Here is a 103,920-nt window from a genome sequence, read left to right as displayed (position 1 = left end):
GGGGGTGGAAGTCATTTTTCAGCTTGAGTCAGTGCAGTGTTGATTCAGTTCAGTTTAATACCAGTGTCTATGTTGCAAGATGCAGAGGTGGATAGTCCAGGGGTCAGAAAGTAAAGTCCTGCCACATGTTTTTTTCCACCCATGAACTCAGCAGCTGATTTCACCAGAGGAGGAATCAAGTCATTCTTCCAAGTCACAAACAAGTCTCCGTGTCAAATCCCAAGTCCTCAAAGAGTTAAAGTTAATGAGATAATTAACTGACTAATTAAATGAAGATTGTGCATTAGTGATGAACACCTACTTTTAACAATCAACATCACTGAAGAAAGAGAAACACAAGAAACTACAACTGACTTTAAGCACAGCCTTGGATGAAAATCAATGGAAGAAGAAAAAAAAAAAAAAAAAAAAAAACTTTGCCGCCATAATTGTGGTCAGTATTTGCCTTCAGTTGGGCTCTTGAGCCTTTTTAACAGTTTTTTTTTTTTTTTTTAGGTAAATCTGCTTCTAAGCAAGTGCATTACTGTTTCACAGCAAACATTTGTGCAATGCTGAAGCAAATCTTGAACTAGCAGGTATGCCGACGTCTTGCATTTTTGAATGATTGTATGATCTTGATTTGAATTTCTTTATTATTTTTCAAAAAAGAGTGATATTTCAGTATACATTACCACTATAATATTTCAATATTAAGAGAAAAAAAAATCCTGCTTAGGCATCTTAGCAATGAACATTTATCATGTGATCCTCAACAGTGGTGAAAATAATTATTCATACTTCAGTGCATTATGGGAGTTTTTTCATGTATTGCAAAAAGAAGCATTTTGATGATTGTCACCATTGTAGAGATTAATATGCTTGTTCTTGAATATCCGTGTGTGTCTAAAACCACTGGAGTCATGTGTTGCACAGATTTAAAAATTCATTCTCTGTAAATATTAAAGACAGTACTTTTTTTTGCGTGCTGTAGTTTCTCTGGGATGACTATTCAAAATCTAAACTTATGAAACAAACTAACATTATTTTGAACATAATCACACCAGCTCATTGGTGACAATGTGTTTTATTGTAGCTCACTGATCGCTCTTTTTCTACAACACCCCATACAAGCTATAGAGTGAGGTCTAGCACAAACAAGTCAAGGGTCAAAAAGCACAACTAAGTCAAAACACTGATCTCAATGATGGTGGGCATCATTTTTAACCAATAAAACATTACACACCTGATCCTCTGTTAATTTACAATAACAGCAGGTGTTCATCACTAATGCACAATTATCATTTAATTAGTCAGTTTATTATCTCATTAACTTTAACTCTTTGAGGACTTGGGATTTAACTTGAGACTTGTTGTGACTTGGAAGGAATGACTTGATTCCCCTACCTCTGGTGAAATCAGCTGCTGAGTTCATGGGTGGAATAAACATATGGCAGGACTTTTACTTTCTGACCCCTGGACCTATCCACCTCTGGCAAGATGTGACTCAGCTGTAAAGCAGTTTCTACAGAAGATGACAGTATCATCATCCAGCTTAGTTCAGTTCCTAGTTCATATTAATCATTTTTTCAACAAAGTTAAGTGTCTTTCAGACCCCAACTAAGCAGGCCAGAAGGCAGCGGGTGTCAAGGAACCAAAACACAATCAGATGAATAAAAGGGGAAAAAAATTGTATAACTGAATACGCAGCCTTTGAAAGCAAACTCGACAATTTGATAAGCATGCATGGACACAGGCGGTTCACACAAGCATACAAAAAAGCTTCATCTTTGTCCAGCGTCTGCATTAATTATCTCCAGAAGTTATGAGCAATAAAAATATCTTTGCACTCTGTTAAACTAGAGTTGTGTGAACTTCTGAACTGCCTCACACAAGTGCTTGTCAACATGACTGTCTGTTTTTGTTGCATCTCTTCTGTTTCTTTTTGGACTGTGAAACAATGACATGGGTCGTGTTCCCCGTTGAAAAACCAGCATATGGCTTGCTAGGTATTTTTAAAAGCATGGCTGCTGGTTTGAGCTGGTTTAAGCTGGTCATTGTGCTGGTCCCTAAGCTGGTCCTGAGCAGGTGCTAGTTGGTTTTGGACCAGCTTAGGACCAGCACATGACCACCTCAAACCAGCCAGCCAGGCTTCACTAACATACCTAACCAGCATATGTTGGATTTTTTTCAACAGGGTTGCCACCTTGTGGACAAACTATTAGCCCAACATTCAAGATGCATATGTGAACTAAGTGTAAAGAGAAAAATGTGGTTAAAAAAAACTGGGCCATGCAATGTACTACGCTATTTGATGGAATATATGTAACATGCACTGTGTGCATACATACTTGTATAAACTGAAATATACTTTGGGATTAAGTCTGAATGCTCTCTCTCTATATATATGTGTGTGTGTTTGTGTTTAGCGGATCTCAGTGCAGTCAGTTCTGCCCGGTCTGCAGCAGTTTGGAGTGTCTCTGACCGGTCAGATGGACATGAATGATGATAATCTGACAGATATCGTTGATCCGGAGCACAAGGAGGGATTCGTCCTGCTCAGAAAGTACGTCATTCTTTAGTTTGGAGAATAATTTTGATGTCAAAAAACCTACTAGGTGCCAAACTGTGACATTTATTGCATTATTAACTAGACAAAAAAAAGTTTGTCGAGACAAATTTAGGTTGGCTGAGGAAGCCTACACTCTAAAAAAATGCTGGGTTAAATAAAACCCAACGCGGGGTTAAAAAGGGGACCAACCCAACAGGTTGGTTGTTTTTGACTCAGCAGTTGGCAGAGGTATAAAGTCCAGGGGTCAGAAAAGTAAAGTCCCATGCCAATATGTTTATTCCACCCATGAACTCACAGCAAGCTGTTTTAACCACAGGAGAACCAAGTCATCCTTTCACATCACAAACGAGTCTCGAGTCAGATCCCAAGTCCTCAAAGAGTTAAAGTTAATGAGATAATTAAGTGACTAATTAAATGAAAGATTGTGCATTAGTGATGAACACCTGCTGTTAACAATCAACATACTCACTGAAGAAAAGAAAAACACAAGAACTACAACTGACTCCAGGCACAGCCTTGGATGAAATATACTGATTTTATTTCTTTTTTTCAAAAAAGCACACAGGTTTGCATAAGATGCCACCCCATAACTGTGGTCAAGCAAGGTTTGCTTTAATTAGTCTCTTTGACCCCTTTTAATAACTCAAAGTAGTTAGTGGTTTCTAAGCAATTTGCAATATTGTTTCACAGCAAACATTTGTGCATTGCTGGAATCAAAAGCTTGAAGTAGCAGAGTAACTTGTGATTTCTGCTAAAAACTCATGGTAAATAAACATCGTAAAGCGGTCTCTCTCTTTGGTTTTATTGTTCAGTACTGTATAACTACAAAAAAAAAAAAAAAATATTAAACAAATGTCACCTTAATGTGTCAATATGAATAAGTCAACTCAGGATTTAGCCATGAACATGTATCATACTATCCTCAACAGTGGGTGACAATAATTTTTCATACTGCAGTGCATGATGGGAGTTTTTTACTATGGTGTTACCCAGCATTCATTGCATCATGAAGCATTTTGTTGATTGTCACCATTGTTGAGATTGGTATACTGGTTCTTGATGTCTCTCTGTGTCTAAATAGTATAGAATTTTTTTTTTTGGTGTATTATATGTACACACACACTTTTTTGCACATATATATATTTACTATATATTTTAGAACAACAGTGTTCTGTAGTTTCACATAGTTCTTAATGCAAAACCTGAACATGTAAATGGAAGCAAGTTATTTTAAATGAAATCAGGCCATTTCATGAGGCTTGTTTCATCACATATAAACAGCAAATATCTCATTGTAAAACACCACATGCATTTTTACAGAGAGAGATCTAGCGCAACAAGTCAAGGGTCAAGAGCACAACTAAATCAAACACTGATCTCCATGATGGTGGCATCATTTTAAGCATTTTAGCATGGTGTTCAGTCATTAATGCACAATCATCATTTAATTAATCACTTATTTATCTCATTAACTTTAACTCTTTGAGGACTTGGGATTTAACTTGAGACTTGTTTGTGACTTGAAAGGAATGACTTGGTTCCTCCTCTGGTGAAATCAGCTGCTTGAGTTCATGGATGGAGCAAAAATATGGCAGGACTTTTACTTTCTGACCCCTGGACTACCCACCTCTGGTCAAAATAACCCAACCGCTGGGTCAAAAACAACCCAACTGCTGGGGTGGTCCCTTTTTTAACCCAGCGTTGGGTTATATTTAACCTAGCATTTTTTAGAGTGTAGCCTGAAAGCTTAAAGAAGTTGTAAAAGTTGAAAAAAACTTTGAAAGTTTATTTATTTAGATAATAATAAATAATAATAATAATAAAATAGTAAAAAGTTATTTACAGTCAACATTAAACATAACTACATATAACAAGACAAATACATTAAACAATACATTATACATAACAATCAAAACAAAATATCATAAAAATACAAATGTATAATCAAGAGTGAAAACACAAATATGTCTGAGCCAACAGTCCAACAGAATGAGCAGTAGCATGATCTGTAAACCAGAGAAGGCCCAATGGTGTAGACATGCCAAGCAGCAACCTGCTTCGAGCCACATTTCGAGTGCCACAGAGCCCAAACGAGTACAAAACTCCAGGACCCCCACATGGAAAGAGGGGGAACACTCAATGGAAGCCACTGCCACTTAATCCTCCCATCAAAGACACAGCCACTCCGTCAGCAGCAAACGTCGTAAGGCAGGCAGTCCTCCCATCAAATGCAACAGCAAGCATCGTAGCGGAGCACACCACCTCCGCACACCAGCCGGGAGTCACGAATACATAGTCCACTGAAGGTCCTGTTTTTTGAATGTGTGAGATGATGGTTGTCCATTTTTTCCAAACCAGGGGGAACATACATTTTAACAAAAACAACAAGACAAAACAATACAGCCTCAGTGTGAAGCGCGTAACTTTGATTCTCGCTGAATTTGGTCTTCCAAAAGAGGACACAAATAGAAATCAGTGGTTAAGTTTGTATTTACAACACTGTTCCAGAACAGTTTAAAACCAAATAATTTGTGTATGTGTGCAATGCATTTGTAACGGAGGACTGTTTCTCGAACCTACAATGCCGGCTGTTCTGTTTCTCACAACCTGTAAGTATGTTTTTTATATTTAAAGAATTTGCCCACTGATGATTCAAATGTGAGTGTTTAAAGCAGTGTGTAGAGTAGCTCTTGTTTGTTTGTTTCTCTCTGATCACAAATGCAGAAAATTTTTTTAATAATAATGTACAGTATGTGGAAAATGGTTTTTTTTGAACCTTAAACTGCATAAACACATTGCATTACAAACCAAATACACAAAATAATGTTCTTTCTTTTTAGCAACGTCATATGACCCCTTTAAAAGTTTCTAACATGATTTAACACATTGCTAGCATGTTTCTAACATAATTTACCACATGTTTTTTTTTAAGATGTTTCTAGCATGATTTAACATATTTTAGCATGTTTTTCTAGCATGATTTAACACATTGTTAGCTTGTTTTCTACCCATGAATCAGCAAATTGCTGTTTTTTTAACATTTTGCTAGCATGATTTAGCCCAATTCTAGCATGTTTTAACGTGATTTAACACAATAATAGTGTTTTTATAGCATGTTTTAATACATTGCTAGGTTTGTTTATACCATGAATTAGCACATTACTAACATGATTTAACATGTTGCTAGAATGCTTCTTTGTCATGGTCTGTCACACAAAACTCAGGAAAGCATAGAACATCCAAATGTCAGTTTATTAGTCTCAAAACAAAGATAAAAAACAGAGTAAAAACACTGGCAAGAGGTTTTCACAAACACAGAATCCATAAACACAAGAAACTGAAGCAGTAACTGCAGAAACAAAAGACTAGGTGAGCAATGGTATATATATCACAGTGAGCTAATGGATAAATAATCGGGCGCCTCTGTAGCGACCTCGGAGGGTTCCCGGACTGGAGCGGGCTCTGGAGTGGACTCTGCTGTCCCTCCCTCTTCTCGCCCTTTGCTTCGGGGTAGAAATCAATGAGGTTCCAGTACTTGACTTGACAAAAGAGGAGGAGATGGAATAGTCCCTGAATCTGGACTCTGATGGTGGTATCTTACCTTCCCCTCTAGCCAAAGCTGCAAGAACCCGAGAGAAGTTCCTAAAGTTCAATGACCTTACCCGATCCTTCTCCCATTGCTGTAAGGTAGCAGTTCTCAATTCCAGTTCCTCACGCCCCCCCAGTATTTTTGCACGTCTCTCTTTGTTAATACACCAGATTCAGATAATCAGCACGTTAGAAGTGAGCTCCATTCATGGACTGTGTTCCCACTGACATGCTCCCTACTCGCCCTGAGCAGGAGAAGAAATCTGTTGAAGTTTACCACACTTCGGAACATTCATTCACGGATTTGCGCTGCGCAACGTCTTCACATGCGGACAAGTGTGACATCATATACATCTGTAAATATGCGCTGCGCAACGTCTTCACATGCGGACAAGTGTGACATCATATACATCTGTAAATAATTTTTAATTAACTTTTGTCAGAAATTATATATATATCCTGTCAGTAAATTTTGAACCACTCTTTACCTAACCCACTATGAGTACCCCAGCAGTCAAGGACGTTCGTAAAAGAGAGATTGAACAATCGCCAATAATAGAAAAAAATTCAAAGATTCCGCCATCTCCAGAGAGGATCTGGACGCTGCTTATAGTATCATCAAGCTAGCACTCAAAAGAGCAACAAAGTACACTCAATTCGGTTGTGGCTTTGGTTGTAAGAGAAGCAATAGACTCTGTACTGACCCTAGCACTCTGTGATCTACATTTGGATATACAAAACGACCAACAATTCTGTAAAAGAGCTAAAAGCAGAAGTTGAAAAAACTAGCCAACGCAGCAAAGCAGACACGGGACCATGGGGGTCGATTCCGTTCAAGCCACTGCATGTGAGGATAGGAGAACAGTCACAAACTTAAGAAATCAGCTGGAATCCTCATAAAGTTTTATGAGTTTAACACCAAACCATAACAATAAAAAAACTTTTTTCAAACCAGAAACCATGGGTCGATAAATCAATGCGGGCAGCGGTGAAATGCGCGCACGGCCGAGTATAATGCGGAGCTAGTGTCGGGAGACATGAGCGGATACAAAACTGCGTGTTACACTCTCCGACGCACTGTGAGAACTGCTAAACAACAGAACAGAGAACGAGTGGAAGTTCTCATTTTCCAACTGAATGACTCCAGCGCATGCATTGGCCAGGGACTGAGCACTATCAGTTCTTTTAAAAAGTAAACCCTCCGTTGCGGTGAGTTGCTTGACTCTTCACTAGCCATGAACTGAACACCTTTTATGCACCGTTTTTTGAAGCAAACCGCTCTGGGCGATATCAACAGTCTGCTGACGTGCACAGACGGAAAAATAACAGCTACGTCAGTGACGCGTGCCGCAATCACTGTATCGGTAAGGATGAGGTTCGTCGAGCTCTGCTGAAGCGATGTGAACATCAGGAAGCAGCTGGCCCAGACGGGATTTCCGTCGGTCGTGTATTGAGATCATGTGCGCCGATCAGAGCTGGCTGGATTGTTTACGTCCCCATCTTTAACGCGAGTCCCTTGCTTAGGCAGTATCGTCCCTACATGCGTTTAAAAAATCATCATCGTTCCTGTACCAAAAAGCACCAGTCCGTTGCCATCTTGCCTAAATGATTATCGACCAGTGGCACTCACATCGCTTAATTAATGAAGGTTTTTGAGAGGCTTATCAAGAACAACACCATCTGCTCCTCTATCCCCCCCTCCCTAACAACATTGACCCACTTCAGTTTGCCTATCGCCCTAATAGGGTCTACTGAGGGATGCTGTGTCCCATCTCCTGCACGCCCACTCTCCCCCACACTGACAGCAATAAAGGGGAACTATGTGAGGCTGCTGTTTATATAGATCATAGCTCAGCTTTCAACACTATTAGTTCCCCCACAATCTGGGTCTCCAAGCTCAGAAAAAACTGGGACTGAAGTGCTCCACTCTGTGACTGGGTTTTTTCTTGATTTTTCCTTTCATGCAGACCTCAGGTAGTGGAGGGGTGGGTCAGACCACCTCCAACATCATCAACCTGAGTACAGGAGCCCCACAAGGATGTGTTTTTTTGAGCCCGCTGCTCTAAACTCGCTCTACACATATGACTGGGTGTCCACTCACACCCTCCACTTCTGTCATCAAGGTTTGCGGATGATACAGTGGTGATGGGCCTCATCTCCAAACAACGAGGGCTGCCTACCTAGATGAGGTAAAGAGTCTGAACATCATGGTGCCAAACAACTGTCTCTTTCTGAATGTCAGCAAAACCAAGGAGCTGGTTGTGGGACGTCTTCAGGAGGAAGGCAGCAGCGGATCTACACCCCACTCAATCATTAACGGGTTCCCAGTGGAGAAAGTGAGCAGCTTCAGATACCTTGGCGTTACAACATTTCCCTGGACTGACCTGGACTAACCACATCAAGCTCAAGTTAAAAAAGCCAGAAACAACGACTGTACCATCTGAGACTCCTGAGAAAAATTCAAGGTTTCCCCTAGAATCCTGAAAACTTTCTATATTGGGGCTATAGAAAGTATATTGACTCAGTGCATCTCATCATGGTATGGAAACAGCTCAGCCCAGGATCGTAAATCCCTGCAAAGAGTAGTGCACTCTGCTGAGCTCTGCATCTCCAGAACATCTCTCCCCTCTCTGCAAGACATCCACACCAGGAGATGTAAATCTAGGGCTGTAAAGATCCTTAAAGACCCCACCCCCACCCTGGAAATCCACTGTTTCATCTGCTACAGTCAGGCAGACGCTTCCGCAATCTGATGGCAAAAACGAAGAGGCTCAGGAGGAGTTTCTTCCCTCACGATATCAGACTACTAAACAATGGACATTAAACACACTACACTTTTTATAGACTCTGGTAGTGTAGGGTTACCCAGTAACTCTCTGCACACTGCACTTTTTTATGACAACCTAACTATGCAACTCATCTGCACATTGTTTACATCTCTGCACCAATCATCTGTATAGCAGTTTCTTGCGGCATCGCTACACAGCATCTGTTTGTAGTAGTTTTAATATATTTGTGTATATTTTCATTATTTTGTATTTAATTATCTTTTTATTTGATTTTTATTATTGTTATTATTATATTTTTCATATATTTCATTTTTTGTATTTAATTATTCTTCTTTTTTTTTATTTTTTCTTCTTATTTTTTTCTGATATTTCATTATTTGTATTTTCTTTTTTCTGTTTTTTTTTTTTTTGCAACAGTCTAAAAAAGAGTATGGCCAGACCTACATTTCACTGCTTTGTTGTATGTCCATATAACTTGTACGTGAACAAAATAAAATCTTGAATCTTGAACAACTCACCGAAAAAAATGACAGACCTGAAGATACACTCCTCTAAAAATGCTGGGTTAAAAAAAAGGGACCAACCCAGCGGTTGGGTTATTTTGACCAGAGGTGGGTAGTCCAGGGGCCAGAAAAGTAAAAGTCCTGCCATATTTTTTGCTCCATCCATGAACTCAGCCGCTGATTTCACCAGAGGAGGAACCAAGTCATTCCTTTCAAGTCACAAACAAGTCTCAAGTTAAATCCCAAGTGCCCTCAAAGAATTTAATTAAATGATGATTGTGCATTAATGATGAACACATGCTGTTATTGGAAATTACAGAGGATCAGATGGTATGAATGTTTTATTGGTTAAAATGATGCCACATCATGGAGATCAGTGTTTGATTTAGTTGTGCTCTTGACCCTTGACTTGTTGCGTTAGATCTCTCTCTCTTGTAGAAATGCATGTGGTGTTTTTACAATGATGAGATATTTGCTGTTTTTATATGTGATGAAACAAGCCTCATGAAACTGGCCCTGATTTCATTTTCAAAATAACTTGCTTCCATTTACATGGTTCAGGTTTTTGCATTAAGAACTATGTGAAACTACAGAACACTGGTGTTGTTCTAAAATATATAGTGAATTAATAAATAAAAAAGTATGGTGTGTGTAACATATAATACACCAAAAAAAAAAAAAACCAATACTATTTAGACACAGAGAGACATCAAGAACCAGTATACCAATCTCAAACAATGGTGACAATCAACAAAATGCTTCATGATGCAATGAATGCTGGGTAACACCATAGTAAAAACTCCCATCATGCACTGCAGTATGAAAAATTATTTGTCACCACTGTTGAGGATAGTATGATAAATGTTCATGGCTAAATTCCTGAGCTGGTATAGCTTTTTTTTTATTCAATATTGACACATTAAGGTGGCATTTGTTTAATAGGTTTTTTTTTGTAGTTATACAGTACCTGGACAATAAACCAAAGAGAGAGACCGCTTTACACTGTTTATTTACCATGAGTTATTAGCAGAAATCACAAGTTACTCTGCTACTTCAAGCTTTTGATTCAGCAATGCAACAAATGTTTGCTGGTTGAACACAATATTGTAACTGCTTAGAAACAAACTACTTTGAGTTATTTAAAAGGGTCAAGAGACTAATTAAAGCAAACCTTGACCACAGTTATGGTGGCATCTTGTGTGCGTTTAAAAAAAAAAAAAAAATCAGTATATTTCATCCAAGGCTGTGCCTGGAGTCAGTTGTAGTTCTTTGTGTTTCTCTTTTCTTCAGTGATGTTGATTGTTAACAAAAGCTGTTCCATCACTAATGTACAATCATCATTTACTTAGTCACTTAATTATCTCATTAACTTTAACTCTTTGAGGACTTGGGTTCTGACTCGAGACTCGTTTTGTGTGACTTGAAAGGAATGCCTTGGTTCTCCTCTGGTTAAATCAGCTGCTGAAGTTCATGGTGTGGAATAAACATATGGCAGTACTTTTTTTTTACTTTCTGACCCCCTGGACTTTATACCCTCTGCCAACTGCTGGGTCAAAACAACCCAACTGTTGGGTTGGTCCCTTTTTAAACCCAGTGCTGGGTTATATTTAACCCAGCATTTTTTTAGAGTGTAAATGAGCAGGAGAAATAACGTTCGACTGGTGGGGTTGCCAGAAGGATGCGGGGGGGGCTGGGGCTCAGATGCAGAGCGAATCTTTCCAAGTGGATCCCTTCACTGTAAGGTCCATGACATCGAGACAGACCGGGCACACATCGTGTGTATGATGGAAGGAAAAAACTTTGATCGGCCGCAGTCTTCTCATCTTCCATGTACTAAGATTGCATGACAGGTCGGCGATCCTGAAAGGTGCTCGGCAGGGATATCCAGTGAAAAATATATGCAGGACAATGTCACACTACTATTTTTCCCGACTTTAGTCCAGCCACAACTACCAAGAGAAAGAACTTTTAATTCAGTCTTGAAGAAAATGACAGCACTCAGTCTCCATCCCTTACTCACATATCCCCGGCGGTAATTAAAACTACGGTACAAAGGTGAGCAGTTGAGGTTCGACTCACTGTTACTTCACTGTCCCACAGAAGATGTATTCTGCAGTGTTACAAATCAGCAGGAAGGCAACTGCTACCGTCTCTATCCTTTCAGCTCAATGAGATTGAGCTCTGTGGTGATCCTAACTGCCCTGAAGAGGACAATGTAAGGATCCCCCCGCCAGCCCAAAAAGCGGAATCCAGCGGGCCTGGTCAAAGGTTTAATGCGTATCAAAAGCTGATCACAGATATCGATTGTTTATTTAATTTTGATATTTGAGTATTCTGAAAATCCCATACTTTCAATTATTCGTTCACTGCAGACCCCGTATTGCTTTAGAAGTAACATTTCAGCCGATTGAATGCTCTTTCCCGGACACAAAACTCGTCAGTCTGATCTTAAACATTGGATGCAGGGTAAATATCTACCTTTAAGTCGGTCGTCGTGCCCTGCTTACTCGATACAATAAGCATAGTTTTTATACATTTATGAAAACTGCAACTTATTTAAGACAGTGATAGTCAGAAATCGAAATGGACTCAACTGATGTGCCCCCATGCTCCATCTATTAAACCTTTTCGTATGAACAATCCTGAACACAGATTGAGGTAGTTACCTTTGCTTTAATCTACTAGTAATAATGAATTAAGAATAATGCAGAATAAATCAAATATAACAATTTATTATCAGTCAGGTAAAATTGTATCATGCCAATTACATAATGAAAATAATTAGAAGCCAGTTTAGAAAGGATAGTGTAATTGTAAATCACATTGTAGTTGTGTTGCAACTTTGCTCCTGCACAAAGACATTGTAGCCATATTGGGGAACGGCCCAAGTGATCCATGCAGGAGGCACACAAATTTAACATAGTCACACATGTAACAGACACATGGTCTAAAAATGCATACACTCTAAAAAATGCTGGGTTAAAAAGGGACCAACCCAGCGGTTGGGTTGTTTTGACCCAGCGGTTGGGTTATTTTGACCAGAGTTGGGTAGTCCAGGGGTCAGAAAGTAAAAGTCCTGCCATATTTTTGCTCCATCCATGAACTCAGCAGCTGATTTCACCAGAGGAGGAACCAAGTCATTCCTTTCAAGTCACAAACAAGGTCTCAAGTCAAATCCCAAGTCCTCAAAGAGTTAAAGTTAATGAGATAAATAAGTGATTAATTAAATGATGATTGTGCATTAATGATGAACACACATGCTGTTATTGGAAATTACAGAGGATCAGATGTTTGATGTTTTATTTTGGTTAAAATGATGCCACCATCATGGAGATCAGTGTTTTGATTTAGTTGTGCTCTTGAACACCCTTGACTTGTTGCGCTAGCTCTCTCTCTGTAGAAATGCATGTGTTGTTTTACAATGATGAAATATTTGCTGTTTATATGTGATGAAACAAGCCTCATGAAATGGCCTGATTTCATTTAATATAACTTGCTTCCATTTACATGTTCAGGTTTTGCATTAAGAACTATTTGAAACTACAGAACATTGTGTTCTAAAAATATATAGTGAACTTTAATAAAAAAAAAAAAACTGTGTGTGTGTGTTATACATATAATACACCAAAAAAAAAACTACCCTACTATACTATTTAGACACAGAGAGACATCAAGAACCCAGTATACCAATCTCAACAATGGTGACAATCAACAAAATGCTTCATGATGCAATGAATGCTGGGTAACCACATAGTAAAAACTCCCATCATGCACTGCAGTATGAAAAATTATTGTTCACCACTGTTGAGGATAGTATGATAAATGTTCATGGCTAAATTCCTGAGCTGATGTAGCTTTTTTTTTATTCATATTGACACATTAAGGTGACATTTGTTTAATAGTTTTTTTTTTTTTTTTTGTAGTTATACAGTACCTGAACAATAAACCAAAGAGAGAGTCCGCTTTTACAATGTTTTATTTACCATGAGTTATTAGCAGAAATCACAAGTTTACTCTGCTACTTCAAGCTTTTGATTCAGCAAATGCACAAATGTTTGCTGTGAAACAATATTGCAATTGCTGGCCTAGAAACCAACTACTTTTGGTTATTAAAAGGGTCAAGAGACTAATTAAAGCAAACCTTGACCACAGTGTTTATGGTGGCATCTCTTGTGTGCTTTTAAAAAAAAAGAAATAAATCAGTAATCTTTCATCCAAGGCTGTGCCTGGAGTAGTTGTAGTTTCTTGTGTTTCTCTTTTTCTTCAGTGATTGTTGATTGTTAACAGCAGGTGTTCATCACTAATGCACAATCTTCATTTAATTAGTCACTTTAATTATCTCATTAACTTTAACTCTTTTGAGGACTTGGGATCTGACTCGAGACTCGATTTTGTGATGTGAAAGGAATGACTTGGTTCTCCTCAGTGGTGTTAAAAACAGCTGTGCTGAGTTCATGGGTGGAAAAAACATATGGCAGGACTTTTACTTTCTGACCCCTGGACCTTTATACCTCTGCCAAACTGCTGGGTCAAAACAACCCAACTGTTGGGTTGGTCCTTTTTAAACCCAGCGTTGGGTTATATTTAACCTGGAATTTTTTAGTGTGTTGTTTAACCCAGCATTTTTTAGAGTGTAGCAAAGCACTCAGGTGTTTTAGACATGTAGTAGCACAAACAACTATACAGTGTGCTCTGTAGGCACAATGTGTTTAACACAATTACATTAATAGTATACCTGACTTCAGGAAGATACATAGTATGGAGAATATGAAATACCACTCCACACTATGGGCTTTCTGGCTACAGAATCGCGCAGTAGTGTTTTGTCACTTCCCTTAAATACTCAGACCAGACAAACAAATAGATAACAAAGAAATCTTCACATCAGTTGTAAAAACATAAAAGACCTTTTGGTACTTTATGTTCCTGTGATCACATCAGGGTCACACCTGTCTGGAGATAAACATTCTCAAAAACCCCTAAAGGGGGACACGCAGAACACAATTCTACAAAAGTTTTCAATCTTTCTTATAATATAAATGACTACTGTGAAATTGAGACCATTTTACCAATCGCACAAAGACCTTTAAAATGACACCAAACATGAAAAGTTTACAATCATGATTCCTGAAGATATAGTAAATGTTTTATGTGAGCATAACAACTTGTAGTTGCCTGGACCATGTGCCCTGGGGGGAAGGATGGGTACCAGATCTTCCTATCTGTTTGTTTGGCTCCACGAGGAGATCAAAAGCCCATTGTTTTTGGTGCATCTGCATCTGCATTGCGAGAGTTCCTGAAAGTCTGGCTTCACAAAGAATTCATTTCATAAGGAAATAATTTCACTCCTTACAACAATAAGATGGCCAGAGGCACTTGTTGATCTTTTTTTGGTATCCTGCCCTAGTCCTGTATGCTAGTCCGCTGGCTGGTAAATAATACTGACTGATGATTTTTATTTTCTCTTTATTATTATTATTATTGTTATCTTTCGGGCTAATGGAGAGCAGGTTTGATCATTACATTTATGGCTTAGTAGGCCTTTTGAGGACATGTCTTGCGTTGAAGTGGACTGGTCACGCATCAACATGTAGTTTTATTTTTGTTTATGCAGACCTACACTCTCGGTTATGTGCGGTCTGCTTTGGATTTCGTACATAGTTGTTTATTGTTCTTTTTTTTCCATGCCCTTCAACAGACATCAGTACTTTTATTTATTATGCTTTTCTTTCAAAAGATTATGCATCTAGGTGGATTGGTATCTAGGATACATACTAACGACTACACGTCATTGGCAGTATGGTCTTGCTTTTGTGTTGTTTTCACTTAGACATAATTTTGACATTGGGAGCACACAATGCATGTCTTAAATATATAATCACTGAATGTGAATAGCCTAAGTTCTGCTATTAAGCGTACCCATGTATTAGAATATCTGCACCGTAAATCGATTTCCTGTGCCCTGATACGAGAAACCCATTTAAAACAATGCGATGTGGCACATTTTCAAAACATGGTATTACAAAACTGGCAGCCTTCTCTTGTGCTCATAATAAAACTAAGGGGGTGCTTATCTAGTTGATAGGAGGTTACATTTAACTATTGAACATACAAGGAATGATGATGAGGGTAGATTTGTTTTTATACGCTGTAAAATACATAATGACAGGTTAACTTTGGTCTCCATTTACTGCAGATTTTTCACAAATATTTCCAGTATATTACTTGAGGAGATTGATTGTCCTTTAGTGATGGGTAGTGATTTTAATACCATCTTAAATCCTGCACTGGATAAATCTCACCCTGATACTACAGCTAACCCATCCTCCAAGTTTTGAATACATTTATTGCGGAACTTAATGTAATCGATCTTTGGAGAATCCAGAATACTACATCTAAGGACATAAGACTTTCTCTAGGATAAGTTACACATATCTAATTTCATCTTATTCTTCCATCTCTATATTACCCATTTTTATTGTCTGATCACTCTGCAGTGTTATGTAATGTTCACCTTTCCAACATTAAGACCAAGGCCCCTAGATGGCATCCTAACACATCATTACTAAACAATCAGACATTCATTAATTCGCTAAAAGATCATATAAAGGAGTTTCTCGAAATTAAAATATCTTGTGATGTATACCCTCAAATATTGCGGGAAACATAGGATTCTGAATATCTTTTTCTTCTGCTTTTGCCAAAGCGAAAACCTGCCAATTTACACAATTAGAAAATAAGATTCAATTATTACAGAACTTACAAAAACATTTTTTTCTGATCAACAAGCTGATGGCAACAAGCTACATGATTGTCCTCCTTGAAAGAGGAATATGACTTACTTTCACAATTAAAGGAAGATTTAATTTTACATAGGACAAGGTTAAAATATTATTTCGAATTGGAGAGACCAAGCCACTTATTGGCCCTCAGGCTGAGAGAATGTGAGTCTAAGGCATACATCAGTGCAATAAAATATTCGGATGATCAAGTAACCACAAATCCTATGATAATTAACAACATATTTAAAGGTTTTTACACAAATCTGTATAAAACCGAAACCGATTTTGATGAGTCAGTTTGTAGAGAGTATTTGGATAAATTAGAACTGCCTCGGATCACACAGATGGATAAAGACTCTTTGGAGGCCCCTTTAAGTTTGGAGGAGCTCCATGAAGCACTAAAAAGTCTTCAGAAGGGCAAGTCACCAGGCTTAGATGGCCTCCCTCCTGAATTATATTTAGAAATATGGGATGTGGTAGGGACTCTCATGCATGATTCATTTAATTTTGCAATCGAACATGGTACATTTTATGGAGACCAAAAAACATATTTGATATCATTGCTTCTTAAAAAGGGTAAAGATCCGTTGGATTGCTCTAACTACAAACCAGTATCACTCATCCCATGTGATCTAAAAGTTTATGCTAAAACTCTTGCCTCTCGCATGGAGAAAGTAATTCATAGCTTTATTAAAGAGAACCAAACCGGTTTTATTAAGGGGCGTCACGCGTCTGATAATATGCATCAACTGTTTCATGTACTCGATTTTGCAGACTCTCTTCCGAGTCCTTGTGCAGTTTTTTCACTCGATGCAGAAGAAGCCTTTGACAGGCTAGATTGGAACTATATGTGGGCAGTTCTGAAATGTTTTGGTTTCAGTGAACATTACATTTCTAAGATTAAGACACTTTACCACTCACCTTAAGCATCAATCTTAACTGTTAATATTATCCCCCATCCACCCGTTCCCGTTACAGCGTGGAACAAGGCAAGGATGTCCACTTTCCCTTTTACTGTTTTGTTTATCCCTTGAACCACTTCCTGTAGCACAATTTATTAGGAAATCTGATGTTCCACCGATTAAGATTAATGACCATAATCATATTATTTCATTGTATGCTGATGACATTATTTTATATTTAGATATGTCAATAACCGGTATAATTAAGGATTTTGAACACTTTAAGTAGTTTATCGGGGTACAAGATAAACTGGACCAAATCTCCTTTAATGCCAATTAACAATGTTAAAGTTAACTCTTCTATCCCCTCATTCATTCCTATTACAGATTCTTTCATCTATTTATGTATTACCAAATATAAAGACATTCATAAAATCGCCAGAAACAATTTTAATAATATGTTAGTCAAGATCAAGAGTGATACTCAAAGATGGAATAATCTTAAAGTCTCTCTTCAAGGCAAAATCTCCACCGTCAAAATGAATTTGTTACCTCAGCTTAATTTACTTTTTTGTATGCTGTCGCTTTCTCCTCCTCCAGGTTACTTTAAGGAGATCAATTCCATACTTTCCCAGTTTATCTGGAATGGTAAACGACCCAGAATAAAACTTGTCACATTGCAGCATCCTATACTTTCAGGAGGACTGGCTGGGCCAAATTTTGAACTATATTTTTTGTCCTTTTCAAATTAAGGCCCTTCATATTTGGGTTGATCCTCAACCTAAAGCTTCATGGAGAGTAATTGAAGCTGACAAGGTTAAACCACATAGGCTCCAAGATATTTTATTTGCTGGCACAGGAAATAAAAATGATTAATATAAATTTGGCCCAGTTGTGGCCAATTCTATTAGGATCTGGAAAAGGGTGGAACGCCTGATGGTAGGACCTTTCAAATTTTATAACAACACACCCTTATGGCTCAATTTAATTTTTTTTAATGTGGAAATCGGCCATTTGTCCAGCCCTCTTGGTCCAAATTGGGCATAAACACTTGCGGTGACTTATATGATAACCAAGGACTCTGCTCACTTCAAGAACTAAGAACTAAGTTTTGTTTACCAGCATCATCGTCATTATTTTTTTTTTCAGTTACGCTCTGCTCTCAAGGCCTATGAAGTTTCCCTGGGCATCCCCCATTTCCTCTCATGCTATGTGGGATTGGATCGCACCACCCTCTGGTCGGCCATCTGTTTCTTTAATATATAGTAAACTTAATGATCACACTGCAAAGCCTCTTTCTATTAAATCTATATGGAATCGTGAATGAACAGATTTTGACAGAATGTTGTTTGCTGGTTTTACAGCTGCAAAGAAGACAATAATACAAAACTGGTCTACTCCGCAAATGTGTGCAAAATCATTTTGGATTCATAGCCTCCTTGGGATAGTGGCCTATGAATATACAATGGCACAAATTAATGGAGCTAAACCTGGGACTATTGATGCAATGGCAATGTTTTTCTAGCACACTTCAGTGCACTTTGAATGGACCATATATGTTCGCTTCGAACTGAAATCATGGTAGAATATCCTGTGATGTTCACTTCGCAGGGCACTTATGTTCGAATAGAACAAACGTCTGAAGCCATGAGAGAAACATACAAAATGTGCAGAGCAGGGGGGCACGGGGACTGGAATTGAGAACTGCTGATGTAAGGATTTATCCAGAGAGAGGTTGAATATGTGCTTAATGTCCTCACCCTGACAGCCCAGTCTCTCCACCCTTGTCCAAAATTTCTGGGTGAAAACCCCACTGCCACTCCCTGCTGGTGAAGTGCAGCCAGAACCTGAAAACGGCTATCCATAGTCCAAAGTTGAAAAAAAAAAAAACTGTAATGGCTGCAGTATTCTGTCAGGGTCTGTGACGGAAAACTCGGGAAAGCATAGAACAAAACAAACAATGATCCAGAAGCCTGCCCTCTCGTGGCTGTCAAGTTCACACCAACCCCTCACTGTAAAACCTGACAAGTCACAGTAACTCAAACCGTTTGAGTAAACAGATTGCCTTTACTTAAACCATGTAAGTTTTAAAACTTTGCAATTATGTAATCAAGTGATTAATTAAGTGCTGATTGAGCTTTAGTGATGAACAGCTGCTGTTAAGAAACAGAATCACCAGCTCCACTTATTAGTAACCAGACTGACTTTATTTCTGTCAGACGTCTACAGAAGATCTTATTGCGAATTAACTAAGGTTTAGATGTTGATTTATTGTTTCATTTGAAGTAACCATGTTAGAGATCAGTGTTTGCTTTAGTTGGGCTCTTGACCCTTGATTTCTGTCTTAGATTTTTTTTTTTTTGGACGTTGTAACCATGTGTTTTTGAAACATGTTTGTTATAACTCAAAAAACCCAGAGAAAATATGATGAGGTATTGGTTGTTGTACAGCATATTGGTGATGATAATCATCAATTACGGAGCTGTTCAGAGTTCAAAATCTTACTAAATAGATGTTCTATAGTTAGTTCAGTTGATTACAAATAAAAAAAATTCAAAAAGTCAGTGGTTGTTTCATAATCAGTTAATATAAAGGACTTTCCAAACAGTTTGGTCTTCTATGGTGTCAATAAGTTTGGGATTGACATCAATAATCAGAATATGAACCTCAACAATGGTTACGAAAAAAAAAAAACATGCTGCAATGCATGCTGGGTACTATTGTAGTACAAAACTCATCCATGGCTCCCAGCATGCTCTGCTGCATTGTTTTTTTTTTTTTTTTTTTTGTGGTCACCATTGGTGAGGTTCATATGCTGATTATTGATGTCTGTGTGTGACTAAGTTACACCATAGAAAACCAAACTGTTTGGAAAGTTCTTTATATTAACTGATTATCACAGAACCACTGGCTCTTAGAATTACTTTTACTGTAATCAGTCCAACTAATTACACAACACCTATTTCATCAGAGATTAGATTCCAAACAGTTCAATAATCAATGATTATCATCACCAATATACAGTACAAACATGCAGTATCTAGGTAAAAAAAAAATGCTAACCTGAATGCACTGTAAGTTGCTTTGGATAAAAGCAGCTTCTAAGAGTATGAGAGTGTGTATATAACACCTGATGATATTTTCTCTGGGCTTTTGAGTTACAACAAATGGTTACAACAGCCAGAGAAAAGTCAAGGGTCAAGAGCCCAACTAAAGCAAACACTGATCTCTAACATGGTTACTTCAAATGAAACAATAAATCAACATCTAAACCTTAGTTAATTCTCAATAAGATCTTCTGTAGACGTCTGACAGAAATAAAGTCAGTCTGGTTATTAATAAGTGGAGCTGGTGATGCTGTTTGTGGGGTTGTTTAATCAGATCTTGAGAGATTTAATGTATTTTATTTCAGTTTATTTTATCTAAGGCTGTGTCTGAAGTCAGTTGTAGTTCTTGTGTTTCTCTTTTTCTTCAGTAATTCTGTTTGTTAACAGCAGCTGTTCATCACTAATTCACAATTATCACTCAATTAATCACTTAATTATTTAATTGCAATGTATACCTTCTTTCAGTGAACTCAACTGAATTTAAGTTCAGAGTACTCACAACTATTAGTTTTAAAACTTAAATGGTTTAAGGCAATCGGTTTCCTCAAACGGTTTGAGTTAACATAACTTGTCAGGTTTTAGTGAGGCTGTGTCTGAAGTCAGTTGTAGTTCCTTTCTCTCTTTTCTTCAGTAATTCTGTTTGTTAACAGCAGGTGTTCATCACTAATGCTCAATTATCACTCAATTAATCACTTAATTACTTAATTGCAATGTATATCTTCTTTTAGTGAACTCAACTGAATTAAGTTCAGAGTACTCACAACTATTAGTTTTGAAACTTAAATGGTTTAAGTAGTCACACAGTGGCTCTGTTCACAACCTGACATTAGCAAGCATCTAGCAGCTCCAACCCTAATCAAACACACCTGAAGCAACTAATTAAGGTCTTCAGGCTCACTTAAAAATTAAAGGCAGGTGTGTTTGATTAGGGTTGAAGCTAAACAATGCAGGACAGTCGATCGCCAGGAGCAGGGTTGGGCACCCCTGGTTTAAGTCAATCTGTTTCCTCAAACGGTTTGAGTAAACCCAACTTGTCATGTTTTTAAGGATATTTGTTTACACAAAAGGTTTGAGTTACGTTACTTGTGTCGGGTTTTACAGTGTGTTAGTTTTAAAACTTAAATGGTTTAAGGTAATCGGTTTTCCTCAAACGGTTTGAGTAAACCTAACTTGTCAGGTTTTTAAGGATATCTGTTTACTCAAACGGTTTGAGTTAAGTTACTTGTCGGGTTTTACAGTGCTGGCTGTGACAGCTTCTAGCAGGAATTTACACATTGATAGCATGTTTCTAGCATGTCCCTAATATGCTTGCATCTAATATGTTGCTAGCATGATTTAGCATGTTGCTAGGATGTTTCTAGCATGATTTAGCTCATTGGTAGCATGTTTTAACATGTTTCTAGTATTATTCAAAAGGTTGCTAGCATTTTTCTAGCATTTTTAACATGTTTAACACATGGCTAGCATGAATAAGCATGTTGCTAGTTATATTAGAAATATTAGGTTGAATGGAAGCTTAAAGGAGTATAAAAAGTTAGAAAGAAAATGATAGATAGATAGATAGATAGATAGATAGATAGATAGATAGATAGATTACAAATATTAGAAACATTGCATAGATTGGAAGCCTAAATGAGTCTAAATGGCTTAGAAATATTAAGTAAACCAAAATTTGAGTAAGCATTGTTAAATGGGACGGTCTAGCCTATGAAGGATTGATCTTGTCGCTTAGTAACTGTGACAGCTGCTGTTGATGAGTGGCAGTAACGTTTGTACTGGAGTTTTTTGATATGAAGTGATATTCAAACAGAGATCGTCAGACTAAACGGTTCACAACTTGTCTATATAAGCTCACCTTCTACACCATCTATAAAATCACATCTTAGTAAGATGTGCCAACATTAATGTGCATGGGATTTTCTCAAGCCAGCCTATTAATAATAATAATAATAATAATAATAATAATAATAAAGTTTAAATAGCATTTCAGTAGGTTTGCTTTCTTAAGCTAACCTAATAAACAAACAACCTCTTTACCACATCAGTGATCCAGCTAGCCAGTCTGACTGTCTGGAATCATGAGTATTGACTCTTTTCTCTCTTCTCAGGGCTCGGCCTGTGATGTCTGTATCTGCGCAGCTCAGTTTCAGTCCAAAGGAAATCAGTCTGAACTACTTTGAATGTCCGGGTAGCAACGGATTTAATGCATTTAATCTCACGTCATGTTTCACGGTGACCGAGAGGACCAGCAGCACAGGTAACATCAGTGAAGTTTCAGAGAGCCTCTCTGTCACATGAAGAATATGTCTCACCTCCTCATGTCTCTCAGGATCTCTAGAGAAGAAGCTGAATGGTTTCTCTGAATCTGAATGTGGATGTGGTACGAGGAATGAGTCGAGGATTCTTTGATCAGAGCAGTGTGTCGTCCAGGACTCTGCAGCAGTCCGTCCTGCTGGATTCTGGGTCCTCCTGTTTTAACCTTCTCCATCTTCATGCTGGTACGTGTGGTCTATCACCAAATTCAGCCAGTCGCAGCAGCTTCGGTCTGACGGTGAACGTTGTGTTTGTTTCAGCGCTGTGTTGCAGACTTAGTATCTCCTCTGAAGATACGAATGAATTTCTCACAAACTGAGATGTTGTCTGGAAACTCTGTGGCTGTTCTTGACGTCCACAGCAGGACGGAGGAGAATGTTGAGGTGAGTCTACAAATATCAGATTTTATTCTGCTATTCAGTGTAAACCAACTCTTAAGTATCTACGTTTCTTCAGCTTTATTGTATAAAGTTTCCATGACATTCAAAAGCTCATTAAAAGTTTCTCTTTTGTATTTGGTCAGGTGCCGTTTCAATGGAGCTGTAATTCAAACAACAGCTGTGTGGCCGATCTGAAGCTGAACTTCAGTTTTACGTGAGAAACAACTGATAAATAAATCAGACATGATTTTATTCTGATATATGATTGTAAATGCTTCTGAATATTGGCATTCTTCATCAGGATTTGGTTTTCTATTGAAATTACGGTTTGTTCTGCAGAAACAACACGTTAGTGGTGGAGAATCAAGCTCATTTCACAGTCCAGGTATCGCTGGCAAACCCAGGCGACGACTCCTACAACACCAGCATAGTGCTGCATTACCCAGAAGGCATCTCACTCTCTAAATTTGATGCAATAAAGGTACTGCTCTCTGTGTGCCAAATTAAAAGACTGTCAAAAACTTAATAAAAACCTCCTCAGAATGTGTTTTAGCTAAACTCCCATCAGACGACACTATTAAGCAGATTTCATTCTGCTTCTTTAATAATAACTCTGTTCATCAGTTTTCATTTTATTTCGAGTAAAACACTTATCTTAAACAAAGATGTGTGTCTTTCAGAATTTGACACGAGAATAAATTTTAAATTTCAATTCTTCTCCTGAATTTGAGCTTTGGTATCAAACAGGAGATTTGCACAAATGCAGAAGTCAAATTTCAATGTAAGGAAGTAAAATTAAAATGAACTAAAATAATCAATATGACTATTTTAACTAGAAAAGTAAATGTTGGATTGAATGTTTTGTTTGAAAGTTCTTTAAAGTTTAAAATAGATTAATTGATGGATAGGTTTGCTTCAAATGCCACCTATAGAAAATTATTTTAGTTCATATATTTCATCATATTTAAGAAAATAACTTTTGTTAACCAGGGAATAACAATTAATTTCCCAGAATGCATCACATTCCTGTCATTCTGTCACCTTCCTGTGGGGCATGGCTATGAACTGGATGGAAGCCAATTCTTCAGTTCTAAATTTTGCCCTACCCTGTTATATTACAGATTTACAGATTAATTTCTCTGAATGTCTATGTTACAATTTAAAATATTTACAGAAATACAAGATCAAATACTTGTGAAAATGATTCTCCGCTGTGATAAATGTGTATGTGTTTTGAACTAACAGCCGAGTCGGACTCGAAGCAGCTGTGGTGATCGGGACAGCGGTGCTACAAACAGAACAACCTGCAGCATCGATCTACCGGTGTACCGCAGCGGCACCACAGTAAGACAGGATCATACACACACACACACACCACACACACACACACACACACACACACACACACACACACACACACTCTCTCTCTAACACACACACACACACACTCTCTCTCTCACACACACACACACACACTATGTGGCATGATAACTGCATCCATGTACACACACACACACACACACACACACACACACACAGTCAGATTATCTACACACACACACACACACACACACAAACACAGTCACTCACACACACACAAGCTCTCTCTCTCTCTCTCTCACACACACACACACACACACACACACACACACACACACAATCGTCGCACACACACACACAACAGACACACACACCCCACCCTCTCTCTCTCTCTCTCTCTCTCTCACACACACACACACACACACAGACAGACAGAGACACACAGACAGACGGTACGGACGGACGGACGGACGGACGGACGGACGGACGGACAGACAGACAGACAGACACACACACACACACGGACGGACGGACGGACGGACGGACAGACAGACACACACAGACAGACACTGACAGACAGACAGATAGAGACAGAGAGACAGACAGACACACACACACACACACACACACACACACACACACACACACACAGAATGACACACAGACAGACGAAAGGACGGAAACACACACACAGAGACAGACAGACACACACACACACAGAAAACCAGCCTTTTACATTGAGATCAATCTGAAGTTCAATGCAGATTTAAAATCATAAGAAATTGTTTACTGATACTGTTTTTGAAACCAAATCTTTGCATAACAACATGGAAACACTGCATCTAACAATAGTTTGGGAGAAAAAAATTGTTAATTTTAAAAATAATAAAAAATAAAATCATATAAATACGGTTATCTAATAAGCATGTGTCCTATTCTGTGTACTAAACTCCTGAAACATTGCTGTCTCTTTGCATATATGACGATAGTTTTCTCAAAATAAGTCAAATGCTCATGAAGTGACAGTTCTAGAGATTATGTTTGTGTTCATGTACTCATATATTGAGGCGGCAGAGGCTGAAAACACCGCGAGTTTCAGTAGGTCTATGTGTAGTAAATGAAACCGCATGTCTGCACCATTAATTTCCACGAGTGGCGGACTGGGAAAATAATTTAGGCCAGGAATTCTCACACTCATACACCCACAACACATTCTGAAACATGGACACTCCTATTTTTTGTATGGATCTCACATAAAAAAAGGTTTTAATCCTTAGGTTGGGGCCATGCAAAATAATTGGAAAAAAGTTATCTCCTGAACTGTACCTTCACATCCATTTTTCTTTTCAGTCTCTTTATTTTGCCCTGATATCTATCCCTCTTATGACTTTATTACTCAAGATTTAACAAAACTATACTTTCTAAACTGCCTACATGTCAAAAATGAGTACACCACTACAATATCATTATAGAAAAAATCTTAATATTGAACGTGTTTTTCCCTTACAAAATTTAACCATGCTTTTATTAAAGTAAAAGTACAGTAAACATCTTTTTTTTTTTTTTGCAAATGGATTACCATTTGAATTTATTTTTACTACAAATTCCATTGTTAAACTATGGTTAGTGTAGCAAAAACCATGGTTAATTTGTGGTTACCTTTGTTGTGTCTTTAGATTTATAGTAAAATCATCGTTAATTTTTTGTGAGGGTTGTGTTGATGTCTACCCTAGCTCCCCCTAAACCTATTATAAAATATGATTAATTGTCTGCTAAATTACTACTGAAACATTACATTAGATAATAATGATGTCCTTTATACAGTATTTTGGGTAATGGTGAGCAATGGGCTGCTGCTAAGTAAACAAAGTAAACAAAGACAAAACTACAATAGCATGTTTACAGATGAAACTGACCTGCAGTTGAAACCCTGAACAGTAGTTTTGCTTCTCTGCTCCACATGTGCGCTTCCACAGTCCAGTCCATTCTCTCTCACACATTGATTACTCTGATCCAAACCGTATGGCGGAGGCGCTGAGAGAGAGCGAGTCACGAATCACCGATTCATGATTTACTAGTGATTTAATTATTGAATGGAAATAATCGCTTTAGTACATTCACCAACTATTGTATAGGCAACCATAAAATAATAATATTAAAATATAGCGGGCCAAATTGGCTGCCAGGTCACCGCATCGTGGAAATCATTGGGCCGTATGTCTCAGAGTAGTCAGTGCAGTTTGGGAAAGAAATCAATTAAATCTGTATGTGGATGTGTGTAAATATTCAAATGTAATCGTTAACATTTTCATAAGTAACTGTAATTTAATTACACATTTTTCTTAGTAACTGTAACTGATTACAGTTACATTAATTTGGTAATTAAATTATGTAACGCTTTTACATGTAACTAGTTACTCCCCAACACTGCCTGCAGTGCCAGAGGGGCTAGTCGGTGTTTAAATGCAGAGAGTTGTGTTCGCCTAAAAAAAATAGCTAAAACAAAATAAACAGAAATGTGCACAAACTGGACTGAAGCAGAAACCACGGAGCTCCTCAGTATCCGTGCTGAAGCTGAGATCTTTCGCCAGCTCAGCGCAACGATACATGATGCGGTTGTGTATGAGCAAATTAAAAACAAAATTAGTAAGCTCAAGTCTCAAAAAAAATTAAAATAAAAAATAAATAAAAATCCACCAAGTGCTGGATCACAACAGAAAGAGCAGAGGAAGATTAGATTGGCCTTACTACGATTTATGTTACAATATAGCCTAGCATTTTCAACTCATACATTACACGTCACATCCTGATGTCACGTGTCATTACGGGACCTTTACGGGTTGTGTGTGAACACACACACAGATTCCGGGAAATCACTGGCAGTGTGAATGAACCAAAATCTAACTATCCGGGAACAATTGTGAAAGGGTCTTTATGTATGTAATGTTAGTGCGTCCTCCTCCCATGACAGAGACCCGGGTTCGAGGCCCACTCGGAGCGAGTGCGAGGTGTGGCGGTGAGGACCCGGGAGAGAGGGGTTACATTTACAGACAGACAGACAAACTTTGTTCCCTTTCAAGGGAACTTCGAACTGCGTCCTCTAGGGGTCGCTATGGGGGAACACCTCGTCGTGACCCGTGTCTGAAGCATACAATGAAAAAACACCAATGAGTTGGCCGGCGACAGCCTCTGACGTCACTACCAATGCGACTATAAAACAGGCACCGGATAACACGTCATTCTCTTCTTCGTCTTCATAACTGACCGTTTTGTTTGAAGCGTGCATCTGAAAGAACCGGTAAGAGCGCTCTTTCTCTGTCTATCATGGCAACTACTAGCAAGCGTTTAGACGATGTGTGCATCCGTGTCGGCGTTATTTGACACCCGATTACACACGCGATCTTTACGTCATTTGTTTGGGTAAAAAGCACGCATGCGATGTCTTTGAGGAAGCAATCTGCGTGCATTGCGAGTGTTTTTTCAAGGAAAAAGCTCTGCTCTCGTTCGTCTCTCTTTCCGAGGAAAAAAAAAAGGCAGCCATCTGCTTCCCGCGGTTCAGGACCCGCTGCTGCTGAGGCATGGAGGGAGAATGAGCTCGTGAGAATTTCAGGTGGATCTGTCTGAATGGTTTAAAGAGGGACTTTCCCTTTCGCGCTCATAATGGCGGTGGACGAGAGAGAGCCTCGGAATGATTATGTTATATCTTTAACACTTTCTGATACTGAGGTTAGTGCTCTGCTGGGTTTTTACCCAGGAAAAGCAGGAGATATTTGAGGATGGTGAAGAAGCTGAGGCTGAGCCTTCTCAATTCTCCCGCCCTGCGTATGTAGAGCTGTTGGAGTTTATGGAACGCGCCTCTATGAGCGTTATCTTTCCGACCATAGCCCTCCAGCTCAGGTGAGCCTTCCATTTCTGCCTGATCTCCATACAGAGATCGAAAGGAAATGAAAGAGACCGTTTTCTTCCCCCATCCTTCGGTTTCGGCATAAGAGTTTTGCCGACATCGAGGCGATGCGCGAAAACTGCTATGAGAGGATGCCCCCTGTAGAAAGAGCTTTCATTCTGCAGGGGAAACATCCTCTCTTAATCTCCCTCCTTGCCATCTAAGCCCCTTAAAGAAATACATCTCGCTTAAATGGCAAGGCATACGCAGCAGCAGGTCAGGCTGTGGCTTTGTTACACACGATGGGTGGTGCTTCAAGCATATCAGACTGATCTGCTAAGAGACCTGGATAGAGGCGAAGGCTTTTTTTTCCTGATCAGGTAGCCGAGCTGACTGCTGCCCAAGCGCAGGAATATGGCGGCCATGGTGGTGGCGGAGAGACTTCTGTGGATGAACCTGGCAGACATCGGGAAGAAAGGCTTTCTTCTCGATGGTCAGGTTTCGCCTTCTGAACTTCTCTGTATTTCCGTTGAGACGGTGATCGAGAAGTTCGGGGAGACGAAGGCGCACTCCGCTGCTTTCAGATCCTTCGTTCCAGGAAGGTCCAGGTCTGAGCCTGAACAACATAGGGGTCCTGGCCTGTCTCGATCTGAGGATCAAAGACGGGCACAGAAGCCTAGTGTCGCAACTCGCGCTCCTCCCCCACCTGCGGGCAGGGGTAAGAGGAATTGTAGGTCACAAGGAGGTAAGCAGAACCTAAGGGATGTGATCCAGACGAGGCAGCGTTCTCATCTGAATCAGAGTGATACTGAGGTATCTACTCATTCCCTTTAGGGATTTTTAACTTCTGCTTTTATCCTCCCCTTCCTAATTCCCCTGTAACCACCAGCTCTCCACCTGATCGAGGTTAGGCGGAAACCTCTAACACATAACAGTCTCCTATGCTGGACCTATAATGTTTTTGGCTGGTTCTATGTTCATAGCAACCACCTTTCTGATGGTCCGGACTAACAGGAGGCGCCCCTTGAGCGGGGCTCCAGCGCAGGAGGGTGGGAGTATAAAAATAACCCTTTCTGTATATACTTATGTGTAATTGCTGGTGGTTATGTGTCTACTAATAAACTCTGTGAGTTCCCTTTGCAGTGCTCAGTTACAGTGTTTACTAAACACTCGTCAGCACCAGCCATCCGGCTTCATGTTCCGGTATTAGGCGGCTGAGATCACAGTTTCTGCGGGAGCCTCCTTGATCATCAGGCCTGGCACAGCACTGCAGGGAATCTCATGGATGTCCAGAAAGGTCAACCTGAGGGGTCTCCTGGCCGCTTAGGTGCTGTTGCATCCAGCGGGAAGTGAAGGTGGCAGTTAAAGAAGTCTTCTTGTATATGCTGCCTCAGGTGATGCTCCCCTCGCTAGAGGTTTGTAAAAATTGAGCTTGCCTCTCCCGTGCGGTTTCAGCGCCTCTGCGATGCTTAGGAACCTATAAGTACACACGCTAAGCTATGTGTACTTTCTGGAAACCACATGGTGGTCAGTGTGCACGTGAACACTTGGCGCACTTTCTAAATCCACGTAAGTGGTAAGTGTGCACGCAAGACTCTGCGCACTTTCTAAAAATCCTGTACGGTAAGGGTTACGCGCTCCGCCTCGTTCCCTTTCTTGAGATGATTAGACCTTGGTTCCTTGGGCTCCATTCAGCCAGTATGTTTTGTTTATACACTTCAAGCATCGCTCCCCTCAATATGAGGGGCTATTTGGGCGGTTCTCGTGGTAGTTTAGCAGCACTCCCCTTTTCCAAGAAGGGTCGCCTATGAGCGCGCTACTCTGAATTCGGAGTTCTCCTCTCATATGAGACTGAGTTCGCTGTTTTTCCCCAGAGCGCTCCAGCATACTGTATTTGAAATGCAAAACCATTTCATCTATGAGCTGCTCTATCAGAGTGCCACGAGAGCCCCTCCTTAGAACAGTATTTGAAAATCCATGCTATGGTAAGTGTGCACGTGAAGTCTTTGCACACTTTCTGAAATCCATACTGTGGTAATTTCGCATGCTAGTACTCTGCGTTCTTTCTAAAATCCTATATGGTGAGGGCTTCGCGCGGTTGCTTCGTGCCCTTTCTTGAATTGGTAAAAGCCCCGTTCATCTTGGGCGCCACTCCACCCATGTATCCTCGGATACCTATCTAAACAGGGTGTTGCTACTGGAGATCTGTTGAGACAGCTCCTTTAGCAAGCTTTTGCGGAAGCAAGCTGTAGCCCCTGTGTGGACAGGCAAGACTTAGTATAAAATGCTAGGTTCCTAGCCGTATCCCTTTAAAGGAATCTTTCCTGATTCCAAGCTTTAGCTCTAACACCGGGCCGAGGCCCTAACAATTAAGTTGGTATGTAGCTTAGGCCTTTGGCCGTAAGGGGTATTGTCACCAGACAGCCGTCTAAACGTCCCGGGGGCAACTCCCATTGAAATGGTAGAGTTGGTACTTAGTGTTCGCCATGATTCTGGCCTGCACTCCCCTCAGCATGGTGGCGTTGGTTTACTGTTCCCCATAGCGACCCCTAGAGGACGCAGTTCGAAGTTCCCTTGAAAGGGAACGTCTCAGGTTACGAATGTAACCATGGTTCCCTGAGTAGGGAACGAGACACTGTGTCCTCTAGCTCCCTGCCATGCTTCGGACGCAAGCTTCAGATGAAGAAGTGAATGACGTGTTTTCCGTGCCTGTTTTATAGTCGCACCGGTAGTGACGTCAGAGGCTGTCGCCGGCCAACTCGTTGGTGTTTTTTCATTGTATGCTTCAGACACGGGTCACGATGAGGTGTTCCCCCATAGCGACCCCTAGAGGACGCAGTGTCTCGTTCCCTACTCAGGGAACCATGGTTACATTCGTAACCTGAGACGTTTCTTCATTTTTTAGTTACTTCATAATTTATCAAGGTATCACACCTACTTTTTTTTATAACTCTAGTTGATAAACAGGCTTAAAGCGGAGAATCATTCTATTCTTCACATAGTGACAATAAAACACAGACAGTATTTGATTGTTTTGCATGTGACCGACACAAAGTCAGGTTCTTCAGTTTAGAATTTAGAATTCTGTTCAATTATTCCCTTGGCATTGCTAAAAACTTCTTTCTACTATTTCTTCTACTTTCTGTGGACTCTATTGTTTTCTAGACTCAGTTTCTGGGAACTTTCCGTGTGATGAAATGGGATAATGACTCATCTAACAGGATGGAGATTATGATCACTGCCAACAGGTGAATAAAGCTCAAGGGGCGACAGATTCATTTGTTTTCATTTGAGCAAAGACAATAACAAATATTACTGCAAGCAGCAATTACCAGGGTTCAAGCATTTTTAAGACCTTTGAGCAATGATAGACATTTTAAGATGATTTTACACAAAAAGGCTAAAAAAATAATAAATAAAATAGCTAGAAGCATTCTATAATGATTTATCACTTTTGACCAATAGGTGGCGCTACTCCCAGATTAATGTGGGTGTGGTTAACTAGGGGTGACGATGCCACACACATGGTCTAGCGCCAATATGCCAGTGAATTCTAGAGAAACAGCCTTAGGTCCATTTTGGCATTTATCATATCTCCTGACCACTAGGTGGCACTGCGCTGAAACTGCAGTGCAGGTAACCTCAGGACATGATTGTCATTACAAATGTCAAGTTTGGTCTGAATACGATAAAGCATTGAGGAGATATAGCCTCATGTCCACTTTGGCGAGCTCGTTGTCAAATTCGTTTGTGCGTTATTTGAGAATGGTTAGGTCTATTAAAAAGCTTTTGCAACTTTTTTGTATTAATACTGGTGAAAATCAACATGTTTGGCAGCCATGTTTTTTCGAGATACACCAATACCCTCATAGACATGGCTGGCACTTTGGACCAAAGACACTGCATGCCAAATTTTAATTGCATTCAGGCTAATGGGTGTGCAGTAGTAGTAACAACCATTTTCAAGTTTGGTGAAGGTACATCATCCATATAGCCATTTTTCAGTAATAAAATGGCCTCACCCACTTTGAGTATTTTTGTGTGCTGGACTGCTGATTGGAACTTCAACTAGGTTTTGACAACTTTCACTAATAAAGACTCTAGAGAACTTTTTTGGCCCGTTTTGGTTCCGATTGAGTGAAAAAACGTAGGACTAGTTCACAAAAGTCTGTTTTAAATGACAATAAATGCAATTTTGTACATCTGAGCCAAGGATTCCAATGATACCATTGACTTTCTGCTACAAACTTCTAGGTCTAGGTGTTGTGAGTGTTTTGCATTTTTAAATCACTGTAGTGCCCCCTATTGGCCAACTGGGTGAGTCTTTGCCAGTCTCCTCAAATTGAGACCTACCATTGGCCAAGTTTCAAGTCTCTAGGCCTTATGGTTTTGTCTGTACAATGTTTTACAGCAGAATAATAATAATAATCCTTACAATTACAATAGGGTTCTGGTGCTTCACGCTTGAACCCCTAATAATCAGCATTCTGGGTTTCTGACTCCATGTTGTGAAGGTTAAGAATGACTTTATTGCATTTAATGTTCATCTGTGAGTAAATTCTGTATGTTTGTTCACAGTGATAACAATGGAAAGCATGAGTGATACGGAGGTGAGGAAGAGCGTCCCGGTGCAGTCGCCGTTGATCTGGCGATCAGTCTGGTGAGTCACAGTCAAAAACATCGTGTCCTGGTGTTTCAGTTTTGATCTGGCTCTTCACCTCTGAATGACTAAAACTAAAACCTAACACGAAGTCTACACCGAACGCGAATGGTGCGTTTGACGCCTCAGTGTGAGACAGCCTCATGGACACACCTGGTGTGAATGTCCTAGCTATGTTCATTCTTTCACTACCTAATCTAAAATAACTAATTAACTAATAAACTAAACTATCTTGTAGTTTCTATTTTAAAGGCTATTATTGCAGACAAAAAAAAACAGAACTGTCATTGGTTTTTATCAGCAGTTATAGCTACAGTATGATCAATCTAAGGACAATACTAATATAAAAAAATATAATAAAACTATGGACCAACCAAAATGTTACTGTTTGTCAGAGTGGCCTGAAGACTTTGTTACGTATCTCTAAACTTCTTCTCTGAGGACAGAGGTCCAAAATCTCTCCACCATCAACCTACAAGGTCAGAGAGTCAATCCAAACATCTGCAGTAGTTTCCCTCAAATACGCATTTATTTCACTTACATACAGTTATCATCTGAGAACTAGAGTGCAGATGTTACAGAGGTGGTTCAGAGGCTCATATTGCTGTGTCTGTGTATCTTGATGTGTGTGTGTTTGCAGGTGTAGAATATGGTCGTAAAGAGTCTGCGGTGTCGATTCAGGCCTCACCCTGCCCTGTCAACTCCACATGTGATGTTAAACACCCTCACAAGCCTTCAGCATGCAGAGTGCTCACTCTTTCCTCCCTCATACCATCAAATCATCATTGTTTGTTGAATAAACATCTTTCGTTCTTCTCGTCCAGAACTCAGTGCTGTGCATCAAGTCCATATCCACAGGTAAAAGATCAAGACCCCTTTTTACAATGTTTTTAAAACGACTTTCACCAACCTCATTTTTCGTAAATTATCCACCCATGCTGGATGATGGAAGACTCTTTTAAAAAGGTTAGTTCACCCAAAATAAAATTACCCAGAATTTACCCTCCAAGGCATCTACCCAAAACTGCCCATTAAACATTTTGGGAAGTAAGTAATTTTTTAAATAAACGCTGACTGGACCTCTGAAAAAAAGGGACTCTATACTGACCCTAGGATGGTTGAGGGGATAAATAGGGGCTAATTTTCTTTTTTGGGGTAACACCCCTTTAAAAATTTTTCTTTAGGTAAACAATTTCTGAAGAAAAAAATTTTTTAGGGGAATGATCCCTTAATTCAGATCACATCCATCACAGAAAACACGTCTAAACACATCTCTTTCTCCACTTTGCCCCACTTATTCTTTGTTTCGGGAGGGTCACTGGGGGAATTTTGAGTGTCTCATTTGACAAAAGAAATCTTAGCAGTTCCTTAAACCCTACACAACCAAACTCCAGAAGTGAAAGAATCGAAGCGGGGTGATGAACTACAGCATTTGCACAATCCAAAAACCCGGAAAGCATCCCCCAACACACATCGGCATTCTCTGCAAAGCAGGGTTTTCAAGAGTTTTTAAATTTTTAAAAGCTTATGTTGCCCCCAAACTGTTTTTTTTTTGTGAAATTTTCCTTTCGATTTCGGGAAAGTAATGTGTTCAGTTCAGCTGGCTAAACCAACCAACCTCACAACCAGCGTCGCGAACTAAAGGTGAATCCCCCCAACATAAACCCAATTTTACTGCGTTTTATGTCCGCTAGCCCAGACGGTTGAGATCAAGGTTGCAATACCTGGAGGTCATTCACAAAAACGCAGTCCTTTCACTTTTAAGTTTTAAAAAGAATCAGACCTGATAAAGCTTCTACGAACTAAAACTTCAGCACGGGTAAAGCTTTTGATTTTGTGCTTGTGGCCCTCACAGCAGCACTGCGCACAGCGTGTGTGATTATCAGGTAGTCTAACTCACGCCACACCGCAGCTCAGGCCTCCACAGATTAAGAGGCAAATTTTTAACATTTTTTAACAAAAATATTGTTTTTTTTTTCTGCAGTCAATCCCCAAGACCCCGGTACCCACTGTATTTCTATATTTTTATTTTTCCCTCTATTTATTTTATGTTTGTTTATTTTTTAAAGTAAAAAATCTTCTATGCAGTGGTTTGATGTTTTTTTTTCTCAGACTGAGGTAAGGGGAGTTTGTCGTTCCTCCCCGTTAATGCTTTGTCGCACTGGTGGGAGTGGGCGGGTTTTCTTCCATTATATTTATCCTTCTGCTGAAGGGAAAAACCAAAACAAATCACCTTACGTTATCCATCATTCCCCTTAAATTCTATCAATCTGTGTGTGGTGTGTGTTTGTGTGTGGGGTTTTTTTAAAAAAAAGGGTTTTTTGAGTTTGTTCAAATGGATAAAATGTACTGCGGGTGAAGGGCTTCCCTCATGAAAAGGAATGCTAAAAGGAAAAGGAGTCGTGAGAACGACAGCACAGAGAAAGAGCGAGCGAGAGAAACGAGCCCCATCCTGCCCTCCAAACACCCCACCCAAAAAAATCTCACTTTATTTTCCCCACAGCAAAATAAGTGTTTGTTTTGGGTAGGTGGTGTTTAATGGTGTTTTTTAAAGGTCGTTTATGAGAATGATTTTAAGGTTCAGTATTTTTTGTTCATATTCAGCAGTTTTGCTGTTTTTGTTTTATCAGTGACTTAAAAATTGTAGTTTATTTTTTGATAACTCAGTTTTTTTCAGATTACATGGGCCTTTTTTTTATAAAAAAGTATTGAGTTATTATTTTTTTTATTGATTTTTGGTAGTGCCTTTTTTCTTTTTGGGCTATCTTTTAATCTCAAGAAAATGTTCTTTAAGTAACCTTCAACAGAAAAATTTTTTAGTCATTTGAAAAAAGAAAATGAATATCGTAAAATAAATATTAACTGAAAAGATATTGATTTTTTGTTGATGTTTTTATGCACTATCACAAGAAAATAAAAAATCAGAAACAAAAAACCCTTTAATCGACAGAGAATATAAACAAACCACCCAAATTTTTTTGAAAAACTTTCATAAAAAAAACTCCAAAGCATTTTTTAATGAGGTTCCTTAAATTCAGTATGGCCTTTCATGATTAAGGTCTTTTATCCCCCCAAAAGAACAAACTTGTGTTATTGTAATGTGCTCAGTTTTGTTGTCTGTCCCTTTAAATGCTTGTGCGACGGTGCGGGTTGGCTGTCCCGTGGTTTTTTTTCCTCAAAGCTGGAAGCAGAAAAAAACGATTAAAATCGGGGAAATGATTTAACACTTGTTCCTCTTGCCATTTCATTTAAAATTAGGTGTGGTTTCAAGCTGCAGTGTTTCAGCCCGTTTTCTGGGTAGGCCTAGGCGGTAACCTAGGTCCACAGCTGGAGGAGTGCCCTGAGCACAATCCCGGACTACATTTTATCAGGGTTTTGTAAAAATGGCACTGCCACCCGAAAATGATTGCCGCCCCCTGATCCCCCAACATCATTGTGCTGGATGTGTCAAACTGACATGCCCTTATCCATGTTTTTAGAGCACTGTCACTTGCTGCCGGGGTTGTTGCTGCAAAGTTTTCGTTTGTTGTCTCAAAACACCTTTTTTTTTCAAAAGGGGTCGTCTTTTGGGAAAGTCCCCGCTTTTTGCCCTTTTTTTCTTTCAAAAATTCAAAGGCCCTTTAAAATTTTACAGAAAAAGTGCACATAATTTTATTTGTTAAGGCATTGTTTGGCAGGAAAAAATTATTTGGAAATTTGGACAAAAAGGGTTGCGTTTTTGCGCCAATCAGTTAAAGGATCACTGTGTTGTTAATATTCCCCAAAAAAACTTTAACAGCCAACAAAAATACTGGTGTTAAAGTCACTAATTTACAAAATCGTAATCCTTTATTTAAACCCCATTTTTACGAAATTTTAACGTGCTTAATGGGGCAGCTCTAACACGAGAGCATCCGTCTTTAAAGGGAAAATCACTCAAAGAGTAAAAAAAGGAATAAATATCTGGGTTTTGATTACTTTTTGGGGGACTGATCAACTTTTTTTTTAAGTAGTTTGTGGAACAAGGTTTTTAAGGTTTGGATGAATAATAATAAAAAAAACCCCAAAAAAAAAAACCAAAAATTTTTAAAACGGGGTCCCCAAATCGGCTCTTGAATCCCCCTTCGAGTTTATCTCTAAACCCAACAAACACACCTGGGCATGCAATCGTGTCTTCAGGATTTTAGGGGTTCTCAAAGGCAAGGGCCTTGGAAAGGGAGCCTTTTTTTTTGTCCTTTTTCCTAATTTTGGGTGCAGGGGACCCCCATGACCTTCAATACCCACAGTCCTTTCGAAAACATTCCCTTTTATGAAAAAAACGAGCTTGTCTGAATTTATTAGAATGGTTTAGACAAAATAATGTTTTCGGACATGAAAGGATAAATTTTTTTTTTGTTTTGGGGGTAAATTACTATAAACCTAAATTTCCAATAATGTAAGTCACGGGAGACTAGGCTGTGATTCTTGTATGCATTTAAAGAAGACAAAATATTAAAAATTTGTAATCCCAAATATTTTTCCCAAAAAAAAGTTTATTGGGGTTTTTGTGCCCTGACGTGAGGGGGGGCATATGTCACAGCCTGCCACCTTCTAACTGTCCATTTTACGTTTAAAGGGGGGACTCTAGCCTACCCCTCTGAGGACTGAACAAGGAAAAGGGCACACCTTTTGGTTGGGAAACCCTTTGAAATAGCAGGGGATTTTTATCAGGGTTGGAGCTAAACTCGGGAGTCACGGCCCTTCCGGGCACGTTTTAAGAACATCTTTAAAACACATTTCAAAAAACAACAAAAACAAAAAAACAAAAAAACAAAAACAAAAAAAAACTACAAAACAAACAAACAAACAAAAATTAGTTATATGTAATTTTTTATTAATAATATGTTTATGTATTGTATTTACAGTCTGGTCTGGACTGATGCATAAGCATTCTAGGCACGTGCCTATGCTTAAACATTCAGGGAATAACAATGAAGAGAAATATATATTTTATAGGCTACTACGGTAACCTCCTCTCTGTTTGCTCTGGTGCCTATCAGCTACGCTCCTCCAAAGTGGTTGCTTTTAATGTGGCCACGAGTTACAACCCGGGTGGAAACAAAAAAAACTGCCTTTCTTATTTAGCACCTTGGGGGTGGAATAATCTGCAAAAAGAGCTAAAGTTAGAAACCCTTATGTCCCTTAAATGAATTTCAAACTACTATAAGAGTGTTGTGATGGAGACATGTTCTTGTTTTCTTAAGAGAGTCTCATTGTGTTTTTTATATTTTTTATTTTTTGTACTTCTTTTATTGTTAAAATGTACTTTAGTGTTTTTGTTATGTATGCATTTGTTGTGATTTGGCTGCTACCTTGGCCAGGTCTCTCTTGTAAAAGAGATTCTGAATCTCAATGGGACCTCCTGGTTAAATAAAGGTATAATAAAAAAAATAAAAAAAATATTGAGCAAATAAATTTAAAAAACAATGGGACTAAAGCATGACAAACTATTTCAGTGTTATCCACCGAGCAGGCTATCCACAGACCAACACTACAAGAGATTCTTGGAAACTTTACAACTGGTTTGATTCGTCATCCTATACTCTCCTCTCCAGCAGACAGCAAAGGTCTAAAAGTACCATTTTTTTTCAACCGGTAGTCTTTTACAGAAATGCCACTTCTTCAGCTGTTTGTTCAAAATGTTGCTTTTTTCATGAAACTCAAGTCAAGTCACTTTTATTGTCACATCACCACAGCACATGTGCCTTGGTGAGTGAAATTCTTGGAGGAGCGTGGCACCAGAAATTGCAGAAACAGTTAACAGATAACCATACAGATCTTCAACAGGTGAGAAAATATGCGATATGCTTTTACCTGGTCAGTACACAGACAGTGTACGCGTTGACATGACGTACAGTTATCCAGCCAACAAATCTCATCGAGAAGTGGCTACCGATCATTGACGCGCATCGGAGGTATATACGAACTAACTACTAGGAGCAGTTCACCTCGGCACCTATCACGGTTCATGATATACATTATACAGCTAACAATGTACACCCCATTCTACATTATTAGACATATATTACGCGCGGATCGATAAGCATCAGTGTGCTAAGAGTGCACAGAGTCGGTACGCTGAGGACTGAAGACAACAGAAACTGTTATGGATGTGCCACGTGATGCGCCATCCAGTGTACAGGTAGATTAGTGTTTTTACAGTAGTTTCGGCGATATGTGGTGAAGTCGCTACAGACTGATGCGATTCATGTAGAATGAATCTGTATTCGAGCTCTCGCTGCCTTCTTCCCCGAACAAGGGTCCAGTGTTTGATATCCTTACTCTTTGTCAGTTATTGTAGCACTTACTCGGTGGGCTGGTGACGAACTCCATCGTACCGGCGAGAACTAACTGAGTCACGGAGCATGATAGCGTCGTTATGGTCAGACTATTAGGCGCAGCGTGCAAATCTATTCAAAAAAAAAAAAAGCTATCCCTCAATGGTCGGCTAGTCTGCGGGATCGGATACTCGCGAGCGTGCTACTGGTGTAGAAGAGCAGTCTGCATGGGGCCGGATGGCTGGGTGCTGATGATCCTCCGGGATTTCTTATACACCGCCTGGTGTAGATGTCCTGGAGGGAGGAAGCTCACCTCAACAATGTGGCTGGCAGTTCGCACAGCCCTTTTCAGAAGAGCTTTGTGGTTGCCAAGGCGGTGCTGTTTCCAAACCAGGCAGCAGGGGTAGGACTTTCCAAGTCACATACAAGATCTTCCAGTCATATACCAAGTCCTCAAAGAGTTAAAGTTAATAGGATAATTAAGTGATAATTAAATGATGATTGTGCATTAGTGATGAACACCTGCTGTTTTCTGCTGAAATACAGAGGATCAGATATTTGATGTTTTACTGGTTAAAAATCATGCCACCATCATGCTGATCAGTGTTTACTGGTAAGTTGGGCGCTTGGCCCCTTTCATAGCTCAGAGTAATTTTGCTTTTTAGCACTTTTACAATGTTGTTTTATAGCAAGTATTTATGCATTTGCCAAAATCAAAGAAGCTTTTACCTGCCAAACAGGTGAGCTTACACTTTCTGCCTATAATGCATGATGAATGAACACTTGTCATAAAATAGTCTCTCTCTTTTTGTTTATTGACTGACACTGGCTATTACTGAACTGGCTGAAAAAAGAAGTCCTGTAGCATGCCACCGCAATATTTTTTATATCGAAAAAGAGACTTCTTTCAGATCAGGCTTTTAGGTATGGACACTTATCATATGATCCTCCAGCAATTAGTGACAATAATTTTTTCATACTGCAGTGCATGATGGAGTTTTTCTATGAGGTGTACCCAGCATGGTACGTGTCGCTTTATTTGTGATTGCCACCATTGTTGAATTCATATGCTAGTTCTTGATGTCTGTGTGCGTCTATCTAGATCTGGACTAAAAAAAAAAATTAATGCATCGCAGATTTAAAATTCATTAGCCAAACTATTTGAGCAGCAATTTTTTTTTCACAGGGTTGATTATGTAAAACATAGACACAGAAAGATAATTTGATTATAATCAGACTGACTTTTCATTATTATCTCAGCATAAAAAAACAGTTAATATCTGCTCACTGTACAGTATTGATTGTCCTGTTTTATAACACTTAATGTATTGTTACAGAGAGATATCTAACACTGGAGTCAAGGGTCAAGAGCACAACTAAAGCAAACACTGATCTCCATGATGGTGGTACCAATTTTAACCAATAAAACATCAACATCTGATCCTCTGTAATTCTCAATAACAGCGGGTGTTCATCACCAATGCACAATCATCATTTAATTAGTCAACTAATTATCTCATTAACTTTAACTCTTTGAGGACTTGGGATATGACTTGAAGACTTGCTTGTGACTTGAAAGTCCCACCTCTGCCAGGCAGTGATGCAGCCCGTCAGTGTAGAATGATCTGAGGATGCTAGGGCTCATTCCAAACTTTCTCAGCCCTCTCAGGAAGAAGAGGCGTTGATGTGCCTTCTTCAGCACTGCATCAGTGTGTGTAGACCAGGTGAGATCTTCACTGATGTTAACGCTGAGGAACTTGAAGCTGCTTACCCACTGCTTACCCACATTCAAGTTTCAAGATTGTTTTGGTGCTTGTCTGTTTGTGACAATCATGGACATCAGAGGTAACGGGAAACTTCATCACATAACATTATCAAAAAAACAAAACAAAAAAAAAAAAAAAGTACAGGTAGCCTCTGATTGTGGTTTAATATGTAAAAGATAAACCCGACTGGGTGATACGTAGCATCTTGTAAAACCCTGAAGGAGTTTATTTTGCAAAAGTATAATGACTTTGTGACTGCATCAAGTTATATAACTCATCAAATAAATACATACATTAAATAATAATATGAGTTTAAATAATTTCAGCTGATCTGCATGCTATTTCATAATTCAGTTAATAATTCAATATAAAAAAAAGCTTTTTAAAAGTTACCTTAAACGACTCTTTTAAAGTTTAAAAGAAAAATGAAAGAAAGGAGTTATCACACATCCCTACGACCCGAAGCGGGAAGGCTCAGCTAGGAATGTTATTGTTCTCAGTTCATTGTACTATGTTCTGGGAAGCTTTCAACAGCAAGTTTATTTTAGTTCACAGAATGGTCTGCTAAAATGTAGGATAAATTCTTAAAAAAAAAATTTCTTAAAAATGTTAGTTGTATAACATTGTTAGAACATATCCTCTAACATTCTAATAAAGCTCCCATCCACACTAGATGTGGCCTTACCTGCTCAGAGTCACTTTGGTTGAAGGTAAAAACCACAACCTTTGGTTTGATGTAAAGCTTCCAGAGCTAAATAACCTCCAAAAACCAAGCATTACCAGCATCACTTACCCAAAACAGATTGACTTGTATTTCTGTCAAATATTTACAAAATGTTCTTAACACAAATTCGCAGGGGGTTTGGCCCAGATTGATTATTAGCTTTAGAACAGGCAATTTGACTCTCTGATGTGTGTTTTTCTCTGGCATATTTATAGCTATCGTTTGTTATATATCCACAAGCAGCGAAAGAAAATCTGGTCAGCTGCTGTTGGATACTTGCGGATAAATAAAGATATTCTCACCATGCGCAGTGATCTGATTACTGATCCTCAGTCTAGAGTCTAATTCTAGGGTGATTAATTTCATACTAGAGATTATAATTTGTAAAACACGAATGGATACACAAATCATTTTGAACAACTGAATGCTTAAAGTAACAAAAAGCCATCAAGAATCAGTGTATGAATCGCAAAGAAAAAACGGTTGAGCATGCATCTTCCTTACACTGCATTGTTGGGTGCGTCAGTACAGAAACAGCATGCAGGGTTCCCAACGAATGCATTGCGGGGAGGGGAGGGGGGGGCGGGATTTGGGTTGAAGCTCTGAGGGAGCTCTGAGGCGAAGCATGCTTGGTGGTTGTGATGCAGCAGCAGCGAGATGGAGATGCACATCTGGATTCTCGTCATGTGGGGTGAGAGATTTCTTTATAAGAATTCCAAATCAATCATAAGAAGTAATGTTTAGGATTTCTTAGTTGATGGTTTGTGGTGAATTCTAAAGTCATCGAGAAGTTTATATAAAACGATTTATTGTTCATTTAGCATGTGTGGGTGTGTGTGTTTTTTTTGTGTGTGTTACTTGTGTGTGTGTGTGTTTGAAGGAATGTTTTCGTCCATTTGACATTAAGTTGAAGCGGAGCTCAGCTGTGTGGTCTGGCTCCTTGTGTTTAAGTTAATGGTGTCACATAACCACTCACATTTCCATAGTTCAATTTCTGGACAGCCAGAGCTCAGTCTCATGCGAAAGGAACGTTCTGTCCGTAAACGTTGCTTGTGTCTTGTTTTTCTGACCTTCGTGCAACATGTCCTCCCACCCAATACAACACACACAGGTCGTTTGTCCAAATCCCTGAAATACAAACCCATCATAAGGCGTATACTACAATTTCGCCTTGATCGGTAACAGGACACTTTTCATATTGATGCTTTTGGTGCTCTTTTATCTGCACTATGATTCAGGTTTCATCATAGCCTCAGTTGGTAGAACCTTCGTGTTGTTATCTGATAGCATGCATATCATGTGATCATGGGTTGGATCAGGAGAAGGCATGTACTCATACAAATGTATATGCTCTATAAATCATGATTTGCGCATAGTTTCTGTGAGCAGGTTCAGGTGGTTAGGGGTGGTTCATTCGTTTACAATTCATATGAGTTAGCCACCTAGTAAAATATGTGACAAATTACACAGTGAGATCAGGTTGGAGCATGTAAAAGTCCACAAATTGCATTTAAATAAATACACATTTTTAATGGTAATGGCTGGAGTTACACGTCATTTCAGGACTTTTTCAGACTTTTCTCCATCACTGTTCTGCTGTGCACATTTGTCTTCCTCGCTTCAAGCTTTAGAAGAAGGTCACAGCAATTTACAAAGTGTGCTACGCCAAGTCCAAAATGAGGTGATCAGTAACCTAAATGACGTAAAAATACAATCCATATGATACAGTGACCAAGATGGTCAGGACAGGCGCGTAGGGACAGTTGCACATTTTGAGGGACTCAAGCGTCTCGTCCACGTGGTTTGCAATTTTTGCCAGTATTTATCCTGCTCATCTATGGGTTTATTCGTAGCCCTGCAAGTCTTTTGCTTCTTTATCTACACCCGAGCGGTGCTGCGGATATCGGTGCAGGACTTTTCCAACAGCGGTTATATCCAGCCATAAGTCATGTTTTACCATCATGCACCATGAACAAGGTCGCCAGAGAACCCGAGGCTCCGAGAGCTTCCGCAACCGGTGATCAAACGTACGGATGGTCAGCGTCGAGGAATCGTAAACAAAGGCGGGTGAAGGGGGGAAGCGCGGGAGGTCTACGAGCTAAGCTAAAAGGCTGAAACATAAATCTCCGGCTCTCATCTACGAGCATTTTTCCCGCTATAAATGTCACCACGGTGTCACTGGTGAACAAACTGGATGAGTTACGACTTCTGCATCACCCACACAGTAAGAGGACTTTTGGACTGTATGTCATGGTTTCACCAGAAAGTGGCTTGCACAAGATTGGGTATGGGGTACCGATTAATCTGTATTGAGCTAGCCCGGACCTTACACCGGCTGCAGGCAGAATCCCAGAACAGCATATGAAAACTCGGCACAGACAAAGAGGTGCTAGGAATGTGCATTTATGTTAACAAAGCTTGAAGTGTCGCAATGGCCTATCAATTGTTGGGAGACACCACTCAGATTATACTAGGAGTGTCTCTTGGTTTAAATCAGACCTTTTTATCTGCCGCGGGAGTTCACTTCCACCATTAATTAACTGGCACGTACTATATTCCACTGGATGCTAATGCCAAAGCTTGTATTTAAACGAACTTCATGCAGCCATTAGTGAAACAACAGCATGCTCCACCGGTAGGGCATGCTTTTATTGTCGCAGAGGTGCTTTTATTCTTTCTGCCAAATTAAAGGACCAATTGCTCCAGTACAAATTCCATCAGCATGTTTCCTGCCACACACCAGAGCTAGACCAAAAACTTTGGATCGTGTTTGGGCAATGAGTGATGGAGCTTACACCGCGACCCCAAAATTCCCCCACCTCAGGACAGTTCAGATCACCTTTATTTGTTTCTCACACCCAAGTAATTCACCCTCATCAGCATTGTCTAGCCATCAGGAGAACTGATGATCAAAGTGTGGCCATCTGGCGCAGACTCTTTTCACTTCAGGACAGGTTTAGCCTGCTATGGTCTGGAGTATGTTAGATTTCCTCAGGGCTGCCTGTGGCTCTCATGCCACGGGACATTGATATCTTACCTCCTCTGTACTGACTTACATCATTTTTTAGTGTAACAGTGTTATGAACAGCAAAATAACTGATCCAAACATTACCCTAGATTACAGAAAGCCATGGATGAATACAGGCCGGTGCGAATTCGCTATACTGATGAATGGTCGCAGCACTGCCTTTCAGGCAGCGATGACGCGCTAGGTCCTGACAGCACACCTCCTTTTTAGGCTAAACCGTGAAAGCCAGGAATCAAAGAAAAGGGCCAAGTAGCTTTACAAGCTGAAGTTTAGCAGGAACAGCTTCTGTAAACCTGAGCCCGCGACGCTTTCTTGGCAGGGCATCCAGGTCATCAGTGAATACAAGCCACACAATCTCCACTCCAAGAAAGCCTCAGGACGTTATGGGTGCCTGTTAACGAGACTAAAGGAATTCAAAGCTCGGCTTCAACAGCGACAGCAAGGAGACCGGACCAAAAGCTACAACACTCAGCAGACCACCAACCTCTCAAACTCACCTCACGATTGTCCACACTGCATTGAGCAGGATCAACGCACACAGGCTGCGGCGCAGAACGGCATTCCTGGACGTTGCCTATTAAGAGCGTATGTTGTCAGAGCAGATCTACAGGGGTCTCACAGACGATTTTCAACCCGTCCCCCCCAAGCAACTGTGCCAACATGTTTTAAGTCCAATCCATTGTGCCAGTCCCCAAAACACTCCTCCCCGATTGTGCTTAAATGACTACCGCTCTGTAGCACTCACAACCATCATTATGAAGTGCTTTGAGCGATTGCGGCCTAGACCACACACTCAAAGACTGCTCCCACCCACACTGGACCCACATCAATTTGCCCCTACGTCGCAGAAGAAACTCAAGAAGAGACTACGCAGGAGCACAGAGGATGCAGTATTGCACAGTGCTGACACTCTGCACTCACACACTCTGGACAATAAACAACACATATGTAGGATGGCGTTTGTTGACTTCAGTGTCAGCATTTAACACCGTCATTCCCTCCATAGCTGCCCACAAAACTTAGGAGACTCTGGACATTTAACACCTCCTCTGCAATGGGCTCATGCGACTTTCTGACAAACAGGATACAGCAGTAGTTACTACGGCCCTACCCACTCCAACACAATCACAACTTAACATTGGCGATACCACAGGGGCTAGTTCGTGCGTGATCCATTAAGTCCTATCAATGTTACACCCATGACTGCAAAGCCTTGTGCATGGAGCAACTCCATCATTAAAGTTTGCAAGATGACACCCGCGGTGATTGGCCTCATCAAGTGACAACGATGAGACTGTCCTACAGGGAAGAGGTTACAAGCACCTGGCCACATGGGTGCGCTGACAATAACCTGACTCCTTCACACACCAAGTTTTAATTAAAACAAAGGAGCTCATGTGTGAAAGCTTCAGGAAGAAGAAAGAAAGCAACGCATGACCACATCCACTCCCCCACATTTCAAAAACGGGATGGTTGTTGAAACGTGTCTCCAGCTTCAAGGATTTCCTGAGGAAACCACCATCACGGAGGAACGCTGTCCTGCAACCACAAAACACCTCCAGCCTGGTTCAAGAAGGGCTCCCCAATACGCCTCTTCCTTCATCTGAACACTGAAGAAACAAACCAGCTGTCTTCAGCAGCATAGTGGTGTTAAACTTTTACCGGGTTGTGCGATCGATGAGCATCACTGGACCAGCTGTCATCACAAGTCTGGTATGGGAAACTGATCGTGGCTGACCGCCAACGCACTGCAGAGGGTGGTGAAAACTCGCACCGCAGACGCAGATCACAGGGACACCTCACTTCATGCCTATTGAGGACCATCAGAGGAAACGCTGTCTACGTCGCGAGCTAGCAGCATTCTTAAAGGAACTCCTCTTCCCCATGACCATGGAACTGCTTTAACATCTGGCCTCACGGAGAGGCGCTTCAGGAGCCACAGGACAAGGGACAAGAAGATCTCCAGAAACAGCTTTTTCCTCCCTACCAGCTGTGCTCCTTGCTGAAACTCTGCCCTCTGGACACCCCCCAACACCATACACACAGACTCCTCCCCACTTCATCACTACATTCGATGATTTATTTATTTATTTATTTACAACCAAGCAAAAACAGACAACTTGTATTACTTGCAACTACTGTCTGTTCATTCCAGGAAACACTGATAACCATATTGCACACTGAAATATTTTCTACGCACTTTAACTTTCCAGTGCACTAGTGTGTAAATTGTTAGATGTTCTATAGTTCTGCCTATAGTGCTACATTACACTTCACATATTCAATCTGTATAGTATGTTCATAGTACAATATCTGCTATATCATGCTGCTAGTATTAAAATCTGTAATTGTCCATAATACTTATCTGTTAATAGTTATGTCATATTGTCAGACTGGTATATCTGTACTTACTGCTTATTGCCTTCTGGTTAGATCTAACTGCAGTTCGTTGCCTGTTACCTTACTGTGCAGTGAAATAAAGTTGAATCTAATCTAAAATTCAGAGTTTAAGGCGGATAGTAAGAGTGACTATGCAACTATATGGCTACGCCACTCTTAATTAGTTGACACCCGTATGAGAATGCCATGTACAGGATTACTGACTCTAGTGACCAGCATTTGTTGTTGGAAATGCTGTGAATGGTACACGATCACTTCATCAAAATGACACTCAAAGCTAATTCTTTTTTTTTTTCTTTTTTTAAATTTCTTGAAGTGATTGTTGTTATTATTATTATCATTATTACTCAAAAATTAATCTTACATTTACATTTAATCATTTAGCAGACTCTTTTATCCAAAGTGACTTACAAATGAGAACAATAGAAGCAATCAGACCAACAAGAGAACAACAACAGTATACTGTACAAGTGCCATGACAAGTCTCAGTTAGTCTAGTACCAGAACACCATAAGCCAGGTTTTTTTTTTTTTTTTTTTTAAGAATATGCTAGACAAGGAAAAGAAAGGTAAGTGCGAGTAGTAGTTGGTTAAGTGCTGGCAAAAAAGATGAGGACTACCCCCAAAAAATGACATTCTGATAGTTTTTTTTGAAAATGACGTGAAAGACTCAGCGGTCGTCGAATTGAAGATCGGAAGGGTCAGTTCCACCAGCTGGGCACAGTCCAAGGGAAATGACATCCGTAGGAGTGATTTTGAACCATCTTTGGGATGGCACCACAAGGCGTGGATTCACTTGCAGAGCACAAACTTCTGGAGGGCACAAAAACGATTTAACTAATAGGCTTAGGCATGTTGGTGTGGCCGTGCAGTGGCGATCTTGTAGGCAAAGCATCAGTACCTTGATTTGATGCGAGTGGCTACTGGAGCCAGTGTAACCTGAGAGGATGTAGACATAGTGGAGATGTTTTATGGACTCATGAAGATAACCCTATGCACTGCATTCTGGATCAGTTTGTAGAGGCTTGATAGTAGGCAGGAAGGACAGCCAGGAGAGCATTACAATAGTCCAGTCTGGAGAAGACTACCAAGAGCTTGCACAAGAAGTTGGAGTGGATTGCATCTGAACCGAAAGGGTCTAAGTTCTCTAATTGTTGTATAAGGAAAATCTGAGGGGAACAGGTCATTGTAGCAATATAGTCGGTGATGCTAATTATATGAGACCTCACCTTCTGTCATTTATCATTTATGGCGACACCATTCACAGCTTGTGCTTCTAGTTGCTTGGCTATAAAGAGTTGAACAAATGAAAGAAAGCCGGAAAACGCTTTGAAGATGCCAGAGTAACGAGAGAAAATAAAACGGATAGGGAAACTTCAGAGTCATTTTGATAATGATTGGTTGTAATGGGGGAAATCTCCAGATCAATGACTGAGTGAGTTGCGATGAAGTAACTGTGTACAGTGAAGATGTTGGCCTGTTCAAAGCTGTCGTGCTTTCTGTCAGCGGCATGCACGTTCCTATCCGCAGCAGTAGAGTTCACTTCTGTTTGCCATTATGGAGAGGTTTACCAACACTCCGCTGGCGAAGATTGGCGTTTGCGCTAGACGAATAGTGACAATCACGGCGAATGAAGCCAAATTCCACGGGGATACACAAAAACTAGAATTTGCTTTCTCCTTTTATTCAAGTCCAGTGGAATGTGAGAGTTCAGTATAAGAAGTAGGCATTTCCATCCAAGTGAATGCCCAAATACCAGACAGCATGTTACATTGTCGCCAACAAGAGAACAGTAAAGTATTGGAAGAATCGACTGTGTACACACAATATAACAAGATTTGCAATAATCACTCGTTCCCGACGAGCGAGCATTTGTGAGGTTGAGTCGTCCTTAGATTGGTTCATCTTATAAGCGAAACCTACAGGCAGGAAACTGGAAATGAGAATTAATTAAACACTGTAGTAAAAGAAATGTAAAGAAGGGAAAAACGCCCACACGAAATCCGAGCAGGAATGTACAACTTGTATTTGACCTCAATGGACATTGGAGTGTTTATAGAAGACTGCCTACCACCGAGTCTGGACGAACCAAATGAAGAGACCATAACACTGTACTCATATATTAGGTTTTCGGTGAGGATATATGTATTCCTACCAGGACTTCATTGTAAAAACATTTAAACAATGATAAAGACATGGTTTACAGTACAAAATCAGACATCTTCGTCAGGCCAAAAAGAGGATGCCTACAGAGGAAATATGGGGGACAGGAGCAGGTCTTCCACAATCAGGTCAGGAAGCACACTGAAACAAAAGAGATTAGAGTGGCTAAATAAAGGACATATTTCCAAAAAAGTGTTGGAAGGACACACTATTAACTCCAACGACTCACCGTCAGTAGAGAAGGGATCTGTGAGAGCCACACCAAACTTACAAGGGGAACCCATCCCCTTGCACTGACGCGCACAAGCAACGCATTGCTCCGACCTTGAATAAAATTTTTACTGTAGATTTGAAAAACCCCACATCCCATTTGTCATCATGTCTACTCTACACAAACGCGTTACACCTCCTGTGCTAATCCCTCTCCTCCCATCCTGCACTTCAAATTAGTGAAAAGATGTGCGCCAGGTCTTCAGGCATGAACAACAAGAAGAAAAAGCACCAGGCCCAGATGTGTTAACCAGCCTGTCTGAGAAACCTGTGCTGACATTGGCCCACATGTCTTTCACAGATCTTCAACAGATGCCTGGAGTTGTGTGAAGGTGCCAGTACCTGCTTCCAAACGCTCAACCATCAATCCCATTCCACAAGAAACCCAGATAAAGGATTAACGACTACAGACCTGGTGCATCTAACGGTTCTGTCGTCATGAGGTCAGCATTTAAAAAAACTGGTTCTGGCTTTATCTGAAGGACCCATCACTGGACCCTTACTGGGCCCCCTGCAGTTTGCTTAACCAAGCAAAAACAGGTACGTGGATGATGCAATCAACTTGGGATTGCACTTCATCATGCCAACATCTGGCACAAAAACAGGGACTTATGTGAGGATCCTATTGTGGACTTTAGGTTCGGCTTTCAACAGACCCTCACATATACCCAACAGGCTCTCCTAGACCAAGACTGACCAGCTTCTGTTCTAGCTGCCTAGCTCTATCTGCTCAGTGGATAACCAGCTTTCTGACAGATAGGCAACAGCTCGTGAGGACTGGAGGAAATTCATGGCCAAACAGCCACTACACCAATCCAACACTGGTGCCCCTCAGGGACGTTGCTCTCTCTACCCCAGCTGACGCTTCTCCCTTCTCCATCCAACGACGCTGACCCTCATACAGCGACCCCTCTGTGCAAGCTCCTGAAGTTTGCAGCCATCGGACCACTACAGTTATCGGTCTCATCCAGGATGCGTGAACGAGTCCCCCCTGAAACTCCCCCAACTCACCATCATAGAACAGCACTGTGGCGTGCAAGTGAGAGTTCAGGCAGATTCCTGGGAAACCACCCATCTCTCAGGTCCTGAAGTGGGACAATCACAGTTGACTCCCATTGTTAAAGAAGCCCAGTGACCCAAAGGTATTGTACTCTCCCTTAGGCAGCTGGAGGGGGAAACTGTGAACCTGCCACAGGAGCTGCTTGAAAAACAGTTCTACTCACCCGTCAATCTTGAAAAAGTCTGTGCCTGTGCACTTCAATAACTGTCCTGGTTGGTTTCAGCTACACAAAACGAAGACATCAGAAGGACTACAGAGAAACGGTTCGGACTGCTGAAAGGATTATTGGTGCTCATCCTGCCCACCCTTCAACGACACTGTATACATCGCAGAGTGAGAAAAAAAGGGCTCAGAAGAATCATCTCCGGTATCCTCTCTCACCCAAAGTTAACCCCTTTTATGAAAACTTTGCCATCTGGCCGGCGCTCGAAGTTGCCGCGTAAATACCAGGACAGGTCAGGCACAAGAACAGTTTCTTCCCAACAGGCAATCTACCTCATGTAACAGTTAACTGTTCCCCACTTCTGCACACTGTTCAAAAATAGTGTGCAATATTCTTTATATTTATTGGTTACCCCTCCATTCCAAGTACAATCTGCTGCATCTTACTCTATTCTATTCCATTATCATCTATAGCCAAAACTCGTTCCATTTACAATTTTATTTATGTCGCATTTTTTGTTGTGTAGTGTGTTGTTGTTGTCTCTGTGTACATCGGATAGTTTCTGTCACTAAAACAAATTCCTTGTATGCGTAAGAATACTTGTGGCAGAAAGAAAGCTCGTTCTTTTGCTGATTCGTGATGCTGATGATCAAAATGTTTGACTCATAATGAGACATTTTGAGCCTGGTGCACACTTTGCTAAAGTTGTTGAGATCACCTTGAACTAAAAGAAGTGACAAAAAGTGACAGACGAAAAGTGTGGGAGGGAAAAGTCTGAGCCCAGTGACGTTGATGATGATGATGAAGATCTCTTCTAAAGGAGAGAACATTGTGCGAGAGGGATAGATGTTTTTGTTCAGGCGAGCGAACGTTGTGCGAAGCATTGAGACTCAAACAACGTCGCGATTTGATGAAAAGTAACCCTCGTTTGTGCTGTCTAGGGAGAAAATATCTGAGATGTTACAGAGAGTCTCACTTTTGAATTTTTCTTTGTCTCTGGAGTGCGGCTGCTGTACACAATCACGAGCTGCAGTGGCACTTAATGGCAACCAGAGGGCACCCACCCACCCCAGACTTTTCCCATTCCATCACAAAGACTACACTCCATGATTCCTCTAGCCCTGTTTCATCATCCTACTGATGGGTCTGCAAGGTGCCACTCATCATAGCCTCATGCTACATCCTAGCATAAGGGCCCGGTTCACAATTATATTCATTGCTAAGTCTTGCTAGTGTCAAACTGTGGTTTCTAAGCATCATTTCCTGGTTCCTGTTGCTTCCGTGTCTTGGTTCCTGCTATTGTTATTCTGCCTGTTTTGTTGGTGGATTAGCCTTAAGCCTGTGATCTTTGCCCTGTTGTTATTTGTCTCGGACTGTGATACCTGTTGTATATGATATGTGGATTACTCCTTCATGTAAATATTATTGTCACATTTGGATTCCTCTACCTTTGTGTCACTGTTGCAGTTCATGATGGCTGCATACTGTAGACAGTGCTGGGGATTGCAGAGAAAGTACACTAGTAACTAGTAACTTGGTTTTAAAAACTAGCACTAAATACTTGACATCGAGGCTCAAACCCTGCTCCTCAGAACAGAAGCAGGAGTTTGAGTCCCTGACTGAAGGTTACTTCCTCCCGCTTCTCCTGCTGTTCCTGTCTCTCATTCTACTGTCCTGAACCATTAAAAGGCGAAAACCTGAATGTAAGAAACGAAAGGGATGAGGAGCAATAAAATGCTACCTATACTGGAGTCTTGAAAGAGGTTACAGCGGAGACAATAAAGATTATCCTCCCATGTTTCTCACAACCAACATCATCGAGGGACCAGTGAAACTTAGGAATTCAGTTAGAAAGAAGTCATCACAAGCGCTACTCCGGAATGTCTCAAACAGGTCTCTCTCTCACGCTTCTCCAGAGTACTCTTTCAGGACGGCCTCTTCTTCAACATCGAACACTGAACCATCCACTGGCGATTTAAACGGAACGCCCAGAAAGATTTCTTTGGGTATCGACAGCGTTTATCAGACCGAGTTTGGAACCAGGAAAGCAGTGATTTCAGGACACACACTGGGTTGCAATAGGGATGTCTGTGTAGGTTGCTAGGTGTTTTCCTGATGACGGTCTTGGTGGTCTGATTGGTGGTGCGGGTTTTTGTTCTCTCGAATCATTGTTGGAGCTCCATTAGAAGGAAACTCAACAAGGGCGAAATGTGTCGCAAGTGCACAAGCAGGATCTTGCAGTCCTGCGAAACGGACTTGCAACTGCAGCGGCCGAAAGGATATGTCACATCAGAGAAATCTACACGCAGTGTGATCTGCTTGCGGACTTTCACACTGCTTTATTACTGACGCTGGAGTGACTCTCCTCTCTTCTATATCTCTCTCTCTTTACACTCCTCTCTTCTCGTCTCTGCGGGGGTTTGACAGGTTCAAGAAGCAGCATCGCAGCTTCTTCGGCATGTCTGCTGCTGATGTCTCTCTGCTGCTCTCCACTGTAGAAGTCTCAGCCGTAGCTCTGACAGTCAAACCTCCTTCATGAGATGTTAATGATGTGTGTGTGTTTCTCGAGCTGCAGTCCGTTTTACTTTATTAAGCTCATGAGTGTGATGGAAACTCGTATCTGAACGGCATTGCTACCTGGGTGATTCAGCAGCAGCTAGTTACAGGCGTCTCCAACTTTACAATCACTTACCAAGGTCTGATGAGTCTCAACACAAACCAAGACTTCATGCAGTTTAACCATTCAGACTTTAACACAGGTAAACACATGTGTTTTGCGTTTATTCATTTCATTTGGAGGGCATTATCAACCAGCTGTCAATTAAAGATTAAAGACATGAGATATATAAATAAGCAATCAACGCCCTGTGAAGCTGCGTTTACAGTGAATTTTTAACAGCTACAGGGTCGGTTGTTACGGTACAACGCGAAGCCGAGTGTGATGATATTAATAAAAACAGTTATTCATTCCACCAAAATATATAGGTACCTCAAACAGCTGTGCATACGCAACAAAGTGGTTGCCGAGCAAACACACAGAATTAAACAAAAGTGTATGTTTTTTACAACAGCTTCAAAACACGGCTCAACCAGTCAGAAACAAGAGTAGACCGAAAACATTCCCGGTTACTATTTAACTGTAACCTTGCTTCCCGAGAAAGGGGAACGCAGTGCTTGACGCTGCTCAGCGCATTGGGAAACGTCTTATTCTGACCAGCAGTGTGTGAATACTGTGTGTAACACGTTGATATCAATTGAGCCACCCCAGCGGACTATAGCCTAAGTTGATGACCATCTCATCGGTGAGGCGGGCCCACTAACACACAGGGGACTTAATAAATAGATTAAAGCCACAGGTGCATATTAACCACAGGAATTTTGTCATGAAGAGCAGTCCTGGGACCTATTTCAGCACGGCAAATGGCAGCATCTGTTGCGCTTTCACGAGGAACAAGGTTACAGCTTAAGTAAACGGGAACGTTCCCTTTTGAAAGCTCAGTTCGAATGCTCGAGCCAGCGCTATTGGGAACTGTGCTTGGAGAAAGGTCTGGACACCCCTAAAGGTTGTGCAAGGAGTGCTAACCAAACCCACAAGACGGCCTGCACTCATTAGCTTGTGATGTTGGACTCTGATGACATAGAGAGCCCGGAATAGCACAGGACATCCAAACTATAAAATCTTTATGGAATGTGTGCGGAGAGGACCAACCTGCCACATCACCAAAACTGTTGTAAGGGGGCACCCCGTCTGGAAAGTCACTAGATGGAGGTTACCCCCCTTGTGGAGGGAGCTCGTTAAGACCTAAGGCGAAGCTTGGACTGCGCCTCAATAAGGCCACAAGCATAGCATCCCTGACCCATTGAGACGATGGTCAGCCTGGTGGCAAGCTGCTACATTGTTGTGACGCACTAACCACTACCTGCCCAACGCCATAGATCACGAATGAACAGTTTGCCATGGCCGATTTGGCCACTGGCTAGTGCGAGTGGACGAATTCTTGAAAGAGACAGAGTGACTGGACACAGTTAACTAGATTAAGATTCTCACTGTCAGCTCGAGACGTGTGTGAAACGGGCGGAGTGGCAGACGGCCGTCTAAGATAGACATGGAAACCGCGATGTACAGCACAAAATACGGTTACCTTAGGAAGGAGAGCATATGAGTCACAGGATGAGGATGCAAAATCACTTTCACCCTCACCTGGGGCAAAGTGCTAAGCATGATGGTGAGATAGACAGAGCCTGCATATCCCCAATTCTCTTCAAAGAAGTTCTTGCCAGGAGACAAAATTTAGAGTCAGATAGTCCTATCCAGACGCTGATTCCTAAAGGTAGAAAACAGGTGGTTGCAACCAGGCCCATCGAGAACTATAGCTAAGTCGCAAAGAACGCATCTTGGTTTTTTACTGTAGACCCTCATCATCTGGCCCCACACAGGAAAGCGAGAGCAGAGGAGTGTCCTCCTAGTGGCATCCCGTCAACTCAAGGCGTGGCAAGCCGAAGACGGCCACATCAAACCTTAGAGTAGCAGGTCATGTGCCTGTTGACATTCTCTTGCATGAAGTCCAGAATGAAGCATAATGCTGTTGACTGGATCTACATTGTGTCCACACACCCCTTTCCAAGACAACCCATTTACTAGCATAACCTCTGTCTGGTTGAGGAAGCCCTAGCACTAAGAATGTATCATCACAATATTCCGTAAAAGCCCTGTGTTCCTCGTTGGTACCCTTCAGGGGCCAAACATGAAGATTCACGGGCGGGCCTGGGATGGAAATACGTGCCCCGCTGAGACAGAAGTCCCTCCATCCGGAATCGCCCATGCGAGCCCTTCGAGGAGAGAATATATCTCTGAGAACCTACTCTTTTCGGCCAACGTGGTGCTATCCCAAGGGCAAGACCTTTGTTGGCGAACTTGGCTAGGACTCCGGGAGAGAGAAACTGGAGGAAATGCATACAGGCACATTTTGGGCCATGTGTGCGCCATCGCATCCAGACCCAGGGGGTGGGTGCTCAAGAGAAGTAGAGGGGACTTTGCGCTGTCTGATGGAAGGCGAAGAGGTCCACTTCTGCTTCGTAAAATTTTCCCCAAAATCTTTTTCACTACCTCCGCTCCCACATTCAAACGCCCCGAATGTAAACTGCCCTGAGTGACAGGAGCTGTCTGGGCCCAAAAAAAAATTCCTTTAATCTTGCCCCCTGGTGTTTATATAGAACTGTTGCTGTGTTGTCCACCCATACTAGGACATCACAGCCTCTCAAAGAGGGGAAGGAAATATTTCAGAGCCAGAAATACGGCCATCAGCTCAAGGCAATTGATGGGGCCAATCGACTGAGACCCCCCATTCCCCTTGAGCTGGGGGGCCCACCCAAAGGGGACTGCTCCCCAGCCCATCGGGGAGGCATCTGTCGTTAGAAAGTCTGCGACGTCCCCGGGCCCCTAGAGTGGGACCCAAGGCAAGGAACAGGGGTCTGAGCCACAGAGATAGTGTACAAAGCCGCGGTGCGTCATTTTATTTACCTTTGAGGAAGCCATGAACCTAACATCTTTGATACTGACGAACAGTGCGATCCGGCCTAGCCTGACCTTGCTATGGCTGCCGAATGGTCCGATCCAAGCGGAGACATTTGTGCCCGCATCGTGATCGAATCCCAAAACGACCCCGAGATAAGTCGTTCTCGGGGCCAGACAAAAACACTTCTAGGTTTTGAGTCTCAACCCCAGAGAAAAAAGATGAGCAAAACACGATGTCCCTGGTTGTAGCCCCATCTCTCGTGATTGTGCTAGTATCAGCCAATCGTCGATATTATTCAAAATGGGAATGCCCTGGAGTCGTAATGGAGCCAGCGCTGCATCCGCATTTTGTGTAAGTGGAGACCACGCCGTTGAAACAGGGGAGGATGACGAATAAATTGAATCTGAAATCCTATCGTACTGTGCTCAAACACACGCAGAAATGCCCGGCAGAAGTTTCCACGCTGCCGGGACTCTTGATAGTGGAAACCAATTTTAACACTCCTTTTGAGGGATGTTAGTGTTCCTTGTCCTGAATGACGGCAGGAAACATGGAACATCTAATATCTCACTGGAAACCACGCCCCCGAGCAAAAGAAGCGGGGGGGATGGAGGGGTTTTTGTGAGGGTAACGGGGCGGGGGGGAAAAGCTCTCGGGGCACACACCCCGTGAGGGACTACCCCCACCAGCATGTGCGCCAGAGTGTCAGGACTTCCTTTTTTTAATGATAGTCCTGAGGTCTGGCTTGGAAGGTTGGTGAGCACGGCGAACCTGTCCCCAATCCTACGAGGGGGAGCACGGCCACCACGCTCTGCTTTTAACCTCCGGGTTTTTTGAAGGACCAGATGAAAAGATGAAAGAATTTTCCTGACGCACACATGCACAGAATGATCTGAAGACAAAAGACTGTTGATGCACCTGTGGCTTATCTATTTAGCCTCGTGTTGTGGGCGCACTCCGATGACGTCATCAACTGAGGCTTTTTTTAAACCGCTGTGTCAATTCTACGACGTGTTACACACATTATTCACAGCTGGTCACGAATAAGACTTTTCCCCAATGCGTGAGCAGCGCAGCATCGACGGGAAGCTTTCGAAAGGGAACCTATCTGTTTTATAAATATGGATTTGGTTCGACAGCTATATGAAGTAACAGCAGAGTTTGTTTATGTTGTGGTATTTTCCGAATGCAGCACGAGAGAAGTCAATTGGTGTTTCTCTTTGATGGATCCAGCAGAAATGAAAGCAGTTCGAGTTTGAAATTACAAAAATTCATTAAAAATTTTATGAGAAAACTTTCAAAATCATCCATAAAGGTAAAACGATCCATCAGCTATAAGTGGAATATCACCACAATCTGATCATAACCGCAGAATCAGCATGTGAATGTCCATATTATAAATATGTGTATTGAGGTGTGAACGTGGCGTCTAATGATGATAATGTTGTGTTTGTTGTCAGTTTTCTGCTGTACAGTTTTCAACCGATGTAATGAACTGTTTTGACTTCAACGATTATCAGAGCGGCTCCGCTGAAGAGAACTCATGAAAGGAGACACATGAACTTTCCCCAAGCAACACAAGCAATCTACTACGTTCTGTAAGTGAAACCTTATATGATTATGAGCATTCAACTGAATTTTCACTTTAAAATCTTGAGTCTTAAGATGAAAATTAATATGGGTTCATGCTGTAGTTTTTTTCCACTGTTAAACACTGGTTTCTGAAGTTGACTTTTTTTATTCTATAAATTGGAAGTTAAAAAACATATTGGTTTAGAAACGACAGAAAACACATTTACACTGAGGCTGAAACCCGTTCATATGTCATGATTTATGATTTATCAGATCTCAGAAAGAATCTGCTGAATATCGTGTCGTCTGATCTGATCCCACTTCTCAGAAAGCTGTGGTGATCATCACAGATGGGGGAATACCCCGTGATACGATGATTTATATTCCCTCACAATGGGATGAACAGAATTCCTCCTACGTCATCGTGGTGAGTTTCTTTAGCTCAAGCTGTATTTTTCTGTAGTTTCAGATAGTCCACTACAGAATGGACACCCTACACACGATTTTCAGTGGAAAGTTAGCTTTAACTTGACTCACTCAGATGGCATCAGAACCAAAACACGGAACAACACCTTCTACATTAAAGACTACAGTGGACTTAAAGGACTTCTCTTGCCAACCTGTCAAAAAAAGATCTACACATTGAAGTAAAATGTAATGTACAAATGAACACTAATAAGAGTTTAAATAGAAGCAGCTAATGAAGAATCCCGATGATTGTGCGGTTTTCCTTCTGTGTTCACACTGTCATTCTTGCTAACGTTCTTTCTAGTGTCAACTGTGTTCGAAATCCTCATTTCCTGATTCCTTTGTTTCTCATGTCCTTGGTTCCATTCTCTTGTTATTCTCCTGTTTTGGTTACCCTTTTAGCTGTGAGCTTGCCCTGTTGTTACTGTCTGGATGGATACCTGTCTTGTATGTTGTGGTTACTCATTCATTAAATATATTTGTCTTGGATCCCTACCTTTGTGTCACTGGTGCAGTTCATGAGGCTGCATACTGTATACAGTGCTGGACACTGAAGAGAAACTGCTGCTAGTAACTGTTTAAAAAAAAACTAGCACTAAGTATTGACATACAAGCGCCAACTGCTCACCAGACAGCATGAGTTTGAGTGTCTATGACGAAAGCGTAACTTCTACTCCCGCCTTCTTTTTCTACTGCATGCTTCCGTGCGTCTCTCGAAAAAGATCATTTAACTGTCCTAGCCCATTAAAACCTGAATGTAGCCACAAAGCAAAGATGAGAGGCAATAAAATGATCCTATACGGGAGTTTTGAAAGAGGTATTACAGCGAAGAACAATAAAAAAATATTCGCCCCATGTTTTCTCACACCCCACCTCGAAGACCAGAAAGAATCATCTTAGAAAAATAGTCTACACAAGCTGTCTCTCGGATGTCTCAACAGTCTCTCCTCTCCTCGCTTCTTGCCAGCTTCTCTTTCAGAGGCCTTCAACATCGACACTGCAACACCCCCCACCCCCCCCCCCCCTCTTCCACAATAATTTCTGTCGAGTCTCACACAAACCAAGACTTCATGCAGTTAAACCATCTCAGACTCTAACTCGGTAAACCATGTGTTCGCTTTATTTCATTTTGATTTGGAGGTGTAGTTATCAACAGCTCAATTAAAGATTAAAGACATAGTTATGATTATACTTTGAAGTAACAGCAGCATCTCTGGTGCTATGTTGTGGTGTTTCTGCAGAATGCCAAGCACCGAGAGAAGTCAATCTGGCTGTTATCTCTTTGATGACGCATCCAGCAGTATGAGAGCCACACTCAGTTTGGAAATGTAACAAATACTTCATTAAAGATGTTTTTTATGAAACACACCTTTCGAAAATTATCCAATAAAGGTTAAAACAATCACAGCCCCACTAAGAAGTGTGAAGACATCACCACACAAATCTGATCACTAACAGCAGAGAAATCAGCCATCACTGTGAACTGATCCATAATGCATAATCATCTGTGTATTGCAGGTGCTGAAAGTGGCCGCTCTAATGATGCATATGCTTGATCTTTTTTTTAGCTTGTTTGTTGTCAGTTTGCACTGCTGATAACAGTTTTTCAACAGATGATATACGAACTTGTGTTTGACTTCAAAGATTCTAAGAAACTGCTGTCGCGCTGAAGATGCAAACTCAATGACAGAAGAGCACACATGCAAAATACTCTCACAAGACACACAGGTGAGCTAGTAAGCAATCTCTACATTCTGGTGAGTAGAACCCTTCATATGATTATGAAGCATTCAATCTCCGAAGCTTATCACTTTTTTAATAGTCCCCCTTTTTGTGTGAGTCTTAAGATGACAAATTAATCATGCCCTGCTGCTAGTTTTTTCCTCACCAACTGTGCTTAACACTGTTGCTGAAGTTGGACTTTGATGTTATTCTATAAATTGAGAAGGGTAACAAACACTCATTTGGTTAATGGAATGCACATGAAGCACAGTGACACTGAGCGCCTTGCAAATCTGTTCATATAGTCATGCATTGTTATGATGTATCATAATTGGCCCGCAAGAATCCTTCTTGAATTAGCGTGATCGATCTTGAGATCTGATCCCAACGCTCAGAGAAAGCTCTGTTTGCCCCCGCTGATCATCACAGATTGAGACCTCACGTCGGATAACGATGCATCATAATGTACCTAAAACACATGAAGATTGAACCAGCATATCTCCCTCCGACGTTGACGTCATCGGGGGTGAGTTCTGCTCTAAAGCTCAAGCATGTAATATTTTTTTATATCGTACTGGCTTGCTCGGTAGTCACACAGAAATGAGCCACTTACACCCTGTTGTTTCAGCGTGGTAAGGTTTAAGTTTAACTGAACCAACTCCAGCGGGCATCATCCCCCCCCCAGAACCACACACGGAACAACACCGTCCTACATAACGACTACAAGCTGCGCACCTCCACAAGGACTTCTTGCCACCCTGCAAACCCCGCTCTACACATTGGAGGGCAACATGTATATGTACGCGAAAATGGAACACGAACTAAGAGTTTACATGCAAGCAGCCTAATGCAGAATCCACATATTATAGTGTTAGTTATCTTCGGTTTGTTTTTTTCGTGTCAAAGGAGGCTCAGGCAGAAAGACAGACAGAAAGAGTGTCGGGAGGTCGAGGGTTATCACATAGTTGGATTCAGTTCAGTGTCGTCTTACATGAGGGCTGAGAGTGAAATGCAGAAATAAAAAGTATACAATAGATAAATTTCACTTATTTTGTACTATTTTTGTCTATGCCCAAATTTCTCCAAAGCTAGTGCTTTTGCCGAGCCCTATGAGAGGGATCAATGAATGGAACCGCAGAGGGATTTGCTTATGACTTGTTCGAAAGAAAACTCTAAATAAATTAAAAGGCCACGGAGTCATCAGGGGGCGACTGGGAGCAATACTACAATTTCCTTGCCATCACCATTGATACAACGTGAAATGTATGGGTGTGGTGTGTACTGTTGCATGGACAGTTGGTGAGCTGGCTGCGGGCGTTGAGCAGCCGAGGGAACAGAGCGAGCGCTCGCGTGGATATTGATTGGGAAATGCAGCCGAACACCTGCTCCACTCACTCAGTCATGAGATCCACGGAGGAGATTGGGAGGATGCAAAAAGCAGGAGCGACGACAGTGAAGGACGAGAGAGGACCATGGGCCTGCGGGCTTTATGTTGTGTTTGGGTTTTTGTATTGCGCGCGGCAGTCTGCACCGTGAGGGCTGTCGCGAATTGTTTTTTATCTTTATTTGGGGTATTAAAGTTTTTATTTGCCCAGTGCTCCGCCTGTCCTCTCCGGGCCTCCTTCTTCCCGTGATTATGGAGTTTTTATTGTTACAGTATCCTTGTTTATGTGGTTTTTGTTTTTTTATTGTTGAAGTAAAGAATTGCAAGGTTGAAGTGGTGAAGTAATTTATTGGTTTATTTGTTTTTTTGTTTTTTTGCAAATTCGAAGGGGTGACTCCAGCTGGGGCCAGTGGTTTTGCATATGAACGCCTCCAGAGCAAGACAACCACGCCTATGTTTGCTTCATCACATCGTTTGTACCCCACGTTGTTCAGTCCATGTGCATCGAGGTGCCGGGGTCTGAAGGAGGAGTTGTTGTATAATAAGATTGCACTTTTTATCTCTCGTCTCTTTTTCAGAACTCCTCAGAACACGTTCGTTCTTCTACATTTTAAATGGCCTAACTGTGCAGCATCATCCTTTGATTATGACTTTGAATAGAACTATATACAATCTGCCGGGCTGCTAATCTTTCAAAAAGTTGTGTTCATCCTCCCCCTCCTCCTCCAGCTGTGGTTGAACTGCTACACTAGATTTCAGCAGTGAGCTGTTTGCAATTCTTATGGCAGCGCGGATTTGTCTTCTTTGCATGCCTGTGCCCTCGGATCCCTCATTATAGTTAGCCAAAGACTTCTGCTCTAGCCTGTTTCGTAGCGCTTTTCTTTATCAGTGATCTATTTGGGGAAAAGAACGCCTCAACCGCTTGCATTATGAAAGCGCTTAAAGCAAGGAAGACACCAATGCAACATTGCCAAGAGTCTTCAAAGTTTTTTATCACCTGCAGTCCTCTGGGTATGTAGAATTCAGATTCCAAGAGTATGTTATTCTGTCACCATATACCAATTATATATAGATTACATAAGAGGATATATAACCCAGCCAGTACTGAAAGGTCCTCTCAGGTTCTCGCTCTGATGGACAGATGCAATTACTTAAAAAACTACAACACAGATGACATAATATTACTTTCTTTTCTTTTCTTTTTTACTAAATATAGCTATTGAAAGAATGCAAATAAAAGTAAACAATAAAAAATATAAGAATAAAATATAAAAAAAGATGGACGTATACTGTAGATATCTAATATACGCGAATGGAAAATAATCGCCTGCATGAAAGCGAACACTGTAGTCTTAAATATTAAGATACCCAGGATGTACAAGAGGCCAAATGTTGCAAACAGGTTGACACTTTCAGAATGTCAATGTTGATGTCAGAGAATGATGAACATCCTTACTGATCAAGCTGTTCGTGGAATATAATGGTGGAGACATGAAGAGCTTAACGAGGCTGCCGTTTAGCAGTTTAGGAGCAACCATGATCGGCCTGGGGGAAGACAACCCTTCCTATTCCTAATTCTCTGCTCAGTTTTGCCATCAAGGCTACGGAAGCGCTTTACCAGATGACAGCCAAGTTGAAAAAGATGCGTTACTGCGGGGGCGATGGAGTCCTGATGATTTCTTTAACAGCTCTGACTTTTGGCAGCATTTGAGCGTAGATGGTCTGCAGAGATGAGGAGAGAAGCACCCTGCAAATGCGCTCAGCTAAAGCCAAACAAATCTCTGCCCCAGTGCGGCGTTGCAGTCCCTGACGGCGAGCTGGTTCCCATACACCACACTTGAGATACATGAGTCAATACACTATTCTATGGCCCCCTGAATAGAAAGTTTCACAGATTACTGGCCGAAACCCTGAAATTTTCCTCAGCTGATTCGGCAGATAAGGAGCAGTCTGTAGCTGCGCTGTAGTTACATTGTTTGATCAGTGGGTTAGTCCAATGCTCAGTTCTCCTCTGAGATGTTAACACCAGGGCTACTTGAAGATGCCTCAACGCTCTCTCCCAGGGGCGGCGGCCCGGCCCTGCATCATAATAGAGGAGTAAGGGGACTGTCTGTCTTCTATTCCTGAAGGGTCAACAATCAGCCCTCTTTAGTTTCTGGCCTCACATTCAGAGAGACAATTGCTGCTGGACGCCACCATGAGTAAGTATCATATCTACCTATTCACAAGGTATGCGCGTCTCATTATTGTTGTGAATGAGCCAGAAACACAGTTATCAATCTCAGCCCAAAATCCTTGAATTTAGCTGTGGAGCTGTGCGGAAGACACACAGTCAATGTACTGCTCCGAGAGAGTTGAGCAGGGGGACTCAGGACACAGAACTGTAGGAGCTCATACATTCACGTTTGAGCTGATGGAGTGCGATGGTGTGGAACTAGGCATACTTTCACCACTTGCAGTCTGCGGACCTAAGGAAAATCAAGAATCCAGTTTGCAGATTGTGAGAATTCCAGGACGCAGCGTCCATGAGGTTTAGAAGCTAGACTTTATGGCGGGACTATAGCTATTTGAAAGATAGCCCTATAGGTCGATAAATAGCCAGCATTACGTAGTTCCTGTTGTTAAGATGTCAATGTGCGTGATGTAGAAGATGGCAGCGAGAGGATGTGAGAGATGCGCCCATTATCAGGGCATTCTGTTGGGTAGACAGATAAGGCAAACTGCAAGAGGCTCTAAAGTATCAGATCGCGAGAAGCCAGATGTATGTTTATTCAACCAGTTCTCTCGCAAGACCTTTAATGAGTCATTGATGTTGAGGCTAACTGCGCACGATAGTCATTCAGACAAGAATGGTGTTACTGTTCTCTAGGCACAGGATGGATGACAGATTTTTTAAAGCGAGGTGGGAACCACCGAGGCCCGGCTGGCTGGCGTAGGAGAGACTCATTACAAAATAGATGCGGCTCTTTACTGCACGTCGGAGAAGCACAATAGCACAATTGCCTTTGTAATCCGCTCCTCAATGTCCAGACAAGCAGACTCCGGGTTGGTAAGCAGCAGTGCAGTTTGTTTACATGCTAGCACATGGAGTTGTTCTCTAGTTCTGTCCACCACGGATTTCTGATTGTGGCAAGCATACGGGTGGTCCTTATAGTTACTGCTTTAATGATACTTGCCTAGGCTTAACGCGGTTAACAAGCCTTTAATACCTACATCTCGCTGTGCGTGAACTCACTGACGTCAGCGGAACGCTGCACGAAACCATGTTCCAGTCTACGTCATCAAGAGGTCGCTGTAGCATGGCTTCTGCAAGGTGGGTGGACCATCGCGTCAGTCACCGACCCTCTGACAACGGGGGCATCTTCGTTGTGAGAGGGAAAATGCGGCCCCATGCGTCCGATTTGCCGAAGCGTTTTGGTAGTAAGTGAGCTTTGTAAGCATTCTTAAATCTGAGATGTAGCGATGATTCCCGGTATTCGCCGTCCCTCTGGCGATTGGACAGGATCACATGTTGCATAAACAAATTACCCGTATAACTTGCCTGAGCAGCTTCCGGGTTGTTTAAAGCATCCCCAGCGATGAACATAAGCAGAGCGTCAGGATGTTTGTGATGTTGAATGCTGGGGCTGATTCGAGCATCGTGACATGCCAAGATCAGACAACGCCAAACCCAGGTACAGCTTCGTCGGAGTTGGGGATGTAAACCAGCAGAGGTAACGTGATGATAACAAGGAAAACTCGACGAGAGGCCGGCGCCAGATAGAACTGAGCTCTTGCGCCAAAGAATGGAAGGAATGGTTAACATGAGTGACCGAGCCAGGAGCCCGCGAACTAGAGTGGAGAGGTATTCATGGCCGCGATCACACCATTTCTTAGTCTGATCATGCCAAACACACTCCTCGCACCTTTGCGATTTAACCGGCCCATCGGCTTGCCTCCTGTCAAATCCCGATTAAACAAAGAAGCCAGAGGACGGACTCTTGTCTCTCAGTCATGCTATGCGAATCCCCGCGCGTTTCACGCAGTGTTTTGTCGCCTTCGCGTCGTCAGTTATTCAGGGTAGACATTGTTATATAACTGCAGTTCCGGAGAATCCTCATGATGGCCCACGATGCCGATGGAGGATAAGCATGTCGCTGAACAGAGTCAGTGAAAGCTGTCCATGTCGATAGGGTTGGGCGTGCCGTAAATGATCCATTACAGGACGTTCTGTGTGCACAAAGAAATGCTCATAGCGTTGTGGTTGTGAGTAAATAGAAACATGTATGCATAAGCATCGGTTTCAATAAAGCTCTTTCTAAATCTGAAAATGATTATGATCTAACGCTAGCGACTTGACGGCGACCGGACTTGGCAGCGCATCTTTGGTAGTCCTCTTCTATCCAAAGTCCTCTGATCTGCTGGCTTCTGTAATTGTTTCATACTAGTGTGTGGAGCAGCCTCTGAAGTGAATATGATTGATTGGGGAATCCTTTCTTCCTAATCTCCTGAACCTATATGTTCATGTCCTACACAGCTTTTTTTTACCACTTTATTCCTTTGATTCATAGCCCCCCAAAGACAGACGGAACTGCCATCCCAAGCTCCAACAGGCATCAATGGAAAAAGATTTCTCATCACAAAGGTTTTAAAGGCCATGATCTTCGTGCCCCAACTAATGCAGAATGTCTTCATCAATCCTACATCGCCTACAATGAAGGGGTGCGACTGGTAAAATGTCAAAAGTTCATATGTAGAGACAGTTTTGCAGGAGTGGGTTTGTCACGTTGGAAAGATTTGTAGTAAGTCTGCTTTAACTCTGACACAATGTGTCGGAGCGAATGTTAGGTAGATCAGGCCCTCGCAAATTGGTATCGCTTGTAATTACATTGCTACAACAATTACTGCAGCCATAGAATAGCCTCTTCTCTCACTGTCTTTTTTGATCAACTGCGAAATGCCCAAGCTTAAGTCCTCGATACTGTGAAAAAGATACAGCTATGGTGGACAAACTTCACTATAGAGAGCACCTAGAGGTCTGACAAGCTGCCTGCAATCTTCAGAAGGGCTTTCACCTACTTTAGGGTTGTGTACAATGGCTCTAGATATTATGATCTTTAGGTAGTCAACGCTGGCGGTAGCATTTGAAACCGAGCTGTAGCGATCTGATAGAGACCACAGTACTTCATTAATGGGCGGCAAGACACTTGACAGCCTTTTGATGCACAGAGCTGAAGATAAATGCGCAGCACACACTATTCTGTAGACAATATGAGCGATTGCGAGGTAATGGAATTTGGTCGGCACTTGAGTTATGCCTCCCGCCACACATTGTGTTAACAGCACAATACATCGCTTGACCCAAGCTCTGGGGATGCATTCCAGTAATCGGACAATTTTATTGTCATCCATGAAATGTGAGCAAACGCCAGTTGCTATACGCGTCAGAATGAAGTCATACAGCCGTCCATAAATTATAATTCCTGACCAAAGGTGGCTAATGATTTGTTGAGAGCTTCTCGTACTGTAATATCATGCATGACTATGCAGAGTTGTTGTTCTAAGTCATGACCATCATGTGGTCTCATCAACATTAAGAGAATATGGTTCTACTTCCCTTATATCCTCCAGAAGTCTCTTATGCACCTACTGAATGGTCCTCATCACCCAAATATAATAGTTCTGGTGCCATTTGTTCGGCTGTTAAACTGATACTCTTTCTTGCGAAATTCCTTCTAACAGAGCACTATCATAAATGACCGACATTTAAGGTGGACTTGCGGTAGTGCTAAGCCAACAGTGTGTGAGCATGCAGCCATCAACTCTGACGCCTTTAACTCCAACATTAGTTCTTTGAAAGGAACAGCCTTTGATGTCAAATAATATCTGGCATTTGCAGCAAAGGACACACCATTTTTTTAGCTATTGTCGACCAAGTCGCATGTGGCTAAACCAGATCATCTGTAGGTGAGCGTCCTAATTTCACATATTGCAATAACTAATCAAGAAAGCTTTTTTTCCATCATGACGGGAACACTTCGAATCCATTCCAATTAATACCTCTCTCTAGTCTCCCTTCCTTTGCCCGAATATATTTTCCTATATTGCTCCATTTTTACCTGCCCATTTCACCATCCTGCCTGTTCATTGGGACCGCAGACCAGCACACAGCAATGTGCCATATCCCTCATTTATCTAATGCCCTCATTTAAATGTGACGTTTCATTTTTTTTTTCTTTTGTCACTTTACACTCACGCTTTTACTTGCTTCCGTCAGCCCCGGCATTTGAATGCGCAGCGTGGTTCATTCTGGTATCAATGCCAATTGTCCCATTAAGAAATGATTAGAATTTTCATTTATTTATTTGCGCCCCTAAAAAGTTTAACATTGGGTGGACATTTTGTGGCCTTTTTTATTTGCCATGGATATGAAAAGTAGCCAAAAAACGCAACAGGTGCACGCATTTAAAAGGTCATGACAGGCTGTATTACCCAAAACTTCACTGAGGTGTAATCAGATTTACTAAGGAAGTGAGTGAACGGGCGTGGAAAAAGGTCTGTAAATCACTCACGGTGAGACCAGTGTTTTTCATACCAACAGTCTTTAGTATATATATAAGTACACCGCAGGGAACATAAGACAATAAAAAATCCTCATGCATCACTCTTTTACATATAAGCAAAAAAAACTAATTGAATACTTTTCCCCCCCCCCCACACGACCACACACACACCACTCACTCAAAAATACTTATTCATTTACACTGCATTAGTCATGGACACAAGTACAAGCATTACACATACCAGACACTTTCTCATAACATCATAAGTAATCTCTCGCTTAATAAATTAATAAACGTTGTTACACAACATTAATTTTAACTCATACAGGGTCCACAGAAACACTCTATCTCTCCCTGACACTCACCTGCTACATTAACACCACACACATGCCGGTTTCACACACACTCACTCATACACATTCTCAACTACACTCTCGCTCTGTGGCGCTCCTGACTCTCCAGACGTGTCTCAAACAGCTTCACAATGAACACTCTCACCACATCACCCACATCACACAGCACACACTGACAAAGTAGTATTACAACCAAAACTTATCATATGAACATTCGTTTTTGTAGAATACCCATATAACTGCATAACTCTGATGTGACAATCTGAATCTGTCATTTGCAACACTAAGCACAGCTGATAAACAACCCGTGTTTTGAATTTCGACCCCCAGTACTAGGATAGTGAACACATGTGTAAAATCGCCATTATAATAACTTTTACGACATAATAACGTTAGCTCAGTTTAAACTGCGTTACATCAAGTCGGCACTTACCGCTAAAGATCTGGCATTACGAGCTCACATCCTAGCGCTAGGATGGTTGGTAATGAGTGCTTTGCAGTATTCCTGTGCAAACTTGAGTGTGCCATCGTATATGCAGGCAGAAATGATAGCAGCAGAGCCAGGTGTGAGCGGGGCTGTAGGTGCGAATGAATACATCATATCTTATTGAGATGCGTGCCTGACCCAAGGAACAACGGCCAGCCACCGCGCATGCAAATCTCACATGTGTTTTAAGAAGCCAGCGCTCTTAGTTATAGGATAAGAACCCTGCAAACAGTCTTCACTGAATATCCTTAGCTCTGACACAGGAGTTATCACCCTGAATATCATTTTCCTCGTTTCAGGTATTATAAGGAAGAACTCAATTAATGCAAACAAAAGTCATAATATATCCCACTGCATTCGCTGTACCATAAGTGCAAACATACCTGTACGTTTTGACCAGACTTGTATGCATTTTGTAACAGCCGAATCGTGAAACTTCTTATTATTGATTGGATTCCTAATTTGCTGTCCCAGTAATGAACCTCCTGGAAATGCAATTTAAAACAGCACAATCAAATCATAAAACTCGAGTGGTTTTGATCATGTCTAAAGTGCGGTTTAACTGCAAAAGCCTAAAAAATAAGCATGATGACCATCATACTGTTTTGAGCTACTAGAGTATATCTAATGACATCTAGTTATTTAAAACATCAATAGACATGCAGTGGTTAAACAGTGGCATTACAATATGAAGATACTTTCTGGTTCCAAATGCGTCGGATTTGCCCCTCTTTGCACTGGAATATGGAGGCATTCTCTATGATTTTAAAACCCTAAAGAAGATACTGACACTTACCTGTAATATCAAGAGCAAGCAGATTCGAAATGGTTCATCATTTTAAATGGTCTTCATGTATCATAATTATTGCGCATATTATTTCGTATCATAATCCTCTCAAATTAACCGAAACATGTACTGAGCTAAGTAGAGCGATGTACCGCTATGTAGTTACAGTTATTTTTGGTGTGGTTAAAGTTCCACTTAAGTGTTTGATTCACATTGTGACTGCTAAGATTTATGGCGAGTCGAATAGTAATAAATCTGTGTTGCATCTCCAGAATAAATGGAAATGTAAGCTACGCAGCCATGCGCAATCTACTTACATCGTGTCTCTTGGCGCGAATCCCTGCGGCGCTAGTGAACCCACGCCGGTCTTGCCTTATAATCCCATTGCCAAAAGATTTGAAGACGCAAGAACACTAGGATTATTGATGGCTCACATGACCGCATGGCCCGGTGGATCAAAGCAAGTCACACTGTTTCTCTCGAAAAAGCTGCTCTGGGTGCAGCATATATACCTCTTCAATCTCAGTGGCATATACGATATGGAGCACCAGGGGATCCCATATATAATAAGTAGCAACAGAGTTTAAGATCTGCAATTCCTGCGGTACAGCGATATGCGAGTGGGGACACACTACACACATGTTTTGCAATGATTTGTCTACCAATAAGACCTGAATGACAAATGAATGCAGTGTCTAACAATCACACACAAGCTAAGGACATTCACACCAACAATAGTTTGCGTGTTTTACCAATAACTGATCCAACAGGCAACTAACATAACACACACATTACTTTCTTGTCAAGTCACGATGGCTCACGTTGTTCTGTCGAACACACAACGGACCAATTCACTCACTTCATCCACACCACAGCACACACACTTCTAAACACACTCGACATCTGCCATATACAGTACACAATGAGTTCATGCAACACATACACTCACACAATAGCAACAGTCCAGCGCAAACATTTGAACACGTACTGGCCAGTCCTCACTCATACACACATACACACTGCCTTCATCGTTTGGCACGTCACTGAAGTAAAGGCAACAGTAACTAGTCGTACACACCACTGTATGTCATTTTACACATTTGTGACAACTAACTCGAATCTGCCATTCAAAGCACTCGTCTCTCAGCACTGGCCTCTGTGTGCACACGAAAGAGTGAAACTTCTCACATCGAGCTGTGAGTGTACATTTCAACTTACAAACACTAATGTGAGATGTGACAAATTCGCACAGTCGATGTCCAAACTCTCGGGTGAGCTACTGATTACCTCCATAACTAAGCAAACTATATTTTGCTCCTAATTTTATTCTCTATAAAATGGTCCTCTTCATTTTCTAGCCAGTATATATGTGACGCAGCTTGCTCGTTGTTTTTTTGCACGCGCGAAAGTAACATGTTTTGTTTATATTTTCTTCTGTGAACATCAGGCTATAAAAGCAGGTTGCTAGAATTGCAGTTTCTATTCTTTTGAATTGATGTTCTGGCATCAGCATTGGATCATATTTCCTGAGAGTATCTGAAACTGTTGAAGCTGTTTGCCGACTCGGATGGCAGACTCAGATTTTCCGCTGCGTCCGGAGCTCCATTATTTGACCAGTCTCTCATCCGAAGGCTGAAGCGATGCTGTACGTACTACACTTTTATACAGGAGCAGGTACACCCAGATTCATGCACTATTATTATAGCATCTTCATGAACAAACCTTTGCCCAGTAAACTGGAAGGCTGCTAGTCGTCACCCATTGTGTTTATCTACCACGGCGATTGCTGTTTGGCTTAATAGAGTTTACTATGAGTGTGGAAAGTTGTGCACGAAATTGTTTAACTGGATGCTGCGTCATTAGCTGATGAGAAATATAGCAGGTTCACTTTTTTTCAGAAGTATTTTCAGAGGACACTGACTGATTGACGGCGTAATCAACCACTGGTAGATTTAAGCCCTGCTGCTACTGATGGCTTCACTAAAGTGACCTGAAATGGGAGACGTAATCTGTCCCAATGTGACCCGCGTAGGGGGGCAAGCCGCACGAGAATGAAGGATGTTCGTCTACATACTACCTGGGTGACAGAACGCAATGGCATAAACCTGAACTCACTCCTCAGGTGAGAGTTTACGCCTGGCTTCCATCAATCCCAATGACTCGTGTTTTGTGCCTCACGTTTAACCCCAGGAAACCCAGATCAGATGACGCGGAAAAGTTCAAGACAGATAAACAGACAGATAAACCATGCCCAATGAATGTAGCCGCTGTGAAACAGGAGATCTTTATGTGTCCTTCATGTGTGGGTGTGTGGGTGTGTGTGGGGTGTGGGTGTGTGTGTGAGCGCGATTCCAGCACGGTCCGTCTACACCTGCCTGGTCTGCAGCACCTGTTGAGTCATGTCTACATGTCCGCGTCAGGCATCGACATGGATATGATGATAAATCTGATCAGATTTAATGTGATCGGAGCACAAGGAGGGATGCTCCTGCCTCACGTACGTAATTTCACAACACATTGATGAAAATCATTGTTAAATATCATCTCGAACCATCTCAACACAGGCCTCATCTGAATGGGGTTAGCCATCTACTGAAGCGATTATTTGTAAAAGTAATCTTTACTTTGGTAGAATATATGCAATGAGCCTAATTCAATCTATTAGTGGGTGTCATTCCTGACTGTTCGCGACATCATGAGAATTGACCTCTTTTATCTATGTCTCAGGGATCAGCGCTCGTGATGTAGAGTCGGTCTGTAGCTGCGCAGCCCTCAGTTGTTTCAGAGTCCCAAGGACAAATCAGTCCTGAACTACTTTGAATGTCCGTGGTAGCAACGGATTTAATGCAGTTTAATCTCACGTCATGTTTCACAGGTGACCGAGAGGACCAGCAGCACACCGGGGCCTAACATCATGGCTGAGTTTCAGAGAGTCTCTCTGTCACATGAAGAATATGTCTCAGCTCCTCATGTCTCTCAGATCTCTGAGAGAAGAAGCTGAATGTTTTCTCTGAATCTGAATGTGGATGTGGTACGAGGAATGAGTCGTCGAGGATGTCTTTCGATCCGATGGATTCGTCGTCCAGTTCTCTGCAGCAGTCCGTCCTGCTGGAGTTCTGGCTTCTCCTGCTTCAACTTCTTCTATCTTCATGCTAGGTACGCAGGGTTGGTCAAACAGATGCATCAAAATGTATTTTAAAATCAAAATACCTTCATTTTAAGTGCCCTATCAAAATAAACTACAAAATACAGCAGCCACACCGAGTATCAAAATTAAACTACTACGCCATTTTTTTGTATTTTTAGAAATACTAAAAATACTTTTACAAGGAGCATGAAATTTCTTCGCAAACCTCCATCCAATGCTCTATTTTGATCGTTTCGCTTCACTATTAACAACTGACTCTGAACGATGAAGTAAACAATGTTTGATAGAAACAGCTGTCTCTGCCCGAGGTCATGCAATAAATCTGACTTATGCAACCAGTTAACAGATCAATATTCACATATCCCTGTGATCGCCCAGAGACGGTTTAGTTTTTAAAGTAGCCAACAGTTTAATGATTTTAACAGTTTGCAAATGACTCACAAGGGCCCCCCTACTTTTCATCAGCAACACTGTGAACCAATGACAAACACTTTCATTCCTAAGACACACTGATGTAACCTGTCTACTAGCAACTAGTATTTCTAAACTAATTAATCATTTTGATTGTTAATCATAAATATAAGTAATATATTGTTGTCATGCAGTCCTTCATGCCCTAATGGTCCACCCACTCATCATCGGGATCCTACTAATTTCTCAATCCTTGCGCCCCTCTTGGCCCGTTCAATTAGGGTACGCCTCTCACGTTTCAGACAATTCAAATATGTCACTAGACATATCGTATATTGGACACCTATTTGGAAGTTGACCACACGAACAAACACCCCTCGGGCTCTTATAGCATCCACCACACATATTATACACCCAATATTCCCGTGCTCCCCCTCGCCCTCTCTCTCAATTTTTCTTCTTTCCTTGTACAGGAGTTTTCCTTTTATTAACCCGATTTTTGGTCTTTTTGTGAGAAATCCAACCGTGATCTAATGAGAGCCATAGAAGTATAGAGGACACACACACATATACAACTTTTAATAAGTGCAGTTGCACCAAGCACATCCACACTCTATTACTCATTCATACCATGCTTCCTTTTCCACTACCAACGCTATACTAGTAATTCCTGATCCACTAAAAGCTGCACGGATATATTTTGCTTACTCCGACAGGTCCGCCGGGATCTATGGAAAGCAGCCTTCGTTCTGACGGTTGATGAACGGTTGTGTTTTGTATTCAGCGCTGCTTTGTTGAAGACACAGTATCTCCTCTGAGAAGATACGAATAGAATTTCTCACAAACTGAGATCTTGTCTGGAAACTCTGTGGCTGTTCTTGACGTCCCACAGCAGGACGGAGGAGTATGATCGAGGTGAGCAGATTAAAAAGTAAATAATACACATTAAAAAATGGTGTACACAATAAATTGATCCGCCGTAAAAAACTACAGAGACCTGATTCGTGGGTTGAGTGAGATCACTGCTGGGACACAAAACCCTTCAGTGGCATACACATCAAACTCGACAGAGCTGAGAGACTTTACTGTGTGACAAAAGAAAGCCTGATTTGCTGAAACTCTGGCAGTTTGCTATAGAAGCCTCGTGCAACCTCTGGCTTGATTTACAAAAAGATTTACAGAAGTGTAGTTACCATCACATATCACTTTTTAAATTGTGACTATAAGACCTAACTAGCTAATTGTATATATATTCAGCTTGGAAAAAATTTAGCATAGAATAATTTCACCTGATCAAACTGGTATTCATTCCACCACAGTTGCTGTTAGTTCAGACTTTCTGTTGTCACCATCTTTTTGATTTGATTTCGTCACTCAGGTGTGTCTAATCATCATCCTAGATTTTGGGACTGAAATCGCTGTCCTGTCCCATCACAACCATGCCAGGTCTGCGCTCAAACTGAATTATCTGTCTGTCCTGTCACACAACCACGGATGTCTTTCCCCCTATTCACTTGACCGCTCCTGGCTATTGTTTTTGTTGGGGCAGCCTGACACCAATCCCTGAAAATCCTGACTGAATCCTGAAGGCAAAAGAAAGAGGCAGACCGATGACTCTTTTCTTTAGTTTAATAATGCAAACAAACAAAGAAACAGAGGTCCAAATACACAAGTGCTCTTGTAGCACTCCTTATGCTACGGGCTTTTTTTTTTATTACCGGGCTTCCCTTAAAGACGCATACACAATACTCGACCACCAACTCCCCCTTTTAAGACAATTTGCTATAACCGTTTATATTACAGGAGAAGATTGTATATCAAAACTTACAATGAACATAGTACTGTATATTTACTCTAGATACATTAGCACAAGACTGTGTGTGTTTTAAACGCATTCAACTTAATTGCTCTCTTAAACAATCACGTTGCTAATTTACGCGAATTTAACTGCATATTTACTTACTAGTCATAATGTTTCGTACATTTACTAACATTTGTTTCACCTTTCACTTCACTTCACTTCAACGACTAAGCTTGACATTGAACAGTCTGTTAAACTACAATTCTTACACTACTTGTAAGACTTACTGTATGAAAAATCTCAGCTTTCTCAACTGGTTTACTCACTCTAACCAGACCTTGTTACCCTCCATCCTCACTAGTGTGTGTAGGCAGAGAGTCCATTTTGTTCAGTTGATCTCATCTTTCCACCTCTCAAATCGTCAATCCAATCTCTTCTCTCTCTCTCTGTGTGTGTGTGTGGTGTGTAGTTGGTGTTTTTTTTTATGAAATCGCCCTGAGGAGTTTGTTCAAGAGAGGATGAAAATGTAACTGCGGCTGAAGACTCTCCCTCCTCATGAACGTGAATGCTACAAGGAAATGGAGTCGCTGATGAACGACCGCACACAGAGAAAAGAAGAAGCGAGGCCGAGATGCCAAACGAGCCCCCCCCCAGTCCTGACCCTCCAAACACAGACCAATAAAAATCTCACTTTATTTCCACACAGCAAAAGTAAAGATGTTTGTTTGGATAGGTGGTGTTTAATGGTGTTCGTAGTTTTAAAGGTCTAGTTGTATGAAGATATGATTTAAGGTTCAGTATGCATTTAGTTCAGTGATATGCAGCATGTTTAGCTTATGTCTTGATTCTAGTGGTTTTATACTCGTACTTTATAATAACCCATTTTATTCAGATATTCACTTATAAGGGCAATTTATATATATACATAAAAGTATTTGAGTTCTAGATTATTATTTTTTTTTAACTATAAATAGATTAAATATTTTTTTTCTTCTTGGTCTATCTTTTTTAATCTCAAAAGTGTTTTTGTAAGTAACCTTCACAGAGAATAACTGTTAGTCATTTGAAGAAGAAGAGAAATAAATAATCAGTATAAATAAATCAGTTAACTGGAATGACAGAGGTGACGAGACTTTCAAGTCACATGCCCCCAGAGTCTTCAAGTCATCTACAAGTCCTCAAAGAGATTAAAGTTAATGAGATAATTAAGTGACTAATAAAATGATGATTGTGCAAATTAGTGATGAACACCTGCTGCTTCTGAGAATTACAAGAGGATCAGATGTTGATGTTTAATTGTTTAAATCATGTGCCACCATTCATGGAGGATCACGTGTGTGCAATTAAGATACCTTATTAAACATGCCCACCCATAATGCACTTCAATATTCGAAGAAAGGCCAGACCTCATTTTAGATCAGTTTATCAGACATGGAACTGCTAATCATATGATCCTCAACAAGTGGATGCACACTTTTTCACACTGCCAGCTGCATGCCTGGAAGTTTTTACTATGGGGTATACAATTAGCTGCCAATGCCATTGCAGCACTATAACATTTTGCTGATATGCCTCACCAGTGTTGATATTCATATGCTGGGTCCTTGATGCCCTGGTCTCGTGTGGCTAACTCATTTTGACGACTTACACAAAAAAAAAATTATAGCATTGCCATATTTAAAAATTCGATTCAACTAGCTAGACTATTAAAGCAGCACTTGCCTTTTTACAGATGGTGGAATATGCAAAACCTAGACATCAGAGATAGCAGTGAAAGAGTTTTATCTTGAATTGATAATCAGTGACCAAACTTGCATTATTAATCCAAAGCATAAACAACAAGCTAATATCCTGCCTCTCAATGTACAGTATTGATTATCCCTTGCTTTACACACTTCTACTGGATTATTCACAGAGAGCTATCTCACACTGCGAGTCAAGGGTCAAAGCAGCCACAACTAAAGCAAACACTGAGCTCCAGATGGCGATGAGGGGTACCAATTTTAACCAATTAAACAATACAACAGCTAGAGCCTCTGTAATTATCAATAACAGACGGGCTGTTCAATCCCCCAATGCACACATGCAATCAATTAAATAGTCAACTAATATATCCTCATTAACTTTAAACTCTTATGGACTTGCGGCGGCTAGGACTTGAAGACTTGCCATGCTGAACTTGAAAGTTCCCACACATGCTGAACATGCGATATGTGAAGTTACTGCTTCCATTGCCTTAAGGCTGAATGTTTTTATGGCACTATCACATAGACAAAATGATAAATGCAAAAACTCACTGACTGACGAAAGCAATGCAGCACAATTAGCCTCAAAGGAGGCAATTAATATAAATAATTACAATAATATTATAATATAATTAAAAATTGTTTCACCTGCCAGCTATTCACTGGCCTAGCACAATTAATATTACCATGCAACTAATACATGTTTTGCTCCAGCGCAACATTCAGTGCAATTTCATAATAACTCTAAGAAAATATCTTTGCCTGGCCAACGAACATAAACTTTAATTAAAGCTATTACTGCATTAGAAGCACATGCTATGCCTAGCCCTGGGGCAGCTAGTCATTATTCACAAAAGCAGTGACAGAATCAGAGACTCGTAATTTGTGCACTCTAAACTTTTTATATACCTAAACGCTAAACCCATAACTTTCCATACGCGAAACAAAGGAACAAACATACATTCACGGTCACACCATACATACAAAAGGGGAGTTGCACTGCATTGAATGAAACCATTAGAGAATTAGTGCGTTGTGAGGGAGTGGTGGCGTGTTGAGGCCGATGTGGACCCTCTGCAAAAGTAACCATCAATCTCTAATTCCAAAGACCAGTTTGCTATCCATAAGCTTACATCAAACCTCATGGCTGCGTGAATGGAAATACTTAGCATTCTGACATTGCGCCTGTGCGAATGATAGGCTTGTGAAGACTTTCCATGAGTGGTGAATCCCAGGCGTTAATGTGAAGCGTGAATCTCCGAGTATGCATTAAGGCACTGACTGTTGTGGTCAAGAGCCATCTCCTCACTTCTGGGGAGACCTGCACACTGCTCTATATTTTGCGACGGCCACCTGGGAACTGGAACTGTGCGGAGCCTTTACAGTCGGGGAAGATCACACCCTCGCAGGAATGGCTTGACCAATGAAGAGCTGATTTCCAAGTGGGAGAGGCTTGGAAATCATTTGGGTTTTCTGACCCTTTGTCTGCGAGCATCGTTCTAATTGCTCTGGCCCAGTCTATATCTCTGATTACATTTACAAACCACACATGACATTTCTACGTGGATAAGGATGTACACCCAGAGTGTGCAAGAGGTTAAATGCATGTTATTTTATGATAGATAGACAGCCACATATAGTTAAACTTAGATTTGGGATACATTACCTAGCTACTTAACTCCTAAAGCATGCAATAAAATCAACTTGCAATGTACAAGACAATATGCAAGCAACAATACTAATATACACAATGACCTAAGGATATGGATTATTTCCAAGAAATAGGTTTCGTTATGAATTAATTAGAAAATGTTACAATTTTTAATGGGGAATTGTAGTCCTGAGCTTTGCCCCTCTAGGGCCCGCAGTAAAACTAGTTGTCTATATCAGATGATTTGTCTTTGGGGTACCATGGAACCAGAGGCCTGTTTCTGACTTTTGAGGGTGTTAGTTGCAATTTGAGGCGGGAAGGGTCCATAGACTCTCATAGTTGAGAAGCTTGTTGGTTGGGTCTTAGGGCTTATTTTTTAAGTATAACAAATATAATTGTGTGTCTGATTTTGTCCAGGTGCTACAAGAAAATTCAGACTAATTACATATTCTCATTACAAATCTCAAGATTATTATGTCATAAAATACACAAACAACACACATTTTAATCAACACCCCAGCATATAAAGCCAAGTAATAAATGTACTTGAATACTAAATTTTTCGTAAATTCACAAAAACTCCATAGCAATTTCATGAATGTTGCCTTCGAGTTCCTTATATTCAGTATGGGCGCCTCGTCAGTATGGCCCCACTCACCTCCTTCAGGCCATTTTTTCTTCAGTCATACCTTCACGTTAACTCACCCATTATCAAACACCTTCTCTTCACTCGCGCACATTTCCCACAGCATTAAGCCAGGCTCGGGACTAAGCCCACTGCTTAGAATAGAATACATCTCATAAATCCCAGCCCTTCTAGATAAACTCCAGACCAGATATCCCTTCTTACCATTCATTTAGCAAAAGACACTTAACGCGCGTTGAGTGTAAAACAACAGCATTCTCCTGTTTTGTACTGTCCACTCTCAGAAAAGAATGGGCCATCTATGCATAACCGCCACTCCTGTGCCCGTTCAAGTAATACCCCTTCTCTAGCCAGAGGGTGGGAAGCTCAGGGCGCCAAAAGAGTTTAATTCCCTGCAGTATTTTTAGCTCCACCCATGAAACTCAGCACGCTGCATCAATTAGCAGGGAGCGACCAAAGATCATTTCCTTCAAGTCACAAAACATGATCCTTGAGTGAAATGTGCCCAAGGTCCTCAAAGTGTTAACGTTAGGGATATTAAGGGACCTATGAAATTGAAGATGTGCGCACAATTAGTGATGAACACGAGCTGTTAAAAGTCAACATCACTTTGAAGACAAGAGTAAACACAAGAACGTACAAGCTTACTTATACGACACAGTCTTGGACTTGAAATCAATGCAAGCGGCCAGCCCCAAAAAAACAAAACTTGCCCCACAATAATTGGGTGAGTTTTACCAGATGGAGCTCTTGAGCCTTTAGCCATTTTTATAAATTTGCTTTATAAGGCAATTGTTTTACCTTACTGTTCTATAGCCAACATTTGTGCCAAATATGTCAATACAAAGCTCGGAGCCCTGCCCCACTAGCAGATAACTCAGCCTGATTTGGGTGTGACTATATACGATCTGTATTTACATTTCTGATTATACTTTCAAAGGAGAAGAAACTGTGAATTAGTGGTTAGCGAGGAAGGCTGTGTATTCATTTAGGACCGGCGTTAAATGCCCAGATTACCGAAATGTGAGTAGGCTGTCACAGACTTAACTGTATGTAATTTTTCACAAAAAATAGAGAGAAGAAATGTCATTACGCAAACTGACACCATAATGCTTACTATATTACGGGTGAAACAAACAGTTTCGGATAGGCATTTAGCCAGGGACATTTATCATGTGATCCTCAACAGTGGCCTGGTTGAAAATAATGTAGTCATACTGAATGTGCAATTAATGCCGGTGTCTTTTAATGCTATTGCCAACATGAAGCCATTTGTTGATGGCACCATTGTTCTAGCGATTCAATGCATGGTTCATTGTTATCTGTGTGTGTACTAAAAGGCACTGCGAGTTCAGAACTTCTATGATGTGTTACACAACATGTAAAATTCACACCCTGTTCTTTTTTTTTTTTTTTTTTTATTTTGCTCAATGCGTTTTTTTGTGTTATGCTTGATAGTTTCACTTATAGGATATATTCAAAAACCTAAAACACATGAAAACAACAACCCCCAAAAAAAAACATGTTACTGCAGAGATTGTATAAACAGTCATTCGTGATATATGTTCTTCATATATCACAGTTTCTATCTCCTCCACAACAACCACATGCAGAGCTTACAGAGAGAGATCTAGCACAACAAGTCAAGCGGTCAAGAGCCGCCAAACTAAATCAAACACTGAGCTCCATGATGGTGGGCCGATCATTTTAACCAATAAAACATCAACATCTGATCCTCTGTAATATTCTCAATAACAGTAGGTGTTAATCACTATGCACAATCACTCATTTAATAATCACTTAATTATCTAATTAACTCTTTGAGGACTTGGGATTTAACTTGAGAGTCGTTTGTGACTTGGAAGGAATGACTTGATTCCTCTGGTGCAAATCCGCTGCTGAGTTAATGCGGTGGAGCAAAAATATGGCAGGACTTGTAACTCTTTGGCCCCTGGGACTTCGCCACCTCTACCTCTCAGATAGATCCTTCAGGGTGTCTTGGAGGGGAAAAGTTTCTAAGTCACAACTTATTCTTGCTACTGGGGTTCCTCAAGGCTCAGTACTTGGACCACTTCTCTTCTCCACCACATGATGTCATTAGGATCTGTCATTCAGAAGCATGGCTTTTCCTATCACTGCTATGCTGAAGACACTCAACTCTACTTCTCATTCCAACCAGATGATCCGAAGGTAGTTGCTCGCAGGTGCAGCCTGTCTGAGTGACATTTCTAGCTGGATGATGACAATCACCTTCAGCTCAACCTTACTAAGACAGAACTGCTGGTGGTTCCAGCTAACCCATCGTTTTCATCACAACTTCTCTGTACAGCTGGGTTTGTCAACCATAACTCCTTCCAGGACAGCCATGCCTAAAACCTAGGAGTTGTGATCGATCAGCAGTTTACGATTCACAGACCATATTGCTACAATGACCCCGTCCTGCACGATTTGCCTTATACCATAGTAGGAAGATTAGACCCTTCCTGTCAGAGCCAGCCACCCAACTTCTTGTCCAAGCTCTTGTTCTCTCCAGACTGGACTATTGTAATGCTCTCCTGGTGGGCCTTCCTGCATGTTTCTATAACAGCACTCTACACACTGATCCAGAAATGCAGACAGCAAGGGTTGTCGTCAATGAGTCAAAAACAGCTCACGTTACTCCTCTCCTCATCAGGTTACACTGGCTACCATCAGCGATGCTCGCATCAAATTCAAGGTACTGATGCTTGCCTACAAGTACGACCACTGGCACGGCACCAACTATACTACACTGTAAAAAGTTGATTTTCTATATTTAACTCACATAAACTTGATGTCAAAAGATTACAAGCAATATTAATCATTAAATTTAATCAAAGAAGTAATCAAAAGAGGTAGATAAACATGAACAAATTAACATGACAAAAAATTCAAGTAAAATTTACACAAAAATATTGATTTCAGTGGACAAAAACACAAACAAAGAAAAAAAAAACACTATGCTAAAGAATACTATGTTATGCATGCCAGGCCATTAGTTGGCGATCATGAAACACCCTTTCGAAAACATTATCTGCATGCACATGACCGTCAACCTTTTTACAAATTCACATTTTTTGTTGCTTACATAGATATGATACAGGCCTCATGTTCAAAATGTTGTGTCTTAAGCCCCCCAAAACAGAGTTATTGAAAGACACCTAAAGGTCACGAACAGAATCACTGAAGGAGAAAAATCAAAATATTGGTTAACCCATTATACGGATAGGTCAGTGTCTTTGCTTCTAGTTGTGCCTCTTGACCCTTAAAATTTTAGGGCTTTCTAATTTTAGTTGTGCTGTAGTTGTGATATACAGCAGCTAGACAAGCCAAGAAGGGGAAATAGAGATACATGTTAGTGTTCGTTCTTGACTTTTGAACATCATCATTTGGTATTCCTGACTTGGGTGTGTCTTTGTCAATAACAGGCGCCCTGTGGTTGTACAATATAAGTTCTGGTATTTCTAAGCATAATCAGAGAAATTCTTAGAAAGCACTTCTGATTAAAAACCATTTTTTTTTTAAAAGGAAAAGAATCTTTCATGTAGTCACACGGACATCAAGAATCAGCCTGAGAACCTCAACAATGGTGACCATCAAAAAGCATGCTGCACTGCATTCTGGGTGCCACCAATCAAAACTCATTTATTGGTTTCCATCATGCTTTGCAGCATGAATAAATTATGAGCAACAATGATTCTTTAGTAGCTTTTTTTGTGATTATTGTTGTTCTTTTTTTTATTGTTTTTGTCAGTTTTTTTGATTTTTATGCTGTTTTTTTTTGTGTCTGTGTGCCAAAAGAAGGTTCCCCTCACTTTGTTTTAATCAGAATTCTTAATCTCTGGATTATACTGAAAATTCCAGATCTTTTATTGTTGAATCACAGCGCTGCTATAATGAATGCTAATTTAACTCAGAGATCAGGCTCTAAAGGAGTTCAGATATTCAAGTAAAACAAAGATTATGTAAAATTTCTCTTCTTTCTCATAACCTCTACAACAACACCTGATCATCTTTTCTCTTAGCCTTGGCTAGCTGTTATAAATGAGTTTTACAACAGCATACAAAATGTAATATTAAAACATCAAGGGTCAAGAGCCCAACTAAAGCAAACACTTACCACTAATAATGGTAACCAATAATTTACCCCCTTTTTTCCTTCAGTGATTCTGTTCGTGAACTTTAGGTGTCTTCTATAACTCTGGTTTGGGGGCCTGAAGACACAAGTTTTTGAACATGATGCCTGTATCATATCTATGTAAGCAACAAAAAATGGGAAATTTGTAAAAAAGGTTGACGTCATGTGCATGCATATATTGCTTTTCGAAGGTGTGTTTCATGATCGCCAACTACTGGCCTGGCATGCATAACATAGTATTCTTTAGCATAGTGTTTTTGTTGTTTTTTTTTTTGTCCAATGAAATCAATATTTTGTGTAAATTTTAACTTAATTTTTTCAGTGTTATTCTACTCATTTTGAATGGTTAATTCTAATTAATTAAATGTGTTAACTTTAATTAAATAATATTACGTTGTAATCTTTTGACACAAGTATATTGAGTAAAATATAGAGAATCACTTTTTACAGTGTAATGCCATGATACATCACTGGTAATGTTCAAATATATAAATTAATCATCCAATATGATACATATTTGATTTCTTCGCAACTATTTACTTTCACTTAAGTCATAACCGACCATTTTTCGAGGATACTTTTGAGGGTGACAATTTTGTATGTAATTTGTCGTTTCAAGAGCAAGAAGAGACAAAACTCAATTCGGTGTTTAAGGGCTGATAAATGGAAGACGCGGCTCTCTGCATGCACACTGTACGCAAACCGAGCGATCTAGCGCTGGCGCGGGGGATGACTTAAGCTTTTCATGTCTTTTTGTCTTTGTATATTTAAACTGCGAGGTGTATTTGTTTTGTTCAGGCACGGGAATCAAATTAAGAAGAGCTTCGGTCTTGGTGTTTACGTGGCTCTCTGCCTGCGCACTGAACTCGGCGGCGCGAAACTCTCAGTTGAGTTTTTCCGCATCTTCTGTTTGAATGCTTTAAACTGTTTGAATGTTTAAATTGTCAAGGCTTAAAACACGTGCAATTGATAACTTTTTGTGATGATGCACAGGCTGTCTTTTTACGCTGGCCTCAGGCCCCCTCCCCTCTCTCCACGACGCTTTACTAAAGATATGCTCCTCGCCTGTTTTTGAAGGTAAGCGTGTGCTCTCAGATATGCTCTAGATCCCCCTCTCGCGATACTTGTGTTGTCATACCCCGATCAGCTCTGCGCGCAGCGCTGCTTCAAGTCTAACACACCGATTGGGTTTGTGGTGTTGTTGTGCGCGCGCTTAGGAAACGTATATCCACCATACGTCAGTATTTGCGTTGCTATATCATTAGGCTTGTTTGAGATTCGCCTTGCCTCGCCTGAAATGTAGGCGCGAGAGATAGGCGGCTGCCAGTAAGGGGGAGGGGGTCAAAAAAAGACCTTTGAAGTCGGACACTTCCTGAATCTCGCTGTTTTGTCACCTGCAAACGTCAGCAATGGAGGAGATCAACGTTTCACGTTTTTATATCGCAGACGAAGTGGATGTAATCGAAATACCACTGTTTTGTCATCATGTGCATCAGTTTCCCTTTGTTCTGCTGAACACAAAGGAGGAAATTTAGAAGAATGTTTGCCAAACAAGCAGGTTTCTGCCACCCATTCATTGTCCATAGTTATTTTTCCCTACTATACCAGTCAAAGCTGCGGTTTTTGTAGCAAACATTCTTCCAGAATTTCTTTCCCTTGTTTTACAGCCAGACCCTGACACTTCTCAGATGAAACCACACAAAGATGAGGGCATAATGGCTAAACAGTCCATTAGATATGTATGTGTGCATGTATATTTTTAATGGATTGATTTATTAATTCACAACCCAACATACAATAGAATAAAGTGAAAATTACAAGGAAGAATTCTAATTAAGAGAAAAATAAAATAAAATAAACACATGTCCTAATCTTAACTTCACTAGCATGTTTTGTTTTTGTTTAGTTTGCATGTAAATATAAATAAATAAATGGGTAATCTAATTCTTAGACATAAAGAGAAAATGTATCAGTTGCCATTCTCAGCCAATGAGCATGAGCTGTGTCATCAGTCAGTCGTTTCCCATCATGCTTTAGAGTAGTGCAGTCAGTGGAGAGCAACTGCAACTCGACTGCTCAATCCGACACAGCCGCCTCGCCGCTGTGATCTGCGCGAGAGAGTTTTTTGGCACACGTCAGCATGACATTAGAGCGAGGCAGACGTAACTCGGACACTTTTCTAACCGGCATGCATCTCGCGGTGATCACCGGTGATCAATTCTTCACAGATTTTGCTCATCTCAAACAAGCCTATTGATATCGTGATATGACACTTTTTTTTAATCATGTAAAAATTTTAACTGGTATTATCGTGGATGGTATGATATGGCACACCCCTAGCAGAAATCATTAATGTTCTTAATGGCAATTTAATGAAACAACAGAATTCAGCATAAACGAGTCTGAGTGAGGGATATCAGAAGGCCAATTTTCTTACTGTTGGTGAGGAGGAGCTGGGGATGGAGGAGTGGTTATTAACTACTGAGCAAGAGATTAAAGCTGCTGACTGAATAAATACTGAATAGACCTTATAATGGGGATGATGTGATAGGTGTTGTATTTTCCGATAGGTAAACGTGGCTCAACTGAGAGTCAGCTGATGCAAGCTTGACTGATGCCACTGCCAGAACTAAACACTATGCTTGGTTCTGTCTCTTAAAGTTTCTGCAACGTTCAAAAGTTTTTCTGTAAAAGTTTCTGTTTTTGTTGACCAGGTGCCGTTTCAATGGAGCTGTAATTCAAACAACAGCTGTGTGGCCGATCTGAAAGCTGAACTTCAGTTTTACGTGCAGAAACAACTGATAAATAAATCAGACATGATTTTATTCTGATATATGATTGTAAATGCTTCTGAATATTGGCATTCTTCATCAGGATTTGGGTTTTCGTATTGAAATGACGGGTTTGTTCTGCAGGAACGACACTTTAGTGGTGGAGAATCAACGCTCATTTCACGGTCCTTGTATTGCTGGCAAACCCAGGCGACGACTCCTACAACACCAGCCATAGTGCTGCATTACCCAGAAGGCATCTCACTCTCTAAATTCAATGCTAGTAATGTACAGCTGTCTGCGTGTCAAACTAAAGACTTATGACAAAAACATCTAAACATCCTAAAAACACGTTTTTCCTTAAATCAGTTTAGTTTTGAAAGAATTTCTGCTACATAGCATTCAGTCAGTATGAGTTGATTTTGAATTGATTGTAGCAAACAGCAATATTGCAGGATCAAATCAGAATCACAATTTGAATGTGAAAAAAGTATAATTGATATAAGATTAAATTAAAAAAAATATATTTTGTCACTATTTATAGGCATCACCTGTGCCGTAATGTCTCCTTTTAGTAAATTCCTCTTCTTTGTCAATTCGGTTCCAGCTTCTTGTGGGGCGGTGGCCATGATTCAGATTCCAAAAGGCAGCACCAATTCTGCACTAATACAGCGCTATTAAGATATTTTTTCAAAGAATAAAAAATAAATAATTATATTAAAGGCCAGAGTCTCTGCAAAACCTTGTCTCTGAAATTCTTAATATGTTGTAATAATAGATCTGAGCAGAGCAGGTACCGAGACTATGCTACTGCTAATACATTCACAGACATGCTGCTGTGAGCATGCAGGAAATACGTGCTGCTTCGCACTTTTAAACATATATGAAATGTCTCCCATATGTTTACATGAAATCACCCTGTAGCAGATCTATACAGGTGGAGCTGGGGAAGGTGGAGGGTTTCTGAAGCTCTCTACCCAAGTATTTGAATGTTTTGCAGCAAGCTCATTGGCTGCTGATGCAAAAGAAACCATTGAGCTGTACCATGTGAGTAATCATGTGATTATATCAGATTGAGCTAGAACCTAACAGACTGCTCCATCTAGAGCTTTTCATGACAGAACTTTGTATAAATTGTGTGTCTGTTGAATAAACAGCTGAGTCAGACTCGAAGCAGCTGTGGTGATCTCGGGACAGCAGTGCTACACAACAGAACAACCTGCAGAATTAATCTACCGGAATGTACCGCAGCGGCACCACAGTAAGGCGGCAGAATCACACACACACACACACATACAGATTGCACTTTTCTTTTCATACACATTTCCTGCATATGATTGCTATAGGTGTTAAAACAGTGGCAAAATGAACAGAATATATCTTTACAGTTACTACAGCCCATGAACCCATGACCTTGGTGTTGCTACCAACATCTTTGGTTTCTACTGTATTCTAGACTCAGTTTCTGGGAACCTTCCGTGTGACAAAATGGGATAATGAGTGGTCTGACTGGATGGAGATGATGATCACTGCCAACAGGTGAACAATGTTTCATTTATTCATTTGTTGTCAGGACTCTGTCATATTGATAATGTTATACAGAGATCTGGGCTTACCATATAAGTTATAAATGTTAAGAAGAATGACTTTATTGCATTTCATGTTCATCTGTGAGTAAATTCTGTATGTTTGTTCACAGTGATAACAATGGAAACATGAGTGATACGGAGGTGAGGAGGAGCGTCCCGGTGCAGTTCGCCGTTGATCTGGCGATCAGTCTGTGAGTCACATTTATCAAAAACATCTGTCCTTCTTGATCTGCTCTTTATTTCTGAATGACTGAAATCTCAACACAGGACATTTGATATAAAACTAAAATCTAAATGTCTTGCTCTGTTCTATCTTTCTCTTACCCACTTTCTCCTGTAGATTCTGTTTTAATGGCTTCATTACAGAGACAAACAGCATTATTACCAGCAGTTAACAAACTACGACAATAAACATGATAAAAAATGATTGACGGAGAATATGACTAAACAAAAATGTTATTGTCTGTTTTGTCAGAGTGAGGCTGAAGACTCTGTGACGTATCTGACTTCTCTCTGGAGGACAGAGGTCCAAAACCTCTCAACCTCATCTACAAGGTTTTTTAGCTGGTTCATTGTAATAAAGTGTGTATCTTTACAATAATAGTTTGAAATAAAGTGAAAATCAGAAACAGGCTTCATATTTCACAAGTATTTAATAATTTATATGAATAAACGTACTTTGTCCAGTCTTTCACACACAGCATTGATTCTTTGGTTAAGTGGTTTTTAACTGAAGGCTTAAAAAGTTTGGGAAACACTGAACTAATTTACAGATGTGACACCAGGCGATTCAGAATGAAACGATCAGATTACTGTGTATCTGTGTGTTTCCAGGTGGAGAATCTGGGTGTTAAAGGTCTGCTGGTGTCGGTCTCGCTCACCCTGCCCTGTCAAACTCCACATGTGATTTTAACACCTCACAACTTCAGCATGCAGGAGGTGCATCACTCACTCATCAGCTCACACCATCAAATCATAATTTTTGTTGAAACATCTGTTCTTCTCTCCAGAACCCAGTGCAGTGCAACTTCAAGCCAGAACGACAGGTAAGAGATCATATATGTGTCTTCTGTGACTGCTTGTCATTGGATGTTGATAGCAGGTATAAAGAACCTGAGACAGATGTTGCTAGTTGGTGTAAAAAGTCATTCACACTAAAAAACAATAACAATAACTGTGATGATAATTATAACAATAATGATACCTGTAACAAAAGCTATATTGGCATCCAAATGTTATAGTTATAGTTATCCTTCTCAGTGTGAGTGGCCTTAAATAGATGCATTAGCAGTGCATAGTTTTGGTGCCAATACTGCAAGTCTTTTTTTTTCTATTGCTGCTTTTGTATCAGGGGTTGCAAAAAAACAACCAAAGCATATTTAAATGATTTTAAAGTAGAAGTATAGCTTAAGTTGAATCATACACTGCACCAGAGGTTTTATGTTTAACATTTTATTGCATCAAATTAGAGTATGCTGGCAATGGTAAACAACAGCATGTGTCAAGCTGGCAGTGATCAGATGACAACACATTAGGAGTGATTCAGCTGCACACTTGAAACTAGGGCTGTCAATCGAATAAAATTTTTAATCAGATTAATCACACCATTTTTCTGTAAAAGTGAAAGTGACGTGACATACAGCCAAGTATGGTGACCCATACTCAGAATTGGTACTCTGCATTTAACCCATCCAAAGTGAACACACACAGCAGTGAACACAAACAAAACCGTGAACACACACCCGGAGCAGTGGGCAGCCATTTATGTTGCGATGCCCAGGGAGTAGTTGGGGGTCCGGTGCCTTGCTCAAGGACACCTCAGTCGTGGTATTAAGGGTGGAGAGAGCGCTGTACATTGACTCCCCCCACCTACAATTCCTGCCGGCCCGAGACTCGAACTCACAACCTTTGGGTTACGAGTCCGACTCTCTAATCATTAGGTCACAACTTCCCCACTTCTGTGATTCATTAATCGTGATTATTGCACACTTCATGCCAAATAAAGCAAATAGACCATTTATCTTGTTTCAAATGTTTATTTTGTCATCATTTGCTATATCCAGCAAAGTAAACCAAAAGATTAAGAGTGATTCTCAAAAATCTGTATTTTCTGCAAGCTTTTTTTCAAATAAATTTAGATGTCTTTCCAAAAAGGGACACTTACAAACTCTAAAAGGACACCAAAGGAGACCATATAAGCACATATGAAAGAAAAAAAAAATAAAGTATGTGTACAGTGCAACCTCAAAAAGCCTTTTTACATTTTAGAGAAGTGAAGTTGCGATATAGAACAGGACCACATGGAGATGGCAAAAAAAAAAAAAAAAAAAAAAAAAAAACCTAAACCAGGGATAGGCAACTCCGGTCCTGGAGATTTTAGCTTCAGCCCTCATAAAAACCCTGCCTGTATCTATCTAGTAATCCCGAAAACACTGATTGCCTTGTTCAGGTGTGTTTAATTAGGGTTGGAGCTAAACTCTGCAGGACAGTGGCCCTCAGGACCAAAGTTGCCTATCCCTGCCCTAAACCAACCGCCTGCTGACTGCTTACATCTACTACTGTAGACAGATCCATTCATTATCGTGAATGTGTGTGGACACAACGTGAATGTACGGAAATGTCTGTGATGTGCATATATACAATGTGCGATCAGTGCGTCAAGAGCACTCATACACGCATTATTATAATGAACTCGCGTGTGCTTAGTGCTTACTGTACGACTCCTGTACGCCACCACAATCGTCTTTACCTTGATTGCAGTCTTCATCCATCAAAACTTTACTAGTGAGACTGGTTATCCAGTCGAGAAACCGTAGCTTGCGTCTCATCTGGCCATACAGCGGTGGGATGTGTTGACAATCTGTAGACAATCAGTCTGTACTTCACACAGCACGTGTCATTAACTATGACATCCCTACTTGAAACAGACAATAAGACGCATTTTAATAAACAGCAAAATCCCCAGTGTTAATTTAACACTCTGAGTGTGGACTCATATAAACTCTGAAGTAGTGTTAAAAGTAACACTGAAGCAGTGTTGAATTAATAAGTTAATTAGGTGTTTGATTGAGTGATGATTGACCGTTATTGAAGACTCCTGATAATAACAAGCACAATCGCCAAACGAGAAAATCACAATTTGTTTGTCACCATTATAGTGGTCAGTGTTTGCTTTAGTTGGGATCTTGACACTTGACTTCTTAACCTGAAGTTTCGCTTGGCTGATGTAATTAAGTTATAACAGGCAAACAAGCCAATAGCAAAAGACATTGAGAGGTGAAAGTTGTTTTAATGAATCACTGATCTCTGAGTTATGTTTCTTCTATTGATTCTAACACTTTTGATTCCACAGTGTAAGTGTATGTAATTTCTATACATTTTGTACAGGTCTCTTGCAAGCTGTTCTGATTTTTTTTTTATTTTGAGGGTTTTGATGTTAGGCGCACACACATCAAGAATCAGCATATGAATCTCAATAATGGTGACAAACAGCATATTCAGATAAACAGATCAACTCTGAACATCACAAAACAAGCTATTAAAGTGTCACATAAAAAAGCAAAAATAAAAGAATATAGTAAGAATAAAAGAAGTTACAAAGACAATTCAGTTCATAATTTATTCATGCCACAATGCATGATGGGAGCCATGGATGAGTTTTTATTGGCTACAACATGCTTTTTTGATGGTCACCATTGTTGTGATGCTCATGCTGATTCTTGATGTCTGTGTGTCTAAATTAAAGAGGGATTTATTGATTTTTTTATGTTGAAGTAACTTTTAAAGATGTCTGACTACCCCAAAAATTCCGGACATTATTTTTTTTCACCTAATTTACATAATCAACAAAGCGAACCCAATTTAGGTGCCCAGGTTACTACATTAAAATTAGTTCAAAACATGATCAACACGACATGATCACCTTTCCTCTGGTTAGTCTGTTATAACTCATTTATCACAGCCACACAAAATATAAAGTTGTCATCTTAAGGGTCAGGATCACAACTAAAGCAAACACTGACCACTATAATGGTGATACACAAATTGTGATTTTCTCGTTTGGTGATTGTGCTTGTTATTATCAGGTGTCTTCAATAATGGTCAATCATCACTCAATTAATCACCTAATTATCTTATTAATTCAACACTGCTTCAGTGTTACTTTTAACACTGCTTCAGAGTTAATATGAGTCCACACTCAGAGTGTTAAATTAACACTGGGGATTTTGCTGTGTATCCAGATCTTTTGTTCATATCAGTCAAAGATGATGTTCTTCAGACGGTCAACAGAGGGCAGCAGTGTGACCTCTGACCCTTTAATATCTGTCACATTAGTGATGTGAGTGGTTACATTCATGTTTATTGCCTCCTTTTCATCACTGTTTAACTAATTTCCCCTTTACAGTTTTCTGAAATTAACTCTGGTTTATTGCTTTCACACTGTCTCAGTGTTTTGTTGGTGTTTCAGGACAGTCACTGTGGGAAGTTTGAGTGTCATCAGTTTCATCTGCAGAAATATTCAGTAGCTCACTTCAACCTGATGGCACATGCAGCTCTACAAAATGTCAAGGAATTCAAGAGTGTAAGTGTTGAACACACGTAAACTACAGTACTGCATAGTCACAAACACGTGAAACACACTCCTGAACTAGAGCACCGCACAATCACAAACACACACCTGAACAACAGCACTGCACAGTCACCTGAACTACAGCACTGCACAATCACACACCTGAACTACAGCACTGCACAGTTACAAACATGTGAGACACACACCTGAACTACAGCACTGCACAGTTACAAACACGTGAGACCCACACCTGAACTACAGCACTGCACAGTCACAAACACGTGAGACCCACACCTGAACTACAGCACTGCACAAACATGTGAGACACACACCTGAACTACAGCACTGCACAGTCACAAACACGTGAGACACACACCTGAACTACAGCACTGCACAGTCACAAACACGTGAGACCCACAAGCACAGTCACAAACACACACAAACACGTGAGACACACACCTGAACTACAGCACTGCACAAACATGTGAGACACACACCTGAACTACAGCACTGCACAAACACGTTAGACACACACCTGAACTACATCACTGCACAGTCACAAACACACACCTGAACTACAGCACTGCATAGTCACAAACACACACCTGAACTACAGCACTGCACAAACACGTGGAACACACACCTGAACTACAGTACTGCACAAACACGTGAGACACACACCTGAACTACAGCACTGCATAGTCACAAACACACACCTGAACTACAGCACTGCACAAACACGTGAGACACACACCTGAACTACAGCACTGCATAGTCACAAACACACACCTGAACTACAGTACTGCACAAACACGTGAGACACACACCTGAACTACAGCACTGCACAGTCACAAACACACACCTGAACTACAGCACTGCATAGTCACAAACACACACCTGAACTACAGCACTGCACAAACACGTGAGACACACACCTGAACTACAGCACTGCACAAACACGTTAGACACACACCTGAACTACATCACTGCACAGTCACAAACACACACCTGAACTACAGCACTGCACAAACACGTGAGACACACACCTGAACTACAGCACTGCACAAACACATGAGACACACACCTGAACTACAGCGCCACACAATCACAAACACACACCTGAACTACAGCACAGCACAGTCACAAACATGTGAAACACATCACATCGACACAAATCACATCACATCGTTGTCCATCAAATCCGATGATGACGTCCACTTCTGTCTTTTAACGGTGAGTTTTCTGATGGCTGAATAATCCAATCCTGGATCCACAGGTTCTATTGCAGGTGGGGCATATATACATGCTATTGGTGTTACTGGTATTTATGGGTGTGTTTCTCCTGAGCCTTCGTTGTTGTCTCCTAACTGTCCTTTCCTCCTCCAGTGCTTGGGTCCCATCTAGACACAGCTGCCTCCAGGTGTTACGGTCAGCAGCCACGTTATCCAAGTCCCCAGGTTTTATTTTGCACCTTTTAAGCACTGTTTTCATTTGGTCTTTAAAGCGTTTCTTCTGGCCTCCAGCAGAGTGCTGGCCTAGTTGTAGCTGGCCATATAGCACTCTGCGGGGCAGACGGTTGTAGGGCATTCTTATGACATGCCCCAGCCAGCGCAGTTGGTGCTGGGTGATTGTGGCCCTCAATACTCTTGCAGCCTGTTCTCCTCAGGATCTCAGTGTGAGGCACTCTGTCACACCAAGTGATTCCCAGGATGCGCTGGAGACAGCAGATGTGGAAGTGTTCCAGGGACTTGATGTGGCGGCTGTAAGTAACCCATGCTTCACAACTGTAGAGGAGGGTGGTGATGCAGACTGCTTGGTAGACGCATATTTTTGTGTTGAGATGAAGGTTCTTGTTCTGAAAAACCCACCACCGGAGTCTCCCAAAGGCAGATGATGCTTGTTTGATTCTGTTCTGGACCTCATTGTCAATGCTATTGTCTTCAGAGATAATACTCCCCAGGTATTTGAATGATGGCACAATTGATAGTTTTTCATCTACAACATAGAAGATGGGTGGTGCAGGTGGGATGTTGGCACTCCACTGGCAGATTACCACTGTTTTGGCGGTATTGATGGTCAGCCCCATCCTGCTATATGCCCTCACTGCTGCATCTAGGACAGACTGGAGGTCTTGTGGAGAGTGAGATACGAGAGCGCAGTCATCTGCATACTGCAGCTCAAGTATCCTCACTCTGTGCAGTTTGGTGGTTGATTGCAGTCTCCTGATATTAAAGAGGTTACCATCCAGCCTGTACGCTACTGTCACTCCACTGTTGTCTTGAATTTCCTTGTGGAGAAGCTGGGTGACACATATGAGGAAGATGTTAAAAAGCACTGGTGCCAGTACACACCCCTGCCTTACCCCTGTGCGCACAGGGAAAGGGCTAGACTGTTGACCTCCTATTGTCACCCTAGCAGTCATTCCATCATGAAACTGACGGAGGATGTTGACAAACTTAGTGGGGCATCCAAACCGGTGGAGGACTTCCCACAAGAGATCTCTCTGCACAGTGTCGAAGGCTTTGGAGAGGTTGACAAAAGCCATAAACAGGTCTTTATGTTGCTCCCTGCACTTTTCCTGAAGTTGCCGGTTTGTAAAGACCATGTCGACTGTACTCCTGTTCTTTCTAAACCCGCACTGTGACTCGGGTAGCATAGACTCTGTGATGTTGTTAATCAGTCTTTGTAACATCACCTTGGCCAGGACCTTGCCTGCCACAGCAAGAAGCGATATGCCCCTATGGTTGTCACAAATGGCCTTATCCCCTTTGCTCTTATATATGGTGACAATACTAGCATCTCTCCATTGCTGTGGGATGCTTTCATCAGCCCAGGCCTTGGTGATGTAATGATGTAGTGTTCTTGTGCAGAGATACCCTCCCTGTTTTAGCAGTTCTGCAGGAATATTGTCAGAGCCAGGAGACTTGTTGTACTTCAGGGAGCATTTTGTGGTTTAAATTTGTTTTTTAATAATTTATGAAGCCACTTTAATCTGTATCGCATAAAAACTTTTATTATTTAATTGTTATATTTCAATCCTGTCTATAAATTTCAACAAAAAATTACCATCAACAACAGACGTTGCATCCATTGATCCATTGATTCTGTAATCTGTAATTCTAATTGCAGTGATGGGCAGTAGCGTCGCTACAAGTAGTGACGCTAGTAGTTTAACTACATTTCTTAGTAGCGTGGTGGTAGCGTCGCTGCTTTCTTAATCAAATAGCTTTTCAGTAGCTAAGCTCTTTTTCTGGTCAAGTAGCGTGGTAGCGTCAACAAAAGCTGACGTTACATTATCCAAAGCATTTCTGAAACTCAAGCTCAAAACTGCTAAGGATCACTGATCCTGGACCAGTAAAAGTGACGCCACCACCACTAAACCTCGTAACGTCATTGGCTCCTCAAACTGTCAGTCAAACATCATTATTCTTCCCGCCTCTCTCGTGAATGAAGTGCGGCGCGCAGTTTGGAGGATCTTAGTTTGTTTGCATTGTGGTGTGAAATGTTGTAATTTTTATTTACTATATAATGGTGTGGCAACAGATTACAAGCAATATTATTAATTAAATTTAACACATTAGAATTAATTAGAATTAATCAAATGAGATACTTACAAGCAATCATTCAAAATGAGTAAAATAAGATGAAAAAAATAAGTAAAATGTATACAAAAATATTGGGTTTTGTTGGACAAAAAACGAGAAGCACCTGGCTGCAGCCTGCATATAGAGGCGGGGTTGCACGTTAACCCACCCCATACCTACTCTGATTGGTTCGATCATCTTTCATAGGCATACATGATAGGAAATGTGTGCGTAGTTGGTGCGCACTGTTAAAAATAATACACTATATTTACTTAATAAAATTGTGGCAACAGATTACAAGCAATATTATTAATTAAATTTAACACATAAGAATTCATTAGAATTAATCAAATGAAATGTTTAGAAATTAACCATTCAAAATGAGTCAAATAGCACAAAAAAAAATAAGTAAAGTTTAAAAAAAAAAAAATTCTTTGAGAAAGAAAAACAAAACACTATGCTAATGAATACTATGTTATGCATACCAGGCCAGTATTTGGTGATTAAGAAACACAGAGCAAAAATGTAATTCACAAATTCATGTTTTTGTTGCTTACATGGAGATGACACAGGCATTGTGTTCAAAAGCTTATGTTTTCAAGCCCCCAAAACAGAGTTATTGAAGACACCTGATGTTAACAAACAGAATCACTGAAGTAGAATAATCTACATTTTGGTTACCATTACGGTGGTCAGTGTTTGCTTTAGTTGAGCTCTTGACCCTTAAACTTTTAAACAAATTTTTTGGTTGCTTTAATTGTAATACAGCAGTTAGACAAGCCAAAGAAGAATAAGATCAGATGGTGTTGGTTGTTTTGACATCATTTGATCTAGATTTCTGAGTTGGTTGTATCTTATCAGCAACAGGCGTCCTTTGGATGAACAGTGTAAGGTCTGGTATTTTCAGCATAATCAAATAGATTCTTAGAAGCACTTCTGATCACAACATTATAAAAAAGATTTTTTTTTTTTTTTTCATTTAGGCACACAGACATCAAGAATCAGGCTGAGAACCTCAACAATGGTGACCATCAAAAAGCATGTTGCACTGCATTCTGGGTGCCACCAATCAAAACTCAATTTTTAGTAGCTTGTTTTGTGATGCTTACAGTTCATCCGTTAATCTGAATATGCTGTTTGTCACCATTCTTGAGATTCATACGCTGGTTCTTGATGTCACTGTGTGCCTAAAATAAGTCTTCCCTCTCCCACAACAATTTTTTGTTTAATCAGAGTTCTTAAACTCTGGGTTTTACAGAAAATTTTGGGTATTCTATTGTTGAATTACAGGGGCTGCAATACTACAAGCTCTACTTGCAACACTCAGGCCAAACAATGATTATGTAAAATCATAACCAACACCACTGATCTTCTTTACTCTGAGCATTTCTAGCTGTTATAATTCAGTTCCAACAGCCATACAAAATGTAATATTAAAAAGCTAAGGGTCAAGAGACCAACTAAAGCAAACACTGACCACTATAATGGTGACCCTATAAATTTACCCTTTTCTCCTTCAGTGATTCTTTTTGTGAACTTTAGGTGTCTTCAATAACTCTGTTTTGGGGGCCTTAAGACACAAGCTTTTGAACATGATGCCTGTATCATATCTATATAAGCAACAAAAATGTGAATTTGTAAAAAGGGCTGACATCATGTGCATGCATATAATGTTTTCACTGGGTGTTTCATGATCGCCAACTACTGGCCTGACATGTATAACATAGCATTCTTTAGCATAGTGTTTTTTGTTGTTGTTGTTTGTTTTTTTTTTCTTTCTCTCAATGAAATCAATATTTTTTGTGTAAATTTTACTTAATTTTTTCATGTTCTTCTACTCATTTTGAATGGTTGCTTGTAAGCATCTAATTTGATTATTTCTAATTAATTATAATGTGTTAAATTTAATTAATAATATTGGATGTAAAATTTTAAACAATTTTATTGAGTAAATAAAGTGAATCATTTTTTACAGTGTATGAAGGTAAATAAAATAACTGTTGATTGAATAAGTACAGCGTTCTCTTTACTCAAGAAACACTATATTTATAAAGGCTAATGTTTTTTGTATTTGAGGAGTGGAGAAGAGTGTCTTAGCATTTGTTGTGAAGTCACAGTCTGATACACTGTAAAACCTGACAAGTCACAGTAACTCAAACCGTTTGAGTAAACAGATATCCTTAAAAACCTGAGAAGTTAGGTTTACTCAAACCGTTTGAGGAAACCGATTGCCTTAAACCATTTAAGTTTTAAAACTTAACAGTTATGAGTACTCTGAACTTAATTCAGTTGAGTTCACTGAAAGAAGATATACATTGCAATTAAGTAATTAAGTGATTAACTGAGTGATAATTGAGCATTAGTGATGAACACCTGCTGTTAACAAACAGAATTACTGAAGAAAAGAGAGAAAGGAACTACAACTGACTTCAGACACAGCCTCACTAAAACCTGTCAAGTTGTGTTAACTCAAACCGTTTGAGGAAACCGATTGCCTTAAACCATTTAAGTTTTAAAACTTAACAGTTATGAGTACTCTGAACTTAATTCAGTTGAGTTCACTGAAAGAAGATATACATTGCAATTAAGTAATTAAGTGATTAACTGAGTGATAATTTGAGCATTAGTGATGAAACACCTGCTGTTAACAAACAGAATTACTGAAGAAAAGAGGAGAAAGGAACTACAACTGACTTCAGACACAGCCTCACTAAAACCTGTCAAGTTGTGTTAACTCAAACCGTTTGAGGAAACCGATTGCCTTAAACCATTTAAGTTTTTAAAAAACTTAACAGTTATGGGTACTCTGAACTTAATTCAGTTGAGTTCACTGAAAGAAGATATACATTGCAATTAAATAATTAAGTGATTAATTGAGTGATAATTGTGAATTAGTGATGAACAGCTGCTGTTAACAAACAGAATTACTGAAGAAAAGAGAAACACAAGAACTACAACTGACTTCAGACACAGCCTTAGATAAAATAAACTGAAATAAAATACATTAAATCTCTCAAGATCTGATTAAACAACCCTACAAACAGCATCACCAGCTCCACTTACTAATAACCAGACTGACTTTATTTCTGTCAGACGTCTACAGAAGATCTTATTGAGAATTAACTAAGGTTTAGATGTTGATTTATGGTTTTCATTTGAAGTAACCATGTTAGAGATCAGTGTTTGCTTTAGTTGGGCTCTTGACCCTTGATTTCTGTCTTTGTTTTTTCTTTGGCTGTTGTAACCATTTGTTGTAACTCAAAAGCCCAGAGAAAATATCATCAGGTGTTATACACACACTCATGCTCTTAGAAGCTGCTTTTATCCAAAGCAACTTACAGTGCATTCAAGTCAGCTTTTTTTTTTATCTAACCTGTTCCTAGATGTTGGTGTTATACTGTATATTGGTGATGATAATCATTGATTATTGAACTGTTTGGAGTCTAATCTCTGATGAAATAGGTGTTGTGTAATCAGTTGGATTGATTATAGTAAAAGTGATTCTAAGAGCCAGTGGTTCTGTGATAATCAGTTAATATAAAGAACTTTCCAAACAGTTTGGTTTTCTATGGTGTCTCTTAATCACACACATACATCAATAATCAGCACATGAACCTCAACAATGGTGACCATAAAAAAAAACAATGCAGCAGAGCATGCTGGGAGCCATGGATGGGTTTTGTACTACAATAGTACCCAGCATGCATTTTTTTTTTTTTCGTAACCATTGTTGAGGTTCATATTCTGATTATTGATGTCTGTGTGTGACTAATTGACACCATAGAATATCAAACTGTTTGGAAAGTCCTTTATATTAACTGATTATGAAAGAACCGCTGACTTTTTGAATGGATTTCATTGTAATCAACTGAACTAACTATAGAACACCTATTTAGTAAGATTTTGAACTCTGAACAGCTCCATAATTGATGATTATCATCACCAACATGCTGTATAACAACCAATACCTGATCATATTTTCTCTGGGTTTTTTGAGTTATAACAAACATGTTTCAAAAACACATGGTTATAACGTCCAAAAAAAATAATAATCTAAGACAGAAGTTAAGGGTCAAGAGCCCAACTAAAGCAAACACTGATCTCTAACATGGTTACTTCAAATGAAACAAATTAACATCTAAACCTTAGTTAATTGTCAATAAGATCTTCTGTAGAGGTCTGACAGAAATAAAGTCAGTCTGGTTATTAATAAGTGGAGCTGGTGATGCTGTTTGTTAACAGCAGCTGTTCATCACTAATGCTCAATCAGCACTTAATTAATCACTTGATTACATAGTTGCAAAGTTTTAAAACTTACATGGTTTAAGTAAAGGCAATCTGTTTACTCAAACGGTTTGAGTTACTGTGACTTGTCAGGTTTTACAGTGTAGTTAACTAATGTTAACTAATGAACCTTATTGTGAAGGGTTACCATTTACATTTAGTCATTTAGCAGACACTTTTATCCAAAGCAACTTACAAAATGAGCACAATGGAAGAAATCAAAATCAACAAAAGAGCAATGATATATAAGTGCTATAACAAGTCTCAGTTAGCTTAACACAGTACATGTAGCAAGGTTTTTTGTTTGTTTGTTTGTTTTTTTGTTTTTAATTTAGAGGCCTTTTTTGCTTTTGTTAATTGTATAATAAATAAAAAGAATACAAAGCTAGAATACAAAAAGATTAGAGAAGCAAGTGTTTTTTTTTTTTTTTTTTAAGAAAACAAGCAGTTTATTTCTTGATTCTTGAAGATGGTTAAGACTGATTTTTGTTGCCAAATTGGTTTGGAAGTGTTGTTGAGTAGGAAGTTTATTTGAACTATTATGCCTGTCTATCTGCTTGACTGACAGTTTGTATTGATCACTGAGAGAGCATTGACTTGGTATGATGTTGGTTCAATATAAATGATTTTTAAAAAAAAATAGCTTAGATGTAGTAAACTACTTTTGCCGTGTTGTTGTAGCTTAGCTTGCTACATTTCACAGGGCTGTAGCTTTAGTGTAGTGAAGCTTCATGTAATGAAGAGTAACTGTTAGCTTAGCTCACTACATTTTCCAAGTAGCTTGCCCAACACTGTCTAATTGACACGCCCCCAACTCGGAATCTCTTAGCTTAAAGAAAATTCAGAGTTTCCCACTCGTAATTATGACTTTGTGGTGGTGTTCATGTGCGTTTAACTCGTAAATATGATGTATCCGACATGACTTGAACGCACCATATGTTCCTGGTTAAGACTCAAGACATTCTCAACAGAGCGACAAATCAAAAGTAAAAAGTGACGTAACATACAGCCAAGTATGGTGTCCCATACTCATGTGAAATGATTTTATGGTTTGTAATAAATACATTTTTAAAATGTAAATTAAACATTAACATGTCATAGTGCTTTATAATTTATACAGATAACTTATATATGCAAATAAAATAAATATAATAACCATATTAGAATAATATATAGCCTTATTTATTACTTATATTACCCGTACCCAGGTATATCACATAACCTGCTTTTTGGAATACCCCCCTGAACTACAGCACAGCACAGCACAATCACAAACACGTGAATTTCCAAACCATATTCAAACCAAATTACTTTATTAACATTAACATAAACGCAAAATATCCATTAAAGCTATTAAAGCAGCGAACAATTATTCTTTTGCTCTTTTTATATTACATTATTTACATAAGAAATGCACGGATCCGTTATACTGATTTAAATTTGATATTTTCTTTACTGTTTACATTCTGCTCTAACTGTGTGACTAGCAGTGGGAGTCATATTGCCCCCTAGTGGATGGCTAAAGATTTGCTAACTCATATTCATAAATCTTCAAGGGAATGTCTCTGAATTAACTGATGGTCACGCCCCCCTTGACAGGTGTCGGAGCCCCCCTGAGGGGGCGCACCCCCAGGTTGAAAACCCCTGATCTACAGCACCGCACAATCACAAACAGACACACGCATGCTGTCATTCGGCTGACAGAAACAGTCCCAAATGGAGGGTGTTTAAGAGTTACAAAGATTAAAACCTGATGCTGATCCCAAACTGTTTCTTCTGCTGTAGAAATATTCCTTCTACGAGTTCAGGAGGGATTATGTCTTCAACATCAGTTCTGAGCTCAATTTCAACACAAGCCGCTACAACCAGATGTCAAACAAGCAGGTGAATCAGAGATGAACCAACAATTAGCTGCTGTTATGTTAAGTTTGCTGCAGACACTTCTGAGATCTACAGGTTTATAACACAATATATAATATTACAATTTTGAGTAGAAAATATTTCTTCCATTCTGCAGGATGATCTCCACAGATCCCAGGTACCCGCCATCTCATTTCTTCAGTAATTCATTCACCTTTTACATCTTCAGCGTAAATTTGTACATTTTTAAAGTTATTTTATATTTTTATTCATTAAGTATGAAAATGTTACTAGTGCCAGTGGATGTGATGATTTTTCTCAGACTGAGGTGAAGGTGGAGTTTGTCGTTCCTCCCAGTCTAATGCTGATTGTCTGCACTGGTGCAGTGGGCGGGCTTCTCCTCCTCATTATAATATTATTCCTTCTGCTGAAGGTAAGGACCAATCTAGTCACCTTACAGTTGATCTCATCATTCACCTCTCAAATTCTCAATCCAATCTGTGTGTGTGTGTGTGTAGTGTGGGTTTTTTACACCAAAGCGTCCCGAAGTGTATGAAAATAGGATGGTGATTCTCATCAACTTCAGCACTACAGAAAACTAAAGTCTGAGTCAGTGTTTTGAAGGAGGCCTCAAAACTGAAGATTCTTTTTTATGTTGATGTTTTATTGCTGAATATTAAGTGTCCCCAACTAAGCAAGCCAGAGGAACTAAAACTCCATCGGTGACAGAATGGAGAAAAAACCTTGGGAGAAACCAGGCTCAGTCGGGGGCCAGTTCTCATTTGGCCAGATGAAACCAGCAGTTTAATTCCAGGCTGCAACAAAGTCAGATTGTGCAGAAGAATCATCTGTTTCCTGTGGTCTTGTCCCAGTGGTCGTCTGAGACAAGGTCTTGAATGTGGATCTGTATCTAGTTGTCCTGGTCTCCGCTGACATTTAGGGCTCTCTAGGTGCTGATCCACCATCTGGGCTGGATACGTACTGGATCTGGGTGACTGCAGTGACCCTCTGACTTGGATATAGACTGGATCTGGTGGCTGTTGTGATGTTGTGATATTGGAGTAAGAGAGAAACAGACTAATATTAGCATATTTTTCTTTCTTTTTAGCAATTTAGTAGGTTGATTGTGTGTTGTGTTAAGTGTTCCAGTTTACATTTTTAATGCAGCCTAAAAATCCTTTAATAGATTTGAATATTAGAAATGTATTAGTGTGTTATGTGTAAACCAGGTTAAAAAGATGGGTCTTTTAATCTAGATTTAAACTACAGAAATTGAATCAAATATAAAATAAACTGCACAGTCTTCACTGTCACTTTAAGGCCTAATGCACTTATCTAATATTAGCACACCTGAACTACAGCACTATTAGCATCTAATTTTCTCTCAAAAGACTCTGTTTATGTGAATACTCACAAAGACGGGCACTTTGAGATGCAAATGTTTATTTGATGATTCGAGTGCAGTAAGCCACAAGAAAACTCAATTCAGTTCTCAGAAACAGCGTGAACAGAAAGCCGGCATACAATAAATTAATTAGTTCCCTTCCGAGGGAACTTCAAACTACGTCCTCTAGGGGTCACTATGGGGAACACCTTCAGTGTTAGCTGTGTCTGAAGCATACATCTAAAAACATTGGCCGGCGACAGCCTATGACATCATTACCCAGCGGGATCACAGTATAAATGGGCGCCGAGCAACAAATTGAACTGCATTCTATCTGTATTTGATGATTTTGGTAATATTTTAACTTACAAACAATTAATGAAACTCCATAATTTTCCAGTCCTATCAAAGGAATATAATACTTTAATGAAAGCTATCCCAGCAGGATTAACCCAGTTAATAAAAAATCACCTTAAGTTTAGTAAAGTACTACTTTACTTCTAAGATCGATACTATTAGAGATAAAATTGTAACCATGCAGCCGTTAACTATAGTATCGCATCAGATAATGTGCTAAAGATCGCCTGAGGAACAGTTCCACTCATTCTCTACTATAGGAGAGGAAGAATTGTATAAACTTGTTAAATCATCTAAACCATCAACATGTATGTTAGACCCTATTCCATCTAAGCTCCTAAAAGAGGTGCTTCCAGAAGTCATAAATCCTCTTCTGACTATTATTAATTCGTCATTGTCATTATGATATATCCCCAAAACCTTCAAACTGGCTGTTATTAAGCCTCTCATTAAAAAACAACAACTAGACCCCAAAGAACTAGTTAATT

General features: G+C 40.4%; 2 protein-coding genes across 3 annotated transcripts; both read left to right on the top strand.

Moving 5' to 3' along the window:
* Positions 1–22,202: 22,202 nt before the first annotated feature.
* On the top strand, positions 22,203–88,443 carry LOC122134541 (integrin alpha-D-like). Its single transcript, XM_042716051.1, has 9 exons — positions 22,203–22,476; positions 22,549–22,717; positions 22,793–22,915; positions 23,056–23,126; positions 23,252–23,393; positions 24,158–24,256; positions 31,281–31,363; positions 87,504–87,584; positions 88,404–88,443. Exons 2-9 carry the CDS (start codon positions 22,712–22,714, stop codon positions 88,441–88,443), a joined length of 645 nt encoding a protein of 214 aa, XP_042571985.1. The 5' UTR covers positions 22,203–22,476; positions 22,549–22,711.
* Positions 88,444–91,860: 3,417 nt separating this feature from the next.
* LOC109070821 (integrin alpha-E-like) lies at positions 91,861–102,370 on the top strand. 2 transcript variants are annotated; one of them, XM_042717211.1, is made up of 4 exons: positions 91,861–91,975; positions 101,617–101,702; positions 101,986–102,124; positions 102,210–102,370. In XM_042717211.1, exons 1-4 carry the CDS (start codon positions 91,934–91,936, stop codon positions 102,291–102,293), a joined length of 351 nt encoding a protein of 116 aa, XP_042573145.1. In that variant the 5' UTR covers positions 91,861–91,933; the 3' UTR covers positions 102,294–102,370. The 2 variants fall into 2 exon arrangements, 1 of the variants encoding a protein (XP_042573145.1); XR_006153801.1 differs by lacking the exons at positions 91,861–91,975; positions 101,617–101,702 and adding an exon at positions 101,852–101,869 and having other exon boundaries at positions 102,014–102,124; positions 102,210–102,230.
* The last annotated feature ends 1,550 nt before the right edge of the window (positions 102,371–103,920 follow it).

The sequence above is a fragment of the Cyprinus carpio genome, chromosome B1 (genome assembly GCF_018340385.1).
Source record: "Cyprinus carpio isolate SPL01 chromosome B1, ASM1834038v1, whole genome shotgun sequence".
Classification (NCBI taxonomy): Eukaryota; Metazoa; Chordata; class Actinopteri; order Cypriniformes; family Cyprinidae; genus Cyprinus; species Cyprinus carpio.
This window is presented reverse-complemented; position numbering and strand designations above follow the sequence as displayed.

What these genes read in the sequence shown, in the direction of transcription:
- LOC109070821 (XM_042717211.1), top strand. Translation starts at nt 91,934, where the DNA reads ATGGCACATGCAGCTCTACAAAATGTCAAGGAATTCAAGAGT. An exon ending in ATGTCAAGGAATTCAAGAGT is followed by an intron (nt 91,976 to 101,616) that starts GTAAGTGTTGAA and finishes CTTCTGCTGTAG; the next exon opens with AAATATTCCTTCTACGAGTT. An exon ending in ACAAGCCGCTACAACCAGAT is followed by an intron (nt 101,703 to 101,985) that starts GTCAAACAAGCA and finishes AAATGTTACTAG; the next exon opens with TGCCAGTGGATGTGATGATT.
- LOC122134541 (XM_042716051.1), top strand. An exon ending in TGTACCGCAGCGGCACCACA is followed by an intron (nt 24,257 to 31,280) that starts GTAAGACAGGAT and finishes ATTGTTTTCTAG; the next exon opens with ACTCAGTTTCTGGGAACTTT. An exon ending in GTTGATCTGGCGATCAGTCT is followed by an intron (nt 87,585 to 88,403) that starts GTGAGTCACATT and finishes TCTTCTCTCCAG; the next exon opens with AACCCAGTGCAGTGCAACTT.